The 143,156-nt window shown below is 48.1% G+C and overlaps 3 protein-coding genes across 3 annotated transcripts in view; 2 read left to right on the forward strand and 1 right to left on the reverse strand.

The window, feature by feature from the left end:
* Window positions 1-4,369: 4,369 nt before the first annotated feature.
* Adi1 (acireductone dioxygenase 1) lies at window positions 4,370-11,612 on the forward strand. The gene is made up of 4 exons (XM_036170947.1): window positions 4,370-4,538; window positions 7,285-7,404; window positions 8,040-8,219; window positions 10,743-11,612. The coding sequence occupies exons 1-4, from the start codon at window positions 4,419-4,421 to the stop codon at window positions 10,860-10,862; spliced, it is 540 nt and encodes a 179-aa protein (XP_036026840.1). The 5' UTR covers window positions 4,370-4,418; the 3' UTR covers window positions 10,863-11,612.
* Window positions 11,613-22,076: 10,464 nt separating this feature from the next.
* Trappc12 (trafficking protein particle complex 12) lies at window positions 22,077-84,890 on the reverse strand. Its single transcript, XM_036170881.1, has 12 exons — window positions 84,737-84,890; window positions 81,027-82,264; window positions 71,768-71,884; window positions 58,891-59,004; window positions 57,094-57,232; window positions 44,925-45,037; window positions 34,718-34,790; window positions 32,929-33,002; window positions 28,590-28,688; window positions 24,040-24,140; window positions 23,270-23,357; window positions 22,077-23,082 (listed from the first exon to the last, which is right to left on the reverse strand). Exons 2-12 carry the CDS (start codon window positions 82,257-82,259, stop codon window positions 22,840-22,842), a joined length of 2,394 nt encoding a protein of 797 aa, XP_036026774.1. The 5' UTR covers window positions 82,260-82,264; window positions 84,737-84,890; the 3' UTR covers window positions 22,077-22,839.
* Window positions 84,891-86,583: 1,693 nt separating this feature from the next.
* The window catches only part of Eipr1 (EARP complex and GARP complex interacting protein 1), a 123,332-nt gene continuing 66,759 nt past the window's right edge, over window positions 86,584-143,156 (forward strand). Inside the window, exons 1-3 of the mRNA XM_036170855.1 lie at window positions 86,584-86,798; window positions 95,422-95,505; window positions 102,349-102,481. Coding sequence (XP_036026748.1) covers window positions 86,757-86,798; window positions 95,422-95,505; window positions 102,349-102,481 — 259 coding nt within the window. The 5' untranslated portion in view covers window positions 86,584-86,756. The remainder of the gene's footprint in view (window positions 86,799-95,421; window positions 95,506-102,348; window positions 102,482-143,156) is intronic.

The raw sequence follows: 143,156 nt of genomic DNA on the forward strand, positions 1-143,156 counted from the left end.
CCTGGAATTTTTCAGAAGACTGGATGCTGGATGTTACATAAAGAGCCCTTCCTCTGAGTTACAAGTAAGCTGTCAAGACAGTTGTTGGTGGCAGTTCCGTGGTTTACATCTGTCCCCAAAGCTCATATGTGGGAAGTTCATGCTGGTCCTCAGCATGGAGGTGATGGGACCTTTAACAAGTGGTAAGGCCACCAGAGGCATTGTCCTCAGAACTCATGTAGTTCTCTCTGGACCCCACATACTTCCTACGAGAGTAAATGATAGAAGACTGTGGCTCCAGCACACCTCTGGCTTCCTGGCTTCCCATATAGTCTCTCCGTCAAATATGTTCCCACCATGGTGCTGTCTGCTGTGAAGCAATGCAGCTGATGTGCCTTACCAGAGGCCAAGCAGATAAGGATGGTTAATCCCAGACCCTCAACCCACCTACCTGGGACCTGAATAAATCCTTTTCCTCATAAAGAACAGAGCCTCAGGTTTTGTGTTATAGTAATGGGAAATGAGTTAATACATTTAATTAAAAAACAAATATATAATTAAATTACTAAATTAAATAAGCCACCACACAGATAAAGGGGGTTGAGGGATGGAGAGAGACTGGGGAGAGAAAGACAGGGGAGACAGTATAACATACAAGGAGGGAAGGAGAGAGAAAGGAAGGGAAGAGAGATGGAGACAGACCTGTTAACATCCCATGACTGGTGTCTAGCCAAAGCGAAAGCCTCTGCAATCCTCAGCTGTGTGAACTGAAAAGACTCGGAGTCCTGCCATCTGCATCCTAAAGTATCCAAACAATAAGGACAAGAAATAGAACTCTCAAAGTGTGGTGAGGATTGGGGTAACGGCACATAGCAGAAGTAATGTGATAATGGAGCCCACTGGAGGCTCAGCTGTCTGTTCTCGAGGTGAGGCAAACCACAAGACTGGTTTCCCAGCAGTCACTGTGTTCGTCACACAGGTTAACAAAGATAAAAAATAAGACATTCCTTAAAACTGTCCTTGCTGAAGCAGGAAAATGCCACCGACCCTGTTGAATCACAACCAGAAGACGTGACCTCAACACTGCACAGGAAGCATGGCAGCCACACATCTGCCCATGTGAAGGCCAGATCTTGGTTCCCCCAGCTCCAGGTTCCTCTCCTCAGTTCAGCCCACTGGGTGAAGCTGCAGGACTCGTCCCCATCCTGGTGGGCACTGTGTTCAGGAACTTGTGCAAAAATGTTGGCAGTCTGGCAACATTTCCTGCTAATCACTGTGTGAGGTCTCTGTGGGTCACATCCATTTACTCACTAGGCAGGGCTAACCTGTTAGCTTGCAAACAAGGTAAAACTTAAAGACTAAATGCATCCCCAACTCCCAGGTCAGCAGGGGTAGGAACATGGTGATCAGATAAAAAATTATTAATAGCACACAGCAGGATCCACAAGTCAAACGGAGCCAGGTGCAGTCTGTTGCCTCTTTTGAATGCTCTGTGAGCTAAGGATTTTGTTGTTTTTGAGTCTTATGATGTAGTCAGGCTGGCCTAATTGACTATCTTTCTGCCTTGGTATCTCTTGGTGCTGGGATTGTAGGCATGCATGACTTTCCAGTTTAAGAATGTTTTGTGGGTCTGGAGAGTGGTTAAGGGCAGAAGATCCCAGTTTGGCTGCCAGAGCCCACATGGTGGCTCACAACTGTTCGTAATTCCAGTTCCAGGAGATTGAACATCTTTTTCCGGCCTCCTCAGGCACTAAAGGCCTGTGCAGCATATCCATACACACAAGCAAATTTTCATACACATAAAAAACAAACAGAATAAATAAATCTTTAGGAATGCTTTTATGTTTTGTTTGTTTTTATGCAGTGTTGGCTACACTCCCAGCCTGTTTTTGTTATTGCTATTGTTGTTTGAGACAGGATCTTGCTTATCAGCCCAGCCTGGTCTTGAATTCTCAATTCTCCTGACTCAACTTCTCAAACCCTGGAATTATATGAGGGTCCCCCTATGCTCAAACTTAAGAATAGCCTTTATATTTAGCAATGACTGCCATAGGGTTGGGTATGGTGATACACACCTTTAATCCCAGAACTTGACAGGTGGAACTCTGTGAGGCCAGCTTGTTCTACATAGAAAGTCTGAACCGTCGGCCAAGGCTACACAGTGAAACCCTGTCTAAAAAAGGACTTTCATATAGAGACTATACTCTACCTTCACATTCTCACAGAAGCCTAGGAGGGTAGCAGCGGCCCAGGCAGATCTGCAACAATGGAGACCAGCTGTCTTTCAAAACATCTGAACTGTTCTTCCCAAGTGTCTTAACTGGGACAATAAATTCTGGTCATGAAAACGATTCTGGGCTGCTGCTGGCTATTCTGGAAGAAACAGTTCAAGTTCAGAAGAGTCTCCTTCAAAGGGGAACTCTCAAGGGCAGAGCGGCTGCAGATCAACGGTGCTGTTTCCACGATTCTGCTTGAACCGGTGCTGGTGAATGCAGAGCTCCCCTTCCCAGTTCCTCGGGGGTATCTCCACCACCTCATTTTCCTAAAGTATGATTTTCTTGGCATGCACCTGCTGCCCTCTCTCATCCCAATGGGGACAGAAAAGACTTCTGCACAAGACAGAGGCCAACACACCGTGCTGGGGGTCCTGCTGTGCTGCTGCCTTGGCGAGGAGCAGCCGGCAGAGTCAGGAGAGGAGCAGCCTCCAGGTTTCAAGACTGTTTTTTGCTATGGCTGAACAAAGGTTTTGCTTTGTGCTCTGTATTTTGGCAGCTCTATGCAGGGACTTTTGGGTTAGGCTTTCTGAGTTCAAACTTGTCACTTCCTGTGGACACAGAGTTCTTAAAGCCATCAGAGCCTCGGTTGTCTTACCTTTAAAATATGAGGACGTTAGCCGGGTGGTGGTGGCACACACCTTTAATCCCAGCACTTGGGAGGCAGAGGCAGGTGGATCTCTGTGAGTTCAAAGCCAGCCTGGGCTACAGAGTGAGTTCCAGGAAAAGACACCAAAGCTACCTGACTCAAAAAACCAAAATAAATAAAATAAATAAAAATATGAGAATGTTTTTTTCTATCAAGGATGGCTAGCCCACCAAGGGCCATTATTCCATAAACTCCCCCATTTGTGAAAATCTTGTGTGCTCACCCTGAACTGACAGACATTTGTTATCTGTGAACCTTTATCACACCCTTGCCTGCTGCACCGATCATGAATTAGCCAGTACATCACATTCTGAGGTCTAAGTCCCACCAATGGGGCTTTTTTTGTTTTTGAGACAGAGTTTCTCTGTGTAGCTTTGTGCCTTTCCTGGATCTTGCTCTGTAGACCATGCTGGGCTCGAACTCACAAAGATCTGCCTGCCTCTGCCTCCTGAGTGCTGGGATTAAAGGCGTGTGTTACCACCTCCCGGCCAATGGGGCTTTCTTCATCAGATTATTTGAAGGAAGATCTATCCTTAATCTGTACCACGACTTCTAATAGCACGGTGGTTAGTTTTGTTTGTTTTAGATTTATTTGTAAGTGTTTTGCTTGCAGGTATGTGCATCATATGTGAGCATACCCACAGAAGTCAGAAGAGGGCATCAGATTCCCCAGAACTGGAGTTATGGATGGCTGTGCACTACCAAGTGGCTGCTGGGGATTGCACCTGGGTCCTCTGAAAGAGCAACAAGTGCTCTTAACTGCGGAGTCACCTTTCCAGCTCCGTGATGGTTAATTTCAGCTGTCATCTTAATACAGCCAAGGATTACCTAGGAAGAGGGTATCAGTTCATTCCTCTCTACCCTGGGCTGTGGACGTGACCAGCTGCTTCAAGTTCCTGTTCTGACAGCTCTGACTGCTCCCAGTGCTGGACAACACGGCATTGTGTGAGCCAAATAGGCCCTTTTTGCCTTTAAGCTGCTCTTGTCACAGCATTTTACCACAGCAAGGAAAGCCGGGCAGACACATAACTGCAGCGGCTGTGGACATGCTTTCATCTGCGGGTGGAAAGCCCAGCGTCCCGCCCTGACCCAGGGCCCTTGGTGTGACCGCATAGCTGAGCCCCCGGGCTGTTTAGACAATCACGCTTTTCGGTTTGCATTTGCTTTCACTCCTGTGAAATAAGAATTGCTGGATCTGGGTTGGGGACTTAGCCTAGCAAGCGCAAGGTCTTGGGTTCGATCCTCAGCTCAAAAAAAAAAAAAAGAATTGCTGGATCTACCAGCCACGCAGGTCGGTGGGTACCTAAAGTCCAAGCACAGCCTACCGGTGCCATGTCAGGTATGTTCCAGGCCCAACAGAGCTCTGCGGCCCAGGCGGCAAGGTAGCACGGTCTTAGACTCCACCTGAGCCACAGCCCCGCCCTCCCTGCAGCCCCGCCCACGACCCCGCCCACAGAGGATCCGGGCTCCGCTCGGCCCCGCCCCCTCCAGCGCTGCTCGCGGAAGCCGCTGTCGACATGGTGCAGGCCTGGTACATGGACGAGTCCGCCGCCGACCCGCGGCTGCCCCACCGCGCGCAGCCCGACCGCCCGGTGGGCCTGGAGCAGCTGCGCACGCTCGGAGTGCTCTATTGGAAGGTACGGGTGCGAGCTGGAACACCGCGCGCCTGCGCACGCTGTGAGGGGGCCCGGGGCGCCGCGCATGCTCAGCACGGCCGCTCCCTCCCTCGATCTCTTTTTACTACTGGGGTTTGGGCCCTGCGCTCACCGCTAATGTTTGCAAACGCAGTGCCACCTGTCAGTCACGTGGTGGTGTCATGGGTAAAGCAGTTCAATCCTGGGGCTAGTGAAGAAGAGACTGGCTTTAACCTGTCTGCTTCGGTGTGATCAAATTGAAGTGCATACCAGCTGGCTTAAAGTCAAGCCCGAGGAACTTTGCAGAGTCATGTCCTTTAAAACCATGGAGGCCTGGGGCTGGAGAGATGGCTCAGCGGTTAAGAGCACTGGGTGCTCTTCCAGGTCCTGAGTTCAATTCCCAGCAACCACATGGTGGCTCACAACCATCTATAATGATGCCTTCTTCTGGCATGCAGGTATACCAAAAACAAACAAACAATAAAAAACAAAACAAAACAAAACAAAAAAACCAACCCAAAGCCATGGAGGCCTGCCGCCCACCTCATGGTGTGCCAACAGCTGAAGTAAGGATATTTTTGGGTTAGGAAGCAGGGTGAAAGGTGATTGGAGAAGAATCTGGTGTGCACATGCGCAACCAAGGCTCTGCATGGGACGCATGCCCAGAAAAATGATGGGGTAGATGCCCTTTGGCTTCTTGAATCAAAAATGTTCGACACCAGCTCAGGCGTGGGGGGTGGTTTCAAAAAAACGCAGCCTTTCAGTTTCTGAGAAGTAACGTAGGCGTCCATGATGACCTCTATGCACTCACCTGGTGACCTCCAAAATTAGTGACTTTGAGTTAACTGGTGCCCTGTCACCTCAGTCATGCAGTGGCTCTGGGGTGGGAGGTTTGCCCAGCGAGGCCTCTGGCATTACCGTTGGGTGAAGGAGTTAGTCTTCCGTCCCACTGCAGAAGTTGCAAGGGAAAGGGGACAGAGCAGGGTGACAGAACCCTCCCCCCACTTCACCACACAGTTGGAGTGAGAGCTTTTGTTTGGAATAGAGTCTTAGTCCCTTCCGGCAGGCCTCACAGATACCTTAGACTAGGAGGCAAACCCAAGACTGCAAACACCAGCTAGTCTGTAAACAGCAAATTGGTTGCACAGTTGTTGAAACTGGAGTCTGATTGGGGCCTTTGGTGTCTGGTGAAGGCCCTCCAATAGCTGCTGACGGAAGGCTTAAACCACTCACCTCATTCAGGAGCAGTCGTGACTCCACCGGGAGGCCCACCTTTTATGTTGTCTTGTAGGTGATGAAGTTTCCACGCCGGGATTAGGAAGGAGTGCGTTCAGCACTGAAAATGGCATTAAGTGTCATGCGGCAGGCTTGCTAAAACAATGTATTAGGGCTGGAGAGCTGGCTCAGCACTAACTGCGCAGGTTCCATTGCCACGGTCTCACAATTATCTGTACCTCCAGTTCCTGGGGATCTCATGTTCTCTTCTGGCCTCTGTGGACACTAGGCCCCAGAGTGGTGCACAGACAGACACGCATGCAAAACACTCATACATATAAAATGTGTTGGTGCCTGGACGTTGGTGTGCTATTCTGTGATGATGATAAAATAAATGTACACTTCATTGCAAAACAAAAACTAAGTGTCCACTAAGTTCATTGCCAGGGGTTTCATGGAGGATTTCAGATTAGTTCTTCCAGGAGCCATTGGAGAGCATGTCAGGAAGAGGGGGTCAGTCCTTGGCTTTGGACTTTAAAGAATAGGTAGGAACGTGATAAATGAAAACTGTGAGCAGGAATTTGAGGTATAGGACCCCGCCACAGAAGTTTGTGAGTATGTATTCTTTTTTTTTTTTTTTTTTTGTTATGTAGCCCAGGCTAGTCCCCAACTCACAGCTCTCTCCTGCATTCTGAGTAGCTGGAATTATAGCCATGGGCCACCACAACACTTTTCAGTAATTAAAAGAAAAGCCCTCTTTTCTTTTTTAATTTATTTACTTTTATTCTATATGCATTGGTGTTTTGTCTGCAGGTAAGTCTGTGAGAGAGTGTCAGATCTTGGAGTTACAAACAGGTGTTAGCTGCCATGTGGGTGCTGGGATTTGAACCTGAGTCCTTGGGGAAAACAGTAACTGCTGAGCCATCTTTCCAGCCCCAACTTTTTAGTAATTTTAAGAGTGGCAAGTTGTTGTTTTTTAGCTTAGAACCTAGATTTCTTTAACAGTAGAGTGATGGGGCAGATAGAAAAGTCCAGTGGGGCCGGAGGGCAGCAGCTCTCAGTCCATCCTGATGAACTCGAGCTTGGTTCGTGGGCATGGGTAGCATACTGACCCCAGAGAGCCTAGTAAGACTGCGTGGAAGATGGCAGAGTGGTCACAGACACGAGGGAGCTGTGTCTTGGCAGGTATGAGGGATAAGAACTTCACCTGGAAACGTGGAGGACCCGTGGGACTGCAGCAGGACTTCAGCAGAGCAGGGGTTTCCCCTGATGTGGTGGAAAATTGACAGTCCATCAGAAGAGGAGGTGGAGGACTGGGCTAAGACTGGAAAAGACTAAACAATGCTCTGTTAGGGCAATCCAGCCGCAGGTCTGGAAGGAGCATGCTGCTTTGCTTCCTTTATATCGGGTGGGGGAGCAAACCTAGGGCCTTGTACCCTATTAGGCAAGCATTGTACCAGCTGAACTCCCAGCTCACTTGCTGTATACACATCCTTGTGCTAAGGTGACCTCCAATTTCCTTAAACTCATATAGCTGGATGCTGACAAGTATGAGAAAGATCCAGAACTGGAAAAGATCCGGAAAGAGAGAAACTACTCCTGGATGGACATCATCACCATTTGCAAAGAGAAACTTCCCAATTATGAGGAGAAGGTGAGCAGGCCCTGCTTGGAGAGGATCAATTCCTTCTTTCGTGTTAACACAAGACTTTCCATTTAGTGTGGTTTTGGGGTGGGGTGATGCTGGGTGACTCCCTCCTTCTCAGCTCTTGAGGGGCATGACCCTGGTGGTGGTTTACTCGTGATGTGTGGCAGATCCACCAAAGATTTGTGGATTAGCTTGGGGTTTTCTCCATGGGATTCACAGTTCTGCACCTGGCTCTTCCCTAGACTTGGATGTTTTCCTGGGAGCTTAAGGGGTGGTGTCTTCAGGGTACCTGACCCCTTCCCTGAGTCCATTTGAGTTTAGTGGTATAGGGTTCTTCAGAATGTCCTCACAGAGTGGAGCGTGTAATCTCAGCACTTGGAAGGTAAAAACAGGAGGATCAGAAGTTCAAGGTCTTCTCAGCTACAAATTGAGGCCAGCCTAGGCTACACGAGACCCTGTTTCAGTTGGTTCCTTACCATTTGTGTTCTGGGGATTAAATTCAAGACATATGTCTTGGTGGCGGGTGCCTTTACTAACCATGTTATTTCCATGGCTCAGCTCTTGGCACTTTTATTAACATGTAGCATTCACTGTAGTCTGGCTGGGGCTGGGGCTGCAAGATGGCTTCCTTCTTGGACTAGATCAAGATGTTCTTCGAGGAGCATCTGCACCTGGATGAGGAGATCCGCTACATCCTGGAGGGCAGTGGGTACTTCGATGTCAGGGACAAAGAAGACAAGTGGATCCGGATTTCCATGGAGAAGGGGGACATGATCACACTTCCTGCTGGCATCTATCACCGTTTCACGCTGGATGAGAAGGTGAGAGTGTGCTTTGCTGTGGTCTGGCCTGTGCGTAGACAACACAGGTGACCATGGGCCCATCTCCTGGATACACGATCAGTCAGTGACAGAGCCAGTGGAACCTGTGGCCAGAGCGCCTTGGTGGGAAGGATCAGAATCTCACTTTTGTTCTTTTTTTTTTTTTTTAAAGATTTATTTATTGATTATGTATACAGTGAGTGTTCAGCCTGCAGGCCAGAAGAGGGCACCAGATCTCTCACTATAGATGGTTGTGAGCCACCATGTGGTTGCTGGGAATTGAACTCAGGACCTCTGGAAGAACAGCTAGTGCTCTTAACCTCTGAGGCATTTCTCCAGCTCCCTCACTTTTGTTCTTGGTGGACAGTGGTACAGTGTTAATCCACAGGCTTTAGTCAAGGGAGCAGATATCTTCAGGAGAGAGACCCACTCCTCCACTGAGGGGTGGACGCTCTCATTTGGGGACCTCAGCAGTCATGTGGTAGTTATTAGGACTGGAAGTAAGCACAGGAATTAGTTTTTAGGGTCTCAGAGGATGTTTTGGGCTAAACCTGACATGTAGGTATCATTTTGGTTTTAAAGACAGGGTCTCATGTACTCCAGGCTGGCCTTGAACTCACTATGTAGTTGAGGAGGACCTCGAAATTCTGATCTTTGTGTCTTGACCTCCTCAGTGCTGGGATTACAGGTGTTTACCACCAAACCTAGTTTCTGTGGTGCTGGGCTGGAACTGAGGGCTTTGTGTGTGCTGGACAGACAGTCTACCAACTGAGATACATCTCCAGTGCAAGTTAATTAAAAAAAAAAAAAATTTCTATTTTTAAATTACGTGATTGTCTGTTGGGGTAAGTGCATGAGTGCAGGTTCCCATAGACTCCAGAAGAGGGTGTTGGATCTCCTGGAACTGGAGTTGTGGTTGTGGGCCACCTGACATGGGTGCTGGAAGAGCTGACCTTGGCACACACCCCCCCCCCCCCCGCTCCCCGAGCATATGCACTCTTAACTACTGAGCCATCTCTAGCCTTCCAAATTGATAGTAAATGCATGTGGTTTACACTTCAGAATTAGGAAGCCAGGCGTGGCGGCATAGGCCTGTCCTCTCAGCATTTGGGAAGTTCAGACAGCAGGATCAGGACTTCAAGGTTATCCTCAGCTGTAGATCAAGTAAGTTTTGAGGATTGGCCGGGTAAGATGAGATACTGCATCAAAAAGAAGGACAAAATAAAAATGAAGAGGTATGAGATGGAGACAACAGTATTCTCTCCCCCGTTCAGCGGGGCCCCAGGTCTATCCCTGAAGGGCACCAGAGGCTACATTGCAGTAGTTCCTTTAGGTCCGCAGTTTTCAACCTCCCTGATGCTGTGACCCTTTAGTACAGTTCCTCATGGTGTGGCCACCTCCAGCCATAAAATTATTTCATTGCCACTTCATAACTGTGATTTTGCTACTCTTATGAATCGTCATGTAAATATCTGATATGCAAGCTAACTGATATATGATTCCAAAGAGGTCACGAGCCACAGGTTGGGAGCCGATGCTTTAGAGGGTGTTTGTATAATCAGATTCTCAATTCTTTCTTCCCTCCTTTTACCCTGGAGGCAGGGGGCTCTGCATTTTACTTTTCCACTTTGTGTGCTTCCAGGGTACATAAAGGGTCCTTGAAGATGGACATTTCCTCTCCAAAATGCCCAGTCCCAAATAAACACACAGAGGCTTATGTGAATTATAAATACTTGGCCAGTAGCTCAGGCTTATTACCAACCAGCTCATACATTTTAAGTTAACTATATTCCTTATTTATGCTCTACCACATAGCACATTCATCTCCTGCTCCCTCTGCATCCAGCTGGTGACTCCTGACTCCTCCCTTCTCCTTCCCACCATCCTTAGTTTTGTCTCCCAGCCTATACTTCCTGCTTGGCTACTGGCCAATCAGCGTTTTCCTGAACCATTCGAGTAACAAATCTTTACAGTGTACAAGAGGATTGTTCCACAGCAAACCCTGCCTCTTGTTCACAGCTTTACTGTCATGCCTGATTTATTTAACTGTGATTTATCCACTATGTGAGGAGTCCGTAGGGATGAGCTTACTTCCACTTTGTTTGTGGCGGCCTGTAGTTCTGTAAGCAACATACATTTGTTATTTTTACCTGGGTATGTTTATTTGTAGAATAAAGGTAAGGCTGCACTGAAACTGAATTTCTGGGTTTAGGTCAGTGCTGGCAAATTATTCTCTTACCAGCAGCCAGTGGCAGGGGCCTGGTGCTGGTCCTTAGGAGAGCAGTGCCCAGGGGAGGGAGCAAGGAGGGTGGGCGGAGTCCAGACCTGTTTCTGCTGCTCCGGTATGGACCGGGAGCAGAAGCTGCAGATGCTTATGCTGCTCGGAAGTGGCCACACTGCTTGCACAGAGGTCTGAAAGAGCCGAGTGCTAAGTGGATGAGCCAGCTAGCTTCCAGGGCTGCCTTGATGGTTCCCATGGAGATGAGCAGATGTGTTCAATGAGATGTGGGGATTGTTTTCTAGAACTACGTGAAGGCCATGCGGCTGTTTGTGGGGGAACCTGTGTGGACACCGTACAACCGTCCGGCTGACCATTTTGATGCCCGGGTACAGTATGTGAAGTTTTTGGAAGGAAGAGCATAGTGGTGCTCCCTGAAGAGTAACTGCACTGTGTGACACTCTTGCTGCAGTCACCGATGGGAAAGTTGCCCACCCCTCTGCATTTATATGTGGACTTGACGCTAGACCATCTCTCCTTGGCAAGATTGCCAGATCAGAATCTTTTCAATGAAAGCATCTGTAAAGGTGATTTTTACATGGAAGCTACAAAAATGTGAACAAGTGATCTTAATTTTCCCTAACTCTGTCAAGACTTAGAGGTATGGGAGCCCTGGGTTGGTGTGCGCATCATGCATAACAGATGGTCATGTCCCAGAAGGTCCTTCCTTAGGTATATATTGGAATGTGACACTGTGCCCTTTGGAAGGGGGCAGTTATACCCAGCACAACTAACCAGAAGGAAGATGTTTTTTTCCCTCACTGATCTCTGGGTGGGGAAGTGGGATTGTTTGTTCCTCTTCCTTCAGATTAAAGCAGCTACCTTAATTATACGCTCATGGTGAGCTGTATTATGCTCATGTTCATTAAAGCCTCTCACTAGATTCCGTATATGATTTTATGTGTGCATGGCTAATTTCTACATCAGGGTAGAATCTTTTCAGAGTGATTTCAGGTCCTTTTGCAATCAAGAGTCAAAAGAAGTAACATGATTTTCCTCCTCAAGTGCCTTGGGGCTAGACTGATGTAGCTTAGATGTAGACCTCTAACCTAGCATATTGCAAGGCCCTGGGCATGGGCCCAAGCACCACAATAAAGAATAATAATGCTGAAACATGTTTATGTGTAGTGTGTTATGATTTCAGAAAACCCCAACAATCTGTGCTGTAGAAGGGCAGGCTGTTCTCTAAGTGATAGCTCTCAATGTGAAGTAGTCTATTACCTGCATCACCATGTTAGATTTGGGGGCTTGCTTCTGCCATACAGGGGAGCTTGAGCCATGGGGTGGGTGACTAAAGCTGCCCCATCTTCAGAACTCAAATGTGTACAAGCAGCACAACCCAGGTTCTCTGCCTCTAGAGCTACTGTCTGTAAGTAAGGACTGATCTGCTAGCTCTGGTCTACCGATTATTGTTTGTTTTTAAAGATCATATTACTCCGTAGCAGTGGCTGGCCTGGACCTGGATATGTAGACCAGGCTGTCCTCAGATTCACAGAGAGTTCCTGTCTCTGCCTTCTCAGTGCTGGGATTAAAGGTGTGTACCACCATGCATGGCTTTAATTTAAAAAAAAAAATTATGCCGGGTGGTGGCGGCGGCGCACGTCTGTAATCCCAGCACTCGGGAGGCAGAGACAGGCGGATCTCTGTGAGTTTGAGGCCAGCCTGGACTACAACTACAAAGCGAGTTCCAGGACAGCCTCCAAAGCTACAGAGAAACCCTGTCTTGAACCCTGTCTCTCTCTGTGTGTGTGTGTGTGTGTGTGTGTGTGTGTGTGTGTGTGTGTGTCTGTCTGTCTGTCTGGTGCTCACCAAAGTCAAAAGAGGGGTGTCAAATCCCCTGGGACTGGAGTTACTGTTACAGGTGGTTGTCAGCTGCCATATGGATGTTGGGAATTGAACCTGGGTCCTCTGCAAGATCAGCAATCACTCTTAACCTCTGAGCCATCTCTCCAGCTACATTTTTGTTGTTGTTTGTTTAAAATTTTTCTTTCTTTGTGATAGTGTCTCTTGTATCCTAGGCTGGTCTCAAATTCATTATGTAGCCGAGGATAACTTTGAGAAAGTGGGGATGGCCTTGAAGTCCTGATCTTGCCTGTACTTCCTGAGTGCTGGGATTACAGGTATCTACCAGCGTGCCTGCTTTACACAGTGCTGGGGATGGAAACCAGGGCTTCTCACATGCTGAGAATGCACGGTACCAACCAGACTTCAGCCCCAGCCCCTATTCCTGTTTTCTAGCTCTAGGCAGGCTGGGCTTGCTCTTATGACCTCTCCTGCCTCAGTCTCCTGAGTACTAATTACAGGTGTTTGTTAACACCTGCTTCATTTTTATTTTTTGTGGGTCCCTTTCTGTCCACTGTGAATGGCTTCATGCCTGTTGGAGACTGAATATGTCTTCTACCATGTTCTACACACTGATACGTCTTGGGGCTGAGCCATGGCTTCACAGATTGGGGGAAGATAACAGAATTCTGCCAATACACCTAAGTCAGGTAACAGTTTCTTAGCCCTCCCAGAGGATTCCCAGGTTTTTTTGTTTTTTGTTTTTTGTTTGTTTTTTTGTTTTTTTGTATTTTTCTTTTTCTTTTTCAAGACAGGGTTTCACTGTGTGACAGTCCTGGCTGTCCTGAAACTCACTATGTAGACCAAGCTGGCCTGGAAATCACAGAGATCTGTCTGCCTCTGCCTCCCAAGCGCTAGGATTAAGGGTGTGTGCCACCATTGCCTGGCCCTACTTTATTAAAAAAACAAAAACAAAAACAAAACACAAACTGTTTCATTGAAATATAATATTGTAGATATATAATAAATGCACTTATCCGAAGTTATTTTTTTAGATGGAGTCTCACTGAGTAGCTCTTGTTGGCCTAGAACTCACTATGTAGACCAGCCTGGCCTCCAACACATGGAGGTCTGCCTCTCAAATGCTGAGATTAAAGGCATGTACCATTACACTGGGTCCTGTATTTAAATTTTGACCCACCAAAGCCACATCATATCCCCCTATCAGGGTGATGAAGAATGATTCACCACCTGCTTGCCTTCTTCTGTCCCTGCGGTCTCTACAGTCTCATTCCTGGAACCTGGTACCTGAAGTCGTGGGGTGCGTTCTCTTTGTGTCTGATGTTTTGGGTTCCTGCTTCTGTCTCCACATCTCTTTTCTGACGCTGTCTTCTGTCAGGCAGACTCTTGTTGGATGTCAACTATGTGTAAGTTTGTTTTGTGTGTGTGTGTGTGTGTGTGTGTGTCTGTGTTGTAATACACTAGTGGAAATCAGAAGACAGCTTGAGGGAGTTGATTCTGACTTACCATGAGTCAGAGTGATTGAAATCAAGTCATTAGGCTTGATGGCAGGCCCTGTTTATAACTTTTTTGAGATTGGATCTCACTGTATAGCTCTGGCTGGCCTAGAGCTCGCTGTATAGATCAGGCTAGCCTCAAACTCCAAGGACCCAGTGCCTCAGCCTCCTGAGTCCTCAGATTACAGGCAAGAGCCTCCACACTGAACCACAGAGTAAGTTTAAGTCTGGACCTCCTGGGCTTGTGTGATTTCTCTTGCCCCTTGTTTCTTGAGTAGCTGAGGTGGAGGTAGGTGACCACTGTGGCTCTGGGATGGTAAACAAAGCTGGGTATGTCATCAGAACTCAGAGGTTGTGTGAGATTGGGAACATGAAGTCTCATCACTGCATCTTCATCTGCCACTTCCGATTCAATGGCCTCTGGCCCAATGTGTACAGACCACATCTAAGGCTGGAGGAAGAAAGACGTTTCCAGTGGTGGGGGTGTTTTCCCTATTATATAGTGAGGTTCACAGCTTCAGACACACGTTTTTCTCTGGCTTTATTAGTTTTGGTGGAACCCAGGGCCTCCCAAGGGCTAAGCCAGTGCTTTGGGAACTGCCCCAGCCTGGGCTCTTCCTTTCCACAATACAGCTTCACTATCTAAGGTGGAGCCTTTTGCTTACACTGGGCTGGAGAGGCTGTGCGGAGCCAGGCCTCTGTTAGGTGTCCTGGGAGTTCAGTGGATTGGTGCTGGAGAGGCTGTGCGGAACCGGGCTTCTGTTAGGTGTCCTGGGAGTTCAGTGGATTGGTGCTGGAGAGGCTGTGCGGAGCTGGGCCTCTGTTAGGTGTCCTGGGAGTTCAGTGGATTGGTGTTGGGTCGACCACACAGCTGGGTAACAGCATGGAGTCTCACCTGTGGTGGACATGGAAAGAGGGAGGGTTGATGGCAGGAATTTGCCGTAAGTTGCCAGTGTGAGGATTTTGAGCATTTCCCAGTGGTAGAATTCAGTATATCTTGGTGAATAGATAGGTGAAGAGTGTTGGCAGGCCACAGGAGTAGGTGGGTAGGTAGTGGGGTGGGTGGCTAGATGGGGGAGGGGCCAGATGATGGTGGGTGGATAGGTAGATGTACTAGATTGATGAGTGGGTGGGCAGGAAGAGGGGTTGAGTTGATGAGTGGGTGAGTGGAGGGCGTGAGTGAATAGGAAAAGGGGTTGAGTTGATGAGTGGGTGGGTGGAGGGTGATGAATCTGATTTTTGTTCAGATGTGTGAGCAGGAACAATCCTTTTCCTGAAAACTGTTTTCTTTTAGTACACCATGTGAAAGGTTTCAGAACCTCACATAATTTTATGGTTTACACAATGGAAATTTACACAGACAGACAGACAGACAGATACACACACACACACACACACACACACACACACACACACACACACACCTCAGCATCCTGAAGATGGCCAGATGAAAGAGGAAAGTCGTACAGTGCTGATCCAATGCTCTTGGCTCCAATCGCTCAGAAGCCTTGAAATCTTTCTGTGAGCTGCTAGATTGTAGGACATCAGCATGGTAGAGGAATACCATACTTCTTAGTTTTAGAAAGTTATGACCAAACCCCACAAGCAACAACAAAAATAAGCAAAACAAAATGCAGTGAGTTTTGCTTGGTTGTTTCCTCTGAGTAGATCCTGAGACATTGGTAAGTCAGCTAAGGTTTCCTATTCTGTGTACAGCTCCAGCATGTGGTGGACAGGCTGTGTGGCTTGCGGTGGACAGGCTGTGTGCCCTGTGTGTCCTGTGGTGGACAGGCTGTGTGCCCTGTGTGGCTTGTGGACAGGCTGTGTGCCCTGTGTGTCCTGTGGTGGACAGGCTGTGTGCCCTGTGTATCCTGTGGTGGACAGGCTGTGTGCCCTGTGTGTCCTGTGGTGGACAGGCTGTGTGCCCTGTGTATCCTGTGGTGGACAGGCTGTGTGTCCTGTGTGTCCTGTGGTGGACAGGCTGTGTGTCCTATGGTGGACAGGCTGTGTGCCCTGTGTATCCTGTGGTGGACAGGCTGTGTGTCCTGTGTGTCCTGTGGTGGACAGGCTATGTGTCCTGTGGTGGACAGGCTGTGTGCCCTGTGTGTCTGTGGTGGACAGGCTGTGTGCCCTGTGTGTCCTGTGGTGGACAGGCTGTGTGCCCTGTGTGGCACTGTGGCCTTGCTGCTTTGATGGTAAGCAGAGTGTGGGCTGGAGGCACTTGGATATTGACATGATGATGTCAATGATGTGTTGGATACTCTGAGAACCACAGGTCTTGATGGTTCAGTGAGGTTGATGGTGGTCAGCCCACTGTCTGGTAGAGTTCTAGGTATGTGCCATCCCTGAAGGGAGCTCATCTGTAGGTGTCCATCTTACCTGTAGCAGTACAGCCTACTTTCAGGTCATAACCAATAAAGCCAGCTCTTCCCATCAGCCCTTGTTACAGCTGGGACCGAGTCTTATGTTTGGAAGACTTGGTCTCCCGCTGGTAGTGTTGTTGAGTGACTGGATCGTGGGCTGTAGCCACACTGGTGAATTAATGATCATCATCAGTACACAGTTTGCTGTGTGGAGATTGAACCCAGAGCCTTGCACATGCGAGGTATGCAGTCTTCCTCCAAGCTGTATACCCAACTTGCTGCCTTCCCTTGTTATTATGTTTCAGTGGGTTAAATGTGCTTTTGCCTGTCAGTGGTTACAGAAAGCTCTCCTGTCTAAAGTCCACACACCTGCCTGGCAAAGGACAGATCGATGCAATCAGTGATTGGCTTTGCCGTCTATACATCTTTCAGCCTGGCCAGTTGTTCATTAATCCTGATGGCTCCCAGGCACCCTGGCATAATTGATTATTGCTTCTCCAGGAGAACAAAGAAGTGTCATCATCCAAGGACACAGGGATGCCAGCAGGGCTGGGGACAGAGGCATTTCCGGAGGCCTGTCCTACTGTCCCTCCCCCTCCCCCAGAGCAGGGCTTTGAACTCCACAGTGACATCATCTAGGACAGAGACACTGGTGGCTGTGTCTGCCCCTGCAGTCCACGGACTTGACTGTGAACTTGCTAAGAGGAGGCACTGCCGATTCCTCTATTCCTACATTGTGCACTCAAGAGCTTCCAGGGCTGTGAACAGTATGGTCCTGGCATCCAGGATCCAGACAGGGGACAGGCAAACAGGACAAGTCTCGGGAGAGAGCAGAGCCAGGACCACAGGTACAGTGGGTGCAGCCTCGCTCCTCCCAGCTAGCTGCTCAGTGGATTACGTGCTGACGTGACCAGAAGTGATGTGGCTGGTCTTCAGATTCAGGATGTCTTGGGCTGTCAAAAGAAACACCACAGGCCCCAAAAGACTTAATATATATAATCTCATGTGACAACCCTGGAGGCTGGGTGTCTGAGATGGGCGTCAGCATCCCCATCACAGGGTTGGGTCTCCTGGGGTCACCTTACAACTGTCCTTCACTGTATGTGAGCACTTCATTCCTACTGGCCTAGGCCCCAGCCTTATACAGGGTCTTATTTAATTTTAATTAGCACTAGGCAACAAGGACTTCAATGTATAGATACTGTGGAGACCTATTTGGTCTTAACAATGGAGGGCAAGCTTTCCAGGTTCAGGAAGCAGCAGGCAAAGGCTCTGGGGAAGGACCAGGGCTGATAGCCCATGCGGCTGGGACAGTAGAGAGGGAATAGTTCTGGGTGGAAGCAGACTGCAGAGGCTTTATAATTTGCTATGCAGTAGGGGCTTGGGACTCCTTCCAAGCTGGAACCTGGGGAGCTCAGGGGCAGAGAAGGCAATAGGTGAGGACAAGACCAGTTAAGAAGTGGTCCAGTCCCTCGCAACCTAAGTCAGAAGCTCATTTTTTTTAGTAAAAGGAGGGGGGGACCTGTAGGTTCCTGACCCCTGTTTTGGGTAACTGTTGCCTTGCTTGCTGACCTTGACCTTGATATCCTCCCTATGCTAATTCCCTGTGGGATTCCACCCCCCTGAATGCTTAAGGGCAGCTCCTTGTCTGTGTATCCAGCATGTTGGGCGTTAACAGCTCAGACGCAAGATTGTAAAACATTGGGAGGGGGGGCAGGGGGGATTTAGCTCAATGGTAGAGTGCTTGCCTATCCAGTGCAAGGCCTGGGATTTGATCCTCAGCTCCAAAATAAAAAGGCATTTAGCATTCAAAAAGAAGAGGAGAAGGAGGAGGAGGAGGAGGAGGAGGAGGAGGAAGAGGAAGAAGAAGAAGAAGGGATCAAGATCATGATGGGGAAACCCACAGAGACAGCTGACCGGTGCTAGTTGGAGCTCCCTGACTTTGGACAGACAGCTTGGGAACCTGCATGGGACTGAACTAGGCCTGCTGAATGTGGGTGACAGTTGTGTGGCTTGATATATTTGTGGGGTCCCTGGCAGCAGGACCAGGACTTATCCCAGGTGCATGAACTGACTTTTTGGAGCCCATTCCCTGTGGTGGGATACCTTGCTCAGCCTTGATACAATGGGGAGGGGGTAGGTTCTCCTTCAACTAGGTACACCAGACTTTGTTGACTACCATGGGAGGCCTTACCCACTCTGAGGAGTGGATGAGGGTAGAGTGGGAGGGAGGTGAGGAGGCGGGAGAAGGGGAGGGAGAACTGGGGTTGATATGTAAAATGAAAATAAATAAATAAATAAATATATTTAAAAACAAAAACAAACAAACAAACAAACAACAACAAAAAGAAGTGGTCCAAGCTGGGTGTGGTAGCATATGCTTGTAATCCCAGCACTCTGGAGGCTGAGGCAGGAGGATCCAGAGTTCTGTATGTGACTTCTTTACCTACATAGGGAAATACTGTCTCAAACAAAACAAAATGGGTATGCTCACTGCAAGGGATATGGCGCTCTTTCCAAACAGTCACTGTGGTGGTTGGTTCTTGTCAACTTGACATAAACTCAGACGTATCTGGGCGGAGGGAATCTTAATTGAAATCTTAATCTTAAATGAAAACATCTTCACGTTTTTGTGAGCTTGGTCTGGAGGCAAGTCTGTAGGGTATTTTCTCTATTAATGATTGATGTGGGAGGGCTCAGCCCACTGTGGGTGGTGCTACCCATGGGTAGGTGGCCCTGGATGGTATAAGAAAGGTGGCTAAGCAAGCCAGTAAGCCAGTGTTCGGTCATGGCTTTTGTTTCAGTTCTCGCCCCCAGGTTCCTGCTCTGACTTCCCTTCGTGATAGACTGCAATCTCCCAAAAAGGTTACAGTGCTTATCACAGCAATAGAAACCTAACTAAGTCACATAGGCTTCCCTTTGTGTGTGCTGTTTATGCTAGATCAGTGTCCACAGGCCAGTAAGGGCCAGTAAGAACCCCACCTGCCTGCACGTCCTGTAGCTTGAGTACCCAACAACATGTGGCAAGGATGGTATGTAGCACCTGAAAGTTTTGGTATTGTTTCTGCTTGAACCAGACCTAGGTGAGCTCCAGACCCAGTGTTCCTTCTCCACTGGTGAGCTTCCTAATTGTGGGTTCTATCTAAAGGTCCTTGGGAAGGCAGTTCACATTCTGGCCTGTTACTTCTCACCAGTGTGGTTGGACAGGATTTCACGGAGGTGCTGCTGTTCAAATGAGCCCAAGACCCACAGGGATTAACAGTCTAGGAGACAAGCAAGAAAGGAGGATTGTTCCTGAAGGAGTGTGGCAGTGTATGAGTGATTAGAACAATGGCCGCTAAGAAATTAGCATAGTGGTTGGTCAGTGGGTGATGCATGCCTTTAATCCTGGCACTCGGGAGGCAGAGCCAGGCAGATCTTTATGACTTTGAGGCCAGCCTGGTCTACAGAGTGAGTTTTAGGACAGGCTCCAAAGCTACACAGGGAAATTCCCTTTCAGAAAAACCACCACACCACCACCACCACCACCACCACCACCACCACCACCACCAATCGGCATAGTGAACACTTAAAAGAGCCTGTCATGCCAGGTTTCAGAGTGATGACAGGTTGGGTTGCCCAGGTAGCTGGGCCCCTTGTGTGAGGGAGTCTAACTCATTTTGGCTGCCACGATCAGAAGAGTGGAGTGTGTACCAGTATCTACCCTGGCTTCGTCAAAGAACCCATGCTGAGACAGAACATGTGCCGGATGCTGAAGTGATGAGGAAGGCGGACAGGAAGAACTTGGAGTCTGCCCGCTGTGCAGGTCTAGCTCACCATGTCAGCTGTGTGGCAGCTCTAACACACAGGCTCAAAGCTGACCCAGGGTGGCCAAATCTTGGGCCCTGACCTCAGGACTGCAGGAATAGCCATCCTTCTATCTTCTCTGGCCCTTACCTCTCAATGGGTGGATGAACAGGAATGGCCCCCACAGGCTCGGATTTGAATGCTTCATCACCAGGGAGAGGCACTATTTGAGAAGGATCAGCCCGGCTAGCTCAGTCAATAGAGCATGAGACTCTTAATCTCAGGGTAGTGGGTTCGTGCCCCACTTTGGGCGCCAGATATTGGTGAAATTATTAAGGCCACTCCACGTAGTTATAAGGGAGGTTTATTTTGTGGGGTAACTTACAAATGAAGGGATAGGTTGTAGGGTCTGGGAAAGGTATGGCACAGTCTGGTGGTGGTCTCTGCTCGGTCTACCTCCAGCATCCAGTGTCCTGGAACCAAGAGAAGCCTCTCCTCTTGATCCTGGGTATTTAGTGTCCTCTCTCAGCCCCACCTTGTAGGCGGGACCATTACTGAAGCCTCAGTGGGGGTTGAAACTTCCAGGCAAGGCTGGAATGGCTACCCACTACATCATGTGGCCTTCTGTGGCTTTCTTGGAGTAGGTGAGGCCCCGGAGGAAATGTGTTGCTTGGGGTGGGCTTTGAGGTTTCAAGGGGATTTAGCTCAGTGGTAGAGCGCTTGCCTAGCAAGCGCAAGGCCCTGGGTTTGGTCCTCAGCTCCGGTATAAAAAAAAAAAAAAAAAAAAAAAAAAAAAAAAAAAAGCCCAAGCCAGGCCCAGTGGTTTTTTTTTTTTTTTTTTTAGAACTGTCAGCTACTTCTCCAGCACCATGTCTGCTTGCATGCTACCATGCTTCCTGCCATGATAATGGACCAAATCTCTGAAATTGTAAGCAAGCCCCAATTTAATGCTTTCTTTGATAAGAGTTGGCATGGTCATGATGTTTCTTCATAGCATAGAATACTAAGACAGTGGGGGTGCAGTCTTGGGGAATACTGGGCCAACCTTAGCTGCAGATGTGAGACCAGAACTCAGGATGCTGTTTCTGTTGCCAGGACATCTGGTAGCTCCTGGCATACCGTCTGATGATGTGGTGCCTTAGGTGAGCAGGGTGAGTTTGCTACCGTCTGCCCATGGCCAAAGTTGGAGACCCTTGTGGCTTCGTTCCCACATCCTGGCCTTATAGAGGGAAGATGTTGTGCCTCAGCCCCTAGGGCCTGGTCGAGACTATGAACACCCACCTTCTGTTCTTGGTGGCAGTTAACGTACACTTGGCACCACCTCTTCCATATGCCACATTCCTGGTTCCGTCCTTAAGAACTTGCAGAACACGAGATCAGGTGAGGTGGCTTAGGGTTAAGATTGCTTGTTGCTCTTGCAAAGGACTGAAGTTTGGTTCCCAGAACCTGTACCTGGGACTCTCAACCATCTGTAACTCCAGGGGCTCCAATGTCCTTTTTCTGGCTTCTGAGTGGAGTCAAGGTGTGCTCCCTGGAGGAAACTCATGCCTCATACTTGAGGCTGGCCAGGCTACAGGCCTCTGCTCTGGTAAAGCAGATGTGATGTGCCTGTTCCATTGCCCTCTGAAACATCTGTGTTCACCTCAAAGATGACAGATGAGACCCAGCCAGCCAAGCTCCTGACATAAACTAATATCTACATAATACCTGTAAGGCTCAAGGAACGCCATGATAGGTGGTGTAGGAGAATGCATGCTGGGAAAGGGTGGAGTGTTGTGTAGCCGTGTCTTCTGAAGTACCGCCTGCTGGAGGAACACAAGACGCTGTGTAACTGTTCACAGGCCCCTCCTCAAGGTCACACAGTAGGGACAGCAGCTGGGGAGAGGGGGCTGGCCACTGAGCTGCTTCCAAGTTCTGCAGGAGCTCCACAGACATAGCTTTTGAGAGTCCCCACCAAGGCAGGGTGTCCTTTCCAATACCTCTGGGTGTCCATGCTCCTGTGAGTGACACCCCTCCCCTCCCCACCAGTTTACTGCTTCTTCGTTAGTCTTGGGCAAGACAGTCTGGGGTGTCATCTGTGTCACCTAAGGAAGGTATCTGCCAATGTCTCCCCAGGAAGCCATACAAGAGCTCTATCTTTTCAGTTTATTATAACAGTGAACAGACATGTGGCATTGCTTTGTGCCACATTTTGTTGATGGAGCTGGGGTGGAACCCAGGCCCTCAGCACACGAGGCACAAGCTGTGTTCTACCAAGTCCCAAGGCTGTGTATCCTGCCTTCAATGAGTGTTTTCCCACAAACTGTGAAAGCCGCGTACCCAAAGCTGTTTTCAGGTACTTTACATTCCTCAAAGTGGAAAAGCACACAAGCATTAAGCACATATCCTGACTTCCAGACACACAGAAAATGCACGGATGCTGTGCCTGGCCTGAGATGCTTCTTGTCCCAGCTGTGTTCTGAGTGTGCTGATGGCTTTCAGTCATCCCCAGGCCATCCAGGGTAGCCTGTCAGGCCAGGAAGTGAGCTGAATAATCCAAGTGATGCTCTGGTTGGGGATGTAGTGGAAAGAAGATGATGAACTGTAATCGTTTAGGCCTGTAGTGAGAACAGACAATATTATACACCTGCTGTTTCTCTGTGAGTGTTCAGAAGTGATAAATGAGCAGGTTAACTTCCAGGAACAAACCAAAGGGACCCAGAGTGTCTTGTGTTTCCTGCCTCTGAATGCCATCCGCACAGCCCGCCTTCTCCGACAGGCAGTGCCGTGGAGACTGCAGAGTAGGCAGGGCAGTGGGTCGGAGAGCAGCCCCAGCTCAAGGCATGCTCCCATACCCTGTCAAATGTGTTTACTGGGCTGCTCAGTGTCTGCAGGGTACAGAGACCTGGTGGGCACTAGGCTAGCTTGAGGCACTGCGTGTTGAAGCTGTCCCCTTCTTTGCTGGCGACAGCTTCGAGCAGGCTCTGCTTCTTCTGCATGCTCCGTGAGGATTCCAGCTCATACATGGTGGTCAGGTTGAAGAGCACGCTCTCGTGCAGGTAGTGCTTGGGGTCCTGCTGCACCATGGCCTCCAGCTGACGCAGGGAGTCCTTGAGCTTGCCCAGGTAAAGCAGACACACGGCAGCGTTGTTGTTGGCCTGGAGGAAAGGACATGTTCTTAGGGTGGCACTGCCTGCTCTTGCTGGTCCCTGGTCCCCACGTCTCACCAGCCCCTTTATGGACCTCTCTGGCTATTGGAGGCCAGGCCAGGCCAGAGCAGGAATCTGGTTTGCTGGTCTGCAAAAAGTAGATGGGCCCGTGGGGTCCCAAGTCTGCATGTCTTACCACTGCATTTGTGGGGTCCATCCTCAAGATCTCTGTGAAGAACTTGTGAGCTTCTGAAAAGTTATTCTGGCCCAGGTACAGAAAGGCTCTGCAATCACACAACAGTAAAGCGGTGGGCACAGGAAAGTCAAGGGTTCTCTCCAGCCAGGGCCAGTTTCACATGCACCATGGGGACAAGGGCCACACATGCCAGAGGGAGTCCTGTGTTCTCAGTGGCTTTACTGCTGACTGAAACTTCAGCAAGTCAGCCATGCAGGCTCTAGTCCAGACACTTCCTGCCTTATAAACTGGACCCCACTCCATGTTCATTTTCTGGGCCTGGTTGGAAGGGGGAGCAGGTCTATCCTGATGACTACACACTCATGATCTTGTGATACATGACTCATGAAAGCTCATCTGAGACCAGTGTTGGCAGGACCCCAATGGCAGGTGTAACACACTGATGTAAGTCTACACTGAAAACAAGCGTGCTCTGAAGAGCAGGGATATCTTCAGACTGGTTCTTAGGAGTAAGGAACAGGGCTGAGATTCCAGAACACCAACAGGCTGTCTGGACTGAGGCTCCTGGGTCTCAGTACTGAGGACAGGGACAGGTGGGAGAAAGACATACCCCAAACTGTGGGCCAATAAGATGACCAGCTGTCCCTCGAACCCTGAGGTCAGCCCCTAGAGCTCACATGTGTCAGAGCCAACTCTCCACAGTGCTTCTTTGAGCTCAGCATTCATGTGTACGTGCACACACACTTAGTAAATCATTGAAAGATATTTACCTGTTCATTAAAACCATGATTTTACCCTGCAGTCCATCCAACTTCTGTGCTACTTTCTCGACGTCTTGAAAATATCTTTCAGCTGTTTTTATGTCTCCAATCTGCTTTGACAAAGTTATCCAGTCAGTTTAGTTGGCAAGTTGAAAGAGGTATAAATGTAAAGTCACACTTGTTCCCCTGTGTTATGTCACAACAGGAAGCCCCTGTGTGTTACCCAGTGAGCAGGAGACATTTAAGACAGTCTCAGGTTAGAGTCCAGTAATAAACCAAAGCAACCAAAGTACCTGGTGCTTGTCTCTGTCAGGGAATTTCGTTAATATGAACAGCTGGCAAGAGCCCCCAAGAATAAATTCTGGCATAGCATTAAGTAAAAACAAACTTTGGTAATAACACAAGATACCCAAGTCAATTTCTAGGTTATTTCTGTGTGGTGACAGAGTAGTATCACCAATTTGCCAATTTCAAAGTAATATTTTAACCAAATAATACAGAATAGTACTTTGGTAAAGGAGCAAACCCACTTTCAGCCCTCGTGAGGAAACTATCTGCCCCTCACACAAAGCGGAGCCCCTTAGGTGAGGCACCAGGGAGATGGAAGGAACTCATACTCCAAGGCACCCGAAGTTCTGGCCCTTCTTCTTACAACTCAGCCCTGGCTTTCCATCAGTGATGGGGGAGTGTCAGCACACAGAGCTGAGATGTCCAGGCGTCATCCATGTCCTTCTTTTGCCTTGAGAGTATGAAGGGAAACCTACGCTCAACTTAGAGAAGTGGAAGAAATGAAGGATCTGCTACATAACAACTTAGGGACAGACACACGTCCCATGTGTTCATGGCCTGCCCGAAAGACACTCCAAAAGTCACACGGAATACCATCCTTTGACCACGCTGTACCTTATTATAATAAACACCCTGTTTGCCTTCTAATGCCTGGAGGACCCCCAAGGGATTGAGCTGTATGGGTTCTCGATTCTGGTCAAGTCCTGTTTATGTATGAGCAGGCCTGTTCGGGCTGTCTCAGCCTGGTGGCTCTCCCCAGCACCTTTGACAGCACCTTGTCACTGTTTGGGAACACACTTGGGGTGACATCTGTCTTATGTTATATGTGGGGAGTCAGTGCTGTGGGGAGCAGGTCATCAGCTACCTATCTGCAGGCCTATTTTTGGAAGCACAGTGAGGCCCAGGTAAGTCTCTCCAGAGTGACCCTAGAGTACACTGGGTAGGGCAGCTTGGGGAGAGAGAGCCTGAGGTCCTACCCTGGCAGAGCACTGCTCCACCCTGCAGGAGGGGGTAACGAACAGTTAGTGACCACTGTATCCACAGTGGCCCGAGGCCTGGCGGGTGTGTGAGTGGAAGAAGCCCTCTCTAGCTTGGGCTCATCTCACATGCTGAGCTGGGGATGAGGAGGCATCCCTGGTTCAAACACTTCAGCCTTCTAACTGATGTTCTTGAATAAGACATCTCCTCATTTGCTATTTGTCCTTATAATCATTTCTAGCCACTCAATGGCTCAAAAAATAAACAAGAAAAGTTTTTGCATTTCCTGGGGAGGGGTTGACAGCTTTTCAAGCTAGAGGCCATTCCTTTCTAAGCTGTTTTCTTGAGGTCTGACTGCTGGTTAATGAGCTGCAAGTATACAATACAGATATTTAATGTGACGTCTAGGACACATCCCGGCATCCTTGGGCCATTATGTACCACTGTCCCCCACCTGCTCCTTCTCACGGCTGCAGCTCCAAATGCCCATCCCCATCTGCTATGCTGCTGACAACCCTGACATGTTGTGGCCTCTCCCGCTCCTCTCTGGTGTGGTCTAGCATTCACTCCCTGGCTCCCTGCAGTCCTCCATGGTCTGACACCTTCCTGGCTCTTCAGTGAACTCGAATAGTCATGGGTCTTCTGCTTTGAAGTCACATGGTCACAAGTATCCTCTTGTCCTGCCCTGGACGGCTGCACTGCGGCATCCATTGGTTACTGCACTTCCGTGGTGGTTCAAAAGCTACCTTGCTGGTATGAGTGATGACCTCCTAAGACCCATGTGAAAAGATCTGGAGGGCCAAAGTGTGAGCCAGAGATATAACTTCAAAGGACGAATGCTCCAGATGTCCAGAGACTGGATTTGTCTGTTCTGCCTTTCGACTGTCTGAGAAGCTCCAGGATACAGGTGTGTCCAGCCTTCTGTGAACGGGCTTCCTCAATGTGGAATCCCTCTCATGTCCAATTCCCTCCCGCTAGCCACCATCCACCTGCTTTCTGAGCAGAAGGCACACGTGGTCTGCAGGATGCTGTGTGTGATGGTGACATCCACAGGCCTGAGTGTTTCAAATATGTAGATGCCACCTGGCCTGTCTGAGGGCTGGCCGGGAATGTGGGCAGGAGGCAGTCACGCCTGTGGGGCACAGGCAAAGGCGTTAAGAGTTCCCTCACATCTGGGAACTGAATCAAAAACAAGCCCTTCATTGTGCTGCAGGCCTGAGCTGGGTCTCCAGCTGTGCCATGAATGGCACAGTACTGTTCAGAGGTGACCCTGTGCTCACAGCCAGACTTGCTCTATGCCCACCTCAGGAGGGATGAAGACCGCTCTTCAGAATAAAACACCCTGAGGAGTGATAACAGGTCTGTGGCCAGGAGACCCCGGAGAGGATAGGGGAGGGGCATGTGCCTCTGGGGCACTTGTACTTGTCAAAGTTCTCTTCCTCTGTGGTCCAGCAATTGTGAGGATGATAAAATACTGGCTTGCCTATTCTTAAGTCACACAATACTTTAGATGAACCTTAAAAACAAATTTAAATATAAGTGTGAAGCCAGTGGAGAAGGTGCATGTCAATATCCAAATGCTCCTGTGTGAGATTATCTAGGAACCCATCACTATCTAACACTGTCTATCACTTCTTCATCTTGGCTGGTGCGGTCCATCCCTGATGCTACCAAATCTTCCCCTCAGGGCTCCGCACATTTGTTTACAGTGAACTACTTCTGTTCCCGATCTTCAGCACTGTAATGCAGAGTGCCCTGCCTTGTTTGGATCAGTGTCTGATTTTCCATTTCTCTGGTGTGTTTTCCTAGACTCAGGAGCCAGGGATGGCCTCTGAGAACATGTGAGTACATCTACATTTGGTTTCACACCCTCAGACAGGAATGGCTGTAGAGAGGCTCACTCTGCTCACCCATCAGGGTGGGATGACCAGGTATCTTAAGCCTGGCCGTGCTGTGCTGATGAGGACCTGAGTCTGCTGGGATGGCTGCAGAGGAAGGAAGGCTGGTCCTCTTTCTCACTGAAGACTGGCCAGTGCACTGAGAGCAAGAGAACAGGCCTGCAAGACGCAGATGCCAGCACCACACTGCGTGCAGGTCAGACTCAACAGTGCCCAGGCATCCTGGCCTTGAAGGTCTAACCTCTCTGGGCTCTGACACCTTGGCCCAGGGGATACTTCAGCTCTCATTTGGAGCAACACGTCCAGGGGACTGTGGCTCTCCTGTCTTGGATCCTGAGAAGGAGCACTGGCCTGCCGTAGCCCTCAAGGCTGAGCAGCCCAGCCCGGCTACACAGCAAACCCACTGCCCTTATGTTCTGCCCTCTCCCTATCTGCTGAGGATACCACCCCTCTTCTCTCCCAAGGACAGCACTGGCTGACACCTGTTTCACCTACAGGCTTTCAACACCAGAGAGCCATGGCCCTCCTGATTTGCAGACTGAATTCAAGGTGGAGCAAGGGCTCCCTTTTCCATTATCCTCCTGTGCACTTAACATTAATCAGCTCCAGCTCGGTAATGAAGTCATCCGGAAGCATTTACCCTTCCTTATGTTAACATGGCTTTCACTGTGGAGATGTGGTCTGAGGGACACATATCCTTGGGGCTGTCCCGGCCCCAAATTATCAAATTCCCCACTCTGCACCAGTACTTTCAGTGTTCCCTCCTGTGTCCTGGGTCTTCCAAGTAGGAGGGCCTTGCTAAGGAGCCAGGGCAGAGGATTCAGTACCCAGGAGTTCCAGACTCCTAGCCGGCAGGAAGAGGCAGAGATGCTGTTTAGCTGTGGCTACCTGGGAGGTCGGGGGTGTAGCAGTGACAGCTTCCTGTGACATGTGCCTGTGTAGCTGGCTCTCTCTCTGCTTGCCATTAGCCGTCCCACCCCTCCCACCTTCAGAGGCTCTCAAGGGACAGCCACACAGGGCCCAGACGCTGGGCAGCCTGCAGTGGGAGATCACCATCCTGGAGCTGGCAGGAAGACGTGCCAACCGTTAGAGAGCCTTGCTGAGGGCGGCTGAGCCGCTGCAGGGGTTACTGCAGCCCAGCCACTGTGTCAGGGTGCACTTGGGTGTTCCCTCAACAGAGCAGCTGCAGGAGATTGGCAGATGTCCCTAACTGCAACAGGACACAACGTCCAACAGAATCATTGCAGAGGCCACCTGAGTGGCCATGCTAATTTGAACGGAAGTATTTCATTAATCCCTATTTGTGTAAGTTCTGGGGGACAGAATTTCCAGGCAACCCTGCTGGATTGCAGCTGCCATATTCAGCTTTCAGGCTGTCAGAAGTGTGGCTGGTACCTGGAGGAGGATGCGGCCAATGCCACTCAGCAGCTGCGGCTCCTGCTCCGGGTAGTACTTGATAACGGCGCGGTAAGCGTCTACGGCTAGCACATAGTCCTGTGGCAAGAGACCAAAATCATGCTGTGAGCTGGAGAAGCTGATCAGCTGTTCACAGAGCATTCTAGACCAAGGACACACACACACACACACACACACACACACACACACACACACACACACACACACACAGAGCCATGGAGGCAGCAGGTCAGTGTGGAACCCCTCCCTTCGATGGTGGCGGGGTGAGGACTGAGTTCTGTGTGACGTCCATCCTTCTGTCATCACAGGGGCTCTGGACCTAGCTTAGGCCTAAAGGCTGTCTCTTGCTCCCACCTAAGCAGAAGCCAGAAGTCCCCACATCGGGCCCCTAGCTCTTTTCTGGCAGAGCTGTTATAAGGACTTGTGGTTCTGTACCGTCCCATCCTGCAAACTAGAAGCCACACTCTGAAAGTGTTTCATTTTCTGTGCTAGACACTGAGGTGAAGTATCTGTATTGAAACAGCTTCCCATTCAGCTTCGCTGTGACCGCGAGGGCATGTGGATGTCACTGCTTCCTAGAATGCACGTGTAGTTGCTGCTCCTCTATAGGGACAAGTGCACAGAGGCACTGAGGTGCTGTAAGCTTGGTGTCTGCTCTGCAGAGCCTTTGTCTTCCCATGCTCCAGCTTTGTGTACTTTCCCAGTGGTGGCCACACGCCAACCCTGCCTGCAGCCCCTCCTCGAGGCAAAGTCTGCCCACCACCCATGTAGGGTCCATTTCCATTTTTGGTCTGCAGCAATAACGGGTGTGAGAGTTGGTCTCAGAGATTCGGGTGCTGTGCATCACAAAGTTCCGAGGTCAGCTCTTCCTGCATCCTCTGTAGCTGAGTACATGAGCAAGCTCTGTGGCATGACCTGTGCTGAACACTTACTTCCTCTTGGTTACAGCTCATGGTCCCCAGCCCAGGGCCATCACTGCTAATTTTCTCCTAACCACACAATTCGGGAAGGTATCTCATGTCTGTATTCTAAACTTTGTTTCCTCCAAGCTGGGACTACAGTTCTGAGTTTGCTAATTGGGAGGTTAAAAGACAGACGATGAGTAAAATTCCAGTTTGGCAGGAAAAAAAAAAAAGACAACTCTCCAGTCTGGTACCTTCAAGTGCAGCTCGTTAAAACTAATTTTATTCAAGGCCTGATGCTCACAAGGAGCCAGAGCCCACATGCCTTGATTTTCTCTCCCACCACATCAGTGCTGCCCGCGGCCAGGCTGCCTTACTTCTCATGTGCCAGCAGGTGTCCATGCACCATGAGGTGTCTACAGAGCAGGCCGTGACAGCACCTCACTCTGGAGCCAGGGGTATGGCTGAGAGAACATGCTGTCTTGTGTTGCTTGTGGACCTGCTTTCCGACCTGTCCTGGGGTCTGGCTGCCCCTAAGCTCCATCCTGCTGTCCCCCTCTGACCTGACGTGAACCCTTACATTTGGTTTCAGTGAGCAAAAGGCAGATTGTGCTGAGTGTCTCGGGCTCCAAGTCACAGTGCTGCACCAGACCCCATGCTGTCGTGGCCTGTGCTCCATTTTGCTCTTGATGCATCTGATAGACTGCTGTGGACAGGGCCAGGGCGGGAGCAGGGAGGGGCCGTATGCCTGGGTGACAAGCCATGCTAGGAGCCTAGGTTTTATGACTGGCGTCCGGAGTCAGGGGATCATGATACTGAGGATGGCCCAGCAGGAAAGAAACATGCTTAAATACACCTGAATATACCTGTTACAATTTTTTTTTAAAACTGTGTTGCTCTGTATAGCCTATAGTGACGCAGACCAGGCTAGTCTTGAACTTTCATGGATCCCCTTGCCTCTGTCTCCCAAGTGGGATTAAAAAGGTGTGCAACACCATGTCCAGCTTTGATGGAATTTTACTGCTCTCCTGGGAGGCAAGGTAGACCCACAGGCTTGGGAAAGTAGCAGTAGAGAAGGGATCAGCGGGCAGGTGCCAGAGGCATCAGTGTTGGCAGATGTCAACAAGCCTCAGTGGTTAGGGCGGTGCTGGGTACTTTCTCGTTGGTTACAATTTAGTGAAATCACTCATTCCTGGAACCTAGGGCCTCTTTAAAGGAATGAGGCCAACAACAGTGTCTTGGAGTGTCCAATCTACTCTTCTAACCACGCCCCTTGACAAGAAACAACAGACACCTATGGGTGCGGGCAGAAGCATTCTAGCCAGACCTGTTAGCAATGGCACTGCGGAGTGACAGCTAAACCGTAATAATGGCCTTTTGACGCCAGAGGCTTCATGTAGTGTGACCTGAGCAAGGAGGAGGCAGCCTGTGTGCCGCAGGCTTTTGCCCACAGAGGAGAAGCCACAGCAGGTGATGGTGTTGTGTGGGAGGCATGAGGACATGGAGCTAGGAGTGTCCAAGGGAGGCTACCCCACCAGGCAGCTTCACTCCAGTCCCGTTTACGAACAGAGGGCTTTGTCGTGCAAGCAAGTGTCCTGGACAGTGCTCTGTGGGGTACTCAGAACTGGGACATATAACCAAATTTCTGATCATCTCAAAGCTGACTAAGTCACTGTTAGGCGGCACACAGGCCCCAGCCATGCCGCCACTGCGGCAGTCCTGGTTGTGCCCACTAGATGGCGGGAGGACACATATGCTTGACTTGCAACGTCTCTTCCACCCCTTTAACGTACGAAAATAAAAGATTAAACCAAACTTTTAACTTAAATTACACCCGTTGTGGGAGTATTTTTGAAATATGCTAATCTGTCCTGTACTGAGTCTGGAGTGATAGGGCGACACAGCCAGATGTTTGTGCCTACATTGTCAGTGGTTTTCACTGCTGCAAGAAAACAAAGAAAAGCATTTTTGTTACGCGATTTCCAGAGCGTCTCAGTAAGCGGCCGAGTGCCCGACATCAAAGCAGGGACTTCCTTCCCTGAGGATCTGCAGCCCGTGGTTGGGCAGTACCAACGCTGCATGCCTAACAACGCTTGGTGACCAGGACTCAGGGACTTTGCGGTGGTGATGGATGCTCACCGTGGCTTCTAAGGTTGCCCCTGGGCACAGCAGCACCGAGGGAGAGGCCCGTGTAGGGTGCAGTGGGACCGGAGGAATCAGCCCTTGCCTGGCGGAAGGCTGCAGCACTTGGGGAGACAAGGGGCAGGCTCTGCAATGATGTCATGGCGGGGGAGGGGGGGAAGAGACCAGGAACAGTGTGGCCCTACAGACAACAGGCCCTGTGCAAATGTGTTAGACACACAACTTCTAAAAACTGTAATGTGTTAAAAAATAAAAATAAAAAAAAAAAAAGAAAACTAGGAGAAAGCTGTGAGGGCCAGAGCTGGGAGAGATTTTAGGACACCCATTCTTCCTCTGTCAAGGTCACCTACCAGAGAATGAGCATGGTCTGTCTTGTCTACACCCAAAGTCACACATCACACACCTGCAGAGGTGCAGAGGATGCACGCTCTCCTATAGCTGGGCTGCGGCCACACACTTTTCCCTGCCAAACCCAAGGACATGGTCACGTGGAGGAGCACATTCTCCACTTGGTAACATGCCCACTGGCGGACGCTCAGTCAGAGCAGGATGACCTTGGCTGTGGGAGGAGTGATGAGCTGTCTCCCCACAGCTCAGAAGGTGTTAACGGCAGCGCTGCTCCGGGCGGGCGTCTGCTGCTGACAGATTCTGTGGCAGCTTCAGTGCCTGCATCTGGCAGCAAGGCCGCCAGCTCTGTGGCAGGCCACCCGTGCCCAGGGCGGGAGGCAAGCCAGGCATGGAATGTATTGGAAATGAGAGAGAAGCCTGAAAACAGGGCTGCCTAGGCTGGCAGGGCCCATGTGGAGAAGACACACAGTGACTGACGGCTCGGCTGGGCTCCTCAGGTGAAAAGCTTGGGGTGACCTCCTTACAAGTGGGTCTGGTGGGAAAGCCTGCCTTCGGATGTCAAAACCATCAATCATTAAAAAAAAAAAAAAATGACCCTCACACTAAAACCAGGAGAACAAAGGACACTTTTCTGGATGTAGTTCAGAGGAAAATGGGTGGAATGAGCAGTTTTAATTAGACCATTTAGACCTAGGCCTGCTCAATTAAATTCAGTAACATAAACCGTTTTCTGTGGAATTTCAAAATGACAAGTTTGGCCCCCAAGTGTGAGTAAACTCTACTGAGCAATCTAGGCCATGCTGAATGCTGCTGAGGCCCATGGCCCACTTCCTCATCAGGCCTGTCGGAACTCAGCACTTCCTAGCAGCCTCCTGCTGACAGTATCTTCTAGAACAAGGTGCTCTATAGCTCAGCTGCCCACGTACCTTCATCAGGAGCAGGCAGTTTGCCATGGAATACAGCACGCGGCCCAGGCGCGACCTCCACAGCTGAACAGAGGCTGCAGGAGAGAGAGGTGTGAGCACGCACAAGCAAGCTTGTTTGTGCAAGCTGGCAAACGCTGCGCCCTGTGTACTGATTTCAAAGCCCCCAGGCCCCAGCCTAACCCTACTGGGTCTCACCCAGAATTGTTATTCACTGTATGCTGCAGTGGAGACAGAAGACTGTTCTCAGTGGGATGGTCAGGGTGGATTCTCATGAGACCAACTGCACAGATGCAGCAAGAAAAACAGCCCAGCTCAGACAGGAGACAAAGCAGTAGTTGGGAGCCCACTTCTATGCTGGAACCCTAAACCTACGAGTGTGCCTGATGCAGACACAGCACATCTGTTGCCCAGGGTGGCGGCTGACCCTTGCGCACAGACCCTGCTCATGTCGGGTGGCTATGCAGAGGTAGGCTCTGCAGAGGTCAGGCAGGCCTTGGTGGTTGTTTTAGTGCCTGCAGCCTGGAAGTGACCACTTCCCCAGGCCTTTAGTCTCAGAAGGGAACAATGCTGGTCTGCCTTCTTCACAGGCTTCGGTGAGGGTGGACACTGGTAGTGACCACAGAAGTGCTACCTGAAAGGAGAGAAGCACTGTCACTTGCAAACAGGACAAGGCCAGTACCCATGGCTGTCCATGCAGCAGACAAGTGAACTGCACATCTCTGCTCATTTCTGATAATCAGCCATCTGCTGGTTCAGAACCGTCACTGACCATTTCTTCTTTGGTTTTCAAACTCACTGGGGTTGGGATGATCCCTTCACAGACACCTGATGTGAGTGGAGGGTGGACCGATGGTTTTTGAGGCCGTCAGGAGTAAGGGCTGAGCTGGAGACTATACTGCTTGCATCAGCCAACACATCCACGCCTCTGGGTTTCAGTCTAGTTACCAACAGGATATAACCATGTAAATGCACACACACACACACACACACACACACACACACACACACACCAAGTCACAAACGCATACACCACTTATCAATCACCCACACAGCACACATACACACCTGGCCCTTCAAACCCAGGGAGGGAGTCATAAACTTCCTCAAAGGAACTGGCTCCTTGTTAGTGTACTCAGCACACTGTAGCCGGAAAAAGTGCTATGGTAGAAATGTGTACACAAAGTTCACATATTGGGGATACAGTTCCTAAAGCCACGTGTTGATGGTATTTGAGGTGGGGGCCTTTGGGAGGGCACTGGGAGCTTAGATAAGGCATTGGTGGTTTTATAAAAGAGCCAAGCGATATCCACTTCCCGCCAGCAGCAACTCATGGATGTCCCAGACTCCAGAACTGTGAGTCTAATACAACTCTCTTCTTTATAAATTAACCAGATTTTGTAAACATTTGGGTGTTTCATTCTAGTAAAAGGAAACAGACTGAGACACCACCTTCTCAGAGGCATGCTCATGCAGTCCACCATGTGTCCACAGGTGATTTCCAAAAAAAACCACGAAAGATCAGAATGTTCAGCCACTAACAGTGCATGATACAGCTCCCTTCCCGTCCGCACTGGGCTCCCTCCAGCCACGCGACTCAGTCTGGGCAAATGAAAAGTTCCTAGGACACCAATGGCTGGGTCGGGTCAATCTCGGAACACATTCATATTTCTCATTATTGGGGTCAACCCATGTTCTTCCTCTCTACATATACCCCAGAGTGAAGAGTGAGAAGCATCTGCAGGGTTGAGCCTTGCACACCTGAGAGGGCGAACAGAAGGGGAATGCTCACCTTGCCTGCTCTCCTGGGTGACGCTGCTCAGGCCGCCGTCTTCAGCTAAGCCTCGCTCCAAGTTGGCCAGGATCTGCAGTCATTTCAAACAAGGACAACGGACTGTGAGTGGGCCTGTCCACACTGTCATCATATGTGTCTGGTGAAAACCAGTCAGCTGAGGAATGCTCGCACAGACGTGTCCTTTGGGCTGGGATGACCGCAAGTTACTTGGAGGTGATGACAGGAGCAGGACCCCACTTTGGTGGAAGGTGGAGTTTAGGCTTATGAGACTCAAAGCCATTTTCAGACACTGAACACAGTGGGCATTCGGTTCTTCTTTTCATGAAAAGCATCTGATGTGTTGCAAGGGTGACTAACTTGTGTGGGAACAGCAGCTCCCTTGCTCTGGGGCACCACTGGGCCTATAGCCTTTCCTACAAGACTGGCTAGATTCCATCAAAATCTCATGCTGCCACTTTGCATAGTTTTTGTTGTTTTTTGAGACAGGGTTTCTCTGTGTAGCCCTGGCTGTCCTGGAACTCACTCTGCAGACCAGGCTGGCCTCAAACTCACAGAGGTCTGCCTGCCTCTGCCTCCTGAGTGCTGGGATTAAAGGCATGCGCCACCACCACCTGGCACACATAGTTTTTATTGTTTGGTTAAAATCTTTCCATCATTTCTTCTGTTTTTGGGTTTTTTCCAGAAAGAAAAGCTGCTATGGCCCCTTTCGCTTGGGGAGAGGGTTTATTATTGTTATTACTTTATTTATTATCATTATTATATCCTGAAGGGCAGGATGAGAATGTGCGTTAAGAGTAAAGACCATGTGTGGGAGAAAAATGGGGAGAGTGTTAGTGGAAAAGGTTCTCATGCACTCTGTCTGCTCCGTGGAAAAACCTCTCTCTCACCACCTGCTGGGTGACATTACCCCAGTGGCTACCCTCCAGGAGGCAGGCAGGCAGTGGAGGACACCACTGAGTGTCCTCTCTCCCCACCTACCTATGCCACCCTGGGTATTCTCCTTTGTAAAGTCAGAATTTGTACAACCAAGAGAATAATTAGCTGTGGACTGTGACTTGAGATACATGTAGGATTCAAGACTGACCTTTGAGAAATTCAGGGGACAGGCATGGGGTTCAAGACTGTGACCTTGGAGAGAAGCAAGCCAGTTCAAACTAGATCAAATGACATTTCCCAGCTAATTTGCTAATCATGAAGCCAGAAACTGACAGGGAATAAAGTCTTAAATCCCCTCAGGCTGGAGTGGAGGGAGCCTGGGAAGAAAGGGAGGTTTAAGGGACAGCAGAGGGCACCAGCACTCAGGATTCAGTCTGAGAGCTCAGTGAATTAGGACAAAGACTGGCATTTACATCTAGAAAAACCCATACACAGAAGGAAAGTGGACAGTTCTGTGGGTATGAGGGGTGTGGAGAGGTCTGTGTGCACAATTCCATGTTCTAGAACTACCCCTTCACCCGTCTTAGAACACACCTGGATCTCTGTACTGGGCATGGGGGAAGGCTGTATCCGTGGAGCCCTGGATAGCTCACTTGCACCCATGGGGTGGAAACTGTTATTTCAGAGGAGCCACAACAGAGAGAACTGGGGACCAGGCGTGGCTCCCCACTGTAGTGTTTGGGCCGGCACAGACGGGAACTATTGGCAGCGTGGGTAGCAAAGGTAGAGCCAACAAGGACTCTGTCTGCTCTGGACTCTCTTGGCCTGGGACAGTCTGGGAAGTCGTCCTTTCCACCATGTGTTATGGCCCCAGTAGGCACACTGGTTAATGCTCATGTCCCAAGCTGGTGGCACTACTATGAGGTTCTAGAAAGCTCAGGAAGCAGGGCTTGACTGGTGGAAGTGGGTACTGGGGAAAGGCCCTTGGGGCCATCTGGTCCCTGGCCTTTTATCTGTTATAAAGGGAACAGCTTATGCCACCCAATCTTCCTGCGATGCTTTGCTGAGGTACACGGGCCAAGTGACTAGTCTGGACTCTCTAAAACCATGAATCAAAACAAACATTTTCCCTTAAGAGGTTTATGATGGGTGGTGGGTCACAGTACTTTTAGGACAGGTAACTAGCATAGCATGCATCTCCATCTACAGTGGGAGGGACTGGAGCAGGTTACCTCTCTCTACTCCTGTGAGGTGGGTGAGGGGTACTGTGAAGAGCTCCGGGGTCTGCAGTGTCCCAGGCCACAAAGGGGCTTGGAAAATCTGTGGGAAGGACAGCTATCTAAGGTTCTGACTATAGACACGAGAAAGGTATGTTCAGTGCAGGTTTCTGACCCTCGACATGGATACTGCAGGGAAAGGCTGAACGTGTGACTGCGGTGTGGCTGCATCCCCCAGCCCTGCACTCACAGGCCTCTCTTGCCTTGGACTGAGAACCAGAGAACAAGTATCAAGCAGACCCCTCCCACCCAGCAGGCACAATGACCAGGCTGTTCTGGAACACGCTCTGAAGGCAGAGAGGTTCCTGTGAAAGCGTGGGGGCAGAATGATACCGACTTGACTCAGGCAGGTCTACAAGAGGATGGCTGGCATTTCTACTGCATTTGATTAGATAAGCCTGAAGGTGAAAGGATTCCTTCTAGCTTTACCCAATTTAAATAAGGCATACACTGTAGCCAATGCCCACCTCACCTGGGGGCACATGGTTGTGCAATAGGATCCATGGTTGTGCAGGCCCATTAGCTCCTTCACCCCGAAGCCTCATCTTCCTCTATCCTGACCCTCCCACACCCAGAACCACCCATGACTGGTGAGGACACTCAGGACAACACGGCCCAGTGGAAGCTGTGGGTGAGGTTCAGCCAAAGGTGCTGGCGAGCGGGCTATCTTCTAATCCAGGGCATGGCTCTCCAGGAGACAGGAGCTATGGCCCCAGGTCAGGATAGCTTACTTTGTAATTAAAAAAGGGAGGGGAGGGCCTTTTTTCCCCTCTCTCAAAACAGGTCTCACAACATGGCCAGGGCTGGTTTTGAACTCATGGGTTCAAGTGTTCCTCCTCTCTCAGCCATCCAAGTAGTTAAGACTTCATTGAGTACCATACTTGGCTCAACTCTGCTCTGAGACAACACTTTATAGGGAGTTAATGGCTTATAAGACTCTTCGAGTCAGAGCAGTCCCCAGCTGAGGCCCTGCTGGCATGTGGTCAGAACTCAGGGGACAAACCCATATGCTCATATATGCTCATAGGAGGTCCCTTGGGTACCATGTCCAGGGAATGGGGCAGCACAGCCCCAGGAGGGGAGGGAGGGGCTATGTTCAGGTACCTAGGTGTCATCTTGGCCATGTGGGCAGGTCTAGGCTCCACCGGCGTTTAGAGATACAGCCTTGGGCCTGCAACCTGCCATTGCAGAGACAAGTAGCCTGAGGCCCAGGCACCAGTGACAGACACAGAAAGCGGAGGACAGAGCTCCAGCCTGAGGACGGTGCTAAGACAGCCTAGAGCAGCTGGAGGACTAGGCTCAGAAGAGGTGTCACACCCCTCTATCTGCGGCTCAGTCCCCTGTTAGGGGCCGACAAGAGAAAGCAGTCAGCAGGGCCAAGGGATGGCAGGCTCTGAGGTGACGCAGGCTGTCTCTACTCTGAGGTCTTTGAGATTTTTGGATGGGTCACCTTGGGGACAGGAACATCATGTGGCTTTGGAAAGTGTAAGCTGTTTGTTAATCATTTGTAGGAATAGGTGAGGGAAAGACATTGGTGGGCTGTGGATCTCAAAGTCCCCAGAAAAGATGAGGAGGGTCTGGGGCAGAGGAGACAGAGGAACAGTGCACAGCACAGGACAGAGTGAGCACATGGGACAGTGACTACAAAGGATCATGCACTGCACAGGGCAGGGTGATCACACAGGACCACTTACTATGCAAGGCAAAATGACAGCATGGGACAGTGACCTCACAGGACCAGGCACCACATGGCAGAGTGACCTGAGATTTAGTGACCACATGGGACCACGCACTGCACAGGGCAGAATTGCCGTCAAAGACAGAGTGACCAGACAGGACAAAGTAACAAGGAGAATGTGAGGGTGTCCACGTGGGCGAATGGGATGCACACCCTACTCTCCCCTCAGGAAGCTGTCTGTAAACTACAGGGAGTCACGTTCTACAGAGCGACACTGTCGGTTCAGAACAGACAGCTCCTCTCCCCCAGCCCTTCATGCCCTTGTCAGAGTGAGGCACAGTCACAGCAGTGACTTCGGGCATAGGGACATGCTCCTTCATGGTTCAGGATGACTTGAGCGTATCATCTCTAATTTCTATTTCCTTATCTGGAAGCCCCAACACACTTTTCTCGTCTGCATTACAGACTACAGGGCACCATGGAGAATGTTACTTGTAGTGTTTTGTAAATTTTAAAAGTGTCGAGGGAAAATTAATTACACAAAGCCACAACAGGAAATTAAAATAAATAAAACTGCTCCACAGCCTCAGATTTTTCCTGTGGTCTTTTTTTTTTTGTCTCTGTCCCTGCAGCAAACAGAAAAGGTTTGGAGATGCATGGTCTGGGAGCAATGAGGTTAGCGCTTGCTGATTGCTAAATAGTAAGTGGGTCTCTGGAACTTCTGGGAACTTTCCCAGCAAGCTGTGTGAGATGCCGTGGAGGAAGTCGAGAGCTGTGGACTGCACTCCTGTGGGGAGTGGTTTCTCCCGACCGACACCTGACCCTCGGCTCCTCCTGGAGTCATGAACTCACACCAGGAACCGTCAAAGAGAAGTGGAGGGCAGGGATGCCCCTAAGCATGCCGAGGACCTATTTATCCTTAAGAACAGCAGATCCCAGACAACCTGCTAAGGTGTAATTCTTAAAACACAGAACACTTTCTCACTTCAGTGCACAGAATTCAAGGGCTGGACTTTGTGACTCTTAACAATCAGAAACAGGTGGGGCTGACACTGGGACCTCCAAGACAGGTCATGCTCTGGGCTTCTTCCTTTCTGGCAGGGAGTCAGGTGCCACATGAGGACATGCAAGCAAGGAGTGTGTATGTGTGTGTGTGTGTGTTTCTGTGCTCTTATGAACAAACAACACTTGACAGTGTGAGGGAGCTGCCTACAGCCCGCTTCAGGCCCAGTGAAACAATCCATCACACCTGGAACTAGAACTGCCCTGGAGGTGGCCCCCGACAGAAAACCTGTGGGTTCCGTGACATCACCAAGCTGTTATTGCCTTGCAGACCAGGAGGAAATGGAGTGACGGACTAGAGTCACTACCAACAGATCCCCTGGATGAACTTCAGACAAAGTTCCCCTGTGGCAGGGGATGCTTTTGGTGTTTATCTAAAGCAATACATGGTGAATCCGGAGACTCTGGCCCTAGGCGATACCAAGTGGACCGCAGCCACAGACCACACGGGCTGCTGCTATGGAATCACACGCTTGCCCTGGCTTCTCTGTGCTGCTAACACTGGGGCCACTTTGAAGACAGACTCTGGCCATGGACTCCGCTCTTCCTGGTGTGGTCACCGGGTTAAAGAAGGCTCCTTTTCTGATTTTGTCACTGGTTTCTTGAAGCAGCTTCCCAAGAAGGGTCCCTGCCCTAAATCCATTATCACAATCACGGTGAGAAACAAGAGTGGGGGTCTTCTAAAAACCTGAGAACAGAGCCGTCAGACTGGACGGCACGGACGGAAATGTCCAGAATGGCAGGCTTGTTTTGAAGGAGTGGCTTCCGGGGCACTTCCTCTTACTTCCCTCCACATCTGTTCTTTCCTCATTTAACTGCTCTGTAAGGCCCCCTGTTCCCCTTAGTTCATAGGAACCACCTCACAGAGAAGTAACTGTCTTGAGGAGCAAGTGCAGACGCTGGCTTCAGATCAAGATCCAGGAGAATGTTTAGGAGGAAAAGGCCTCTGGAAAGAAGCCCCCCCCACCCCCAGCATGGGCACTAGCAGCCTAGACCCATCTCCCTGAAGGCCCTTCCCACCCATTGACAGATCTGAAGAGTCTCTGGCCTCCTTCAGGGCTGACCTTGAATAGGCAGGCTTGTTTCCTTGAAGTTTCTGTCTCCTTCATTTTTGGTAGAGTGGTAATGAATGATAATTCTACAGCCAAAGGGAATGGAACCTGTCTGCCCCACAGGCACCACATTCCGACAGCTCTGCCCATCCACAGATGGTGGGCAGAGAACATGTGGATCTTCACACAGCTGAGTGGTGTTCAGGAGAGAATGGCATTCTGTCTCCTGCAGCAACATAGATGGAACTGGAGGGCAGCACGGCCTGTTAACTCCCCAGGTGGAAGTCGGAGATAGATCTGAGTGTACGGGTGTCAGAGGTGGGCAAAGGGTTGATAACGGAGGCAACATTTACATGCACGGAAATACAGTGCCCTAACCCATCAACAGGTGCAATTAACCCACTAATCAAAAATGAAAGAAAGCGCTTTAAGCTGTAGAGTAATCTGCTAGGCGGCAGCTGATCACAAACGTGCAGCTGAGTCAAGGTTACCTTGCATAGATTTTAATTTAGGGCTTCTTCCCAGGAGGAGCAGTGAGCTGAGACACTTTGGAATTTCAGTTCACTCAATCGGCACATCCTAAAATGTATCCCTTGATGGGTGTCTCACGAGCTCACCACTACAATCAACTTCAGTCACGGGAAGAGGAACTCGGAACTGAGTGGGTAAGCAGTAGGAGGAAACAAAGAAGGAGAAGCATGGGCCTGGAGGAGAGGGCTCCTGACTTGACGAAAGCACAGGGGCTCTTCCAGATCCCCTGGACACAGCCTGGATCTTGGTAACACTCCATACCCACAATACAGACAACTATCCCTTCAGGAAAGCTGTGTGTCCCAGGGGAAATGATGCCTGGAATGATTTTGGCACCCTGCTGGAATCTGTTTACAGCTACTACCACAGGATTTTAAAAGGCAACCTGCAACTTATATATACTGAATGGACCCAGGTCCCTGCTTTGAGTTTTACAGTTACCTGAGGAGGGGCTCAGCAGTGTCTAAACTTGCTACATACACCGCTGTTCTGATTAACAGGGAGGCCTTCCTGCCTTTACCATCGGTCTTTTGGACTGTAGGCTTCCCGCAGGGAAGAGGGGTCTCAGGGTGTTCCTGGGCACTTGAATTACACCTGGAGCATCCACTGCTCCAGCACTGAGTGGTCACTAGTCCAGGTCACTAGCCGCATCGCTCAGCACAGCAGGCCAGGGCTGGTCAGGATGGACAGCTGGATGTTTCCACCCAGTCAGTGAGACTCCAAAGCGCTCTCACAATTGATGAACCTTTACATCTTAGCAGAAGAGGAGGGGTGCTTTCCTTTCCACTCACATCAGGTTGAGGGAATGTTTGTGCTGAGAAAAGAAAGGCATTGGGGTAAATGGAGGACATTTTCCTAGCCAGAAAGCCTGTGTGTCCCTTTTCAGTCTCGGGGCCCATGCTTGGTGTACCAAGATTCCATCCTGGTGTGGCAGTGCCCAGCAGCTTTCTTGTCCATGTCCTGGGATTTGTAAGGGTGCCATTCAGAGGTTTCTGAACTACATTTCTGTTGTTGGTTGTGTTTTTGCTCTTTTGGGGGGCTTGTCACCCAGCTCCCAAATAAATCACACATGGAGACTTATTCTCAATTATGAATTCCTGGCCTTAGCTTGGCATATTTCTAGTCAGCTTTCCTTAACTTATCCAGTCACTCTTTTGTCTCTGGACTTTTTATCTTATTTCTGTAAATCTTACTCTTATTCCGGGGCTTGCTGGGTAGCTGGGTGGCTGGTCCCGATTCCTCCCCCATCTCTGTTCTTCTCCTCCCAGATTTCTCCTTCTGTATATTCTTGTTGCCTGCCAGCCCCCCTTTCTCTCTCTCCTGCCTTGCTATTGGCCATTCAGATCTTTATTAGCCCACCAGGTGTTTTAGACAGGCACAGTAACCCAGCTTCACAGAGTTCAACAAATGCAGCATACACAAAAGTAACACCCCTTAAAAATCATATTCTACAACACTTTTCCACTGTGAGCCCCATCAGGGCATCGATACTGCAAACCCACTCGAAGGGAGGCAAGAAAAAGGGGGCTCTGAGTGTGAGCCTGGAGGGCAGGGGGTGTGCCTGCAGCCTGGGCGGATGAAGCACTCCTCACTCTCTCTGCTTGCGGTGTGCCCCATATTCTCTGACTGACTCACAGTTAATTTGCTCCCTGCAGGAGCGGCGGAAAGTGGAGCCAGAAAAGCATCTGCACCAGGGTGCTGACAGCGTCGGCGGCCCGCCTGAGCCGCACGCACGCACGGTGAGAGGACAGTGGCCCGCGTTTCTAACTCTTGTCTACTGTAAAGCAGCAAACCCGAGTGAGCCCATCTGTCAGGAACCCCTTTTAGCAAAAGCACCAACCCTGCCTGGAACAGAGCTTTCACGCTGTCTCGTCAGCCGTCAGTAGAGAAGCGGGCCACACTCACATCCCACGCGATTCTTTTTCAGGGTGCAGGAGACAGGGCCTCATCTGCTGCTGACTCCAGCCAGCGGCAGCTAAGGAAGCCTATCCACCTGGCGCCCCCAAGCCAAATCTACCTGGGTTCATCTGTATTGCCTAATGAAATTAATCTCAAGCTAATTGGACCTTACTGTTTATGGATTACACCTATTTATGCAAATGGCTCTTAGGAATGTCTATGGAGTGGGTTCTTTCCCAATTGGCTTGCAAAGCTCTGGTGAGACGCGGAGGCGCAGACAGCCTGCAGAACCAGAAAGAGAGGTGTAGAAAGCAGAAGACAGGCATCTGCAGACAGTGACAGCCATGGACTTCGGAGTCTCGGCAGCAGGGCACACTTGATTCCATTTAAACCGAACGATTCAAAGACAAAAGTTACAAGCAACACCAGACTCCTCTGTGGAAAAGAAGCGACACTCTGATAAAACTGGTTGCCACCTAAGAACATGGCCCTGACTGGTACACTGAACACACACAGGCTGTCCATTCCTTGGTGAGCCTTCCATCCAGGAAGAACTCATCTGGGCAAACTGGGTCACACATGCTCAGGATCCTGTAGTGGCTCTACTCCCCTCCCCTCTCTGCTTCGATGACCAGGCTGTCAGGCTTCATGGCAAGCACCCTTACCCGCTGAGATATCTCAACAGCCCCAAGTCTGTGGTTTTGAGGTAGGGTTTTGCTATGTAGTCAGGGCTGGCTTTGACTTTGCAATCCTCCTGCCTTAGCCTCTTCCTTTCCAGACCCAGAGTATCTATACTACAGGTGTGCGGCATCATGCTTGCTTTGACTGTGCTAACGATATAAGAAGAGTTACCACGAGGAAAGAGCTGGTTAAGTGTAGGCAAGCAAGCGGGTCCGGCTTTTGGTTATTTTTTTGGACAGTGTTCTCATACACAGCATCATTTGGTTTAGAACTTGTGCTCGGCCCACCTCGATCTCCCGAGTCCTGGGATTACACGTGACACCCTGCCTAGCTCTATGTGAAGTGGATACGGAGGCAGGGGCCTGAGTGAGTCCCTGTCCACGCTCTAGTGAGGACGTCTCTGCACAGCCTGGTGGGGTTCTTGTCACTCTGCACTCTGCAAGGAGACTATGGTCATGACCCCGGAACACCACAACAGCTTTATAAGAAAAGCCAGGAAGTGAGGAGAGACTTAAGACATGTTACCATACTTTTCTCAACAATTACACCACGCTGCCCTTACTGACAGGTCCTACAAGGACCACTGTGAGGAGGGCTGGAGAACAATGCCATTCCCAACCCAAGGTGAAGCTTCTGAGCAAAGGGTTTCCCACACGTGTGGACAACAAAGCCTCTAAGCTCCAACTTTTCCATAAAGTCACAGAATGGGAACGACAGTTCAAGGTTCTGTTGATGCAAAAATTACTTTGCAGTTGGGAACAACTAGACAAGTCCCCACAGCCTTCTAGTCTTTGGCATTGGTCCTGTGAATGATGGCTGTCACCGCCCAGGGTCGGTCGTTCTGAAGATCCCACACGGCTACAGTGCTCTGCCTGGCACAGGAGTGGCATGGCCACTCTCTGGGAGGCTGGGCAGTGATTCCCACCAGTGAGAATGCCTGCAGTGAACTAAGAAAAGGGGCTGGCCCCCCAACCATCCTCTAGCCCCTTTGTGAGCACTGGAGGGCAGGCTTCGGGCATGAACACCACGGTCACACTGTTCTAGGACCTTGTGTGAGGAAGGAGTGAGAGGGTGTCCCTGGGGGACAGGTGGAGAATGGCATGCTGTTGAGTGCTAAGACAAAGCAGACTGAATACCATGACACTTACCTTGCTGCAGATGGTCTTGACCCTATGTAGTCGGTCCAGGGACTCCTGTGGGTTCCCCAGATACTGCTGCAGTTCAGCGTGCAGAATGCGCATCGAAAATGGGACCATGGAGCCTAGGGGAGAAATCAGAAATGAGATAATGAGCTTGCTAAGAGGGTGTGTTTTCTGACTATACAAAAGGGGCATTTGCAGGCTGTCTGAGTTACAGTTTCTGTGTATCGTGACGAAACACCATGACCAAAAGTAACTTGGGGGAAAGAAAAGGGTTTATTTCATCTTACAGCTTGTAGTTCATTATCCAGGAAACCCGGGGCAGGAAATCTGGAGGCAGAGGCTGACGCAGAGGCTGTGGAAGAGTGTTGCTTACACCTTACCCAGGCAGCACAGTAGAGCTGACCCTCTCGACTGGGGTGCAGGTGAACCACACCGAGAATGTGAGCATGGAAGAGCCGGACCTGCCCCTCACCTGCCATATGGTGGTGTGGGTGGGGAAGAGATGTACCCCTCCACCTGCCTCTTAACTGCCTGTGGCAAGTGGGAGAGCTGGCTCTGAGGTCACAAGAGCAGGAGAGCTGTTCCTGCCCCTCACCAGCTGCAGCACTCGAGAGAATGGCCCCTACTCTTCACCTGGACAACACAGTAGAGCTGGCCCTGAAGGTGTAGGTGTGGGAGAGCTGGCCCTGAGGGTGTGAAAGCAGGAGAGATGGCCCCATCCCTCCTTGCTCCTTGCTGCATAGGGTGAACTAGTCAGGGCAATGCTGGAGAGTTCACCCTGGTGGTGAGGACAGGAGAGCTGGGGGGCTGATCAACCCTGCAACTATCCAGTCCCAGAACCAGGGTTATGAGTTGATCCACTCAAACATCCACCCCATCTGTGATCTGCTGGAACATGTGAAGGGGCCAATCTTGCAGACCTAACGCTGCAGGATTTCCATGACACAGGGCAACAACAGGATATCCAAGAGGAGTCCCAGTGAGGGCCCAGCATCACTACTGTAGCAGAAACCAGAGGCCTTGAACCAGACCACTGACTCTTTGCAATGAACACTCGCAAGTAAAGATACATGTCACACTGCACCTTCCATGATGAGATTTTTTTCTTTTTTTTTTTTTTTTTTTTAAGTTTTATTTTATTTTATTTAGGAGGGGCTGTAAGTGCAGAGGGCCGATACAAAGGGACAGGAAATGAATGGGATGGAGATGCATGATGTGAAAGACACATACACACACACACACACACACACACACACACACACACACACACACACAAAATAAATTAAAAAAAAGTTTAAAAAAAAAGAGTGCTGCTTACTGGTTTGCTTCTCACAGCTTGCTCAGCTTGTTTCTCATGCCATCCAGGATCACCTGCCCAGGGATGGCACTGGCCATTGTGAGCTGGGTCCTCCCACATCAAGCATCAATCAAGAAAAAAAATACCTTAGCCGGGTGGTGGTGGCACACGCCTTTAATCCCAGCACTCGGGAGGCAGAGGCAGGAGGATCTCTGTGAGTTCGAGGCCAGCCTGGGCTAACAAGTGAGTTCCAGGAAAGGCGCAAAGCTACAGAGAAACCCTGTCTTGAAGAAAAAAAAAAAAAATAAATAAATAAAATAAAATAAAATAAAATAAAAGAAAATACCTCACAGGCCAATATGATAGGAACATTTTCTCAACTGAGGTTCCCTCATTCCCAAGTGACTCTAGGTGGTGTAGCTGACAAAAATACCAGCCAGCACACAGGTGCTCCAGTGGAGTCAAGGACAAAAGCCCTTTATTTATTTTTTTTAGTTCAACTGTAAAATACAAGCTGGTTTTCTTACCAATGCGTATCTAGCCTACTACCAAAGAAGACCTGATGTTACCACTATTGCCACAGCTCTGCAGCAACCACGAAGATTCTCGCACATGAATTCAGTAGGAGATCCCAAGTGGCCACCAAGGAAAGCTCTAACACAGTGCTCTCCTGCAGCAACCACGAAGATTCTCACACATGAATTCAGTAGGAGATCCCAAGTGGCCACCAAGGAAAGCTCTAACACAGTGCTCTCCTGCAGCAACCACGAAGATTCTCACACATGAATTCAGTAGGAGATCCCAAGTGGCCACCAAGGAAAGCTCTAACACAGTGCTCTCCTGCAGCAACCACGAAGATTCTCGCACATGAATTCAGTAGGAGATCCCAAATGCCCACCAAGGAAAGCTCTAACACAGTGCTCTTCTGCAGCAGCCACGAAGATTCTCGCACATGAATTCAGTAGGAGATCCCAAATGCCCACCAAGGAAAGCTCTAACACAGTGCTCTCCTGCAGCAGGCCAGGTGGGGGTGGGTGTGATGGTATGAATGAGAATGGCCCCTTCTGTGAGTTCAAAGCTAGCTTTGTCTACAGAGCGAGTTCCAGGACAGCTAAGGCGGTTACGCAGGGGAGCCCTGTCTCAAAAAAGCAAAGAACAACAGCCAAAAGAATGCCCCCTCTAGACTCGTATATCTGAATGTTTAGTAGTCAGGAAGTGGGATTGTTTTAAAGGATTACAAGGATTAGGAAGCATGGCCTTGTTGAAGGAAGTGAGTCACTGGGGATAGACTTTGACACTGCAAAAGCCCAAGCCAGGCCCAGTCTCTCTCTGCCTATGGATCAGGATACACCTCTCAGCTACTGTGTCAGCATCTACCCTGAAGCCCTTATCTCAGGAGAGAGGGCCATGCTCCTCTCCACGGTAGTGGACTAGCCCTCTGAAACTGTAGACAAGCCACCGATCAAATGCTTTCTTTTCATTAGAGTCGCCTCAGTCATGGTGTCTCTTCACAGCAACAGAACAGTACTAAAACAGGGTTAGCTTGGGTTCCCGAAGGGAGGGCTGCAAACAGAGGGACTGGTTCTGGAGGTGCTCCTGGCAATGGCAGGGGTAGGGGAGCAGAAAGCTCAGTGAGAGGACCCCTCCATCCTGGACTCAAAGAACAAAGTTCTGGAGGTGCTCCTGGGGATGTCAAAAAAGGGCCAGACAGCTCGGCAAGGACACCTTTCTGTCCCTGGCTCAGAGAAGGGGTCCCACCAGCTTCCGTGCTGCGCGTTTCTCAGGAATGCCTGGGATGAAGCTGAGATGGGAAAAGGTTCCTTCCAGGGCGTGGGCTTGCACAGAGCAAGAGCCTCTCCCAGTTAAAGTGTCAATCAGGAGAAAAGCATGTGGCCTCAGTGAAAGAGGAAAATGGCGGAAACTGAACAGGAGAAGCAGGAGGTTCTAGAGCAGAGGCAGGAAGAGAGCAGCTGGAAATACCGGCTGTAATTCTACGCCGAGTACAGGTTTGATGCACAAGCTCCTGAGTAAGTTGTTTTTTGTTTTTTGTTTTTTTGTTTTTTTTTCCGAGACAGGGTTTCTCTGTGTAGCATTGTGCCTTTCCTGGAACTCACTCTGTAGCCCAGGCTGGCCTCGAACTCACAGAGATCCACCTGGCTCTGCCTCCTGAGTGCTGGGATTAAAGGCATGCACCACCACTGCCTAGCCATCCTGACTACAAGCCAAGCAAATGACAGATGTGGCCATCAAGCAAACCCTCATGTCTCTTCAAGAACAAGCGCACAGAAGCTGTGCCGGACCTGTCTTAGAGAGAGCCACCAACCATGTTTCTACCCTACCTCCCTGTGTTAGCTACTTTTCTGTTGCCATGGTAAAGCATGACCAGCTTACAGAAGGAAGAGTGTATTTGGGCTCATGGTTTCAGAGGTCATCATGACATCCAGCAGGCGTGGTGGCAGGAACAGAAACCTGGGGGCTCACGTCTTGAACCACAAGCAGGAAGCAGAGAGAGCAAACTGGCAATAGCATGCACCTTTAAATTCTCAAATCCCACCTCCAGAAAGGCCACACCTCCTAAGAGCTCCACCACCTGGGGACCAAGTATTCAAATGCCCCAGATGAGGGACACTTATATTCAAACAACCACACTCCCCCAACCTGTCTGAGCTGGCCTGTCTGAGCTGCTGGGACTTCAGCAACCTTCATGTGCAGTGTGGCTACCCAGTTCAACAAAGTATGCCAGGCTTGCACGCCACCTACACCCACCTCTTCTTTCCTCCAGGGAGACATTTTGCTAGGAGGAAAGGCCAGTCAAAATCTGTAAGACACAGTTCCTAGTGGACTTTTTTTTTTTTTTTTTTTGTACAGTTATGACCTGCCTAAATTTAGGTTGGTGTGGTAGTCTGAATGTAATTAGCCCCCATAGGGCTCATAGGGAGTGGCACTATTAGGAGGTGTGGCCTTTTTGGAGGAAGTGTGTCAGTGTGGGGGCAGGCTTTGAGGTTGCCTATGTTCAAGCTATGCCCAGTGTTACAGCTCACTTCCTTTTGCCCACAGATCAAGATGTAGAACTCTCAGTTCCTCTCCAGTACCATGCATGCCATCATGTTCCATTATGATGATAAGGGACTAAACCTCTGAAACTGTAAGCCAGCCCTAATTAAGTGCTTTCCTTTATAAGAGTTGCCGTGGTCATGGTGTCTCTTTACAGCAATAGAAACCCTAACTAGGACAGTTGACATGAATGCTGTAGTATTCTCATTAACTGTTTAGAAAACACCACTTCAACATTTATTTCAGATAGTCCCCTGTAGTGTAGGAGGCCTACACTGTAGATCCTGTAGCACTAAAGATCTACACCACCATCATGGAAAGTCAAGGAGGAATGTGCTAGAAACCTGCCAGGCCTTGGTGTGTGCACTGGAAAGTGAAAGCGGAGCCACATCAGTGTGACCTCCGTAGGTGTTACTGTTGTTCTCTGAGGGAGGCAGCACTTGGCAGCATGTGGCAGAGGCACAGCTGGACTTGGGGCTCACAGCTATGTGCACAGTTGCCACCGGCAACAGAGACCATGTCAGGAAGATCCCACCCCACTCTCTTCCTTCACTAAGGCACAGACCCAGAACCAGTCTTGGCCTTCTTCTTTCATCCCTGGTACAGGGACTCTTGGCTGGATTCACTCCATCAGCTGTCCCCTGGACACCTTCTCCTCCTCCTTCCCCATCACCAGGCTGTTGGCAGCTGATGGGAACACCGTGCACTCCGTTTGTCTCCTAGAGATGCTCCAGAGACACTACAGTGTGTCAGCGTCCGAGGACACAGCACTACTCTCAACCTTCTGTGGTCATCTTCCACCCAATGCTGCATTTGTACACGCAAAAAAATTCACATCAATCACAGTTTCTAGATGGAGGTAGGGTGATGATATGTACGGACTAGATCACCCAACCCAGGTATCACTCCAGCTGCAGCTTACTGGCTTCTCAACTGGAGCACGTGTTGGGGTAAAATCAAGCCTTCACCTGGGTGGGCTGTGGTAGCAATGAAACCTCAGGGTGAGTTTTCATGACCTCAACAGTTTGTTCTAGTGCAAAATTTAATGAGAACGATGAGTCCCTAACAGGCTCCACCTCCAGCTGTGGGAAGCAGGAAGAGAGCTTCCTTCTTCCTTCTGCTGCAGGAAGCAGGAAGAGAGCATCCTTCTTCTTTTTTTTTTTTTTTTTTTTTTTTGCAGGAAGCAGGGAGAGGGCATCCTTCTCCCTCAGGCTGCAGGAAGCAGGAAGAGGGCATCCTTCCTTGGTGCTCTGGAGTTCAGGCACAGTAATGTGAACTAGACATTTAAATCTAACTTCAGCACAGCATGTTAGCAGTGGGAAGTGAACTGATTTTGCAGTAAAAAATGAAATCACAGATATTTGCAATATTATGCTGCACCTTTACTTCTGAGCTGCTATGTGAGATTTTGTGTGGCTATAAAAGTTTCAGAATTTAGCCTGAGCACAAGACTTGTGAGCTGCAGACACTGGAGGGAGCAGAGGAAGACTAAAGACTAGGTGAGAGTTTAGAGGAACAGAAAATTTTGGGGGGCGGGGACGGGCAGAAACTCAGCTCTCAGTTGATTCAAGAGTCAGAACATCTGGTTCAGTTAATGTGCAGGTGATCTACCAGGACTAAGCTCTGAAGTGAGGCTCTGCAGCTGCTGCAACCTTAACTAAACACACAGACCAGAGCCTGTCAGGGGCACTGCACTGATGCACTGAATATAATCAAAATGTGTTTTCTTTCTGCCTCATATCCTCCAGTGCACTGAATGGGAAGAGACTGTTACTCAGTACCATGAAAACCCCAAACTCATGCCATGCCGAGTCTTTCCTTCCCATGGAAGAATGCTCTGGACAGACTGAAAACGGTGGTGTATGGGCATTTCACTTCTCGGAAGATAGAAATACAGCAAATGCATAAGCAGAGTGAGCTCACTGGAAACCATGACCAACTGCTGACTGAGAGTCAGCACCAGGCCATCATTACAACCATCCCCCCCCCCAACCCCCACCCCAGACCAGCACACGAGATGTTACTGCAAGCTTCAGTGAACAACCTCTGACACCATCCAGGGGTACAACTCCTGCCAACACGTGAATACAAACCCAGCTTTAGTAGATCACAGAACAAAAACCAATTTAATTAAGAGAAAGTAAGAACCAGAAGGCCACTCCAGGCACAAGGAAGGTTCTTCAAAGCAAGGCAAGTGGACAGGTTTTGGAGATGGATTTTCAGTCCCTAAGAGCAGCAGTTCTGTTCTGAACATTACAGACAGACAAAACTGAAACAATCCATAGTGCCCCAGTCCATAACCTGACCCCTTCACTTCATTCCTACTCCCTGCTAGGGGTGGGGGTGGGGTAGCAGTTTCCTGGGATACCCCACTGGGAGTATAGAAGTGGCAGGGGATAGATAGGTGAGCCATGTGCAGGGTGTGTGGGATCACAGGACTGTCAAACATTCTGAGGCAGAAGATTCCACAGGAATATGTGCTAGGCTAACTGTGCTTCCTGTTTCCTTTTGTTGGAGATGAGAATGTGGTAAGTGTACCCTGAGGAGTGGGAGCATGGCACGCCTCCACAGAAAACAGAGCATGGCACCCCATGCAGCTGCCAGCGGCTCTCCACAGCCCCTGGGGAGCACTGTTTATGTACTCAGAGCTACATCAACGTCCAGTTGATGGCCAAGGCAGCAATGTGCTGTGGCTCAGTTAAGAATATATTCCAGAAAGTTCTCTGGTACATGCCTCTATGTGCCTCAATTCCTACTCCGATCCCAACAGCACAGCCAGGGTATCTGTGGATATGACATCCTAGGTACAGTGTATCTGGAGTCACTAGGAGATGCTACCAAATAAAAAGGCCAGGTTGGCCCTTTGAAATCGGACTACCCTTCTGCAGACTTGAAAACAATCCTTGCTGGAATCGGAGAAACGACGTTAAAATTCCTAACAAAGGATTAAATGCCTACTACACAAAAAGAACACTGGCAAACCAGCAACAGGAGCCTGTGGGAGAGTGAGCCCCTGAGGGAAAAGGCCCTCAGAACAGGGGTCAGAAGAAGGGACTGAGCTTCTGATGTGAGTAGGGGAGAAACGCACATATCGCTGCTGCAGGGAACAGAGACAGGGGGCTGTTCTGACAGTGTAATCTGCTCTCTTACTGAACTGAAAACTCAGGCACAACCGGTTTTAGCAAAACCACTTTTAATTCAGACTTTGGAGGAAACCATGGATGTTCACGCAGAGAATCAAGCAGTGATGCCTTCTCTAGTCTTTGCAGGAACCTCACACTGAGAAGAGGCTAACGGGTCATCCTAAAGACACAGGTGTGTTGTGACTGTGCTGTGAGTCAGGTGATCACCATCTTGGGGAGGCTGGCCGCATCCTCTCGAAAAAGGACCTTCCCAGTTGGGCCTGTTGACTGTTCACACCTACCATGAAGGGATGAGCTCAGGAGACCCTTCCTTGACTATCCAGCCATTCCCTACTACCCGTTATATGGGCCTGTGCCTTAAATGCCTCAACTTCAGGAAGGGCTAGAGTATGTAGGCCAGGGAGGACTAGAGGAGGAGCTCCATCTATGCAGCTGTGGGGAAGCCCTTTCTCAGCTGGGTTGAGTGGAGGAGCACCCATACCCTCGTAGGTAACCCCTCACCTATGCTCTGTAAGAACTGCAGTAAACTCACTGGTCTCCAGAGTGAACTGTGGTGGGAGTATGACTCTTGTGTCTTTGGGACCTTAGGAGGGAGATAGATGTTTCTCCCCTCCTAGGAAGGAAACTGGGAGACCAAGGGAGGCAGGCTCCTGACACAGAGAGCAAGCATGACCCAGATCTGGAGGTGAGGGAGTTTCTGGTTGGAGGGATGTTAGGAGAGGGCAGGATTGGTAATGAGAGCCACGGGGCTCAGTGCTGCAGCTTTGGCAGAGAGCAGTGCGTGTGGCCGCAGAGTAGGACCCGAAGGCGGAGGGTGGAGTGCTGTGGGCACTGGGGCTGTTTCGCTTGAACTCGGTGTGAGCAAGAAGAGGGCTCTGTACAGCAGACCAGCTGGAACGAAGGTCACGGGCAAAGCTAACTGGGCTTGAGGAGCAGCTGAATACTGGACAGAAACTGCTAAACTGTCCGAGAAATGCATCAAACACAGCACTGTCCCTCTTGTGAATGAAAAACAAAAACCTCAACTTCATCAGCTTCGCAGACAATTCATCAAGCCTTGTTATGAATATCCTGAAGGGGTACAAATTATGCCCAATCTTAAATGAAACATATTAAAGCTTGTTCATAAAAGTTATTTATTTGTTTGTATTACTATAACCTCCGTTTATAAGCACATTTTAATGATTTGCTTTGCTTATATATTGTGAGCTAAAATGAAATGAATGAATCAAATTCTTACATTTATGCTTGTTATGCCACAAAATGATAAGAGGCATTAGCCAGAGTCCAGCCTATCACTGAGGACGCATGTTAACACTCCAGCACGTGTGATTTATGTCCATTTCATGATCTGAATTAGCTGCTTAATGATGCACAGCTCCCGTCTTCCCTTCATCCACATCTGGGTGCCATTTAATTTCAGACAGAATCAGAATATAGGCTGCACATCTGCATGCTCTACAGGCTGCACATCATCTGTGTGACCTACAGGTTACATACCTGCATGCCCTTCAGGCTACATATCTACATCCCCTTCAGGCTATATATCTGCATGCTCTATGGGCTACATATCTGTATGCTCTATGGACTGCACATCTGCATGCTCTACAGGCTGCATATCTGCATGCTCTTCAGCCTGCACAGCTGCAGAACATGGCCTCAGACTGTACAGTGACAATGGACCGCTCTACATCTGGACTTAAATAGCTGATCCTATCCTTCAAGGAAGCTTGCTCCTTGGAAAGTCCCCACAGCGGGGTGTGTGGTGCAGAGGCCTCTGCATTCTTGAGAAAGAGACCTGACGATGCTGAACAGCAGGACAGAGGTGGTCAGAAGCCAAGGGGAGCTGAGCTTTTTATCACTTCCTAAGGAAAAGCCTGCTTTTTAGACTGTTCTCTATCACCTGTCAGGTTCTCAGAAGCCACTGACAGGAAATAGTAATTCTGCATCTGTAATTCACGTGAAAGTCACCAGGAAGAGCCCAGACCCTTCGTGAAGCTGTGTGCTTACCGGCTTGGTAACTTGGTGCCACTGAGAAATGAACCCTGTGGTTCATGTTCTCTGCTTTGTCAGTCACGGACAAAACCTAACCAAAACTAGCTGTTAACCCTGAGACCAAGGTAGAGTGCAGCAGAGGTGGGACCAGCCTCTGCCTGTGAGGTGTGGGTTGAGGAAATGGTTCTTATGCTGAAGGAAAACAGCTATTCTTCTTGAGAAAAATTGGCTGTTTCCTGATGATCAGAGCTATCAAGCAAAATGGATGAGCTATAACTCTTCTCCCCCCAGCTTCCAAACACACTGATGCCTTTAACTTGTCAGAGCTATCTGTACACGACAGGGGTCAACCCTCTTTTTGGACAATGTGTGATGATTCATCTTCATTAACGACCTGACTGGATTTGGAATCATGTAGGAGACACACCTCTGGGCCATCTGTGAAGACATCTCCAGGACCCACCTTGAATGTGAGGGGCACCATCCCATGGGCTGGGGTCCAGGAATGAATTCAAAGAGACTGAGCAGAACACCAGCATCCCATTCATCTCTCTGGGCACACAGATTGCAGCTGAGATGTGACCAGATGCCTCCCTCACACACCCTACCTTCCCCTCCAGGATGGACTGTGTCCCTTCTGAAATGATGAGCCAAAATATCCTATCCTTCCTCGAGTTGCTTTTTCTAGGGATCTGAACACAGCAGTGAGGGAAGTATGGTGTGGTGGTGTGGATGAGTCTCCTGTATCTGAGTGCATGGCCCCTGTTGGTGGAACTGTTTGGGAAGGATTAGGAGGTGTGGCCTTGTTGGAGGAGGGGTGTCAGTGGGAGTGGGCTTTGAGATTACAAAGGCTCTCTTTGTCTTGCTCTGTGGATCTAGATGAGAACTCTCATCAGCTGCCTACCATGGTGCTCTCACATCATCCTCTAACCCTCTGGAACCATAAGCCTATGTAAACCCTTTCTTTTATAAGTCGCCTTGGTCATGGTGTGTTATCAACTCGTTCACTTTCTCTGACTCACGAACCAGCTTCAGATAAGGGCTTGGATTTAAGCTCCATTTAGGTATCTTCCTCTAGTCAGAAGCAACACTACCAACTTAGCCTGGACTACACAGTTGAGAGCCTGCTCTGCTCTGGATTCTGCTGTCACATGGGTTAACAAGGGTGAGCCCCTCCGGGTTCTATTTTGTGAAAGGTAAAGGGGGATAGAACAGGTAACTGCACAGAGCCAACTCCGCCATTCTTCTCACACCCCTCAAAGCCTCAGGGCTTAAAGCAAGCTGAACACTTTATTTACCCAGCTTTCCTGATGTACTTGCCAACTAACAACCAAGATGCCGATGTGAATGTAAGGTTTTAGCACTTGTCACCAACCTGGTCTTTACACCCTTGGTCCTGCCTAATACTGCCAGTCATTTCCTGATGACCAGGGCTACTCTTTGCAGAGTAGCACAACAAATGCTGCCCACCAGCCCTGCTGCCCACCAGCCCTGCTGCCCACCAGCCCTGCTGCCCATCAGCCCTGCTGCCCACCAGCCTTGCTGCCCACCGGCCCTGCTGCCCACCAGCCATGCTGCCCACCAGCCTTGCAGGAAGATGGCAAGTGTCGCTTGTGAACTCAAAACAGCACAGAACAGCAGGTGCCATCCTGCTGTGCCAGCTGCTACGGTACAGCAGCTTACACATGACAAGTCTCCACACTCAGGTGAGGGTTTCCCACCTTGCTTTGTGAGTGAGGGTGTTGGAGCACACCAACAACAGTGGGAGCCAGCCTTGGTCAGGCAGGTGCAACTGAAGAGCTCGGCTCCAAGCAGCCAGTTCCAAGCTGCTCAGAAGACCTCCTCCAAAACGGCATTCTCCATGTGCCGCGGTGGTCCTATACCTCTGTCATAGCTCTCTATGGCTGTGAGGAGGCACCGTGACTGAGGCCGTGACTGAGGCCACTTATGAAAGGAAGTGATTAACGTGGCTTACGACTTCAGAGGGAGAGTCCACGACAGTGGAGCAAAGCAACAGCTGAGAGCTCCCATTTTGATCGATGACCACAAGGCAGAGAGCACACTGGGAAGCACTGGAGTCTGAAGCCTCCTCCAACAAGCCCACGCCTCTAACCCTTCTCAAACAGTTCCATCCACTGGGGACAAGCATTCTCACCCAAAGCACCACCCTCGGACACAGGGCTCCAGAGGGTTTGCCTTTCCTCCCCAGCCTCACTTTGCCCTGTCCTAGCACAGCCTGCACGATGGCCTGGTGTTTCCAAACAGCAGTGGAGACTGTGATACTCTCAGTTGCTAGAACCACATTTTAAAATAAATTTAGAACAGAGACTCCCAGCACCTGCCAACATAGAAAGATGAGCTTGTCTCTGGCATCTCTGCTTTTATTTCAGGAACACGTGCACCTGAGCTAGGCCACGGCACAATGGCAGTGTTCACTTGGTGAACGGTGGGCAACAGTGTGTAGCAGGTGCTGGCCTCAGTGACTCAGAGCACCAACAAGTACTTCCAGGTCAGCACGTTCACAGAAACTGCATGAGCTTTTACAGCTTTAGGCTTTGTGCTAGGTTACTGATTTAATTTCTCCTAATTGGTTAAGGAAAACCCAGGGTATTGATTCTGTATAAACCACAGCAAGGCAGCGCAAAATATACACACAAGACAAAGGCGCGAAGCAGTACTGCCTTACCTCTGCGTCCCGGGTACACGTGCGGGTAGTACTCATAATACAGGTCTGGCTGGTCCAGATTTCCAAAGGGTTCAAATTCCATCTCAGCATTCTGGAAAAGACCCAACTTCACCAGCAGTGCCAGCCTCACAAACCAGAGCTGAAATGCAGGATGGGACAGAAGGTCACCCCCCGTCAGCTTCGTCTTCAGCCTTGCGTGGACCCTGACCTCTACCACAAGAAAGCCAGTACTCAGGGCTAAGGTTACTCTGTCCTCACATTTGCACAGCTCAGTGTTTACGGAAACACTGCTGAGCTCCACAGAAACAATGTGAACAATTTCATTTCACTGAATCTAACTGAGTAATACAAGGTGTGTGCCTGAGCGGTATGTCAGCTTCTGAGGAGAAAACAGCGTCTCTTACTACAGGGACTGCGTGGTGTGGTGGGGGGTGTGTGTTAGTGGAGAAATAGCAGTGGGCAGCACAGGGCGGGGTGGGCGTCACAGGTCCCGTGAAGATGGCCCTTTCACTCTGAGGAGGCCTTGCAGGCACAGGGATCACAGGCAGGGAGGGCAGTATGACAGGCAGGTGAGCATGGTGAGCACCTGAGGCAGGGCTCAGGTTGGAGTGACAGGGTTTGAACTGAAGGCTGGTGTGGCAGGACAGGGAGGCTCACTGCGCTCACTGGTGGGTAAGACAGACAGACACAGCGTATGGACTTTGGTGGAACACCCATCAGACTAAGAACAGAAACCCCTGTCAAGGGGGAGACCGCATGGGAGACACTATGCTCAGTGAGCACTCAAGGTAGAGAGAGGGTCTCACTGTGCAGGAGGGCAAGGTTCTGCATCCACGAGCAGAGCTGAACAGATCTTCTCAGGTACGAGTAAGTTTGGGGAGGTACTGGCTGAAGGATGTGACACTGGTAGGCAGGAGGGTTCAGAAGACATACTCTCTAGCAAGGTGACTAATAGCCTCATATCATACACTAAGTAGGAGGTAATGTCCACCTTAGAATGGCCTGCTCACTCCGCAACGGAAACATACATCACGAATTTTTGTTGTATGTCAAAGCTAAATACCCAAGAGAAGGAAAATGAGGCCTTTGGAAGCCACCGCCAGGCCAGCGGGCAACAGACAGGCCTCACACTGAACCCCTCTCCACTTGCTTTCTAAGTATGCCGAGCCGCGGAAGGCACACACAGGATGGGGAGACTGCACTGAATGTGGGCTTGAGGAAGCTGCCACGGTCAGGAGAGTGAGAGGACTTTATCTGAGGAGGTCATGTTGGCCACGACTCATCAAACAAGAGAACAAGCACGAAAGGAGGCTAGGACACCATGGCCACAAGTGTGTGGCTGCAGACATGGAGGCCGGAGGGCACAGGGGCTGAGGTACCACTGCCCCATCCTCCAAGTGCACAGGCTGTTCCACATATAGCCCTCTGGAAGCTCTTCTCAGTGGTGCAGAGTCTGGGGACTTGGTTCTGAAGTAGAAAACTCCACGGGGTGAGCCCTGAAGGACTTCCAAGGCTACTCCTCATTGGAGGAGTTCCTTCCGTGCAAATCTCTCTTTTCACACCTCTCATTTTAGAATAGGTAAGCTCTACACTTGCTGGAGACCGAAACCCTCAGGTCACTGGGGAGGAATTAAACATGCAGATAACTTGGGAAGGAAGGACCACTGACCTCTAGTGGAAATGAAGTTCAGGGTGTGGAAATCCCTATCCTGTTCATTTTACACAAAAGGCCACCGTCCCCTGTATGTCCCCAAATGATGATAAACCATGTGACAACACAAGAGAAAGTGCTCTGACCTGCAAGGAATCTGTGGTGTGGCTGGTGGGCAGCCCGTTCTTGCCATAGCCTTGTCCGTGGGCAGTGAGCAGGCGCCCACACAGGTCGACCGCCGCCCTCCAGTTTCTGCAGTTCTGTAAGGACAGGAGCAGGTGCTGTCAACTGCACACGCACTTTCTTGCTTTGTGAGAGCAGTGCCATTCAGATCTTAGCAGTCAGGGCAAAGGCAGCTGGCCAGCTGGTGCAGAGGCCAATGTCACTTGACAACATGGCCCATGTGACTCGGCAGCAAAAGGTACAAGAAGCAGGTGTTTGTCAAGACATTCAGATCACAACATTAACACTGAACGATGCATACATCATGGGGAGGTCACTGGACAGCTCCCTCCAGCCCCAATCTATAAGACTGATTTCCTCTGTGGCAGATACCGCTAGGCTGTGATTTCTACTGATGTATTATCAACAGTTCAATTTTATGTTAAATGTGCTAGATATATCTGTGTCTGTAGGAGCATCACAGACTGTAAAATATAGTGTCTTGTATGTTCAGCACAATTCTACTTCCTCAATATGAACCACCAGTGAACGGGGTGAAGGGGCGCGTGGCAGGACTGACCATCCCCACCCCCCAGCACATTTCCTTCATGCTACTTCCACCACCGCCAGAAACATGGGAAGGCTGGCACCAAGGGCAAACAACTCATCTGTCCGGGCTCTCATGTTTCTTTCTTCCCTGTCTGTAACAGAAGAGCTATGAGACATCAGTGTTTTAACCTTTGCAGGAACTAAAGATGCTCAAACACAGGTTCTCAGTGTAACTGGCACTAACTACACTGTAGATGTGGCCACACAAGTCAGTCAACACCTCCTGTGGGCAAAGTGGTGGACGACCTCATTACTTCTAGGATCTCCAAGGAAGACAGGCATTAAATGTCTTTCAAGGATGGCTGGAATGACCATGTGCATGCACACTGGTTCTCCAACAAGAGGTCTGTGTGTGGGGAAGGTGGGTGTACATGGGGGCTGGCCAGACTTAACCTCAGAGGGGCTGAGAAGGGAAAGGACGAGGAGAGGATGGACAGGAAGCAGGCAGACAAGAAAAGGCAGGGTGCCTGAGGAGGAGACCAGGACAGCCAGGTTCAGGCAGAGTCAAGAGGGGCGTGAAAAGGCCTTCTGGGCCTAATCTGAAGGGCCACAGGAAGCCCCCAAGCATGGAAGGAATCTGACATGCTTTAAAAAAGACATATTGGAGCTGGGCAATGGTGGTGCACATCTGTAATCCCAGCACTTGGGAGGCAGAGGCAGGCGGATCTCTGTGAGTTCGAGGCCAGCCTGGTCTACAGAGCTAGTCCAGGATAGGCTCCAAAGCTACAGAGAAACCCTGTCTCGAAAAACCAAACTAAACCAAACAAACAAAAAAAACCCCAAAACCAAAAAAAGATACATTGGAGTCTGTCACACATTTTCTATGCATGAACTTGTGTACCCAAAGCCCTACTGGTACTTTCTGCATGACACACAGACCTGAATGCAGCAAGGAAGCAGAACAAGAGGCTTCGTTCATAGAAAGCTCCTGCACAGAACAGTAGATCAATATTTTCCTTTGTAAGAGTTGCCGTGGTCATGGTGTCTCTTCACAGCAATAGAAACCCTAACTAAGACACTAGGCTACACAGCAAGACCTTGTCCCCAAAACACAAAACAAAAACAACAAAAAGTCCCATGAACAAATAACAAAAATAAAACCCCAAACTCAAAAACCACAGTAAAAGGATGTGACAGTCCCAAGATAATGTGTACCCAGGTAAGGCCTAGTTGTGCCTGGACAAAAGAAATCCAGACCTTGCTTCACTGGGGACAAGGATCCAACTTCTAACTGCTGCAAACGGAGGAAGGGTGAAAACAGAAAACTGGAAAGGTGTCTAGATGGTTCCACAAGTGTGTAGCTGTTAGAGCACACATACCCACCTGTTTGCTTGTGAAACTAAGAACAAGAGTTAACAGTTCTTACTGAGTGGCCTTGGGCAGGCCTGGGGCACGCAGACACCACAGAGCATCTGTGGGTGTCTTGTGGTCGGGAATGGAGCATGGATGATTGCTTACTTGGGCACGACACAAAACACCATCCCCTGTACACAGCAGGCGCTCACTAAGTACAGGTCTCATATGCTTTCCTTACTGTTGTCAATATGCAGCTGTCTGGAGCCCACAGCTTGGCTGGGTCCTTTCCTTTGTCTGCTTGTGAAGGCACACACACCTGCATCAGCACTGTGAGCTGCTTGGGCTAATGCAGCCATTAGGGGAAGCATAATTACACCAATTATTCAAAAGAGCTTCACCTGGCCACCTCTGAGACACTGTGTCTGTCCTTGTCTCCAGCCCCTCCTAATGTGCTGTACTTTGCAGTCTGCACTGGGCCTCCTCTAGTCAAAGCGGCGGGCGGAGCTATGGGGGCAGACTCTCCTTTCAGACCTCGGCAGACTCTCCTGCTGGTCATTCCCTCATGTGCACGCTCAGCATGGCTGTACTGACCCAAGGATGGAATTCAGCTCTCGGGGATAAAAGAACCCCCAATGGTCAGTGGCCACAAAGATCAATATCTGATTTTTGGGGCTCAGAATGGAATGAGTTTGTGTGTGTTTGTGCATGCATGTTTGTCCATGCATATGCAAGGACAACCTTGCGTATCATTCCTCGGATGTGCTCCATCTTATTTTCTTGAGACAGGTTCTCTAACTAACTAACCAAGTGAATCCTAAGGGTCAATCTGTCTGTTTCCCCAAAGCTGAGAATACAAGCACAAGATTGCAAATGCACAAAAGCATGCCTGGCTTTTTATTAACTTGTGTTATGGTGGTCAAACTCGGGTTCAAGCAGTCACACAGTAAGTACTGATTGGTTTACCCAGCACCCCAGCCTAGAAAAGTGTTCCTTTATTGTAGCATTTCTAACAATAAAGCATTTCTACAGACATTCAAATTGGGAGCAGACAGCAAACTTAGAGCAAAACAAAACGACAATAAATAAAAGTGTTTACTTATACTAACAAAGAAACACAAATATAAAAAAGCAAGTGCCTTTGTTAACCTCAGAAATCAGGAAAAAAAAGTTTCAAAGGTTAAAAAAAGGATAATAATGAGGGCAAATAAGATAATACTAAAGTAACAGAAGGATCAAGGTAGATACTACAAATAAGGAGATACTAAAGTAACATGAGGATCAAGGTAGATGGTGATGTGTCTTCTGGAAAACAGTATGTTCTAACAGCCTCAAAAATGACCACACTCTTTGAGTCGTCATTTTTCCCCAAAGACTGACCCTGAAGAAAGAATCATGGCAGGTGATCCGTCCCAGGGTGTGTATGATGGCTTCTGGCTACAGAACCACTAGCAGGCTCTCATGTTAAGCCTCTCTAAAAAAGCTGGGACAAGCGCACAGCATTCCATGCCTGACCTCACCACAGCCACCATTCAGTGACTAGAAGGAACGTGACTGCTGGAGAACCAAGCGAGGCTGTGGTGGCCACAGGGAGCAAACAGGAGAGGGACCAGCACTGTGGAAAGTGCACACGGTGGCCATACTATCGTGGCATCACTCAAGCAGGCCACCACAGCCTTTCCTGTACTCTGGGACGGAAGTCCGAGCAAACCTGGTGGTGGTGGAAACAGACTGGTTCACACTGGTTCAACACCTGGAGTGGACAGCAGAAAAACAGGAAAATTGAAAGGTGGAGGTGGCCGAGGCAGCAGAGGTGGCCCAGACAGTGGAGGTGCACAAGCCAGGCCTCCGGTGCTCCACTGAAAGCTCAGCCATCGCCTGGCCAGGAGGAGCTGGCTCAGGGCTGCGAGCAGCCTCCCAACAGTCTTTCATTACTGCTTCATTTTCTTAACACCAACTATTCACATGTAGCTACTTCGACTGTTAGCTTAACTGGAGCCACCCTTGGGGTAGTAAATGTGACTGCTAAAACAGGGACTCTCTGAGGAAAATGATCCTCCAACACAAAACTATAGGGAAGTATCATTTGAAATTGGAGTGTAATATTGTAAATACACCTTCATCTTTTGTTTTGTAATATTACCTTCACAGACAGATACACCATGTATATATAAATACAAAGGCCTTGTATGTTATCTGCATAAGGCTAACACAAATGCCCATCTGTAAACTCAGCAGCATTGTGAATGAAAGGCTGCACCCCCAAGGGACAGCTCCCACATTCTGGCCCTCTAGACATAGGCATCCCCATTACCATTATTTCCCATTGCAGTGATAGCTCTGCCCCCTCCCAACCCTGTAATGCATTTTCAATCAGAACCAGAGCACACAGGAGCAGTAAGTGACTACTGAGCCACACAGCCCTTCAGCAGTCATACATTCTTCCAGGTGCCAAATGGTGGCCATGTAGGGTTAGGTAAGCAGTAAGCAGAGGTCAGGCATGGCAGTGTGTGGAAAGTGTAAGGATTTAGATTCAGCGGCCCTCTGTACCTGCACAACCTGCAGGTGCAAATTCAACCAACTGCGGATGGTCAGTGTTAGAAAACCACGTGTGCATTGTTTCCATGCCCAGCTTCCACCTGACACAGCCCCATAGCTGCTTACAGCACCCCCCCGCGGGGTTGGCGTTAGAAGGAATGCATGGGGACAACCACACTGTGTAAATGAAACACGTAGACACTAGGCCACAGGATACAAGAGGTCTGAACACCCACAGGGTTTGGGACCCGTGGGTTCCTGAAAACCATCTCCACGGATACCAAGTGATGGTTAGAGTACATACTGAATCTCCTAATGTTAAGTTTTATGATGCCACACGGTATGTTGTTATCTGCTCAACACATTAGAGAGACAATTAGAATTTGTATGTGGGCAAAAATATGTACATGAGAAAAATCTGTTTACATGTTTTAAAAACAATTCTTATGTAGTAAAGACTCCTATCTCATTTTATAATCACTCTGTATAGATATCCACAACAGATAAAACATTTAAATGTGCAATAAAATTATTTGTAAGGAATTTGCAGATATGAAGTGCTCCATAAATGATTAAAAATAGTGGAATGTCTTAAAAACCCCATAGAGCCTGCTGTGATTCCATACACTGAGTTGTCTTCTATATCTAAAACTAGATCTGCTAATAAAAACGAAGCAAAACTCATCATCTTAATTATTCATCTTTTAAGTAAATGTAAGTCTTCTGGAAGTGGCTTCTTCCCTGGATGAATGCAGCAGCATTAGGGTGTTACCAGCTCCTCCCAGGGTACCATTTCCATAGATGCCTCACTAGAATTCTGTGGTAACCTCTGTAACTGTTCTATACATGACATGCACTTAAACCTCAAAAAAAGTGTACATTAACCTGATAGCCAAACTCTGGGAGTCACAAGGTCCCACTTCCTCCTTACAATAACACACAGCCACCCAGGGCAGCAGCCAGACAGCCCTGCCACCTGCATTTCTTAGGAGACTCTGGGGCTGTAAGGGCGTTTGGAGACAAGAAGCTTGTGGTAGAGGGCCAAGGACCAGGATCAGATTTGGAACATGAAAGGGCTCCTGGGAACTCAAGACCAATCTCTAGTTGTGATTTGGATCAACCTGGGTCAACCAGGCAGGTTGGGGGAAAAGGAAGGAAGTGGTTTCCTCCGATTGTTATTTAAGCAGAAAGTCACCATGGGATAAGAGAGGACATCACACACTGCATGCCAGAAGATCAAGCTCACCGCTTCCAATGCCTCTTTACTTCCTCATGAAAGAAGACAGAAGACTCATTTGGAATAACTTCTTGTCACCAAGGGAGCCAACCATGACCACGACCCTCTCTCCTCACTAGTCTGCTCCTTTAGAAGCCAGTCAGGACAGAGAAGTCACTGCCCTGTCATGGGTCCCTGAAGAGCGAGGCAGGGATGTTACAAGGGTGTGCAAGAGCCAGCACGGGACATGGTCTCTCGGGACCTGTGAACATGGAGGACAACTTGTCACAGGTGCTGGGAGAATACGCAGGGAAAGTGCTAAGTGAGCTGGGTAGATTAAAACACAAAGTTCCACTGTGCCTGGAGTTCTGAGTCATGGCTAAGGTGCCAGCCATCAGTTTTCAAATATGAATGTAAACTAGTACCCTCTAGGCAAGCTTGTATAATTTGCTTTTATTGTTCAATACCGCTTTTCAAATTTTTCTGTATTTATGAATGTGGCTGTGGCTCATTTATTTCAATTGCTCCAAAGTGTTTAATTGACTGCACATAACATGATTTTCTTTTGTTGTTCACTATTACAGGTTTTCTTTTTTTAAGATTTATTTATTATGTATATACTGTTCTGTCTGCATGTATGCCTGCCTGCCAGAAGAGGGCACCAGATCTCACTACAGATGGTTGTGAGCCACCATCTGGTTGCTGGGAATTGAACTCAGGACCTCTGGAAGAGCAACCAGAGCTCTTAACCGCTGAGCCATCCCTCCAGCCCCCAAGATTTTCTTTTGTTGTTTGCTATACAGATTTTTTATAAAAAGATTTATTTATTTATTTACTTACTTACTTAGTGTGCACTGGTGTTTTGCCTGCATGCATGGCTATGTGAGGGTGTTGGATCCCCTGGAACTGGAGTTACAGACAGCTGTGAGCTGCCATGTGGTTGCTGGAAATTGAACCCTGGTCCTCTGGCTCTTAAATGCTGAGCCATCTCTCCAGCCTGCTATTACATGTTTTAAAAACATTCTTTTAGCAACAACAAATATGTAACAGATGTGCTTTTTTGTGTAATTTTTGTGTGCATACATATAAGTGCACATACTATTGTGCATGTGTGTAGAGGTCAGAGGAGGAAGTTGGGTGTCTTCCTCCACTGCTCTCTGCTCATCCCCTTGAGACATCATCTCTCCCTGTACTGGAAGCTCACCTTTTCGGTTATGCTGGCTGGCCAGATTGCTCCTGGGACCCATCTGTTTCTTCCCCAGTGCTACAATTATAAGCATATGCACCCATGCCTGGCTTTTATGTGGTACTGGAGATTTGAACCTGGGCCCAGCTTATACAGCAAGCACTCTTACCCACTGAGCCACCAGCTGTCAGCCTTTGTAACTTTTTTCTTTTTGAGATAGTATCTCACTGTGTAGCCTTGGCTGGTCTGGAACTTGATTTGTAGACCAGGCTGGGCATGGGCTCAGAGATCTGTACCTGCCTCTGGCTCCATGGGACTGAGATTAAAGGTGTTCACCACCATGTCTGGATGTAAGAGGTATTTTTGGAACATCTTTCGATAACTATACACAGGAGGTTTTCTATAGTTCGCTATGGTTTCTTCTTTTTGTTTGAGACATGTCTGATGTGCAGCCAGGCCTGGGCTGGAAGCTTCCCACTTCCACCTGGAGGGCTGGGGTTCTAGGCATTCTTTTCTTTCTGCCTTGCCTCTTGTCAATCATAATCCCCTATGCCTCCCCACTCCTTTCCTATGGTGCTGTGCATACCAAGCAAGTACTTTGCTACTACGCTACAGCATATCCTTTCTCCAGGAGTTTTTGGGTACTCTGGATCTCTGAGACAGGATCTGATGTACCCTAGCTGGCCCTGAACTTGCTATGTAGCTGAGGCTGCCTTTGAGGTCTGGATCCTTTTGCTTCCGTTTCCCAATTGCCTGCTGGGATTGCAGATGTGAGCCATCCAAGAAGTCTTCCAAAGCCTAACATTAGAAGAGGAACAGTGGGGTCAAAGGTTACAGAACATCCATGTGCTTGCTGGTTTTATGTCAACTTGACACAAACTGTAGTCATTGAGACCACAATTGAGAAAATGCTTCCACTAGACTGGCCTGTGGGCAAACGTGCAGGGCCTTTTCTTGACAAATGATCATTGTGGGTGGGGCCATCCCTGAGCTGGTGGTCTTGGGATCTGTAAGAAAGCAGGCTGAGCAAGCCATGGGGAGCAAGTCAGTAAGCAGCACCCCTCCACGGCCTCTGCATCAGCTCCTGCCTCCAGGTTCCTGCCCTGCTTGAGTTCCCGAGTTGGCTTTCCTCAACCCAGGATATTTAAGCCAAATAAAGCCTTTCCTCTTCAAGTTGCTTTTGGTCATGGTGTTTCATCACAGACACAGAAACCTAACTCAGACAACCATGTCACTAGCTGCTGTCAAGCTGTTCTGTAAGGCAGTTTTATGGACTGGCTGTGCTGCTGACCTCTGCTAAGCTGCTGGTGTTGGGACACTCCTGTTGTGTGATTTCTGCTGGAGTTGAGCTCTTCTGATAGCTGCTGGCCAGGAATTTCCAGGAGCCTCCTCATGCCTTCTGTCTCTTTCCCCGCCAGCCTGTTTCTTTTCCTTCTTGGTTTGAGGAGTCCTTTTTTATATCTTTTTATATCTTGAATGCAGATCTTCTGTCAGTTCCGGATATTTGGTTTTAGGTTTATCCAAAGCAGTTGTCTTTTTCATTGTTATCTCAATGTTTGGGGTTTTTTGGGTGGTGGCAATGGCATTGGAACTGAACCTCAAACATGCTAGACAATCCCTCCATCACTGAGCTACACTGCCAGCCCCAGGACTGCTACTTAGCGTCATTCACCCACCACCTGCTGTTTGAAAAGATAATTATTTTCTTAGTGGTTTTTGCTGTTCACAGCATTTCCTACCTTCTTTTTTCCCTTCTATTTTCAATGTGAGACGCTGGAAATGTCCAGTAAAGAAATATTTTTTAAAATTAGTATTTGAAGCATGCCACACAAAACTTTAGGCTTCAAGAAATCTTAAGGAAACTTCATCTCCCCTGGATAGGCCTTGTAGCACTCCGATGATGAAGTCAGTGTGGGATGAGAACATTTTCTAAATTTAAATATTACTTTTTAAAAACTAGGAAAGAAGATAAGAAGACTGTTTGAAAACTGAACACAGGCATTCTCTGATTTCCAAAGCTAAGACAGATTGTCCAGTGAGAAGTAATGGTAAGTGCACAGCTCCTCTGCTTGCACTCAGAGGACATCATTCATTCCGCCCCTGACACCACAGGAGTGATTAAAATGTCCTTCTCTCCAGCAGCGACATTCACTTATCTGTAAACTACAATCGTAGTGCGCTCTGATGAGATGTAGGAAAATATATTCAGAAGCTCTCTCCTCCTTAAAGACGGTAGGAATTCCTTTAGGACACAATTAAACACCATGGTCTTTTTATAAATACACCCCTGTCTTGAAGATGCTTCCTGGTTGGGACCTGCAGTAAGATTTCCCATGACCTTAACATTTTCAATGTATGGGGAGAAAAGTGCAAGCATGTATTAATACTAGGAATAACCACAGACGGTAGAAACACAGAAAGCAGATGGATTACAATCTGTACACGGCTCGTGTGTGACTTTAGAGATGTACTGGGAAATGAAGTCATGCTTCTAGTGAAGCCTGTCCAGCATTAAGACAGGCTACAGTGTTTTTTTTTTTTTTTTTAGTTTTTTTTTAGGCCAAATAGAGCGAAGGGGAAGGACTGCCCCTTACCATGGAAAGATCTGTTTACCTTACCAGCAGCTCCCATGGGCTACAGAGATGGTCACTGACAACTTCACCAACAATCAAAGAAAAGTAGGCTCTTAAAGCAGCTGTCCCCGACTTTTTAAAAACCCAGCATCTTGCTTTTTTCTCTGACAAAGTCTTATCTTCTTAATGTCTTGCCGTGTAACCTCGACCGGTCTCCAACACATAATCTTCCCACCTCAGCTTCAGATTGTTGGAATTACAGGCATGTGTTGATATGCTGAGCTACATAAAGCTTTTAACCACAGGAATAATTGGAGAATCATTTCAGTAAGAGAATCAATGGGACATCAGATTGACATTTACTGAAAATTAAAACCTAGCTGTTGCGTATATAGTACACTGTAGCGCGTGAGTCACTGGCCTTTCTGAGAACACATGGGTAGTGTAGTGAAACACACTGAGAGGAGTGGGTACTCTGGGGGCACACTGCTGCTGGCAGGCCCGGGGTCTGGCTGATAAATGCCTGCCATGGTGACAGCTGCCAGCTTCTGTTACAGGACAAGGTCTCTGCCGGGGTGCTGGACTCTTCCAGGTTATCGAGTGAAGCTGTGTGTTTCTGATTGACCACATAACTGTTCTAGAACAAGCAGTGTACAGAGCAGGGAGGCGGGGAGGGTTTGGCCTCTCACTCTGGAACAGCCCGGGGACTCTGGTGGTGACCGAACCTGGGAACCTAACGGCTATGCACGCTCTGAACGAGCGGCTGTCTGTGGAGGGCGCAAGTGGCGAGACAGAGGAAACAGGAGCCAACTTCACTGCCAGCGTCAGGAAAACTGGGCTATCATGTCAGGGCCGAAGAGGAAGAGCCCCCTCAGGTCAGTGAGTCTGGGGTGCAAAGTTTTAAAAAAATATAGTGCCAAATCTCTAAATCTGAGGACACTGTATTAGTGACTGTGAAGGTGTGACTCCAGAGAGCAAGCGCTAGCCAACTTCTGCTGTCTCTCCCCAGAGCCGAAAGACTGATGTGTTTGCTGAATAAACACAGGTAAGCTGAAGAAACAACATGGAATCTGTTTCAAGTCCATCAGAAACAGACACACAGATACACAGACAGATGGACACACACACACACACACACACACACACACACACATACACACTCACTTACCATTCCTGGACACAGCCCAACTCTAGTAATTACTCTAAAGCATAAACCCCAGTGCACATAGTTGGTGATTCACAAATACTATGTCATGTGACAGGAAGTCACCAATAATCAAAGCCCATCGGAAAGTCTTCAGGGGATGTGCAGAACATGAGGACCTGGGCACCACTGGGGACACTCTAGGGCATTTGGGTGGGATTAGTTCCCCCACCCCCAACCCCCTTTCAGGGGAAAAGGTTTATTTGGGCTTATAGTTTCAAATTAGTCTATCACAGTGAGAAAGGCACAGAGGTTGGGGTGACTCTGTCCTTTGTGGTGGAGGTCCCTCCCTTATTTTGTGGATTAAGAAGCAGTCAGTTTAAAAAAAAAAAACAAAAGACTCCCCCAATCTCAAAACTACACTTTTTAAAGACAGGGTCTCACGTTGCCTGGGCTAGCCTTGACCTCACTGTGTACCTTCACCTCTCCAGTGCTGGTATCACACACAGGTGCCACAACATCTACATCAGTTTTACAAACTGTTTTAAAAAAGTAAAGCTCATATACTACTTCTCTTTGGCCTCAGAAAGATAAAAAAGCCCTTTTTTTTTTTTTAAAGTGAGACTTTTGTATCTTTGAGTCCACACAAAGCCTGGCTGTGGTGGGCGTGCTGTGCCCCAGGGCAGGTAAATTCCTGTACCTTCACCTGCCAGAGGTTATACATGAATTATGAGAGGTGTCCTGAGTCACAGTCAGGGAGGGAGTGGGGGTGTCCTATCTTTAACTGCAGCTCTTAACAAAGCAGTGTGGCTTTTTCCCTTCATGGATGGGTTCTCTTGAATTCAGATGCCTAAGCCACATGAACGATTTTTTTCCCTTTAAATTAAAAAAAAAAAAAAAAAAAAATTATTAGCCAGGCAGTGGCGGTGGTGGTGGTGGTGGCGGCAGCGGCAGCGGCGGTGCACGCCTTTGATCCTAGCACTTGGGAGACAGAGCCAGGTGGATCTCTGTGGGTTTGAGGCCAGCCTGGGCTACCAACTGAGTTCCAGGGAAAAAGTGCAAAGCTACACAGAAAAACCCTGTCTCGAAAAACCAAAAAAAAAAAAAAAAAAATTATTGTATCAGTCAGGGTTCTCTAGAGTCAAAGAACTTATGGAATGAATATATGTATAAAGGGAATTTATTGGAATGACCTACAGGCTGCAGTTCAACTAATCCAACAGTGGCTAGCTGTGAGTAGAAAGTCCAAGAATCTAGTTGTTGCTCAGTCCCCCAGGCTGAGTGTCTCACCTAGTCACAGCAACAGCAGAGTAACTAAAATAGTTCTCCTGAAAAGTTAGTGTAATAAAGCAAGAAACCACCTCTCACTCAAAGTTTAAAAGTGAATGAATCCTTTAGACTGTCATCATAATTAGGAGAGCGTCTGAACAGTCAGAGCAAGAGCTTGACCTCTCATTTCCAAAGTCAAACACATCATTTCCCAGATCCCTTCACATGGCCTGCCCACTGACTGCTTGGACATGGGCACCACGGAGGAGCGACACCAGAGTTCCTGAATGAGGTAGGGAAGGAAGTGCTGTCTGAGTCTGAGATAAGGCTACCTTTTGAGAGTACTCTGTTACCAGAAGGTTGCCTGAGGATTCCTCCCACAGGATGTATGTGGGATCAACTTCCGAGACGTTCCTCTTGATAATCCAGAAGAGCAACCAGCACTGCTGAAGCTCTCCCACAAGTCAGGAATTCACTGGAGAGAGATCAGGCTGAGTAGGGATGACGGTACAGGGCTAGCAGATTAGAGAGATCTGCTCACAGAAATACTTAGGAATTCACCACTTAAACCGTAGAGCCAGAGCAAATGGAGCACATCTGAAAAGGCCATAAAGGATGTGACGCAGGCCTGTTGTCCTAGAGTGAGGGGGAAGGTGACGCAGACCTGTTTTCTTAAGAGTCTGAGGGTCAGTCAAGCCTGTGAACTCGGGGCCAGTCTGAGGGACACGTGAGACTCTGCTTCAAAAAATAAAAATGAACAAACAAGCAAAACAAACTATCTGCACTTGTAGGTAAGGGGAGTCTCTGCTGTCTGCAGTCACCAAACGGACTTCAAATGAGCAGCACGTTGATGGAGTGCTTTCTGCTGCCCAGGTTGGACATGGAACCCAACAACACTGTCTGTACAATAGCGTCTGGTGCTGTCTTCAGAGCAACTCACTTCCTGGGCGCAGGGTGGGGGGTGGGGGTGCAAAGTCTATGAAGGCAGCCAGGCCTTATCAAAGACGTGCTGAAATCAGCGAATGTTACTTACAATGAGCTGCTTCAGCCCCACGAAAGACTGTTCCACCGAGCTGGCGGTCAAGACTTGTCTCCTCGCTGCAGCCTTCTCACCCAGGAAGCGAAGCATCAGGTCCTTAACCGCATCTCCCTAGAGAGAGTGGGAAAGAGAGGCGGAGACATGAGACATTCACGGGCTCTGCACAGGAAAGCTGCAATCAGCCAGAGGCTAAGTCATAACTTCTAGAAGATTCCTAGTCTTACAGCTATTCTTTATTTTGGGAAGCAGTAAGTCACCACCAGATCGGGGCTTTTAGCAGAGACTACAGCCTGGCCAGGAATGGGGCTTTCATGCATGGGCTCAGGAGAGGGCCCCCATGAGGTGGCACACTGAAGACAGGGGCCTGTGGTCGCTCAGAGAAGCACCGTGTGGGAGACTGAACAGGGCTGTGTCCACATCGCACCAGTTCCTCAGGCTTACTGGGATGTCGTGTGTGTGTGTGTGTGTGTGTGTGTGTGTGTGTGTGTGTGTGTGTGTCGCACCAGTTCCTCAGGCTTACTGGGATGTCGTGTGTGTGTGTGTGTGTGTGTGTGTGTGTGTGTGTGTGTGTGTGTGTGTGTGTGTGTGTGTGTGTGTGTGTGTGTGTGTGTGTGTGAGTGAAGTTACCTTCACACTGGTAGCCCCTTCTTAATAAGTTCACAGCCAAGCCCAAGGTGAACAGGGCTCTGTCCCAGTCTTGTACTGGAGCTCTGGGCTTGTTGGAGCTGGAAGGACATGCTCTAAGACTATTTCTGCACTGGGTCAAGTTTTGTCTTCCAACTTGATTCTTCTGGTTGTGCCCACCCGGAGTCAGGGTAGAGGACATTAGGTGTTACTTCAAGCCTTTTACTTCCTTTAAAAGAGAAGTCACAGAAAACTGCGGGGTGGGGGGGGGGGGAAGGCTCCCAGGGAGAAAGAACTAGGACTTGAATGACAGGGAAAACCTAACTGGAGTGAAGCATGGCACATGCTGAGTCCCATGATAGTTCTGTTCAAACTCCTGATGCTCCAAGGCTACCTAACAGAGGTGACTGATGTACCAAGTCAGCAGCAAATGGGGACAAGTATTCAGTATGCTCACACCAAGAAGCTGTGACAGCACAGACCTTGGTGTGTAGAGGCTGAGGGGAACCCAGACCTGCCTGCTGGAGATGCTTCCTATCCTGTTGACGCTGTCTGCTCTGTAGGCACCTAGAGAGGTAGGATGTCAGCTTCAGTGGGAGGGTCATGTGGGCTCCATGGTGTTTCTGGCCCTGTGTGGTGGGTGAGCCTGGTGCTTAAAGGGGCCAGGCCATGCATCTTCCTATACTAGGGGAAATTTAGTAGCTGCAATTCTGTAATTTCTGCTTTTAGAGAATAAGGTAAAATACTTCAATTATCACAGCTGCAAGAGTAGCTGCGTGATCTACAAGTGATGTTTAAAGGGCAAATAAAAGGGCTAGAATGTGTGATCTCAAGAACTGTAAAACTGCTACCTGTGCCAGACACAGAGAATTCCTGGAGCTGGCGGGCAGAGAGCTGGGGAAAAAAGCAAACTAAAATCTGAATGCCAGGTTGGGCTGGCAGACACATGTCTTCCATCCCAGGGGCATTCCCCATCAATGAATTCATACCATAAATATCTTTTATCCTTAAAATTCTTTTCCTTAAAGTTCAGTTAGTGGAGCCTGCAAGATGACCTGGCAGGTAATGGTGCTTCATCCATGTAGAGGTGGAGGAGAGAACTATGAAATTGTCTCTGACCTCCATCTATGCTCTGTGGAACATGCACACGCACGCGCACACACACACACACACACACACACACACACACACACACACAAACTAATAAATAATGTACAAACTAAAAAGAGGTTAGTTAGGCCAGGTGGTGGTGGCGCATGCCTTTAATCCCCAAAGCAACACAGAGAAACCCTGTCTCGAAAAAAAAAAAAAAAAAAACAAAAACAAAAAAAAAAAAAAAAAGAAAGAAAGAAAGAAAAAAAGAAGTTAGGACAGGTGACTCTTGGGGTAGAAAGGTATGTCTAGCGAATCAATGTTTTAGCTGTCTCCACATATCTCATGACAAACCTGTGTCCGCTGTGTCCCTAATCAAGGTAAAGACAGCAGGTGAGATGCTGGAATGGTATACTTTATGTCCCTTATGGCCACCAGGATGAGGAGAGGAAGCTAGGCTGCTGTAGTGGGGCTGGGATCCAGCTGAAACCTGAGGTCCCCTTAGCCCAGGGAAGGATGGAGGTCATGGAGGAAAAGCCATGAGCACACCACACCATTCTCTCAAGGGGCATGAGCAGCTCTTGAAGGTCAGGGTGAAGGGGATTGAACTCGGGTCCTCTGAAAAAACAAGTGTTCCTGACTACTGAGCCATCTCTCCTGCCCAGCCCCATGACTGGTTTGAGATTTAAATTTTTCTTTTTAGATTTATTTATTCTATATGCATGAGTGTTTTGCCTGCATGTATGCATGTGTACGCCTGGTACCCAAGGAGGTCAGAAGGAGGGGTCAGATCCCTTGGAACTGGAGTTATGATAGCCGTGAGCTGCCACGTAGGTGCTGGGAACTGAACCGTCCTCAGAAGGACCATCAAGTGCCCTTAACCACTGAGCCATCGATCCACCCCAGAGTGATTAAATCTTAAGAGCAATCTGGGAGGAAGCTACTGAGGAGCAGGGGTGAGAACCGCAAAGCTCCCCAGAAGATAGTAATGAAGCGTCCCTGGTGCCTTTAACCGCGACAATGTAATAGGATTTCAAGTTAATGACAGCTGGGACACTCCAGATGGACTGATAGGCCTACAATAAAAAATTAGGGGTTCGGCTTTCAGACACCATAAGAATATGTAATAGCAAGGTCCAGAATAGGGAAAAATATTTGCTATATAAATATTGCTCACTTTCATCGGGACAGCTAATGAGCTTTTAAAGTCAGCCAGTAACAGTAAGACAAATATCCATAGCATAAAAGACAAAAACATTCTTTTAAAAAATAATTTATAATGCCTATTTTTTTTAAGATTTATTTTTATTCTTTATGTGCACTGGTGTTTTGCCTGCATGTATATCCGTGTTAGGGTACCAGATTCCCTGGAACTTTTTTTTTTTTTAAACAGACAACTTCACAAATTGGTATCTGAGGGCTGGCAGGATGGCTCAGTGGGTGAAGATGGTCCCAGGCCTGACGACCTGAGTTTGATTGTCAGGGCCACATGGTAGAAGAGAGCGCTTCTACAAATCGTCCATTGATTTCCATATGTGCTGCCTCCCAATAAACAAGTAAATAAATGTAAAGGAAAAAAAGATTAAAAAAAAAATAGCCTATATACCAAAAAGTTTGATAACAGAAGTGACTAGTGAATGCAAATTCAAATCCCAAGAAAACAGCATTACACAGCCACCAGGATTGCAAAGTAAAACAACCACCACTACCACATGTCCCCAAATTCCCTAAACAACCACACAATGCTGAAGGGAACATAAACTGATACACCTACTTTGGAAGCCAGTTCAGCTACTTATGACACAGTAAAGCGCACATTCTCAATAAACAAGGAATACAATGGCATACATCCACACACGGGTCTCTGCACAAATGTCTTGCTACGTCACTCAGGCTGGCCTTGAACTCCCAGTCCTCTGCTTTGGCCTCCCTGCTGTCAGAATCACTTGCACTCAACACACCTTACTTGTCTCACGGTCATTTTGCTAAATTACTAATAGGAGCATGAGTGTGCACGACACACATACAGAGGGACACAGACACTGTCTGCATGATGAGTTTCACTTGGTCTGAAACTCTGCCGACAGTTTCTAATAATTCAACACAGGGCCGATCTGGAACCTACTGACATGCTGGATACACCTGCAGGTGCAGTCATGGGACGCATGCATTTGTGCACTATGGCAGGTGCAGCCATATGGTTTGGTAGTTCAGCAACAGCATTGACTACAGATCTAAAAACCCGACTTAGTGTGTCGGGGAAGTCATGGCAGAAGAGACTTAACCATAAATCTGTTTTCACCGTCTAGGGATACAATGCCTTACCTTTGCCTAATTAACTGATCTGAAGGCTGGAGTGGTCAAGGGGCTGAGTTCTGGGCCAAGGCACACAGGTTAGGGTACACAGACTTTGTCCTCCAGTAGATAGCCTGCCAAAGGCATGCTCAAGTGCCCCTTCCTCCCTAATTCTATGGGGGCGGGGCCACGACAAGTGGACATACTTTTGTTAGGGTGGAACACAGCCCTGGTCACATGCAGCTGGCTTTTCTACCACAGGGACACAATCCTATCCAATCCAGCCACTGTCACTTTCATTGCCGCTGGACTGGGTTAACGCAGCTCAGCAGAAATTCCAGCTCAAAGGTTCATTCAAGTTTTACCGTTCCATGTATTCCTCTGGGTCACACATGCTATTAGCAGAGTAAGCACCTGAAACAGCCCCTTCAAGACAGAGTTCGTGCAATATTCATGCATCAGCGAGGGAACGTCTATGCACAGGTAGCTGTTGAGACCCTCAAAGAAGATCTGCATGCCCCCAAATACTTCATTCTCTACCAGCTGTTAAAATTAAATCGTTGGTTGATTTGATTTCTAGCTCTGCTTCATTTGTGTCTGTAGAGGCCAGAGCAGGGTGCCCGGTCCCTGGAGCTGTAGTTACAGGAGGTTGTGAGCCACCTGATCTGCGTGCTGAGAATCAAATCTGGGTCCTCTGGAAGAGCAGACACCACTTTTAACCACAGAGCCACTTCTCCAGTCTTCTAATTCTACTTTAAAAGGAATATGGTTAAATATAAAATATTTTATTTCATTTGATTATGCTTTTTTGAGGCAAGGTCTCATATAGCCCAATGTCTCAGTTGTTAGGGTCACCATTGCTGTGATGAAACACCATGACCAAAAGCAACTTGTGGGAAGGAAAGGCTTATCCTTTGGCTTATCCTTACATGTACAGTCCATCTCTGAGGGAAGTCAGGACAGGAACTCACACAGGGCAGGACCCTGGAGGCAGGAGCTGATGCAGAGGCCATGGAGGGGTGCTGCTTACTGGCTTGCTCCTCATGGCTTGCTTGTTCAGCCTGTTTTCTTATAGCACCCAAGACCACCAGCCCAGGGATGGCCCCACCCACTATGGGCTGGACCCTTCCCCATCAATCAAAATTGAGAAAATGCCCCACAGCCAGATTTCATAGAAGCATTTTCTCAATTGGGGTTACCTCCTTTCAGACGACTCTAACCTGTGCCAAGTTGAACTTGGTATTTAGGCTGAGCCTGAACTCTTGATCCTCTTGCTTCCATTTCTCAGATACAGGGATGCAGGTGTGTGCTACTATGCCTGGCTTCATCCTTCTTATAAAAGATATTTAATTGACACAAAAACTCCATGTATTCAGGATGTCCAACCCACTGATTTAATATATGGATATGATATACTGAATAACACAAATTCATTAAACACCATCACTACCCATAGCTACTGTGTGTGTGTGTGTGTGTGTGTGTGTGTGTGTGTGTGTGATATTTAAAAACTGCTGTCATAAATTCTAAGTTAATTATAGAGAACTCTAACTGGGCCATTATCCTGCACATTAGGTCTCACCCACCTGGTTTTACCTCAAACTTGGTTCCCACAAACTTCTACTATACTGTCTGCCAAGAGTTCATTCTTTGTTTTGTTTGTTTGTTTACATGTAAGAATATGTGGTATGCTGGGTGGTGGTGGTGCATGCCTTTAATCCCAGCACTTGAGAAGCAGAGGCAGGCGGATCTCTGTGAGTTAAAGGCCAGCCTGGTCTACAGAGTGAGTTCCAGGACACCCAGGGCTGTTACACAGAAAACCTGTCTCAACCCCCCCAACAAAGGATATGTGGCATTTGTCTTTGTTTGAGTTATTTCATTTAATATCTCATCCTTCACGTTGTCTCATACTGTCAAAATGACAGGAGTCTCTTTTTGAAGACTAAGTCAGCTGCATGTACCCACCACATTGTCTTTTTTGTAAAGATGGAGTACAGTTACCTGCATGTACCCACCACATTCTCTTTAACTCTGGACCCAGAAACGGATACTCAGGCTGACTGTACCACCCTATTATGAACAAGGCTGTAAAGAACATGGGAGTCCAGCTTTCTCTATGCCAGTGACTTCAGTTCTACTTGGATCATGTGGAAATTTCAGTTTTAATATCTTGAAGTACCTCCAGGTTGCTTTCTATAATGGCTTACTAATTTTCCATTCACTGCAGTCACTGCTATAGCCTGTCTTTCTGTTACCAGCCATCCCAACAGGAATGAGGTGACATTCTCTGTGGTTTCATTTGCATTTTCCAGATGATTAGAGGCAATTTCCAGTTCTGCAGCTCAGACTAGATCTGAACACGATTTGTCATCTATAGGGTACACACACACACACACACACACACACACACACACACACAACACAGTGTGAGACAGAGCACCCAGAACCACAGTGAGAGCACTGGGAACAGCGGCTGGTGCAGACGTTACAGGAAATCTGTGCAGAGGTTCTGTAAAAACAGAACTATTATATGAGGCAGATTTGGTGGCTCAGGACTGTGATCCCACACTTGGAAGGCTGAGACAGGAGGACTGTGAGTTTGCTCTTAGCCTGAGTTACCAGTAAGTCCAAGGACAACCTGGGCTATGCAGCAAAACCCTGTCTCAAAAACAAACACAAAACAACAACAACAAAACCACCATGTAATCCAGCTATGCCATTCCAGGTTTATCCTAGAAGGAAGTCAAATACTTGAAGTCAGCACCACACAGAGATCCCCACCATCCACACGTACTGTGGAACAGCAGAGATCCCCGTCATCCACATGTACTGCAGCACAGAGATCCCCATCATCCACATGTACTGTACAACAGAGATCCCTGTCATCCACATGTACTGTACAACAGAGATCTCCGTCATCCACATGTATTGTACAACAGAGATCCCTGTCATCCACATGCACTCCCACACCAGACCCACAACAGTCAAAGTGCAGAACCAGCCTAGATGCCATCAATAGATAACTGGATAAAGATGGTCTATAAACATACTGGAGTTTTCTGCAGCCACAAAGGAGAACAAAGTCATGTCATTTGCAGGGAAATGTACTGAAATAAAGCAGAACCTGAAAAACAAATATTTCATGGTTCCTGTACAATGAGGAATCTACATTAAAAAATTAGAAGTAAATAATGTGCTGTTGCCATCATATATTTTCTAATGATTTTTGATTGTTTCTAATGGTTATATAAGAAAATGCTACTCTACTATCCAGAAAACATCTGCATACCTGTTTATAAACATATAACTGTACACACATACACATGTATAAGAGCTGTAATATAAAGCGGCAGGACAAAGTCCTTGATTCTGTTTTTCTTTCTAAAACAAAACATTTTTCATGGGGGAAAAATACAAGATATTAAAGTAGAAAGGGGATTTTATTGGGGAGAAGGGAAGGGAGGAGGAGCAAGAGAGGATAATAGGAAAGATATTATGTTCTCTTTCATATGTGGAGCCTAGATTAACACACACGAAGGCCATGACAAGCAGAACAGAGTTTGGAGGAGAGAAGCTGGGTGGTGACAGAGAGGACAGGGGAGGAAGATGGGAGGTGAATGTGAGCAAAGAACATGCTATCCAAGCACGGAAATGTCACGGTGAAAACCTATGGTATTGTATGCTTGCTACACAAGATGAAATGGAATGAATGTCATCTGTGCTGGCTAGTTTTATGTCACCTGACACAGGCTAGAGTCATCAGAGAGAAGGGAGCCCTGTTTGAGAAAATGCCTCCAGAACATCAGGCTGCAGTCAACCTGTAGTATTTAGCGATTAATGGGGGAGGGCCCTGCCTATTGTGGGTAGAGCCATTCCCAGGCTGGTGGTCCTGGGTTATGTAAGAAAGCAGGCTGAGCAAATCATGAGCAAGCCAGTAAGCGGCACTCCTCCACAGCCTCTGCATCAGCTCCTGCCTCCAGGTTCCTGTCCTGCTTGAGTTCCTGTCCCTGACGTCATTTGATGATGAACTGTGATATGGAACCATGAGTGAAATAAACCTTTTCTTCCCCCGAGCTGCTTCTGGTCATGGTATTTTATCACAGTAATAGTTACCCTAAGACATCATCCAGCAGAGCACTTGGATGAAAACATGCATGTCCTTGCAGGACGATACTATAGCTGAATACAGCTTTGCAAACATAACCCTAAGGCCTCTATAACTTAATTGGATTGCCACTGAAGTTGCTTAATAAATAAGTAATAGAAATTTATCCCATAACTAGGAGACTTTTAATGAGATACTGAGATGAGCCACTTGGAAAACAAACCTCAACGTAAGTGTTTAGGGAGCTGATTAAGAACAAAGGACACTCAAACCAAGGCAGTGTCAGAGGGAGGATAGCTGATGGGCGTACACTTGAGTTCCCAGGAGAAAGCCACGCCCACATTGAAGGCTCTGAAAGGTTGACTAATTAGAATGGTGCTTCTCAACCTTCTTAACACCTCGACCCTCTAAAACAGTTTCTCGTGTTGTGGTGACCCCTAACCATAAAATTATTTTGGTTGCTACTTTGTAACTGTGATTTTGTTACTGCTATAAATCGTAACGTAAATATCTGGGTTATCCACTGGTCTTAGGTGAACCCTGTGAAAGAACTGTTCCAGAAGGGGTCACCACCCTCAGGTTGAGAACCACTGGATTAGAACTTCGTGGTTGCAGAAGGCTGGAAAGTTCCAGACTCAGAACCACAGCCATCTAGAGATCTTTATTGCCTTCAGTCACCCACGATCCTGCACTGGGTCTGACCTAATCTCCCAATATCAGGTAAAACCTTTGAAATGCACTCTTTTCTTGTATAAAGGTTTATTTTTAGTTGTGTGTCTGTGTGTCTGTGTGTCGTATGCCTGAGGGTGGGGGTGGGGTATGTGCACATGAGTGCAATGCCTGCAGAAGCCAGAGGAGGGTATTGGCTCCTTTGGAGCTGCAGTTATAGGCAGCTATGAGCTGCCTGATGTAGGTGCTGGGAACTCTAGTCCTCTGGAATACCAAACACTACCAACCACTGAGGCATCTCTCCAGCCCTAGAATGCATTCTTTCTTTATTTAATTTCTTCCAAAATTTATTTACATTCTGCTCGGGAGGCTAGAGTTATAGCTGCTGCCAAGTCTCTGTTGCACACACATTTCTAGAAAGAGGTGAAATGGGGTGAGATATGGACACAGGATCATTCCACACCCTACCTGAATGTTGTCAAACTTGAGGCCAGGCATGGTGAGGTTCTCCTTGTCTATGAACACAGTGCCATATTGCTGGGTGGCTACCTTCATCAGGACCTCTCTGGTCTCCTGGCTGGGAAGCCATGCATCATTTCTCCGGTCCATCTCACTCATACTCAGGGCTGTGGCGAAGGGGTCGTCACTCCCGGCAAACACAGCCTGGATCTGTGAGAATGGCTTTGGAGACTCAGGGACATCCAGAGGTGCCGGGGAAACACCCGATTCCGACCTCTCCATCCTTGTAGAGTAAGATGGGCCTGTGGAACCTGGTGACTTTTCTCCCACAGGGCCAGCAAGTGAAGACAGCTTTTCCGGAACTGGGGAACCTGCACTGGGGTTACTGACTGAAATGAAAGGAGAAGATGTGAAGGAATCAAAGAAGTCAGAGGCCAAGGAGTTGGAGCTCACTGTATCTCCAAAAAATGTACTTAGGCTGGGACTGGGCTGGACCATCGGAGGAGGGGTCTTGGCTGATGTCTCACTGGTGCTACTGAAACTTGGAGATTTCACCATCTGGGACTCGAAGCCATCCTGCAGAAACAGGTGTGGCTGGGAGGGAGCAGCGGTGGCCTGGCTGAAGATGGTGCAGACAGGGACAGGCTCATCTTTGGAGGAGGACTGACTGGACGACACTTCTGAGGTCCGTTCTTCTGGGTGAGCTTGGCCATCCCTGGGCCCCACGTCCCCCACGCCAGCATTGTCCAGGGCGGGCACGCCCGTCACATCTTCCTGCGTCGAGTCTTCTTTCAGAGATGCTCTGCTATCAGGTGTCATGTCTGAAACGTCTCTGGGCGTATCGTCTCCATCGGTCTCACTGCCATTACTCAGGGTGTCTGCCGCTTCTTTGTCTGCGGCAGTGGGCAGACTGCAACCGGTGGCACCTCCTGGGGGCTCCACAGCGTCCTGCAGACAGCCGAGGAGGTCACCCACGTCACCCTCGCTGTTGTTCGGAGAGTCAGAGATGAGCACGCTCTCCATCATGTGCTCATTGAGCTTATCTGCGAAACTGTGAGAGTCTTCGGAGGATGGCCCGTTCTCTTCGGATCCAAACTCATCTCCACCAAGGTCAATGGTCTCCTCGTGATACAGCAGCTGGCCCTCCTCTCCAGACACTGGCTCAGAGATATTTTCAGGCCCCGCCTGGGATGGAGGAGATGCCCCACCTGGGCTCTGTCCACTATCTTTAGCTTCTTCCATGTTGCCTAAAGATGGAGACAATCACAAATCACATCATTGACTATTTCAGGTATTGATAAGTAACTTGCTTTTTTTTTTTTTTTCTGAGAAAGGATCTCACATAACCTGGGTGGACTTGAACTCACAACCTCTGCGGTTCTGAGATGACAGGCTGTGTTACTTTTATCTTGTGGCTCAGTGGAACAAAGGTCTTAAATGTTCTGCATCCAAATGGTACAAACTTAGAAATTTCTTTTTCTAGTTTATTTACTTATTTTTAATTGTGATAAAGTACACATAAATTTACTGCTCACTATCTTTAAGTGTGCAGTTTGGCAATGTTTATTAGTGCATTCTCGCTGTTGTCCAATCAACCTCTAGGATTTTGATCATCTTGCAAAACAAAAATTCTACACCCATTAAATCTACCCCACCCCATTCATACAAGGACAACTACCACCCTACTCCTGTCTTTTTTAGATTTCTAGGGACCTCATTTAAGTAGATCATAAAGCACTCATCCACTGTAATGTATGTCTGTGGAGCTGGGATACGCCCCTCCCCCATCTCAGGTCCAACCATATCTGCCTCACAGTGTCCTCCAAGGGCCCTTGCCTAGGTATAGGCTGAGAAGAACACCACATCTTGACAGTAAAAACATGCCCTTGAGCACAGCTAGAAGGTAACCATTGGCAACTGACTTGGGAGAAACTCATCCATGGAGAGACTGCTCTGCTTTGCCCAGGACCCTCAATCCAGACTTCCCCAGAAGACTTTGCAGGATGATGTCCTCTGCTCACTCTCTCAGACTACTTTGGTCTTACCCACTGGATGTTGTGAGCTCTGACTGGATGAGGTTTTGTTGCTTTTGCTAATACTTGTTGCTTTTGTCTGCTGGGTGTTATTTGCTCTCTTTGCTTGCTAAATTTGCTCACTCATTCGAACTGGAAGCCTGGCTATCATAGCTCATTCTCCACACTCTCCTGAACATCCACGCTGCAGCAGGCAAGGGCTTTCCTCCTCTACACGCTCAGTCATTATAACTGGAAGCACGGCTATCCTAGCTCATTCTCCATACTGTAGTGAACACCCATGCTGCAGCAGGCATGGCATTCCTTCCTCTTGACAGGATGATAACACTGCACGGCAGGCATGTGGTAGCTGGTTATCCCTTTACCCATTACCACACCCTTGGGTTTCTTCTAGTCTCTAGTGACTGTGCACACTGATGCTGAGAACAGGATGTGGGAATGCATCTTTGAGATTCTAATTTCAATTCTTTGGTACCTCCTATTCCAGCGCCCAGAGGGGGTAGTGCTACATCATATGGTAATCATGGTTTTTGTTTGTGTGTGTGTGTGTGGTTTTTTTTTTTTTTTTTTTTTTTCTTCCTGAGACAGGGTTTCTCTGTGTAGCACTGGCTGTCCTATAACTCACTCTGTAGACCTGGCTGGCCTTGAACTCAGAGTTTTGCCAGCCTCTGCCTCCTGAGTGCTGGGATTAAAAACACTTGGCATCACTGACTGACAGTAATCACCTTTTTATTTTAACAAGGAACTGTAGATTTTCCATGTCAGAAGAACTCCTTTCCATTTACTGCAATAGTGTACATATGCCCCAATTTTACTACATACTGGCTGGCTGACATTTATGTTGGTTTTGACTTAGCTTTTTTTGTTTTGTTTTGTTTCTGGAGACAGGCTGTCTCTGTGTAATAGCCCTATCTGTCCTGGGAACTCACTTTGTAGACCAGGGTGGCCTCGAGCTCACAGAGATATGCCTGCCTCTGCCCTCCAAGTGATAGGATTAAGGGCATGTGCCACCATGCCCGGATTTATTTAGCTTTTTATTATGTGTGAGAATGTTTTTATAAATCAAGGACTTAGGGAACCTACGCTGGCCTTAAATTTGTTATGTAACAGAAGACGACCTCGAACTCCTGATCCTCCTGCCTCCACTTCCCAAATCCTGATACAGGCGCAGCACCAACACTCCCTTTCTCTCCTTCCTTCCTTCTCTTCTTTTTGAGAGGGGGGTTCCCCTATTTAGCCCAGGCTGACCTCAAACCTAACAGTCTTCCTGAATCACTTTGCTCAGCCAACACCACTCACTCTTTCGTGCTCAGGTTAAGCCGGTCTGTTAAGGCACCCCACGTCTGGCTTACAGCGTTGACTAATTGTGGGGAGATGAGACACGGAGAACAGCAGGAGCAAAAGTTGGGGTAAAATAAAAACGTACCATGAACATTGGTATGTAACACGGGCACCTACTATGCATGCAGTGAACCTGACTCTCACTTTGTACATGAGAAACTGAGGCCTGGAGCGCGCGTACTTTGTCCAAAACCAGAAACCACAGGGGCAAGCCCTGCTGGGGCTGCCACAGACGGGCAGGTCCCAGGCCGGCGTGGGGGCGAGCGGTGACGACGCGCGGACGCCGCCCTCCGTGGGAAGGTCGAGCGCCCCGGCGACCCCTCCGGACTGCGGCCCACAGCTCACCTGCCACCCGCCCCCAGGGGGCGGATCACCCGCGGCTGAAAAGGGTCCGAAGAGATGACTGAAGACCAGAAGCCGACTCAAGATCCAAGTTCCCACGGGCTTACGCGCCTGCGCGGGCCGGCTCGTAAAGCCCGACTTCCGCATATGCTCGGTTCCGGAGCGCCCACTAGAAGCCGGAAGCCAGCACATTTCCGGTTCATGAGCGGTGGGCGGGACCTAAAGGCAAAATGTTTGGAGGACGTGAAGGATGGGGCCTGGTGATTGAATGAAATCATCTGCCCTTGGGGCTGACACCAACTAAGGATGCTTTTTCCTAGGGCTTTGTGTTTGTGCTTGCTGGGTCTCCACTTTCCCCACTCTGTGTCTGTGGCAGTGTGAGCCAACATCCTTAGAGATGGGAGGAGGAGTCAGCCCCGCTTGCTGGAGTTGGCTGGTTGAGTGTGGTTCTCAAGTCAAGGACTCTGCTTTCTTGGTTTTTAATGTAATCTCAGAAAAGGCTGTGACAGTGTCACAATACAGCTCTCATCTCAAAGGGGAAAAGGGTTTATTCTGGTGCCAATGACAGTGACTATAGCTTGAGGACACAGAGTCAGGTCACCTGAATTTTTGGTTTTTCGAGACAGGGTTTCTCTGTAGCTTTGGAGCCTGTCCTGGACTAGCTCTGTAGAGCAGGCTGGCCTCAAACTCAGAGAGATCCGCCTGCCTCTGCCTCCCGAGTGCTGGGATTAAAGGCGTGCGCCACCACCGCCCGGTGGGTCACCTGAATTTAAAATTCTGTTGCCCGACATGGTAACAATTTGATGCACGTTCACAGTGAGAATAGGAAGTAAATCTATACACTTCTTGAGCACACTTTGGAAGCATTAGATAGGTGGGTTACCGCAAATCAGCGAATCCTGTGCTATAGGCCTCAGGTGCTGTCTGATAACATAAGGAGCTTTGGGATTGGTGGGAGCTAGTGGTCAGAGATTTCACCAGAAAGTCACAACGTTAGACACACAGATGGGCAAAGGATGACTACTAAGGGTAGTAGCATCACATAAACTGCTGTAATGAAGGTCAGTCCGAGATGCAAAAGTCACAAACACAGAGGAAACGCGTGTACATACAGAACTCGTTAGAAACAGGCCAGTGAATTCCCTGTGCTGCATTCTTTTTTTTTTTCCCCCCAGAGCTGAGGACCGATCCCAGAGCTTTGCACTTGCTAGGCAAGCGCTCTACCACTGAACTAAATCCCCAACCCTCCTGTGCTGCATTCTTATCTTCCAGCATTTTCCATGCCAGGACATAAGAGCCTTCTGTCTCTAGGAGCTCTGGGCAATATAGATCACGGGCCTAGCTGTGTCTCTGTGCAGGACTGGTCGCACACGGCTGCTCCTTACTGCTCACCTACACCACTGCTGTCTTGGCTCAAGCTTGCAGCTTTTTTCATTTTATTCAAATATATTTTTAATAGCAATATCAGAAAAGACAGACTCTAATATAAAAGACAGAAGTCTTGGATTAAATCAAACTTATTATCCAAAATTCCCTGGGATTATTAAGGCGCTAATAATGGACATATAAGAGCCTGCACCTGAGACTGGAGCAAAGGTCCCGGCTGGTGCTCAGGGCCACGGTTTAGGGGAATTGAGCATTGCTGACCATAAATTCCATTGTCTTTAGGACGCAGGGCATGGGCTCTCCATGGAGCAGCTCAGGAGCGCTAGAGCGCCGCCCTGGTGGCCTCCCATTCCCGCAGCATTTGCTCCTGGCCCCGCCCTCCAACCCAGGAGCCCTCGCGGCTGCCCGCCCGCGTGAGAGTCCAAATGAGCATGTGCAGGAGAAAAGCACCGCCGCCATTGGCCATCGGGGAGGAGCGAATTGATGACGCCACGAGGAAAACAGGAAGTGAGCCGTCAGGAAGCCGGCCTGGGGCGCGTAGTCGCTTTCTCGGCCGGGGAATGAATGGGTTCTGGCCGATCGCGGGTGAGGCTGGACTCGGGCGCTGAGACGTGAGCGGCGGGGCCAGCATCGCGCCATGGAGGACGACGCGCCGGTGATCTACGGCCTGGAGTTCCAGGTGGGCATGGAGGAGGCCGAGGGCCGGTGCCGCCGGTGCCCGACCCGCACCTGCGAGCGTGCTCTCACTGATTCCCAGGATTCTGGGCTTCGCGGGCAGGGCTTGGGGAGAAGGGACCCGCTCGAAGTGTGGCCGAGTGAGGCCTAGGGCCGGCATGGACCGCAGAGGGTGAGCGCTCGGCCCCGCAGGAGTCTTAATCACATTCGCGCTACTGGCGCCTTGAGGAGCAATTTTTGAGCACTGACGTGTGGGTTGGATAATGGAAGACCGACGAGGAGGGAGCTTCAGGGGGAAAAGGTGCTGGGTGGCTGTTATGAAGCCTTCTGCTCACTTAGGTTGGGAACCTACTTGCTTTTTTTTTCTTCTGAACTTCTCCCCATCCCCAACCCCCGCTAATAGCTGTTGAATTCTACTTGTTTACCTCCCTTCAGCCCCACCTTGATCTTATTCGTGATGTGTGCAGTTTAAGTTACTGATTCGAATGAGTAGTGGGATGGGGTTTCCAACTCCCAGTTTATCTCAGGGGAGGCTTGTCTGTGGACTGATGATTTGTAAATGAGATGCGTAGCCCTAGCAGTTAGTGTAAGCCTCTAGGCTCTAAAGTTTGCAGGCAAGCCTGATGTAACTGAGACAGTGCACACACATGTTTAATGAACTGTGTTCAGATTGCTTCATGTACTACTAACAGTCTCTAAGCTTAGCAATGCCTGATGTATGAGTAAAGGAACTGTGGAAGAGGCCAGGGCGGGGGCAGGGGGGGTTGACTTAAAATCTGCACGAAGCGACACATGTTAAATCACAAAGCCAGTGCACAGGAATTTCATGCTAAGGAGGACCTGAGTGGTTAGCACTGTTGGGAGGAGTCAGGGAATGCTACTGGGCCTGTGCCAGAGTCAGCCTGCTGCTTCCTGAGGAAGCCTTGTGCTTGAGAGCGTCATCCATAGATGTTTCCCCTACATGCATGTATGTGCCCCGCATGTGTGCTTGGTGCCCAGGGAGGTCAGAAAGAGGGCATTAGAATCCTTAGCATTGGAGTTACAGATGGTCATGAGCCACCTATGGGTACTGGATTGTCTCCATGAGCAGCAAGCTCTTAGCTGCTGAGCTGTCTCTCCAGCACGTTATTTACCTTCACGTCTTTGGTTAGTTACACGCTAACAGCTTTTTAGATGTTGGGTAATCTCTAAATTCTGGGAAGAGTTTCCCATGCTAGATCCAGCTTACTTAGTGAAAGTTCTCCAGAAGTTTCTTGTTTTCTCAGTATGTGATTTTGGCGGTTGAGCTTTGTTCAGCTTGTAGGGTAGCTTCATCTGATCTGGGAGCTCCCATGCTTCAGGCTGTGGAACAGGCAGGGCAGTGTGGTACTACCTGCCCCTGGTTTCTCCCTCTCACATCATCGTGGTGTAGTAGCTCCTGGTAAGAGCAATTCAGACTTCCTATTTTTTTTTTTTTAACTTTTCTTTCTTTCTTTTAAAAAAATTATTTATTTTTATTTTCTGTGTATCTGTGTTTTGACTACATGTATGCCTATGCACTGTATGTGTACCTGTGCTCACAGAGGCCAGAAAAGGTCCAGATACCTTGGAACTGGAGTTACAGATAGTTGTGAGCTTCCATGTAGGTGGTGCTAGGGATTGAACCTGGCTTCTCTGTAAAAGCTGCTAGTATCCTTTTTTTTTGAGACAGGGTTTCTCTGCATAGCTTTGGAGCCTGTCCTGGATCACACTCTGTAGCCCAGGCTGGCCTTGAACTTACAGAGATCCACCTGCCTCTGCCTCCTGAGTGCTGGGATTCAAGGTGTGTGCCACCACTGCCCGGTGCAGCTGGTATTCTTTTTTTTTTTTTTTTTTTTTTTAAAGATTTATTTATTATGTATACAGTGTTCTGTCTGCATGTATCCCTGCAGTCCAGAAGAGGGCACCAGATCTTATTACAGATGGTTGTGAGCCACCATGTGGTTGCTGGGAATTGAACTCAGGACTTCTGGAAGAGCAGTCAGTGTTCTTAACCTCTGAGCCATCTCTCCAGATCTTCTCCCCACCCCCCCTTGAGATAAGTTTTGGTAACATTTTCCTGGTGGAATCTATTCATTATTCAGTTGACAAATGCCTTAGCTTGCCTCTCCTCACCCCCCAGTTTCTCTGTGTAGCTCTAGCTTTGGCAGTTACTTCTGTAGACCAGGTTGGCCTTGAACTCAGAGATCCACCTGCCTCTGCCCCCTGAGTGTAGAGAGCTGCGTGTAGCCGCACCCTAAAGATGGTGCTGGCTTCTACCCTCTGCCTTCCCGATGGCAAACACTCTTTATGGTAAACAGCTCCTTATTTGGCTATGGCTGGATTTGTGTGTTGCTGGCATATGCGTGAACCTGTGGACAGTGCCCACGTGGCTGCTTGGGGTTGGCAGCCCAGCCCTACTTAGGTGCTGGGAGAGGCTTGCCCAGGGGAGAGAGACACAATGCAATTAATCAAAGGTCTGAATAAACTGTGATGAGAAGGATCCCGGTGTCGCGTCTTCCTTGCTGGTCGAGGCGGGCGCGACACCTGAGTTCTGGGACCAAGGGCGTGCACCACCACTGCCCAGCTTTGCTTGCTTTTCCGTTGCTGTGATAAACACCATGACCAAAAGCAACTTGGGGAGGAGAGGGTTATTTCATCTCACAGACCCGTTATGAAGGGAGGAAAGGGCAGGAATTGAAGGCAGGGATGTGAAGGCAGGTACTGAGGCAGAGACCATGGGGTAGTGCTGCTTACTGCCTTACTCTCAGGCCCATAGTCAGTTACCTTCCCTGTGTTCCCAGGGCCGACTACCTAAGGGTGGCACTGCCCACACCATTAGTTAATCTGATGCAGACATTTTGTCAGTTGAAGTTCCTCTTCCCAGATGACGCTAGCTTGTGACAAATTGACCAGGCCTTTTGAGTTGCTGGATCACAGTAGAGTGGGAAACAGACACTTTATAGCTCTTGTGCCTTCCATCCACTCATGCCCAGGGCAGAGGTGTTTCTGTACACAGAGTTCAGGTTGAGTTGTTGGTTTTTGTGTGGCTGGGATGGAACTTGAGACCTCCTGCATGGTAGTTCAGCGCTCTACCACTGAGCCATGGCTTGTTTAAAAACTCATTAGGTAGCTGTTTAATATTTGTGTTTTTATTTTACCTTCTTTCTTTCCCTCTATTCCTTCAGTTGTCTATTCTCTATCATTTTTACTGCCTTGCTCTCCTGGTGCCTTGGTGAGGAGGCTGTTTGTGCAGGGAGTCTGCTAACTGTAAGAGAAGGCTAGCCTGGCCCTGTTCTCTGGATAGAGCACAGCCTTTCTATTAGCATTATTCTTTGAAGGCCACTGCTTTTAGATGCATTGACTGTGCTGTGTAGTTAGTTATGTATTTCACACTTTATTAAGCAGCCAGGTAAGATGCTAAGTTTCCCAAAGGAGTGCTGTGAATTCCTAATTTCCTGGTGACTGTTTTCTGCCATTGTATGGACCCTTCAGCCTTTCCAGTTCCTGTTATTTGTTTGGCTTATTTCATGGAGATCACAGACTAGAAATCTCATTAAAAATATGCCAGAGCCTTTCAGTATGAGCATAATGGAACACATGGACTTATGAAAGGTGTCTGGCATTCTAACTACAGCTACTGATGCCACCTGTTTCTCTATAAGAGCTCTAGAGACAGCCTGATACTTTCCACTTCTCCAGTCCTTGACTTAGTGGAACCTGTTAGATGATTTTTTTTTTTTTTTAAAAGACAGGGTTTCTCTGTAGCTTTGGAAGCTGTCCTGACACTCGATTTGTAGACCAGGCTGGCCTTGAACTCACAGAGATCTACCTGCCTCTGCCTCCCAAGTGCTAGATGATATTTCTGACCAGACCAAACTGCTAGTGCAGGTCACTTAATTTTGGTTAACTTCCTCTTTAAGCAATGGCATTTAATTCTGCCTAATGTTGAACCGGAGGGTGATTTTGCTACTGTGGTCTGTACCAGTGTTTTTGACACTCAATATTACCAGTTTTTCTTCTGGTCTCGTAACGGTGTTGTCTTGTTAATGGAAAGTCTAGGCCTTGAACTCTATTCGTAGCTTACTGGAAGAAATTAACATAGAGCAAGCACTCTGATACCAGAATGGCTAGAATAGAATGACCTTAGTAATTCTGTTTAACAAATAACCTCTCCTAAAAATGGGAAGGTCTCAAGTTTAAACTTTTGTGAGACTTTTATAGACACATTTTAGATTTGTTTGTTTGTGAGAATGATTTGCTTATCTGTTTTTCTAGAAACAAAACAACAAAAACACAACCATGCATAGTATGAGGCTGAAAAAGATGCCTCTAGGTCAGTAATGTCATTCTGAATTCTAGCAGCATGCTCTCTGAACACTATTCTCTGTCACCTTCCCCAACCTTTCCAGGGCTCCATAAGTAGCATGCATAAGGTGATGTGTGTCTCTGCCTAGCATCTTCATCCAGGAATGTCTGCATTCTAGGTTGGGCTTCTTTTTTAGATGGCTGCTAATGCAGGGCACTTAATTTTGATTTCCTTCTTTTGTAAAACGAAGACATTTAATCTTGTTTTCTACCTAATCTTGAGCCAGAGGGTGATTTTGTTAAATGTCTACCTTTTACTGTGGTCTTTGCCAGTGTCTTTGATCCTTGATCTCACACCAGTTTGTCTTTCAGTTTTTTTAGCTGTTTGTCTTCTCTCTCTTGATGAGTCCAGGCCTTGAACCTCTTGGACACTTTCACGGCACTTGGAGAGCAGGAGACACATGCATGTTATCCTTTCACTGTAGCTGGAGTTGTCTCCAGTCCCGCTCAGACCCAAATAAACACACAGACACTTATATTATTTAAGCTGTTTGGCCTAATGGCTCAGGCTTCTTGCTATTTCGTTCTTATATCTTCAATTAACCCATTTCTATTAATCTATAAGTTGCCACATAGCTTGTGGCTTACTGGTACCTTATATCTTGCTTCTCATTTTGGCGGTGGCTGGCAGTGTCTCCTGACTCAGCCTTCCACCTCCTAGAATTCTCCTCTCTCCTTATCCCGCCTACACTATACTTCTTGCCTGGCTACTGGCCAATCAGCGTTTTATTTATCAATCAATCAGAGCAACAGATTCACAGCATTCCCAGCATTTCACCATCAACTTGAAATATAAAAAAGACTTTTTAAAGACATATTTATTTATTTTATTTTACGTTTATAAGTATTTGCATGCAGGTAGTCTGTGTACCATGTGCCCGTGGAAGTCAGAAGAAGAATTGGAGTTACAGGTGTTTGTGAGCCACCATGGAGGTGCAGGGAATTGAACCCAGATCCTCTGCAAGAGCAGTCAGTGTTCTTAACCACTGAGCCATCTCTCCAACCCTCAAAAAAGACTTTAATGTGAAATAGTCATTCCTTCTCAGTTGAGTCCTCTCCCTGGTCCTGTTTTTGGGGACTTTGTATCATTTGTGTATCATCTTGTGACCCCAAGTTGCATTTGAAGGTCTTTGTATATGAATCTAAAGGTGGAGCCTCTCACCTTTTTCTTCCCACCAGGGTGGGCCTGGGTCCTTGGTAACTGCTTTCTTCCTTCCAAAAGTCAATGTGATCTAAATTGGGTCTTTAAGGCACCTAGAGTTCAGAGGTTCTGAGGTGTTACTGATAGTCCCTAGTTTTTGGTACATGTCTGTGCAGGTTTCTAGATCCACAAAGGATTATCAGTTTCACAAATTGGTTTAAGGATGTTTAAATCATCCATCCAGGTGTGCAAAGGGGGAGGCAGGAGTGATCATGTGTCCTTAGCCTGCTTTGCATGGTGAGTGGACACCTCCACATGTCATAGAGTGTATACCACCCTGGACGGGTAGTTCCTTTATTTTATTGAAGGACACTATCAGCTGATTTTCATGCTGCTGTCCCTGGGGAAAGGTGAGGACATAGAAGTAGTGTGATTGGGTCTTCTGAAATCTAAAATTTGTACTCATCATGAAAACAGTGTAAGTGGTATAGACTAGATGGTCAAGAGAGCTGTTAAACTCTTTCTTTTACTGATTTTCAAAGAAAAGAAAGAAGAAAAAAGTTCATAAATAAATAGTGAAAATGCAGGAAGGTCAGCTGTGACAGGATGGAAGCTCTCGTTGGGGAGGGGCTGCGTACAGCAGGGCCAGAAGTTTAGAGGCTTCCACTATCCCTAGGAAGGAAGCCCCATAAAGGCCGCACTCTGCTAAATCAGCTCACTGGGAGCTCTTTGTCACTTTGGGTGGCTCCCTGAGACATCTGTAACCCTACCTTTTCCAGTATCCAAAGCTACTCCTGGCACTCCTGGCACATGACTCCTTCCTCCATCTTTAGAGCCAGCACAGCTGCCCGGGTGAGTCCTTGCAGTTGCCTACGTCTTTCTTAAGCTTCTGTCAGTGTTCCTGGAGGCTCATCATACTGAAAACCCAGCGTCTGAGGGAGGGGTGTTGAGGATAAAGAACATAAAAGGAGAAGACGAACTTTGTTCACAAATCAGCATCTCTTCCAGAAGGATCATGGTGGGGTGATGAGGGCAGTGGCTAAGAAGTGTAAGAAGTGGAGGGACATTCATGTCTCTTCTGAGAATGATGGGGGTCTTCCAGGAATAGGTGCCCCTCTCCCCTCTCGCCTTCTCCGTGGTCTGGAATTTCAAGTCATGGCTGGTTAAACATCTTTAGCTTTGAAGAAGGAGAGAGACTCAAGTCTAGGTCAAGTAAGCCTTATATTACAGTTGTAGACAAACGATTGACCTATGTGTCCATGCAGAGCATAAGAGGATCTAACCTAAAGGTGAGGCCACCAGAGATGGACACCAACCTTGCCCTGCGCTAGTCACTCATGAAATGCGGCACCCTAAGTGAAGAACAGCTTCTCAGTAAAAGTGGCCCGGGAACTTGTAACCCCACACAGCACAGGTACTGTCTATGGCAAACTAATAATGTGTGGCTCAGCTGTGTGGCCTCCAGATTGGCTGGTCCCCACCCCTCCTTGATTTCTGAGGGAGGGTTTCGTTATATAGCCCAGGCTAGCCTTGAACTCATGACCCCTGTGCCTGGGATCATGGGCATGCAGTGCTACATGTAAGTAGGAGCAAAAGAAACTAGAGGATTGATTGAAGTTCCTCTCTGTAACTCCATCTCTGACCCTGCATTGTTTCCATGTGTCTGTGACTGCATCCACAAGAGCGTTCCTGGTTTCCAGCACCAGTAGGATTAACATCCTGGGCATTCTCCCCTTCTCCAGTCCTTGACTTAGTGCAAGCTGCACAGTCCCTTCTCTGTGTGTATGGACACAGTCATAGGTCTGGGAATCAGGATGCAGACATTTCACTGCACCATTATTATGCCTCCTACTATAGCAGGAAGTGAAGTGTAAGTTACAGGGCCTTGGCCTGAGTCCTGGGAATGATTGGACTGAAGGAGCTGAGTTAGTTTACAAGCTGGAAGCACCAGAGTTGGGCAGTCTTGTTTTCTCAGGCATGAATGCTCTAATCATAGTTACCACAGTTTCCTAGACTTCACCTCCATGAAGGCTGGCAGCGCCTGAGCTTGGTGGCAGCTGGTAGCTTGGTTGGATTCTGGAGCTGGAGGTGGCTTCACCTGCAGAGGCCCTTTGCCCAAGCCCATTCCACTCTCCCGGGACAATCTGCAGCCCCAGTTGCTCAACTGGGGTACATGGTATAAAGCCTAGCTGCTTGCTTAAGCTCTGAAGGGCCATCCAGCCCAGGGCTCCCCACCTGGCAGATGTCTGTGACAAATGCCAGAGCTCCACTTTTCCTCTTATACACATCTTAGAATGTTAGGACCTGTTTCCTAGGGAATGGGCCATTTGAACTTCCTGCCCTTTTCCATTTTCTTTTCTTTTTCCCCCATATGTTTTTTGTCTTCCTGTAAAATGACTCAGTTTTGATTAAAGGTTAGGTTTCTATATAATCACTTTGAATATTCTTTTCCTGTGGAGGATTTAGTGCTGGCAGGTTTCCCCAGCCTGGGTGCAATGGTCTGCTCAGTCTTTTTCTGTCAGACCAAGGGTTGAGAGCATGTGCCAGCCATACTGGTTACAAATCTGCTGCCCTCTCAATTCCTGTGTGGTGAGAGCTGTACCAGCTTCTTTGTGGTGGGTCCTGCCCTGTGCATGTTTGCATCCTACGCCTCCTACCCTGTCACAACTCTCCTCAGACTTCAATCTGCAGGTGTAATGGAACCAGATCCTGGGCTTCTTCACAGACTCTGAGGCCTTGAGGCAGACTGTATTTTGCATAGCTTTTCTAGTTCTCTGCAGGGAAGTTGGCTTAAACTACCTGCATTGCATTGCTTGAAGCCATTTCTGTAGTGTTGTTTTGATGAAGAGTAATTTGTTGAACCAATCCATCTATTGCTGACTTGGTGGTTTTATTATACAACTTAACTATTGCTGTGTAAATAATTTGTATCTTTATTGCTTAGATTAGTGCCCACTTAGAGTTATTTCACGTACAGATTTGGAGTGCAATTGTGTTAGGAGTGTGCAGTCGCCTCTAGTCACTGCTGATTTATCCTTCATCACAGCAGATGAGATGAGCCTACTTTCTGTGTCTATTAAGCCTGACTTCATAAATGTGTATGTGTTTCCCTCCTCCTCAGGCACGTGCTCTAACACCTCAAACTGCGGAAACAGATGCCATTCGCTTCTTGGTTGGGACGCAGTCTCTTAAATATGATAATCAGGTAACTATTTTTGACAAATGTATACATGTTAATTACTAAGCTTATTCTTAGTTTCATATCCATTTTGCTCTTGATTTTTTAAGCAACACTTAAAAAAATTTAGTGCCACACAAACAAAATTTTCATTAGATTTAAGTATAGGTTTCCAAGCCATAATTTAAATAGTCTGTTTAGTGTTTCTTTTTGTGTGTGTATGATGTATGTACATGTTTGTGTGTATGTTCATAGATGCATGTGCATGTGGAGGTTAGAGGCTGACTTTGGGTATTTTCTCCAATTGTATTTTCTCTGTGTGTGTGTCTCTTTCTCTGTCTCTGTTTTTCTGTCTGTCTGTTAGTCTGTCTCACTGTGTGTGTCTTTCTCTGTCTCTGTTTCTCTGTCTGTCTGTCTGTCAGTCTGTCTCTCTGTGTAAGTAAGAGCTAGACATCTTACTCTGTAGCCTGGCTGGCCTCAAACTGCAGGAGACTTGCCTGCCCCTGCTTCTATGTGTGCCACCAGGCCAGGCAGTACCTTACATGTTGAGATGGGGATGCTCATTGAACCTAGAGCTCATTGATTTGGCCAAATTCATGAGCTCCAGAAATCTGTCTCCACTTCTCTAGTGCGAGGATCATAGGTGCATGCCATCGTGCCTGACTTTTATGTGAGTGCTGACAATCCAAACTCAGGTCTTCATGACCAGCAGCAAGAAGTTTAATGACGGTAACGACGGTGTCATCTCCCTTAGCCCTGCCTAGTTGCTTTTGTAGTTCGGTTTGGTTTTATGGTCACATAGATTTTTTTTTACTGTGTAAATGATTAAGAAGCAGTCTGGGGAACATGACCACTGGTCATTTCTAGCTGCTCCTAATGCTGTGTGTTGCTAAGCCTGGAACAGGTCATGCTCCCATCTCAACAAGGAGAAACTATTGGCTGGTGTGGACAATACAGTGGACACACAGGGGATCTGGATTCAGTTTGTGGCTTAGTACTAACTGTATGACTTTTAACAAATAGATTGACTTTACTGAACTTCATCTTCCTCTAAAAATGGAAATAAACATGCCTGCTTTATGGACCTCACAGAGAGACCATGAATATGAAAATGTACATCATCCTTGACACTGGGAAAAGAAAAGTAAAGCCTTGTTAGCCAGTAGAAGGCCTCTACCCAGTTAGTATTTTCACACAGGAGATGGCATTACCAGCTGTTGATGAACACCTGTGTGGGATAGCATGGTGAAATTGTTACTCTTGAGGGCTGCTGAGGGTTTTAAAAATGGCAGTCATTTCTAGATAGAGCTGTGTAAGTGAACATTTCTGTCATCTAACCTGCAATTTCTGTATCCATAACCTAGAAAAAGCTTTGTATATAAACAACATTAACTACAGCAGTCCTCAGAAAAAGTGAGAAGTGATCGGAACATGAAGTGTACAGATGCTCCGTTGGACGGTGACAAAACTGTTCTTTAGAGTGGCAGACTCCTCCTTACCTGGGACACATCAGTGGAATAGTGCTCATTCTCTCTGCTCATTTAAGATTCCCAGCTTCTCACTGGACATGGGGAGTCACGGCTATAAAACCGAGGCAGGGGGATCATTTATTCAAGGCCGGCCTGGGCTACATAGGAAGAATAGTAAGACTCTATCTTCATGGGGGGATGCGGCAGGATCAAGAGCAAAGCTATCAAGTTTTCATGGAAATGTGTGTTTGAGGGGCTAAAGATATTGGCTCAGTGGTTAAGAGCACATACTGCTCTTGGAGAGGATCTGAGTTCAGTTTCTAGGACTTAAGTCAGGGACAGCTGCCTGTAGCTCTAGCCTAGCTTCTGGCCTCTTCATGCTGTGTGCTCACTTGCACAAACCTGTACTCAGACACATACATATAATTAAAAAATAAGGAGCTGAAAAGAATACATTGAAAATGCTTGTAATGGTGTGTGTGTGAGAGAGATGTGGAGAGATGGCTTTGAAAATGCCTTTATTGGTGGAGGGGGTGTGGAGAGATTGCTCAGAGGTTTAGAGCACTGGCTGCTCTTCCACAGGCCCTAGGTTTGGTTCCTAGCACCCACATGGTGGTTCACAACCATTGGTAACTCTACTTCCAGGGAATCTGTTGCTCTCTTTTGGCTACTTTGGGCACTAGAAACACATGTGGTGTGCAAATAAACATTCAGGAAGAACGGCCATACATATATAAAGTTGCTTTTAAAAAGATTGTGTTTGTGGTCTCTGACTATACCATAAAAAGGATATGTGGAAACTTACAGTGTCCTCCTCAGGGTTTCTGAGCCTTCATCTCTCCCAGATGTGTCATGTGACACCCTCCCCTTTTTCCCTGGCTCAGAAGCTGCTGTGGACTCTGCCCTTACCCGTCCTCTGGGACATATGCCTTCAGTGTAGGGCTTCTACTGTAGGATTCTGCTTGGTTCTTTCTTGTATCTGTTCCTTCCCAATTTTACCCCTCTCTACTGTGGTATGCACTGGGCATTTTTTTGTTTTGTTTTGGTTTTTCGGGACAGGGTTTCCCTGTGTAGCTTTGTGCCTTTCCTAGAACTCACTTGGTAGCCCAGGCTGGCCTCGAACTCACAGAGATCCGCATGGCTCTGCCTCCCAAGTGCTGGGATTAAAGGTGTGTGCCACCACCGCCCGACACACTGGGCATTTTCTGAGGACTAAGGATCTTTTAATGCCTGTCACCCTGTCACTAAGCAGTTGTCACAGATGACTTTATGCTAAGGAAGTAACAATTTTTAATTCTTTTAGATTTAGTTTTAATTATGTATATGTGTATGCATCTGTGTGTGGGTATGTGCCTACAAGTGCAGGAGCCTGAGAAGGCCAGAGGTGCCCTGGTCCTCTGCAAAAGCAGTATGCACGCTTAACGGCTGAGATATCTTTCCAGCTCCCATGGTTATTTCTAAGACAAAAAGTACATTTGCTTATTTTACAAGGAAATCCCATGATGTCCTAGATTTTTTTATGGCATTTGTTATATTTGTTGGCAATCAAATCAGATTTTTTTTTTCCTAAAGAAATGATAATATCTGGGGCTCTTGTGCCTGGAGCTCCAGTTCTGTGGTTTTTGCCACAGTGGATCCCATGGGCTTGTAGGTCTGGATGTCAAGGAGTTCTAGCTCAATCCATGGCCAGTTTGCCTGCTAGAGGGTGACGGCAGCACTCCAGAGCTTTCCATAGACCTCTTGTTGCCTTGCCCTGTAGTTGTGCTCCACCCTCGGTCGACGGTGTGTTGGGGCGCAGTGGAGCAGGAAGGGTGTGCTTCTGATGGAAAGTCCACCCAGGAGGTGTCAGGGTTACTCTCCCTGGGACTGTGTGTGTGGAGCAGGCTGCACATGTGAGTCAGTATCAAGAGAGACAGAGACCAAGACAGCCAGTTTCCTGCCCTGCTTCCCTTGATTGTTGCCTCTGTGAGCCATGCTCTTCAGTGTCTGAGAACTCTAGTCTCCTCTGACGTATTGATTATGCCCCTATAATTTCTTTTTAAAATGCTGAACGTGAGGTTGGAGGGACGGTCCAACATAGGAACACTGGCTGCTCTTGCAGAGAACCCAGGTTTGATTCCCAGCATCTACAAGAGGGCTCACGCCATCCGTAACTCTAGGCCCAGGGCATCAGATGGTATGCAGACGGGTATAGAGGCAAAATGTCCATATGCATAAAATAAAAATAAAGGTTAAAAAGTGCTATACTTAGGTTTTTCTGAGTTTTAGATTTACATCTAAATGAGGCGATAAAGAGACAGCTGGTGGTATCTAGTAACCTGGTTGGGTCAATTATCTCCTGACTTTCACTTCATGGATGTGGCTTCATGGTGCAATAGAATATTCATCTTATTCATTGCTTTGAAAGACACAGTCACAAGCCTCGGGGGTCTGGGATTTAGGGTATTTTGGATTCTCTGTGCTGCCCAGCATCTTTGGGGTTCATGTCCTGGGGTGGATGACTCAAGGATATTAACATATGTAGGGAGTCATACCTTTGGCCTAATGAGCATTGGGGAAAGTGTGACATATTTAATAATGTTGTCATTTCTTATATATGTTCACAGCCTAAGGATGGACACTGGTTTTAGCTAAATGGATCTAGAAATCCCATTCTGTAAATTTTCAAATGTTGAAGTAAGAACCCAGAAGGGCTTAGTGACTCACTTAAGGTAACACAGCCAGGAAATGACAGAATTCAGGTCGGAACCCAGGTTCCCTGCCTCATGTGGTAGAGGGAAACAGACTGTAGTGCTTTTAGTGTTACAGACTTTAATTGGCCTGCCCTGTCCAGCTTTAGCCCAGGAGGGCTGTCTGTCATTGTCACTAAGCTGTGAGTTGAGAGCTGGGTGTAGTCATGGGGCTTTAGACAAGGAAAGCTACTGAGCGGCTGGAGGAGACATTGTTCAGCTGGGGCAGGCAGTTCCATGGAACACTGGGAAAGGCAGCAGCCGGTGTGGGAGGCTCCCCATGGCACCACCCTAGAGGCTCTTTAAATGGGTAGCTTTTGGTGGGTATGGGTGTGGGTACATGCACCTGGGTGGGTGTACCTGGGAGGGCAGCGGTGGATGTCGGGTATCCTCCTTAATCACTCTTCTTTTTGAGACAGGATCTCCTTACTGTACTTAGCCCACTCCCCCATAGGCCAGCTGTGAGCTGTGGGGTTCCTGTCTCTACCCTACTGTGTTGGGGTTGCAGATGTCTGCAGTCACACCTGGCTTTCTGGGGAATCCGAACTAAGGTCCTCATGCTTGTCTGGGAAGCACTTCCCTTGCCAATCCGTCTTCCCACCTCTGATTTTACTTATTTATTGTGTGTAGGAAGTCAGAGAAGAACTCACGGGAGTCAAATCTTTCCTCTCCCCGTTTAGGCTTCAGGGATGAAATTCAGGCCATCAGTTGGGGTGGGGAGTGCCTTTACTCCATGAACCGTCTTGTAGGACCCTGCTTTTGACTTTTAACTTCTTTTGACAGAATCTCATTATATAGCCCTGGCTGGCCTAGAACTTGCTATGTAGACCAGGGTGGCTTTGAACTCACAGAGACCCACCTGCCCTTACCTCCCAAGTGCTGAGGATTAAAGGCATGTGCCACCATTCATGGCTGAAAAAATGTTTTTTATTGCATTTTTGTTTATTTTGAGTGCATTGATGTGAGAGAGGCACACATGCCACCCACTTTTTTCCCCCCTCTGAGAAAGGTTTCTTTATATAGCCCTTGCTGTCCTGGAACTCACTCTGTAGACTAGACTGGCCTCAAGCTGACAGAGATCCCCCTGTCTCTGCCTCCCCAGTGATTGGATTAGAGGCGTGTGCCAGCACCCACCTTTGATTCATTGTTCTGTCCAGTGTCCAGGCCCTTAGCAGCCTTCCCACTCCTGGTCTCTGTTACCTCAGACGTGTCTCCTCTGCTTTTGAATTGAGCCGGAGGACAGGGAGAAGCTCACGGGCACTCCTACTGTCTCCACAGGGAAGGGATGGCACCTGTGAGTGCTGGGTTTGTTTGTGCCAATTGGCCTGCTCAGCATTGCATGTGGCTGGCACCAGCCATCTTAGGCCACTGCTGGGATTGAACTTCACACTGAGCACAGAGCGACTCTTGAAGAGGATGGGGTCATTTTTACACTAAACACTGCAGAGAAGGAAGAATTGCGGATAAGCAAGAGGCTTTCTGAAGCCATACCACATAAACATGCTGTTAGCTATTGTGTAAACACTTTCGTATTAAATGTTTGTTTTGATAGCAAGAGTCACACATATTGGTCATTAGAAAAACCATTAAAAATGCAAAGCACAGAGAGTCAAAGGCAAAGACTATGGCTCCCACCTCTAGAGCGATTCCTTTAATTTCTTCTCAGTCGGGGACATGTGTGCTTTTTAAAACAAAAATGGGTGTCATATTTGTGTAGTTCTTTTTATGTTCCTGTCTTCTGAAATCTATATTACGGGACATCTTTCCACACTGCTAAATAGTCTATCAGGCACTAAATAGCTTCATGTGATTTTGCCGTAGCCAAGTATGGCCAGGCATCTGAACTCGCCCTGGGCATCAAGGTGGCTTTGATTCTTTCATTACAGTAATCAGTGCCAGTGGGGAGCTTTCTTGGAAGAAATCTGTGCAGATCTGTGCATTTCCTTAATATATGTATATTTTTAAAAATAAGTGTTTTCTACTGGCTTGAGTACTGATCAGAGAGACTGAGTGTGAAAATCATTACATTTCCTCTAAATTTTTTTTTTTTCCAGAAAAGCATGGAGATGGTGTAGTTAACCTTCTCACTCAGAGACCTAAATATAACAGTGTTGTAATTAATAGTATATAACCATGGGTGCTAATATGTTGGCCTCATTTTTAAAAAGAAACAAAAAATGTACTAAAATACAGTCCCATCCCACTCCAGTCACTGCTACCTTGAATCTAGTCTTGTCCATCATAGAGGGACCTGGCCTAGTTCACCTGGTTCCCACTGGGCAGCAGCCTCCATGGTCACTCTGGACCTCACTGGACAGCAGTTTCTTGCCACTTCCCACCCTCCCTGCAGCAGCAGAGCATGTCTGAGAAACTGAGAGGTTGATCTAGCATACCCTCATCCCCGAGCCGCTTGAGCAGAGGTTTCCCACCTTTGGTTGTAGACTGGAGAAGACCAGCTGGCAGCTTTATGCAGCTTGGCATTGGGGAAGCACTCCGTGGGGACTTGCTGCTCTTCCTTGGGGAAGGGGCTGAGTGAGAATTAAACTGTAGCGTGTACTGTGGAAAGGTGTAGCCATCATGGAGTCTGCATGTGGTTCCTTATAATCACCATGCTTATCAAGGTGCCGAGGAAAGCGTTTGAGATGCTGATTGTCCTTTTCTTGTATTTATAGATCCACATCATAGATTTTGATGATGAAAATAACATTATAAATAAAAATGTCCTCCTCCATCAAGCGGGTGAGATCTGGCACATCAGTGCCAGCCCAGCGGATAAAGGTGTGCTGGCCACCTGCTACAACAAAAGTAAGTGCCATGCTCATTATTCTGTGTGTGTTTCACCTGGAGGTGTCACATGAGAGTGAATTTATGTTGATAATCGGTCTGTGGGTGATTTAGAAATTGTGACCATTTACCTAGATGCTGCCCTTACACACTGTGACATTTGGAGTAGATGTTTGTGGTTCAGGGTTGGTCACAGTTCCAGGAGTACTGGAGGGTCCTGAAAGGTGGACTCTGCTCTGGTGTGAGCCACATGAGCCCAAGCATGACAGTGACTTGCCTCCTTCCCACTGCCTGATGTTGGGAACACTGGGTGTCCTCAGCTGCCATCTAGCCCTCTTTGATAGCAGCAGTGCTGTCTGTGTTCACATTTCAGTGTGTATCCATGTGCCTGGCAGGCCTCTGTCTGTGTGCACATTCCAGTGTGTATCCATGTGCCTGGCAGGCCGCTGTCTGTGTGCACATTCGAGTGTGTATCCATGTGCCTGGCAGGCTGTTGTCTGTGTGCACATTCGAGTGTGTATCCATGTGCCTGGCAGTCCTCCTGCTGCTAGCCTAGTGCTCTAGTCTTTGGAACCTTCGACACACTTCTCCCTCAGTTCTCCTTCTCTGTCTTTGTGAAGACTTTCCTGATGCTGGTTTCAGGGGAAACCCTCCTCTCATGCCTTAGCGTGCATCACTTTCTGTTGGGTGTCTACCAGGAAAACTTCTTCAAGGACCTTCTGATTGGACTCTGCCTCCATAGTATGCTCACTTCTTTCTGTCTTTCTGTCAAGCCATCTGTCTTTATTTTACAATATATAGTCTCTTATTCAGGGCAAAACAGAAGTTTGATGAAAGATCTTTTCCTCCATTAATCCATTGGAGCCAACCTTGTTCCCTTCCTTCCTTCTTCCCTTCCTCCCTCCCTCCCTCCCTCTCTCCCTTTCCTGCTTCCTTCTTGATAGGTATTTCTTATATAGCCCAAGCTTATTTTGAATTCTTAACCTTCCTGCCTCAACTTTCCGTATACTTGGGTTACAGTGTGTGCTGACACACCAGGTACTCCCCCCCCCATGCCTGGTGTTCCCCATATCCTTCATTTCTTTCTGTTTTTCTTTCTTTCTCTCTCTCCCCCCCCTCTCTCTTTCTTCTTTTTTGTTTTTTCAAGACAGAGTTTCTCTGTGTAGTCCTTATTGTCCTGTAACTCACACTGTAGACCAGGCTGGCCTCAAACTCTCTGAGATCTGCCTGCCTCTGCTTCTCAAGTGCTAGGATTAAAGGCATGTGCCACCACTGCCCAGCATAACCTTCATTTCTTACTTCTAGATTTTTACATGGTGTTAGTCCTTTCGTTGGGAAGGCATTCACATTGTATTTCCCTGTCTTAGTTACTGTTCTATTGCTGTGAAGAAACACTATGACCAAGACAATTTATTTAAAAACAAACAAACAAACAAAATTTTACTTGGGAATGTGTTAACAGTTTCAGAGGGTGAATACATGGCCATCATGTGGGGAGCATGGTGGTAGGCAGGCAGGAAAGTAAGGCACAGGAGCAGTAGCTGAGAACATACTCTGATGGTACTGTCAGCATAGCCCCTCAGGCACAGTTCCTCTCCTTCTAGCTGGTGGCTTAGGGCACCACGTAGCCTGGCTGTGCCACATGCTGTGCACAGTGGTCGCCAGGTAAGGTAACTATGGAGGACATTCAGAAAATAATGGAAGGCAGTCAGGAGCTGGGGTCAATGGTAGTTTCAGTACTTACTGGGTATCGCTCTGGAGGTCTCAGGGCTGGGGTGTGCAGGTATTGTTTTCACCTTGTGGTCATCCTTCCTCCCAGGTGCACTGTTCTCCATAGACTCACCATCCTTCATAGACTCACCATTCTCCATAGACTCTGTCCTCCATAGACTCTGTGTCCTCCATAGACTCTGTCCTCCATAGACTCTGTGTCCTCCATAGACTCTGTGTCCTCCAGAGACTCTGTGTCCTCCATAGACTCTGTGTCCTCCATAGACTCTGTGTCCTCCATAGACTCTGTCCTCCATAGACTCTGTGTCCTCCATAGACTCTGTGTCCTCCAGAGACTCTGTGTCCTCCATAGACTCTGTGTCCTCCATAGACTGTGTTCTCCATAGACTCTGTGTCCTCCATAGACTCAGTCCTCCACAGACTCTGTGTCCTCCATAGACTCTGTCCTCCATAGACTCTGTGTCCTCCATAGACTCTGTCCTCCATAGACTCTGTGTCCTCCATAGACTCTGTTCTCCATAGACTCTGTGTCCTCCATAGACTCTGTCCTCCACAGACTCTGTGTCCTCCAGAGACTCTGTGTCCTCCAGAGACTCTGTGTCCTCCATAGACTCTGTGTCCTCCAGAGACTCTGTGTCCTCCATAGACTCTGTGTCCTTCATAGACTCTGTCCTCCATAGACCCTGTGTCCTCCATAGACTCTGTGTCCTCCATAGACTCTGTCCTCTATAGACTCTGTGTCCTCCATAGACTCTGTGTCCTCCATAGACTCTGTGTCCTCCATAGACTCTGTGTCCTCCATAGACTCTGTCCTCCATAGACTCTGTGTCCTCCATAGACTCTGTCCTCTATAGACTCTCTCCTCCATAGACTCTGCCCTTCATAGACTATGTGTCCTCCATAGACTCGGTCCTCCATAGACTCTGTGTCCTCCATAAACTCTGTGTCCTCCATGGACTCTGTGTCCTCCATGGACTCTGTCCTCCATGGACTCTGTGTCCTCCATAGACTCTGTGTCCTTCATGGACTCTGTGTCCTCCATAGACTCTGTGTCCTCCATAGACTCTGTCCTCCATAGACTCTGTGTCCTCCATAGACTCTGTGTCCTCCATAGACTCTCTCCTCTATAGACTCTGCCCTTCATAGACTCTGTGTCCTCCATAGACTCTGTGTCCTCCATAGACTCTGTCCTCCATAGACTCTGTGTCCTCTATAGACTCTGTGTCCTCCATGGACTCTGTCCTCCATGGACTCTGTGTCCTCCATGGACTCTGTGTCCTTCATGGACTCTGTGTCCTCCATAGACTCTGTGTCCTCCATGGACTCTGTGTCCTCCATGGACTCTGTGTCCTCCATGGACTCTGTGTCCTCCATAGACTCTGTCATCCATAGACTCTGTGTCCTCCATAGACTCTGTGTCCACCATAGACTCTGTCCCCTCCATAGACTCTGTGTCCTCCATAGACTCTGTCCTCCATAGACTCTGTGTCCTCCATAGACTCTGTGTCCTCCATGGACTTTGTGTTCTCCATAGACTCTGTCCTCCATGGACTCTGTCCTCCTTAGACTCTGTGTCCTCCATGGACTCTGTGTCCTCCATGGACTCTGTGTCCTCCATAGACTCTGTCCTCCATAGACTCTGTGTCCTCCATAGACTCTGTGTCCTCCATAGACTCTGTGTCCTCCATGGACTCTGTCCTCCATAGACTCTGTGTCCTCCATAGACTCTGTGTCCTCCATAGACTCCGTCCTCCATAGACTCTATCCTCTATAGACTCTGTCCTCCATAGACTCTGTGTCCTCCATAGACTCTGTGTCCTCTATAGACTCTGTCCTCCATAGACTGTGTCCTCCATAGACTCTGTGTCTTCCATAGACTCTGTGTCCTCCATAGACTCTGTGTCCTCCATAAACTCTGTGTCCTCCATAGACTCTGTCCTCCATAGACTCTGTGTCCTCCATAGACTTTGTCTTCCATAGACTCTGTGTCCTCCATGGACTCTGTGTCCTCCATAGACTCTATGTCCTCTATGGACTCTGTGTCTTCCATAGACTCTGTGTCCTCCATAGACTCTGTGTCCTCCATGGACTCTGTCCTCCATGGACTCTGTGTCCTCCATAGACTCTGTCCTCGATAGACTCTGTGTCCTCTATAGACTCTGTGTCCTCCATAGACTCTGTCCTCCATAGACTCTGTGTCCTCCATAGACTCTGTGTCCTCCATGGACTCTGTGTCCTCCGTAGACTCTGTGTCCTCCATGGACTCTGTGTCCTCCATAGACTCTGTGTCCTCCATAGACTCTGTGTCCTCCATGGACTTTGTCCTCGATAGACTCTGTCCTCCATAGACTCTGTGTCCTCCATGGACTCTGTGTCCTCCATGGACTTTGTCCTCGATAGACTCTGTCCTCCATAGACTCTGTGTCCTCCATAGACTCTGTGTCCTCCATGGACTCTGTGTCCTCCATAGACTCTGTCCTCCATGGACTCTGTCCTCCATAAACTCACTGTACTTTTGGCCATACCATCCTCTCTGGCATGATGTCCTGAGGTCTACCTGTGTAGAGCTGAACTTTCCAATCATCATTGTTGTTTGCTCCTCTACACAGCTCTTTCCTCAATTTGTATTTTTCCTTTTGCGTTTCTACCATTCCCTCCATTGACAACCCCTCTTGGAGGTGCTAGCTTCACTGCAGGCCAAGGCGTAGGCATCCTTGCTGTTTCTTCTGCTTGCATGTGAGCACTTCTCTCTTTCTGCTGGGCCTTGCTGCCTGTTGTGGACTCCGTAACGGCCTGTTGAATGTTTACCATGTTTGTTTATATCCATTTTTTAATTTTTTTCTAGCCTGGTTACAGTTTCTCCTCCCTCCCTCCCCTCCTTACAGTCTATCTCCCTATCCCCTCTTCTTTCCCCCATCCACTTCTTCCTCTTTCTCTTCAGAAAAATGCTGGTCTCCCATGTGTATCAGTCAGCCATGGCAGATCAAGATGCAGTAAGACTAGGCACCTTCTCTCCCATTAAGGCTGCATGAGGCAACCCAGTAGGAACAAAGGGTCTTTAAAAACAGGTAACAGAGTCCAGGACAGCCCCTGCTCCCTCTGTTAGGAGTCCACAAGGAGACCGAGCTACACAGCTGTAACATATGTGCAGAGGGCCTAGGTCAGTCCCACACAAGTTCTCTGGTTGGCATATGAGCCCAGATTAGTTGATTGTGCTTTCTTGTGGTGTTCTTGACTTCTTTGGCTCCCATAATCCTTCTTCCCCATCTTCCACAGGATTCCCTGAGGTCCACCTAATGTTTGGGTGTTTGTTGATCTCTGCATCGCTTTCCATCCGTTGCTGGGTGAAGCCTCTCTAATGACAACTGGGCTAGGCGTGACCTATGAGGATAGCAGAATGTCGTTAGGAATCATCTCATTGGCTTTTTCTTCTTTTTTTGTCAGTCATGTTTGGTTCTATCCTAGGTCTCTGGGGTGTCCAGCCTCTGGGTCCTGGCCCTCCAGACATGTCAGGGGTGGGCTCCCTCTCATAGTATGGGTCTCAAGCTGGACCAGTCATTGGTTATTTATTCCCATAATTTCTGTGCCACTTTTGTTTCAGAATATCTTGTAGGCATGGCAAATTGTAGGTCAGAGGTTATGTGGCTGGGTTGGAGCCCCAATCTTTACACAGGAGATGACTGGTTCAGGCTCTGTATCTTGCCAGGAGTCTTAGCCCTTTGTCACCCTCATAGATTCCTGGGAGTTTCCATTGCACTGGGTTTCTAGCTCATCCCAGAGATGCTCCTGATTCTAGTTGTCTTTCCCAGTATTCTCCCTGCATCCTCCCCCAACCTGATCCCTCATTCCCCTTGTTCCCATACTCACCCCCCATCCAGACCTCTCCCCCGTCTACCTGTGATATCTGTTCTGTTTCCTCTTCACAGTGAGAGCCACTGTGAAGAAAAGGACAGCCATGCTACAATCCACAGACTTGAAGAAGCTAAGTAACAAGGAAGGCTCATGGGGGAACACATGCACCTCCATTTCTTGTTAATTTTCTTTCTCAAGTCTCCCAACCTCTTCCAGCTGCTGGGATCTGGAGCAGCTGCCCACTGTAGTGGTTTGCTACCACAGCACCCACTGCGCAGTTTTGTGCACTTTGACCCCAGGGTCCTGAGGTACATATGGATGGCTTAGCAGCTATTCTGCTGAGTCTCACACCAAGTGTTAGGTGGGACTGGATTTGGAGTCTTGCTGTGATCCCTGGTTGTGGGTAGAATTAAGTTTCTAGGGCTTCTGGGTCTGAATGTCAGATTTTCTTGGCTCTCCACTTGTGTCTTGCCAGCTCCTCAGGCTGTATGGGGCTGAAATGATTTGAGCTGCTCACCTGGCAGTGGTCAGCAGCAGCAGTGGCAGCAACAGACTGGTTGGAGAGGAAGTCTTCGTCCTGGCCTTTTTCATGGCTGCCGTGTGCATCAGTTCCTTCCAGTTACCCTGAACCTTTTCAAGTCAGGACCTTTGCAAGACTAGCTTTTCCCAACTAGATGTTGAAGGCAGCCTGGCCCACCATTCAGGATTTTCCTGTCTGTTACCCTCTCTAGGAAGGAGGCAATTTGATAGTATTCAAGTCTGAATCCCAGGAACCCTGTTTGCAGGTTCAGTCTTCAGGAAGCCCTGGTTTCCAGAATGCTGAGCTTTCTTCTCAGTGCAGCCAGCAGGAGCCGGTGGACTAGAGCTCCTTAGCTCTTTGCTCTTTGAAGCCGTGCTTTGTGTTGTGCCTAATCTACTCGAATGATCTGTAGTGACAGTCCTCATTAGGGCCAAGTGCCCAACTCTTCTCTCCTGATGCCTCCAGAAAGTCTTTGCTTTATAGAGCACAGCTCTGCCACATGTGCCTGAATACAGATAGGGAGAAGAGAGAACTACCTTACTTTGCAAGTGGATACTTGTGCCTTTTCCGTTTTTGCATGCAGATTGCCCATGAACTACTAGGTTTCCATGCTTCTGTGAATTAAATAGGAATTCAATCGAAACCACCACATACTGGGATTAGAATGTGTTGCTCAAGGTGTCCCCTTTATGCAGATCTTCCTGTGAGGAGCAGAGTTTTCCTCCCCCAGTCTTTCCTTGGCTGGTTGTAGACTTTTTGTTATTGATCATTTGTTAGTGTGTGTTTGTTGAGAAGCCCACCCCTTGTGGTGGGAGGGGTAGCACCATTCAGTCAAGGCTTGAGGCATTCAAGATGTGTCTCAGAGTGCACAGCCCACTGGTGGTGTGGATGGATATGGGAAGTTGAGGCCAGCAGGCTTTGGGGGACCATTTTCTTTCAATTTGTGTCTTCAGGCCAGTGGTGGTACCCACTTTCACATGTGTGTTAAATTCTTAGTGGATCTTACTGAGAGGATGGGAGAGAGAACCATGGCAAGAGGGCTTCTAAGAAGAGATTTAGACATGGAACTCACTTAGAGATGTGTGCTCTTTTGTGGGAATCATGGTGTGGACAGTACTGTAAACAGCAGTGCTCAGGTTGTATCTTAATTGGGGTGTGCAGACTCTCCACAGTTATTGGAAGTCTGAGAATGGCGGAACTCTGATGGATTTATTCAGGATTTATTTTATCTTTATGTGTTCATGTGTGTGTCTGGGAATATCTGCCACATGTTTGTGTGTGTCCTCAGAGATGAGAAGAGGACACTGGGTCCTCAGGAGCTGAAGTTACATGCAATTATGAACTACCAAGGTAGGTGTTGGGAATTGAATTCTAGTCTTCTGAAAGAGTAGCATGTGTTTTTAACTGCCGAGCCATCCCTCCAGCCCCAACTATCTTGCTTTAATAGCATTTTTATTTTTTAGGAATTAGAGTGTATGGTGTGTTCATACTTTCCCCATGTGTGTGTTGTATAGTATGTATGTGTTCTTTGACACATGTACTCTGTGTGGTGTGTGTGTGTGTGTGTGTGTGTGTGTTCTACCTTGGCTGACATCATCCTTGCTATTACTCATGTAGCAGTGACCTCACAGTCAGTAGAGGGCACCATTGGCCTGGCTCTGTGACCTTGCCTGTGACCCATCACAGGCCCCCCCCCCCCCCCATCATGTGTTCTGGTGAACCCATCTTTACTGCTGCTCTGAATGGCCACACGTCATTCCTGAAACCTTTTCTTCTGACCTTTCTCAAAATGTGTTCTGAGTCTCAGGCCTTTCCTGGAAGACGCGTTTCAGACTTGGATTGACTCCTGGCATCTGTGCATTATGAGGTGGGCACAGGATCTGTAGAGAATTTAGTTCCTGCCTCCTAAACCACAGGGATTCACAGATGGGTACTCAGGGCTAGGGGACCAGTAGTACTTGGGATGGTTAGAATATGGTGGCTGACTGGCCAGCACCTGGAGTGTGGTGTACCCCCACCCTCTAGGTCACCATGTGCACACCTTACTCATGTAGCTTTCTGTGATGGTAGCAGGAGCTTCTAAAATGTAGGCACAGAACTTTTGGGGCAGCTGCAGAGTGGGAGCCAGATCCATAGGGTAGATGTGATATTCTTTCTCTAGTGTCAACTGTATTGATTTTAAGCAACGAAAGGATGATTTATAGTGTAAAATGAATTTAGATATGGTAGCAAGCAGAGTGCGGAATTCACAAGAGTCTCATGAATAAAGCTCCAGACTACTGAGGACTCCTCAGATCTGCTGTGCAAACACTTAACAGTTTGTAAAGAACATAGCCCTGTTGGATGTCATGTTCTTCCTTCCCGTTGGTGAGCTCCAGAGAACAGGGACAGCTGCTGTGTTCTGGATAGGACGGGGGAGTGCAGGGGCCACACAGATGTGAACAGGAAGATTTGCTATGAGACTGCACTCCAGGTCTGGGAGTCCCAGTTCCCCTGCATATCAGGGTGCCAGAGTCCTCATAAGAGTGCTCCTCCCTCAGGGCCTGCCTCTGTGTGGGCCTCGCTAGTGGGACGATCCCCATTTGGCCTCCTACAGTAGGAATAGTAACAGCTGGCTGACAGAATCTGCCCCAGTGTCTGGGTACTCTGAGGACCACATGCGACCAGGTGTGTCCAGGGCCTTGAACCCACAAGGTCTTCTGGTAGAGCAGACTCATCTACCAGAGACAAGGGTGTGCTGATGGAGGTGATTCTCATCTATGGAGTCATAAGATGAGCTGGCTTTTGTTGCCAGGAACAGTGTATTAATTACCTTTCTTACCATTGTGATAAGATACCTAAAAGAAATTTAAGGGAGATAGGATTTATTTTAATTTGTGGTGTGAGAGGGCTCAGTCCATCATGGAGCAGAAGGTATGGCGGCAGGAGCATATGTCCTCTTGCTCACACTGTGATAAACCACACAGTGGTGAGGTGAACTTGTGCTGGAAGTGGGTCCTGGGCCAGAAACAGAGCCTCACTGTAGCTCTCCAAGCCCACCCTGTGACCCTAAGTCTAACATCTAGGGCTCACATCAGTAGATTCCACAGCCTCCCAAAATAGAGATACTAGCTAGAGACTAACTGTTCAGACACAGAAGCCTCTTAGAGACATTCCACACTCAAAATATAACAAGCAGTGCCTGGTGTGGTGTGGTGAGCTCTCAGAATGTGAGTGAACCAACCAGCAGTGAGTAGACTGGTGCACCGTGGGTGATTGGACCTGGGGCATGTAGCAGGAGGGTCCATGAGGTACTACCTGCTCAGGGCTGAAACCCCAGGAAGGCAACTGTAATGTTGGACCTGCCTGAGTTCACTGTCCTGAGGATGAACCTTTTAAACACACACAGTCAGCAGACCGTTCCTGAAATGATGTCCCATTTTGTCACTGTTTGTGAAGATGGAGTTGGTCTCAAGAACAGCTGTGATGATTCCTGCATTGGTCTGAGGCACCTGCTCTGTCCCATTTTCAGCTGGTAATAACCATGTTCTCAAAGGCAGCAAGCAACCAGTTATAAGAGTGGTCTGTAGTGGATAGCCATCCCAGCATTGGCCTGGAAGTTCCAACCCCCATTGAGGCTTCGGTAATGGTCATGCCCACAAGGCGGGGCAGAGGAGGAAGCGGAAGACCGAGGATCGAGAGGAGGTCTCTCTCATGGTTCCCGGACCCTGGATGCTGGAGGTAGACTGAGCAGAGTTCTCCAGAGAACTCCGCCGGACTGTGCTATACCTTTGCCAGACCCTGCAACCTACCCCTTCATTTGTAAGTTACCCCACAAAATAAACCTCCCTTTTAACTACTTGGAGTGGCCTTAATAATTTCACCAATATTTGGCGCCCAACGTAGGGCAAATTCCAAAGGCCTGGGCGGCTCCCTCCCTCAGCCTCCTCCCCGGCTGGTGGGTACCTAAACAGTACTGCAAAGTTCCATTTAACCAGGGGACGCCTACACGGTTCCATTCCCGAAAAAGGGAGCAGCTAGTCCAGTCAGTTCCCTAGCTTAGCCCCTAGACCAGCGAAAACCACTGTGAGTGAGGCGTTCCCATTCCTCCCTGAGTGCCGGCTCCCAGCCATCCTGGCTCCTGCCTTCAGCTGCCATCAGCCAAGGTTGCCAGCAGGCCTTGCTTTGGAGCTATACCAACGCCTCCTGCTGGCTGAAAAGTGCTACTGCACCCCCCAAAACCATGGAAAGGTTAGCTTCTTTCAAGTAAAAGTACTTGATAATTTTACACCTTAAAACTGACTAACAAATTTTGAGTAATTCTTGTAATATGGCTGACAACATTGCCTCACAAGAATTTTTTTTTTTTTGCCTGTATGATGAATGCTGGTGACCTTGGCTGACGGCAGCTGAAGGCAGGAGCCAGGATGGCGGGGAGCCGGCACTCAGGGAGGAATGGGAATGCCTCACTCACAGCGGTTTTCGCTGGACTAGGGGCTAAGCTAGGGAACTGACCGGACTAGCTGCTCCCTTTTTCGGGAATGGAACCGTGTAGGCGTCCCCTGGTTAAATGGAACTTTGCAGGACTGTTTAGGTACCCACCAGCCGGGGAGGAGGCTGAGGGAGGGAGCCGCCTAGGCCTTTGGGATTTGCCCCACATTGGGCGCCACATATTGGTGAAATTATAAAGGCCACTCCAAGTAGTTAAAAGGGAGGTTTATTTTGTGGGGTAACTTACAAATGAAGGGGTAGGTTGCAGGGTCTGGCAAAGGTATAGCACAGTCCGGCGGAGTTCTCTGGAGAACTCTGCTCAGTCTACCTCCAGCATCCAGGGTCCGGGAACTAAGAGAGAGACCTCCTCTGCCCTGCCTTGTGGGCGTGACCATTACTGAAGCCTCAATGGGGGTTGGAACTTCCAGGCCAATGCTGGGATGGCTATCCACTACAGTGGTCCAGGCCAGAAGGGCCAGACAACCATACTATTTTACATATCAGCACAGCTCTGGGGTGGGTCCTTACTGCCTTTGTACAATGAGAAGGAGCATCTTGAATCTTTGTAGCTGTTGAGATCACAGGAAGCCTGTCTGCATGGGGTGTTTTGATAACCCTGGTGGTGACTGGAGTAGTCTGTTGTATTAGGGAGTTTTTGCTCAGTCCTGGCATTATTTTAACATTGGTGATATCAACTTAATTTTTGTATTTATGCCCATTCTCCAAATCTAGTGAGAACTTAAGGTTGTTCTTGTTGAGCACTACACAAACCAGCACCAGGAGAGGAGCACCTCTATCCCAGCACCAGGCATCCAGTGTAGCGCTGTGTACAGTGCCCTGCTCTTCACACGGGTAGCCATGTGACCTGTGCCATAACCCCTATTTTCAAGAGGAAGAACAGATATTATGAGATTTGACTTGGTGTGTCAGAAGGGGTGACAGCCTGAAGCCTGGGCTGCTGTCCCAGGACTGCACCCTGCATCTTCAGTTCTCAGCTCACACCCCTAGCACCCTGCCTTGTTAGGATAAACAGAACATAATTGTCGAGGAGATGGTGAGCTGAGTCTGTGTCATGGGTCTGGGATCATGTAAGGGTGGAGTGCCACATGGCTGTCCGTACAGTCAGGAAGGGTAAAGGAGTAGCTTACGTGTTGTCATGGGTGTGAGCCTTGTGACGGGTCTGTGAGGAGGGTGGAGCTGAAATGTCCAGGTAAGAGAGGAGGATACACAGTGCCAGTCCAGGGCTCCCGAGCATGTGGTCCAGTGTGGCAGACAGATGTGCTGGCAGCAATGCCAGTTGTTGCTGTGGTTTGAATGCTAGATCTTCTCATGAGGTGGGGGCCACTGTCCACTCTGTGGGTTGGAGGTTGTGCGACAGATTTTCAGAGCAACTGCTATCCTATCCCTGAAACATGGATTCCTGCAGTGCCAGGAAGGGAAGTTGCATGTATGTCTCCTGTGGTTGAGCATGCAGCTCTTCAGAGGAGCATAGAGAGACATCCCAGGGCTATCTTGCTTGAGTCTCCCTGGCTTAGTTTTTTTATCTGCAGCTTGCGGAGGCGAGGTGGTCCATGATCCCTCACTGGCCGGAGCCTAACTGCTCTGATTACAGTAATGGGTGCGTCCATGGGTCAGGGCACAGCTCGCTGTTAAAATCCACCATTTCTCCATTGTCTCTGTGCCATATTAGAGAAGAATTACAGTTTGAATTTAAGTGATTACTTGGTGAAAATGAGCCAAGAGAAGAAGGGTTTCCTGGGAAGAGAGTATCTTAAGGGTTCTTTACAAAACTAGGATTCTGAGATGAAATGATCAAGAGTCCTTTGAGTACGGCACCCGAGAGAGGCAGGGAGAACAATTAGAGTCCATGAGGATCACTGTCGAGGGGGTGCTAATTAAATGTGGGGCCAGAGGATGCATGGCTGCACGCAGGGCCCTGCTGCATATCTCTGAAGCTCACTGGCTTCCATCTTTGCTTACGTCCCTCGTGCTTGCTGAGTAGATACTAAGACTGAATACTGACTTTGTTTTAAGGTAATGCATACTTAGAAAAGTCAGGGCTAGCTTTCCTCAAGATCTTGGGCCAAGAACGAACCCTTTGAAAAAGAGAGAGGAATCAAGAGCTCACTGCTAAGGACCTGTCTGCCACTTTGGGGACCCTTGGGGCTCTTCTCAGGCTGGGGCTCCCAGACACCCTTCATATTAGTCTGATGGTGATAGGCTTCTTTTCAGAACCTCTGCCTTACTCAGATGTTGAACGTGAAAGTGTCTCAATACTGCCAGACCTTGTCTGAAATTTCACACTAACTTTCACACTAGACTATGTTTGAAATGAAACATTTTGTTTTAAGTTTAAACGAAACATTTTCTTTTAAGTTTAAACTTAAGTGCAGCCTGTTACTTAATGTCATGAGGACATCCTGAGGATTGTGTGGTTAGGTGATTTTTGTCATGGCATCATAGAGAGTGCTTACACACCAAATACAGAACAACATGAGGATAGATCTATCCCAAGAGAAAAGGATGTAATTAAGAGACCTGGTGCACATGAAGTGGGCAGTGCAACTGCCCACTGATATGATATGTGGTTTTATTACATTGTGTCTTTTTCTTCTGTAAAAGTTGATCACAGTCTAGTGTGTAACAGTTTACTGTCACAGTAGTGTGTAGTTGTGTGTGGCATGCTTGCACAGACCAGCACCACTGCTCACATCAGTAATGTGTTTTCTATGGCAATGTTAGGTGATGGAGACTGTGAGCAACTCTCTTAATGTGCAGGCTGTTGCTCACTGAATTATCACGAATCTCATTGCCTCATCTTATAGGTCTTAGTTTTTTGTGATTAGCAAATGTCAGATTGGTTGAGCTATCTCCTCTGGAACAGCTGTGTGTGGAAGATGACTGCCCTGGGAGGCAAAAGCCTAGATGGGTGGGTAGTTAAATGTGTTCATTTTGTGAACACTGGAAGGTGCTGTTCTTGGTTCTCTTTTGGTTTGGAGTTTCTATAGATCGATCCATTGAGGTCACTATGTTGTGGTGAGAGATGAGAAGTTCACACCGTGTCAACTCACCCAGGTTCCAGTGATTGTGATTTTGGGAAACAGTTATTATGTTAATTTGATGATGCTTCCTTTTTGGTATAGATATCCTAAATTTTATTCTCCTTAAAATTCATTGCTGTCTGTTCTAATCAATAGTGATTAACATAGGATAGTCTTGTAAAGATATAAACTCTCCCCATTTCTAGCTCATGTCCCAAGTCTCTTGAAGTATGTGGACAGGAAGTAGGGGTGCCGAAGGCCTGTCTAAAGGTCTCTGTAGCCCCACCCAGAGTGGACAGCATTCCCTCGTGAACAGAAGACCACAGAGTGGCCTGACTGAAGCTGCTTTGAGAGTCCTAGAGAAAGAGCAGGGGGGTCAGGGTTCAACTCACTGCTGCTTGGACAAGTCACTTAGTATTTTTGGCTTTCATCATTTCCATCATCCATGTTTTACACACATTCGTATTTTATACACAAAGAAGGCTCACAGTGACAATGAGAATGGTGTGGAAACAAAGGGCTCAGTGACGCTGTTCAGTGCTGCAGTGCCAGACGTGAAGACAAGGGCTTTATCCAAACAGAGACTATGACTTACCTAGTTAACGCCTGCCTTCTGAACATTACTCTTGTGCGTGTGCGTGTGCGTGTGCGTGTGTGTGTGTGTGTGTGTGTGTGTGTGTGTGTGACTTACCTAGTTAACGTGTGTGCCTTCTGAACATTACTCTTATGTGGTGTGTGTGTGTGTGTGTGTGTGTGTGTGTGTGTGTGTGTGTGTGTGTGTGTGTGTGTGTGTGTGTGTGTGTGTGTGTGTGTGTGACTTACCTAGTTAACGTGTGTGCCTTCTGAACATTACTCTTATGTGGTGTGTGTGTGTGTGTGTGTGTGTGTGTGCGTGTGTGTGTGACTTACCTAGTTAACGCCTGCCTTCTGAACATTACTCTGTGTGTGTGTGTGTGCGTGTGTGTGTGTGACTTACCTAGTTAACGCCTGCCTTCTGAACATTACTCTTGTGTGTGTGTGTGCGTGTGTGTGTGTGACTTACCTAGTTAACGCCTGCCTTCTGAACATTACTCTTATGTGGTGTGTGTGTGTGTGTGTGTGTGTGTGTGTGTGTGTGTGTGTGACTTACCTAGTTAACGCCTGCCTTCTGAACATTACTCTGTGTGTGTGTGTGCGTGTGTGTGTGTGTGACTTACCTAGTTAACGCCTGCCTTCTGAACATTACTCTTGTGTGTGTGTGTGTGTGTGTGTGTGTGTGTGTGTGTGTGAGACTTACCTAGTTAACGCGCGTGCCTTCTGAACATTACTCTTATGTGGTGTGTGTGTGTGTGTGTGTGTGTGTGTGTGTGTGTGTGCGCGCGCATGCAGGTGCCATGCTCACATGCACGGAAATCAGGACAAACACACGGGTCCCTGGGATTCAAATCAGGTCGTCAGGCTTGGTGACAAGTACCTTAGTTGAGACATCTTGTTGGCCCTGTTCTTTGGTTTTGATGGTGCTGTGGATAGAACCCAGGGCCTTGTGTGTGCTAGGTGACCACTCTTCCACCGAGCTACATGTCTAGCCAATGGATTGCTTTCTTTTTGGAACAGAGTTTTGATTTGTCGAGGAGGCTGGCCTCAAATGGGCAATCCCCCTGCCTCTGCCTCCTGAGTGCTGGGATTACATACATGTGCCTTGCTTGGCTGCTACTGTGTTTTCATTTCCATTTTCTCACTGAAGAATCACTAGTGACTTGCAAGTGAGCAGCACAAGACAGTGGTGTCAGCTTGGTTCTAGAGCATGCATCTGCAGTCAGGAGGCCAGTGCTGATTATAGTTGTATGTGCTGAAATCTTGAATACAGAAATCCTGAATGCTACTGAAGTCCTCAGTTCCCACTGGAAAAGGCTGTGTAGCAGGAGTAGAAAGCCCCCTCTGAGGAAGGGACTATTGTGGTTGCATCATGTTAGACAAAACAGGCATCTGGAGACCTGGTTTCTATGAGCTTGTTCCCAGAAATTCCTGTGCAGATGCAAAGGGTATTGGGGTTGGGATCCCAATCTCCCTGGATGAAAAATGTGTGAGAGTGTGTGCTTTGGAAGAGGGCCAGGCCCTGAAGGAAAGCACACTTCCCATCATGTGAGACTCAGATTAGAGCTACTGTTCATGTGTGTCAGCTAGGTCTCATGGCTCACCCTCAAGTCACTGCCCACTGCCCTCACTATAACACTCAGCATCATGTTTACAGGTCACACGACAGGCCGCTGTCTTCACACCCTTCCACCATTGGGGGTGCAGATGGTGTGAAGACCTGGAGACAGTTCCCACTTGCTTTATGCTTTTTTGACAGTCCGACTCAAGAAGGTTCACTGTGCAGTGTTGCTCTACGTGTGCTCCGTGCTTGTGCATGCCATGCCATGAAGAGAGGGCCTCCCTGAGCACCTGCATGAGGCCAGTCTGTCTCCTCTGAGGAGGAACCTGTTTGTCATGGTCGACTGTTGCTGCAGAGCTGTCTGATAGTCGCCAGGTTTTACGTTTGTGCCTTTTCTCCAGGAGTGCCCTGTTTCAGTGTGTCACTGCTGTTATCCCAGAGACCTTATGTTTTTTACAAATACCTGACTTTGTTACATAGTATGACTGATGTCATGTTCTGCAGCGTTCTCATTTCTATAAATAAATCCTTCTAAACATGTAAGTAAATGTCTTCTAAAACTTAATTTTATTTTATTTTTTCCAGAGCAGTACTTTTGGGATTTTGGCCCTTCCAGATTTGCTGTTTCAGGAACAGCATTTGGCATAATGGCACAGGGCTTTGTCAGGCTTCGAGGATGTTTCTTCTGGGATGTACATTTTGTAAATACATGTCATATTTCTTACTGTGTTTTGTCCTGTGGAATTGAACTGTAATTGTCACTTTATATGTTGTTCGTAGTAACTTTTACATATTGGAGTCAGAGGTTATGAGTTCAAAGGCCTTAAACACCTGTCTTCTGTATATCTTTAAAATGGAATGAAGTCCTAGAGACCCAAGGATTGTGTTGCTGGCTCAGTCCTGAGAGTCTTAATTGTTGTCTTTTTGCGTGTCCACCTTGTCATCCATGTATCATGGTGAACTCAGCTGTCCTCCTGAGTGTGGACTACAAGCTTGAGGGTTAGAGTGTGGCATGAGACCTGAATCTTTCAAATAACAGGCAGGGAGACTTGGGGCTGCCAACATCAGCTTGAGTGCTGCTGTTTATCGCTGCTTGGTTGTGGGTGGGTAGGATGTGGCTGTTCTTGCTAAGCCCTTGCATCTTGGGGGCAATGGATATTGACTCAGCACAGAAGTGTTCCCATCAGCCTCTTATGTGAGGCCAAGCCCTGGATAGTTCCTACACTCCTCACAAAGGCCTTTGGGTCCTGTTTGCGTCATTTCTCTGTCCTCATTGACTTTCTGCAGCACCTCCACATTCAGAATCATCTGGATGTGTAATTAATGTGCTGTTTACTGCTCCTTCCAGATCACTAATGAAGATGTTAAATAAGGCCTGGTCCCAATGCACCCTGGACGCTCCTCAAAGCTCGGTGTTCCGCCATTTATCAGTGTGCTTTGTTTATAGTCCTTCCTCCTGGTCTCAGCCCATGGGTGTGCTTGGATGAAACCCAATCTGAATTAATTTTTCCAGTAAGACCATAAAAAACACTGTGCCAGTTTCCTCCCTCAGCTCCAGATGGGTCATTTGCTGTGCTTGCCCACAGCCTGGTGCTTGTTCTGTGTCCTTGGCCCTCACCTCTCCCAAAGCATCTGCAGTGCTGCTTTGGAGATGCAGAGAAGGAGCATGCAGTTTCCCTGGCTTTTCAGGGCCTGGCCTCTGCATTAGGAAGGCAGCCTCGAGGTGGTTCCTTGTCCCAAATACTGTGTACCCTTCACACAGGTGCAAGACAGCAGGTACACTCTGCTGAACGACAACTCTATATGGCTGGGGTTTAAACCACAGAGTTTACTCCCTGATGGTCTTCAGGCTGGAAATCAAGAGGAAGGCCTAGCCGTTTGTGTCTCCCAAGGCCTCTCTGTGTTGTGTGTTCAGTGACCTTGCTCTTCTGTCTGTCTTCTGTAAGGACACCAATCATGTCAGGTCACAGCCCTACCCTTGTGGCCTCATTTAACCTTAATTCTTCCCTAGAAGCCTGTCTCCATACATGGTCACCTGGGACTTGGGGCTTTAACATATGCACATCTTTAACAGCCATGATGTCTTTTTTATTAGTTTATTTATGGGGAGGTTTGGGAAGGGTCTTCTGTCACCATTAGGTTCTCACACCAGCTGTGAGGCAGCCTGCTTGTCATCACTTCGTGCATTCCTGGTGTTCTGTGAGCCATACCCTATGCAAAGCACACATGGGCCCCCAGCTTGCATACATTCCGCTTTGTGTTTCTGATTAGAAGTGACACCCTGCAGGCCACACTCTGTTTTTCTGGGGGCATTTTGAGCTGCTCACTGTTGGGGCTGCCTTGGCTATGTATGGCAAGATGTTGTGACCTGAAGAGGTGGAGCCTAGATCAGGTGGATTCCGGAGTGAAGGGGCCTGGTTGAGCAGCCCGTGTCTGTTGTGCAGCCTGCTCTGGGGTCTTTGGCTTGCAGTTATTTCTGTAATAACTCTTGAGGGAGGAAACAATAATTAAAAGACTTCTTTGGTAAAAGGAAATCCCAATTAGGACAAAGAAACTTGAAATTAAGGAGCAGTTAGCTTGAGGAAGGGGTCTCTGCTCATGAACTATGCACATTCGATCCAGCACATCAGACATTGCAAGAAGGTGGGATATACTCTGAGGATCATGTTGCTTGGGCTCTTCTTCTGCATCAAGGGCATAGAGCTCATGTACACAGACCTGGGTGGTGAGGGTCATCACTCTTAATGCAAAGAGAGACCTCATAATACCAAAGGGGTAAGTGCTGCTGGTAAAACACTGCATGCTGACTTTGGGTTTTTGTTTATTTATTTGCTTGTTTATCTATCTGTCTGTCTGTCTGTCCGTCCGTCCGTCTGTCCATCCATCCATCCATCCATCCATCCATCCATCCATCCATCTATCTATTTATTTATTTATTTTTGAGGCAAGGTCTTCTTGGTAGTCCAGGGTGACCTGGAACAGAATTCACTAGTGTAGCCCTGGCTGATGCCTGGCTGGTCTCAAACTCAGGATCTTCTTGCTGCAGCCTCTTGAGGGCTAGGATTACAGTTGTGTAAGTACAAAAAGAGAAACCCCCACAGCACTAACGGTGGCTCTAAACCTTTAAAAATAAGAAAGAAGGGACACACTAAAAAGTAACAGTAGAAATTCTAGTAGACTAAACCAGACTCCAGTATCGTAATTGATGGTTATCCAATGTCATGTTCTGTACAAGAGTTTATGTGCTGTTATTTTATAGACTGGCATTTCAGTGGCTCATTCACACTAGTACCACTGCAAATGTGGAATGCATTTCCTTGTGATGTTATGGTGGTAATAGTGTCACTAGGTGGCAGGAACTCTTCAGTTCTGTTATAATCTTGTGGGACCACTTTTGTATACGGAGTACATTATTGATTGAATCATGTATGTGACATGACTTTGTTTATGAATCTTGAAAATCTTTCTAAGAGTTGCTGAGGTCACAGTGTCTCTTCACAGCAATAAAGACCTCACTAAGACACATCCCAACACCATTTCTCTCACCATCACTGGGATTATCCCAGCCACCACCACCATTCTCATAACATCTCCACCATCCTCCCCACTATGACTCCACCCCATCCTCACCCTCTTGCCCCTCATTACCACCGTTTGCATCATCCCTACCATTGAGTTCACATTGTGCATGGCCTCATAGTAATTTTAGTTTGAAGTGTATAAGTGTGCACTTAAGTGTGCATGGAGGCTGTATTCCAGCTCTAAGGGGAAAGGCTTTACCAGTGGAAGTGTACAGCTCTGCTCCAGCAGGGAAGACTCCTCCAAGTGTTACAGCCTTGTAGTCGGGAGCCAAGGAATACCACAAAGTCACCCTGCACAACAAACCTCACCCAAGAGATTTATTGGGAGAGAAGGACCCAGGAGGGTGGCTGCCTCTGCTTGTGCAAGAAACAGTAGAGAACTGAGCAGAAGGCAGTGTTTATATAGCATTTCTTGAGGGTTGAGCTTTCCAGGGTAGCGATTGGTGAGTTTTCAAGTCCTGAGCTTGGGCTTTGTACTCTGTAGGTTGGGGGCTGGGTAATTAAAGTGTTCTGTGAGTGGAGCCTGGTAGTTGGAGGTCCTCAGGGATAGGGTCCTGGCCACTTGGATACCTTGAGGGGCTTACATAAGTCAGCTTTGTCCTCTGGTCTTCCTGAAGAAAGTGGTAAATGGAAGGTGAGGAGGTTGTTCTGTGATGGTGAATTGTGCTGTGCCCTGTGCTACCATGGTATGCAAACATCCTGGCGTAGAAGGGAAGAGATGGTGGGAGTATTGTTGATGGGGTGGGTCGGAGTAATGGTAGGGATGATGCAAACGGTGGTAATGAGGGGCAAGAGGGTGAGGATGGGGTGGAGTCATAGTGGGGAGGATGGTGGGGATGTTATGAGAATGGTGGTGGTGGCTGGGATAATCCCAGTGATGGTGAGAGAAATGGTGTTGGGATGTGTCTTAGTGAGGTCTTTATTGCTGTGAAGAGACACTGTGACCTCAGCAACTCTTAGGAAGAAAACATTTCATTGGGGCTGGCTTACAGTTCAGAGGTTTAGTCCATTATCATTATAGTGGGAAGCATGGTGGTGTGTAGGCAGACATGGTGCTAGAGAGGTAGCTGAGAGTTCTGTATCTGGATTTAGATATAGGCAACAGGAATAGGCAACAGGAAGTGACTGTGACACAGTAGGCCTTAAGCTTCTGAGACCTCAAAGACCCCCCCCCCCAGTGATATACTTCCAACAAGGCCACACCTCCTAATAGTGCCACTCCCTATGGACCTGTGGAGGCCATTCTCATTCACAGTAGGGATGGTGATGGAAGGGATAGTGGTAAAGATAGTGGAAGGTGATAGTGGATGTAGTTAGGATGTGAGGATGGTGGGAATAATAATGGTGGAGGTGTACAAGTACCTATCCATATGGGTCTGTGTCATACAGCTGAAGTGCGATGTGGACAATGCTGGGCAGCTTGCCAGACAAATGAGAGAATGACAGACTTTGCTGTTGGGCCTGTGGATAGAAGGAGGTTGACTGGCAGTTTGGTGAGTACCTCAGGCTGGGCCTCCAGGGCATTGTAAGGCTGGGTAACTGTGAAGGAAGCTAGGGCAGGCAATGCAGGGTTGGAGTCTTCACAGTGTGAGACTGGGCATGATAAAGTGACCCAGGGCAGGTAGTGTGGGTGTTGGAGGCCATCACAGTGACTTCATCAGAACCCAGACCCAGGGCCTTTGGGATCAGGCCTGTGTTTCCAGGGCACTGGTGAAGGATAGGGAAGGTTCAGGAAGAGAAACAGTTGCAGGCACAAGACAACCAAGGCTGGCAAGTCCCCAGTCTGAACCTAATCCTCCTCCTCAGGCTCTTCTACCTGTCGCTCTGGACCCTATCTCAACACACAAAGCAGCAGGAATTGAATAGACAATACTATGAAGCTGGGGCCCTCAGCCACTGGACTTCAGGAAGACTAAAAGATGAATATATCCTTATAATTAACAGCTGCTCCCTAAGGAGATCTGTGGCAGCCGCTTGGTGAATTAGAAACTTTAAAGTCTGCTTTGTAAATGACGACTTGCTGAGCTCCATCCATGGCTACAGAAGGGCAGCAAGTGGCAGCAGCTATGAATGATGCCAGCATCCATCTCCTGCCTTATGCTTGGGCAAGAGCATCCCACATAAGGACCAGCATGAATATTTCAGCAGAGGAAGGTGAAAGAAATGTCAGGAAGAGCGTAGATCATGTCAGCACTGCATCCTCAGGAAATGAGAAGCATAGGAGCTGACAGCGCACAGTGCAGATGAAATACTCGCCGTGTCCGACGCTCCTGCTGGTGCCTCCTGGGATGGGGCATGAGTGGGGGAATGGTTGTGTGCACCAGGGATAGGCAGGATGCCCTCCTTGGAGCTGTGAATGGGGACAACTCAAGCTCTTGCTGTGGCACCTGGGAATTAAGACCCCAGGGTTATGCATACTAGCCAGGCCTGCCCTTCCTCATCTCCCTACCCCAACAGGAGCACATTTTCTCCCATTTCCCTCCAAGGCCTCAGCTTGGCCCCTTGGCACCCACCTGAAGAGTTGCTAGTCAAGCTATACAAGATTCAGGCTAGATCAGTGTGATCAAGCCAGAGTCCCTGGTACATATCAGAGTTGATGAGAAGAGGCTGGTAAATAGGAGGTTTTACTCTGGCCTGTTGGCTATCTCTGTATACTAGGCAAGGTGTAGTCTCTTAGCCTCATTCATCTATGGTAGGTGGCTCCATGCACTCAAGGTTCTGGCCCATGAGGACTACACCATCCTTCCCTCTGTCACATGCCCCCAACCCTTCCTTTCATCACCTTCCTCCATAGAGCGCCACAGTTCTTGGGCTCATATTTTATGGATTGTGCCTGAAAACAAAAAATACATTCAATAGAAAGCTTTGTAAGATCCAAATCGGGGCCTTCTACAAAATTGTGGTGAGGTTAACAGCAGCCTGGAACTCTCTTTGTTCATTGCATGTCACAGGGAAGGAGCTGGGTCACAGAGTCTGAGTCCCTTGCTGTGGCTCCCCAGGGCCTCCCTCCCCCGCCTTGCTCCAGGCTGTCAAGTCTGTCTTCCTACTTCCTTTCACATCATTTCCCTTTCACTGTGCTGTGGGTACTACCACATTGGAATGTCAGTAGGCCAGCCAGTGTGAAGCCCTGGTCTCCCTTGAAATTGTGTAGGGAAGCTAGGCAGCAGACAGCTGTCCACCAGAGTGACCTTGGTGCAGGGCCATGGTGGTGCTGGAGGGTGACCGGAAGGATTAGTCAGGATGGGTACTCAGAGAAGGCTTGACCCCAAGCCAAGGCCTGGGAATCCCCCTAGTGGCCATCCTGATTAGCACAGCCTTCCATGTATTGTCACCGATCTTCAGGATTGACTTCCAGGGAGCTGATAAGTAGAGTGGGACTGTGAAGAGAAGTCTGGTGTCATTAGGAAGGTGGCTAGTGTGATGACACTGATGTTAAATTTGGAGCAGCGCTGGGCACCTTCACTGCTCGAAGCTGTGAAGCCTGCAGGTCACCTTGCATAGCATGTGCAGCTCACTGTGTGACTGACCTGGAAGATAATCTTCTACAAACAACTCAGGAAGACTCAAAAATTCAGTTTCAAATTTTGCCTTTGACTCTCGGTTTGCTTTTGGGTGGCCTTGTGTGTGCTTTGCCACTGTCATAAACGTTAGCAGGGCATGTGATCTTCCTACTAGGCACTGCCAGTGATGCCCTTGTCACACCAGAGCTGCAAGTTCAGTAAGTTGTTTCTCTGTGCCGAGAGGCTTTCAAATGGCTTGGAAACCTCAGGCCACCGAGGGAGTATTCTATATGCAGTGTCTCGAGTTCATTGCCCTTTGGAGATTTTGCTGCAGTTGTGCAGGCTCAGGAGCCCCATTAAAAACTGCTCTACACTCTGCCTCACTGCATCTGCAGCCTCCCCTCCCTAAGCCTTCCTGTGGTCCTGTCACGTCCTAATTAGCGTGCAGCCCCACCTCCTGGCCTCTTGACCCATTTGTTCTTACTCCCTTGTGTTCTAATAAAAACACCTGCCACAGCTGAGGCCCAGGCTAGCATAAACAGTGGAGTCAAGTGTGAGGAGATATACAAGATTACCTTCCCTCCCTTGGCACTGTCACTGTGTCTATACTGCGTCTCTTAGTGTGTCACCCGAGCTCACATTTACCCAGTCTGGATTGGGAGGAAGAACTTTGAACTGTTAGACCAATGTTGCAAGACCAGGCGTGTCTTCCAAAAGTTGTTTTGTTTCTCACTAACACAATTCTGGTATATTAGCTAGGTGTTAGTCATGGCCCCTTGTCAGTCCCCAGCAATTACCCCCCACTTGGTGATTAGCCTGGTCTCCATGGAAAGAGGGAAAGGTCCTCGGGCTTAGTAGCCTGGTTTGGGGAGTCCTGTCATTCATCCATATCCTGTGGCTTGTCCATGGGCAAAACTGTGTGCTTGTTAATGGAGGAGGACTGGGAAAGGGATGGATGTCTGTGTCATATACCACATCTTGCTGAAACTGGGTCTCAAAATCCAGAGGGTATGCCCACACCCCAGATCTTTCTGGACTATCCAAAGCAGACTCAGTAGACCTGGCCTCCCAAGTGAGAGCAGGCCTCAGCTTTTTCCTGGAAATGACCTCTTCCCAAGGAAGCTTTTGTTCCATTTTTTATGGAAATTGGTAGTGGCAAGAAAGAATTTGGATAGGATCACTGGAGCCCATTCAATGTGATCTTCAGAGGGTAGTTAGAATGTGACATGTAGGAGAGAGAGTCTGTGATGTTAGTATCTGGTGGGAGGCAGGCTGTCCTTAGGGCATTTCTAACCTACACAGGACCCTTTCTACCCAGTAAACCCCATTCTACCCAGAGCCTTGCTCTAGACAAGCACTCATTTGTCCTCTTTCTTTCTGGACCATCTGTAATTGGACTTTCCTTTGGGCTACCAACTCAAAAATAACAACACAGAGACTTATTATTAATTATGAAAACTCGGCCTTAGCTTAGGCTTGTCCTATTAGCTCTTATAACTTAACCCATATATTCTTTTATTAATATACATTCTACCACGTGGCTTTTTTCTCTCTCCCATTTTGTGTGTCCAACTCATTCCGAGTCTCAATGGCATCTTGTGTGCCTCAATTCATCTCCCACTTCCTCTCTCTCCCTGGAAATTCCTCCTATACCTCCTGCCTAGCTATTGGCCTTTGAGCTTTTTATTACACGGTCTTCACACAGTGTGCAAATATCCTACAACAACCATCCTCAGGTCCCAGGAGTGTGGAGGAAGCACGTAGAAGGCTGTGGAGGTACAAAAATGTAATTGAGGTTAACCCTTGGCAGATCATGTCGTCAGTCCACAGTGTTGGATGCGATGAGTCCTCAAAGGTGGCTCTGTGGTGGTGTGAAAGGACATGAAAGGTACATGGGACATGGGATGGTGTGGAAGAAAGCCAGCGCTTCAGCTAGGCATTTGGAACTGTTGGTGTAGAATGGTTTGTCTTCTTTAATGTGGAAAATCAGCTCACTTATTCCAATTAATAATTTTGTTTTCTAGATCAAGCCATTAAAGTGATGTCTTTTTTTGTGTTTGTGTTGTGGGGGGTCGGGGGGGAAGGACAAAATATTCCCTTCTCTGTCTCTGTTTTAAACATTAGATTTTCAGGAGTACTTGAATCTATTAGGACATTGCCATTGTTTCCATCTGCTTTGTGCTGTTGTGGCAGGCCTGAGGGCCCTAGGCTGTTTGTTTATAGCACAATCAGAAAAAATACAATGTTAGACACTCCTAGATTTAGTTGAAGTTCTAACGAGGGGCTCAGTACCCTGGGGGACATTCTTAGCCTCTCTAGGCTAGGCTTAGAATCACTCCATATAGGAAGAAGAGGAATTAGAGGAATGTGAGCCAGGGTTGGGCTGCTGTCCTCCATAGCTTGGTCAATGCAGTTGAAGAGCTAGATCCAGAAGGCACAAGATATTTATGCCTACTACGTAAGTTATGGATGATGAACCTTTAATGGAAATGTACAACTGACCAACTGCTTTCTGTACTAGTCTCAGTCACGGAGGTCCTGTGGACCCTATGTGCTGGCTTCTTGATCAGAGTACTTCCCAGGTAGACCTACCCGTTGGTAGAGTAACCTTTCCCAGTGTTGCTAGCATATAGCCAGAAGTGACAAGCCTTGATATAACATTCCTTTTGCATGCCAGGAATGGGGCTGCAGGACAATATGGACTGCAGTGCCCACGTGCAGCCCACAACTAGCTCTGGGTCAGCAAGAAAGCACAGTGACACTTCTTTCTGCCTGTTTCATTTTGCCGGAGGGCATGTGGCTGTGTCTGGCTTACTCTCTTTTCCTTAACCAGTGTGATATTTCTGTGTTCTAGAAGGATCATAATCTACATATTTGTTATACAGATTACAGGAAGAACATAGGCAAGATGCTGGGACCATTCCTTATTCATAGACTCATTGTATCACTCCGTGTGTGTTTCAAGTATGTTTCTTGCTAATGGTGAATAGATGGAAAATCTGGTTGCTTTTAAAACTATTATCTTAGGAGCTGTGCATTGCATTTAGATAAAGGATCTTTAAAATGTATAGGATCACTTTTATAATGTGGTTTGATCTACATACATCCTAGATGACTTTTGAAACAAACAGCTTAGGAACTATAGAAAGTGCCTAACACACTGGTGCACAGAGGCATTCAGGTATGTGATGAACTGTGTACTAGTCACATAGTACAGCATCATCCCATTTTGCACTGGTGTGGATCCTAATTATGGATCTCTGTGAGTTCAAGGCCAGCCTGGTCTACAAAGTGAGCTCCAGGACAGGCGCAAAACTACACAGAGAAACCCTGTCTCAAAAAACAAACAAACAAACAAAACTTGAGCGCTCACCCTCTGAGTGCATATAGTGATGCTAGGTCAGGCTGTGGCTCTGCTCTGAGCTCTTGCCCTCTTAAGGGGATAGAGTGATCCTAGGTGGGGTCCTGGCTGTGCCCTGAACTCTCACCCCATCCTGATGGTCTCTAGGGTTATTGGTGCTAGCAGCTGGTGTATGAACTTTGCTCATCATGTGCGCACTGGCTTTTCAGTGTCCAGCACATGTCCTTGTCACTGCTTAAGATGAAGGATCTCTGAGAAGTCACGTGAACAGGAGCTGCCTTGCTCATCCCTGGCCCATAGCTGGTGCAGATAGACAGGTTTCTCTGAGGCTGTGACAGGAGCACCTGCGACACCTGAGAATGCATGGGATTGTTGTCTGTGGGGTCTGGTGGGCTAAACTTCTCCACTCTCCCACTCATGACCTCTTCTCATGGGTATATGTGTGTAAGACAGACATACAAATCAAGCTTTTGCTGGTATTAAACTACAACTTCATTTGTAAACAATTTTTTGGTATACATCATGGTATGGTATGCTTTACCATTTATTAAAGATTAAATTTACATATTAATGAGATGAGTGTGTTTATTTTTACAAAGAATTCATCTTGGCTGCATTTTATTTTTCGCAAGCCCAAACTTCATTTGTCAACACAGGAATTAAAGCACTTAACAGAAAGTCAGGCAGATAGATTTTTGTGAATAAAGGCAGCCTGGAATCAAGCTGGAGTGATGGCTTAGTGGTTAAGAGCACTGACTGCTCTTCCAGAGGACCTGAGTTCAATTCCCAGCAACCACATAGTGGTTGGGCTCTGTTGCCCTCTCCTGGCAAACAGGTGTACATACAGATTGAGCTCTCACATATAGATATAAAATAAATAAATAAATTTAAAAAAAAGAAAGGAAAAAATCCTTATTGGAAAAAGGAGAGTGGTGGGAGGCAGTGTGCAGAGTCCCACGTTTACCTTCAGCCTCCGGAGATGCACGAGTCCTGCTGTTCTCCTGGTCTCTGCCAGCAGTATTTGCTCCCTTTTCCTCCATAAGCAGCTTTTACAGTCACCAGGCCCTGGAGCTTGACCACACCACCACTCAAGTGTACAAAGTCATCTCTCTACTGCCGTTCCGGCTGAATATTTAACACTGCAGGGCGTGGAACGTCTTCAGTTCTTAAGAATTGTGGGTAATCTGATTTTGTGCTGAGCAGTGTTGTCACAGGAAAGGATGTGAGTCTGCAGGGCTCAGGCTCCTGTGCACAGATGCATGTGGAATTATAGGAGGGAAGAAGTTATTGAGAGATGCAAAGGGGCGCCTTCTGTGCCTCCCCTTGGCCTGCCTTCAAAAGGGCAGGAAGGGAGGGAAGGGGCGAAAGGACGTCCTTCCCTCATAGCTGCCTGCTCCTCCCAAGCTTGTACAGCTTGGGCTTTCGGAGCTTGCTTGCTTAGTGAGTGAAGTGAAGTAGGGCTTCAAGGCTCTGCCTGCCACATAGCAACCCCTGGAATTTCCTCTTCCTTTTCTAGAAGAGTTTTATTTTGAAGTGTGTGTGTGTGTGTGTGTGTGTGTGTGTGTGTGTGTGTGTGTGTGTGTGTGTATACGAGCATGTGGGTGGAGGCCAGAGATGTCAGACCCCCTGGAGCTGGAGTTACAGGTAGTTATGCGCCACTTGATGTGGGTACTGGGCCTTGAACTTGGGTCCTCTGTAAGACCACTGATCTGTCTTTCCTGCCCCTCCTTTTCTATTTCCCTGCCTCACTGTGAATCCACTTGTGTAAGTACATAGTTCAAAATCGTAGATACAAGTTTGGACTTATTTCAGAAATTGTTGGAGATTCTGCCCCAATCCCAAGCTAAAATTCATTGAATGATTTTTTTTTTTTTTTATGAAACTCAAATCAGCAACTCAAACCACCAGTTTTTTTTTTTTTTAATTTAAATCAAATATTGTAACACACTTTAATCCATTCATGCTGAAGAATGGTGGTAGGAAAGTACTAAAAGACCCTGTACCCCCATTTGTAATCAAACCATTATGCTTCTGTAAGAACAGAAAGTTTTGCATGTGGAGTACAGGAACTGCAGCCATGACTGTGGCTGATGTGTCTCAGGAATCTTTCTTTGGTGTATTTCTTCAGAACCAAGGCTGTGATAAAGCTGCTCAGTGGAGCATGGTAGAGTGCTTCCAGAAACACCTCGGATTCAGGACCCACTTGACTTTGAAGTAATTTGTGCTGGGCGTTCAAACCCTTCTACTGTTGCTAATTTTTTTCGTGACCCCACATTCAGTTGCATGACCACAAATGGGGTTCGTGACCCACAGTTTGAGACTGGATGTTGGAGAATACTGACTGTACTTCTCCTTCCCTCTGAGTCTTTTAGTCCTGCCGAGGTCGGCCACACCTGCTCCACCATTCCTCCTTAGAGACCTACATAGTGTGCCTAGTACAGGGGATCAGAGGTAAGGACTGCTGGGAACAGTCAGACCTAATGACTTCTGGGAAAGGCTCTTAAAGGACACCATGCTGTCAACATATGGCTTTGGTGCCTGGGAACATTCAACAGCCCCAATTCCAACTTCCCACATCCAGTCCACCATCAAGTCTAGGGAAGAAGTATCATCCAAAGATATCATCAATTTTGTGATCTTTTGTTTTTAAAGTATGTTTTTGCATCTCTTCAATCCTTTTGTGTATATCATATATGTCAGCATCATGCATTCACCAGCTACTGAGGATTTGCTGAGGGTTGGAGAGTTGGGCAGTGTTCTAGACCTGAGGATAAGGCTCTGAGCTGACAAGAGTCCTCAATCATGGAGCTTCATTAGTGTGAGGACCAGTGGCATGTTTCCCCCCACCTCCAAGTAGGTAGCTACAACAGGCAAGGACTTGCTGTACAAAACAAATAATGAAATACGCTGTATATTCTGAGACCTAGAGAGAAGCATGTGATCAGGGGGATGATATCCTAGGCTGAGCAGAGTAAGCAGGGACATTAGGACTGCCTGAGTGGGGATGGAGGCTTGATCTAGGGTGGTAGATATGGAGGCAGTGAGAAATGACACAATTGGATGATATGTTTAAGTGTCTGGTGTGAGGAGACTTGAGGATCAAGACAAGGTCAAGATTTGATGTGCTGATGAGCCATGTTTACTAGTTGGGGAGCCTGGGGACAGAGGGTTTGAATTACATATGGCACCTCTTATTGCACTGAGCCCATCTATGTGAGCCCAGCTGGGAAGCTCAAGAGGATGCCTGGTGCTTGTGTAGAGAAGAGCCTTGGAGTTCAACCTAGTGTGTATGGAGAGAAGCATAGATCAGGTACTGGCTGTGCTAGTGTTTACAAGCAGAGAAGGAAACTGAGGAAGCCTGTGAGGAATGGGGATTCAGGAGGGTCTGGAGCAAGAGGCTCACAGAGTCAGAAGGGCTGGAGTTGAGTGAGGTGAGCGGTGAGAGTTCTGGACTTGCTGTTCACCCCTCCCCTTGCTGTTATGCACCCTGGTTGTCAGGCTCCCTAGAAGTGTGGTCTGGATGACATCTTCCCTCTGTCATCAGGACATAGAGAAAAGACACTTGAGGTTGGCATTCTAAGTTTGAAAACCACAGCGGAGCGACTGAGAAAGCGAGAGAGACAGTAAACCCAAGAGTTGCATGATAGAGCAGCAAGGTTTGCCTTGGACTCCCTGAAGCCAGAGACAGGGAAGAGCAGAGTAATGCCCTTGCTGGGAGAGGGCACAGGGACAAGTTAGTCCCCAGAACATTCAACAGAGCACAGGTGTCAGCCTGGGGAGGTAGAATGTCATGTCAGTCAGATGAGGTTATGATTGAAGGTCACTTGAGGAAGCATTTGGTGCTCTAGAGCAGGACAGCATGGAGTTGGTGTGTATCATGGTGACCACTGGGACAGGCTGTTCTGTGTGCAAGAACCAATCTGAGGGCTGCTGAATCACCTTGGAAACAATATCCTTCCAACCTTATGTGCACATCTCCCGTTGTAGCTTTTGTGTGAAATGTCTACTTTCTGAGGTCAGTATTTGAAGCTGGCATGTGCTTCCTGGTGTCACAGTGTCTGGCTGTGTTCTCAGAAAAGCCTTCTCTTCCAGACAGTAAAGGGTCATCCCATTTGCTATCTGCACATTTAGTCCTAAGTCAGGTCTCTGCCACCTTCTGACGGTGCAGCTGTCAGGTCACACAGCAGATACCTGAGCCCACTGGAGGGTAGCTGGGCTGTTGCCTAGCAACAGTTTCATTCTGCCTCTTTAAGGACCACAGTGATGTCTGACTTTGTTATTGGAAGTCCCCCACCCCCAACCCCCTTACCTCCTTAGTAACTGTTGTTTACCTGACACCAACAGAGAAGCAGAGGAGCCCTGCAAGCTCCATGGCAGACTCAGGGGCAGACCTCTTTAGCCATGACATTTGGTGCTCCATAGTCATTTATTTTTCTGCCTTATGATAACTTTCAAAGGACTGGGAGAGTTGGGATGAATTGTCCTGGAACTATGAGAGTCCTCCTCCCAGCATGCACTGCAGACTCAGTATTGATGTCACATATGTGCTCCTTTCCCTCACCACCTTCCTTTCCTTTCATGATCTCCCTTCTAGTTTCGTGGTCCATGTCCAGCTGGGGGACAGAGAAGGGGAGTTAGGGAGAGGACCAGTAAAAACAGAGTATTTATGAAAATGTATAATGAAACTCATTACTTTGTATGTTAATTTACAAAACTATTAGTAAAAGAAAAAGGTCCTGGGGGGAATTAGTGTTGAGTTCCTTCCCAATTTTGAGGTCCAAAAGCAATCTGTATCTTAGAGGACTTCTGAGCTAGTTAACAGTGCTTGAGAACTAATATCCTCCCTAACGTGACATTTTAAGGTCACAGGCAGCCTCTGCCACCTGTTGTTCTGACCTCGGGCTCAGCTGCTCCCTGTACCATACACCACCTACCAGTCTCTAATCTACATCTTACAGGCAGGCTGAATGGGGAAGAGGGTCCATTTGACAGTCCAGGAGGATGGGCACAGGTCTTCATGCTGGGGAACCTCTTCTGAGAATGCAGAGAAGAGGAGAGCGAGGGGGAGGCTGGTGCCAAAACAGTCTTGGGGAGGAGAGAGGTCTTCAGGCCTGGGCATGGGGGCCTCTCTCTCTTCTTCTAGGAAAGTAGGCAGTAGCTGGCCTCAGCTTCTGCCAGCAAGTATGGGGATTGTGGAGAGGCTGCAGCATGCCTTTACTCATACAAGGTCTACCACTGAGGCAGGCTACCTTCTCAGCAAGTCTCTTTGTGTGAGTAATATATTCATTACATTCCTGCAGCCTGGAGCTAGAACTAGTACTGCCCAGTGCTGTCTTATCCCAAAGCCTCTGGTGCAGATTCCCTGAACTACTACATCCCTGGTCCAGTGGAAAAGAGGGGTAGACCCTGGCAACTGGACTTGTTATAGAGTCAGGATGGCCTCAGCCTGCTAGTGGGTTGTGCTCAGCACTGTGGTCTGGATGTGTTGTACATGAGGTTGGGTACTGTCTTAGCCATTGTTCTGTGACTCTGAAGAAACACTATGACTAAGGCAACTCTCATGAAAGAAAGCATTTGACTGGGGGCTTGCTTCGAGTTTCAGAGGTTTAGTCCATTATCATGGTGGGGAGCATGGGAGCATGGCAGCATGCAGACAGGTGCTGAAGCAGTAGCTGAGACTGCTATATCCTGATCTCTAAGCAGAGATAGAGAGAGAGAGGGAGAGAGAGATAGAGATAGATAGATAGAGCGCCTAGGCTTGGCATGGGGTTTTGAAACCTCAAAGGCCACCCTCAGTGACACACTTCTTACAAGATCACATCTCCTAGTCCTTCCAATCCTTTCAAAGAGTTCTACTACCTGTTGACTAAGCATTTAAATACATGAGCCAATGGGGAGGTGGTGGTGATGATCATTCTTATTCAAACCACCACAGACACCCATCCCCAAGGGATCACTAGGACAACTTTATGACATGTACACACAGTGTCTACCAGTCACTGGTTTAGGCTGTGGGGTCTCTGAATAGGAGATCCTCACCCTCCAGAGAACTACCTTTATATGCTTAGGAAAATGCCTAGGTGCTTTTGAGATGAAAAAAGATATTCCCTGGAAACAGACTAGAACAGAATTGAACATAGTGTGTCTACTTCCTGGTTTCTTGCAGTGAGCCGCAAGAATATATTATAGAGATTCAGCTGTATATAATAAGCTATACCTTGACCAACCAAGGAGTCCTTCAAGAGGCAGCCATTTATCAAGGAATATTTTGTGTCATTTAGCTTATTAAAATATATCAGCTGCCTTCTGCTATGAAATTCTTGTGCATCCATATACTACTAGGCCATAAGGCAAACAGTATAAGCTTCTCAGACCTACTAGATAACACCCCTGCAGGCAGGCTGTAGAGCATAGTCTTGTTTCTTGTGCAAATGAAGAACAGACCTCCCTTCCCCAGACAGGGAAAATGGCATTCCAGAGCAATTGACTCAGAACAAAGGAGGTTTTTGCATATCCAGGTGGAGTGAAGGGTGGGGCAGGATTCCTGGGCAGAGCAGAGTTGTGTGGTTGGGAGAGGAAGAACAAGGCAATTTCTGTAGGTGGTGGGCAGAGAGCCACATGACCAGAGAGAAGAGAAGTCTAGAGTTTCTCAGAGCAGAGGTAAGGAGCAAGGAAGGAAAGATGGAGGATGAAGGAACAGAGGACAAAGAGGTCGAAAGCATAGGAGCTTAGTTAGGACTATGACAGGGCAGTAGGTACAGAGAGGAGCTATATGTGAGGATGGAGCTAAAGCTATATAGATAGAATTTTGTCTTAGAGAAATAAAGCAAACGGACAAAAGAGCATGGTGTACATAGATTCTTTTCCCTCTGATAAACCCCACCAGACGTATCCTCTTCCGTTAGTTTTTATGCCTGGTAGGAAGCTGAGTCTGGTGGTGTGTGTAAAATTTGCAGCTAGGATGGAAAGGTATCCTGGTAGTTGGGAGCCAAGGAATACCACAAAGTCACCATAAGCTTAGCAGCCTACATCCCTAGTCCAGGGAAAGGTTTTCCAGTGCAAGTCTAATAGCTCTGCTCTGTCAGGGGAGGGTTTCCCCAGCGAAGTTGTTACAGCTCCTCTTAGGTCCCACAGAGTGTAATAACTCTGCTTTGCTAAGAGAAAGTTTCCCCAGCGAAAGTGTTACAGTTCTGCTGGGCTCTGCTTCTGCTCTGGAGAAAATCACTTGAGATTTATTGGGAAGGAAGAATCCAGGACGGTGGCTGCCTCCAGTGAGAAACAGCAGCAAACTGAACAGGGTACAGAGCTTATATAGGGGGTTTGGGGGTAGGAGGAGCTTTCCAGGGGGTCTTGGGATTGGTAGATTTTGGTAATCTGATTCTGGGGCAGGCTCAGGGATTAGTGCAATTTCAAGTGCTGGGGTCAAGTCAGGGTCAGGGTGTTTTTCCTTGGCCCCTTTCACCCAGCAGAATGTGTACTGCATCTTCTGGGTTGTGTCCTATCGCTTTCTGAAGTGTAGACCCTGACATCTGTAGGCACACGGTAGCTCATCACACAATCTACACAATGTGTGTATGAAGGCAGGCCTTTTTAAAAAATGCCTTTTTAAAAACCATCTTTGACTTTTTTATGAAGTTGACATTCTTAAAACAGAAGAACAACCTATGTGATGCTGGCAGGTTTGAGAGTTTGGGAATCATGCATGCATACACACACACACAGTTACAGACACATACACAAACATACATGCATATACATACAGACAGATACAGATACACTCAAATATACACACTGCTCACAGAAACAGTGGCTTCATGGATGATGGAATGAAGAGCCAGGAGTGTGAGAGCCAGATGTCAGTCCTTCAGAGGGTTGTCTGGCTAGCTGTTCTGACTGACTTGCACCTCAGGAGGTGGGGAGGAAGTAAGCCTCTGCCCAGGTAGACCTTGCCTAGTTACCTCCTCCCCCGATATGAGAAAAGTAGTGAGCACAGGTCGGGGCAGCTGGGCTCCCAAGATTGCGCACAGTGTCACGACTTGTATGTTTTGTGTACTTTTGAGTGAGGACTGTAGACATGGTGGAAGACTAATTGGGGTGGAATGCCTGTAAAATGCAGTAGATAGCTGGAATAATGAGAAACACTGGAAGGGTTGATCAAGCTGTAGGTGTGCTGGCTACTTCTCTTGTTTCTTTGGACAGGTGCTGTTGAAAATAATCAAGGCTCGTCCTGGAGGCGATTATTTCTTCATACCTCTGCATGTGGCCTGGGGTGTGAGGGACACTGGGCTCATTAGTAGGCAGCCACATAGCCTTTTGTCAGTGGGAAGGTTGGGGCACCTGCAAGTCCCCTTGTTCCTGTGCTGGGAAGCGTTAATGGGTATCAGCTGGGTCTTCCTGGCTTCTCTGTAAATAGCAGAGGTGCCTGGTGCAGTGTAGCCTTGGAGTGTACACTTCAGCAGCTGTTCCTGGGGCAGTGTGGCCTTTGGCTCTGTCTGATCAGAGTACACACCAGCCAGGAGCTGGTTTTTCCACCTGTTCCACTCTGTGGTGTGGGTGGTAGACACTTTAGTAGTCAGTTCCAAGGCTAAACTGGAGGGAATAGAGGGGCAGTTCTGGGAATGGTTAGATGTGCACAGTGTTGGAGGGAAGAGGGAAGAGGAACTGCCATCTGATGGGAGCCTGTGATAGGAGGCCAGAGAGGACAGATTTCATTGCTTGTCAGTCTCCAGGATCGTGTGTGGGATCCCCAGTGTGAGAGAGGGATGACCCACCAGAAGGGCTCCTTCACAGGACAGGTCCTTCTTGACTGGTGCAGAGGATCTGGGAGATCGGGGAGGGGTGGGGGAGTGAGGTGTTGTTGGTCTGTGGACTTGGTGTTTACAGGTTTGACATTTCACAGACTGGATCCTTTCTGCCATTTGTCCCTGGAAGTGCTGCTCCCCAGGCCTGTTATGCTGAACATGACACCCCTGCCTCCTTCTAGCAGCAGCTGGATCTCAACTGGACCTTCTCATCACCCACTTGTGTCCTCAATAAGTGGTCTTTTTTTTCCCCCTTTTTCTTTTTGGCTCATCTATAGAGATTTGAAATAAACACAATATATTTGAAAAGAATATGGGAAATTGAAATGATTTATTTTGGAATCAAATTTCAGCATAGAATTTTAATTTGGGTCATTGAGATGGGCATGGATGATTTTTATTCACATTGTATGACAGTTTAGTGAATGAATGGTATTTTGGAATTGGCCACAGGAGGGGCATTTGCAGGGCTTTGCTGTGGTCTAGGCATTGTCCCACACTTCTGGCATGCCCAGTGCTGAGCTTTTCCTGTGTGGCTATCTCTGAGGTATGTGCCCTGCTTCCTTCTCATGCTTTTGCTCCTTCTGTAAGTGCATATGTGCACACAAGGCAGTCCACCTCATAACTGCTTGTGGCCGTGCCCTGTCATATACGTGTTCTCTGACTGCTAATGTCCAGGACTGCTAACTATGGGGTGTGTGTGTGTGTGTGTCCATCCCAAAACCAGGGGCACCTTTGTATAAAAAGAGAAATGCAGTTTTCTTACCTTTCTAGTTACCAAGTGGACTTCTAGCATGAGTGTGGAGCCAAACCATGATTTCACATAGGCCAGAATAGATATAACTAAGTTGTGATCATGGGTGCAAAGACAGGTCATTGTCCCCAGAGAGCACTGTTACACTTGGTGACAGTTTGTTTATGAGAATGTCTTCCAAGCTCACTCACCTGTTAAGGGTATGGTCCCCAGTTGGCTGAGGAGGAAGGATCATGAGTTCACTAACATCTTGGGGGGTTCATAGCTAAGTGGACTGGGGGGGGGGTCTGTTTGGAGGAAGCAGGGCTTTGGAGGTGTTTCTTTGAAGGAACTGTCTTGTCTCGGGTCCTTGCTTTTCTCTCCATGTCTCTCACTTGCCTTGAGTGAGAAACTGAACTACTGTGCACTTTCTACCCCGTATTCAGCCTTATCTCAGGCCCACAGAGACAGGCCTGTGACCTTGGCTTGAAACCAAGGAAAGTCAAATCTTCTTCCTTTAGGTTACTTTAGTCAGGCAAAGGTGAAAAGAGGTGAAAAGCTAATCCAGGTACCAATGGGGCTCAGGCAGCCTTCTTTCCCTGCTTGATTCCAGGAAGCAGTCCAACAGTGCTCAGGCCCCAGCAGGAGACTGACAAGGAGTAGTGTTCCGTGGGAAAATAACCATAGGAGATGACCAGGATCTAGAAGTTGCCCTGTAGTGGTGCAGGCCATGTATGTGCAGAACCCAGGCCTGGGTGGACAGGCGAATGGGATGGGAGGAACCACTCATGTATATGCAGAACCCAGGCCTGCGTGGACAGGTAGACGGGATGGGAGGAGCCAGTCATGTATGTGCAGAACCCAGGCCTGGGTGGACAGGCGAATGGGATAGGAGGAGCCAGTCATGTATGTGCAGAACCCAGGCCTGGGTGGACAGGTCAATGGGATGGGAGGAACCACTCATGTGTATGCAGAACCCAGGCCTGGGTGGACAGGTAGACGGGATGGGAGGAGCCAGTCATGTGTATGCAGAACCCAGGCCTGGGTGGACAGGTAGACGGGATGGGAGGAGCCAGTCATGTATGTGCAGAACCCAGGCCTGGGTGGACAGGTCAATGGGATGGGAGGAGCCATCTGCCCTGGAGTGTCCTTAAACGTGGGCCTCTTGTCCCTTTTGCTGTGTCCCAGTGGTTGTTGGTATATTGCATTGTGTTTGTGGAAGGCTTTCATCAAACTGAAGAAGAGCACCCTGAACCAGGCTTGCTTGTTACGGCTAGAATGGGAGCAAGGCTTGAATAGGTCAGAGAGGAGCTAGACCGTCTGCTAAGGAACTCCTTCCCTCTGTGGACATGCAAAAGGCAGTATCCACTAGCGTCCTCATTTTCCGTGAGGCAGACTGGTCACTCAGGTGCTGACACATCCGTCCAGGTGAGTTCTGAGATATGGAAATGCCACACCCTCCCAGGCCTGGGGTTGGAAGAATCCTTTTCGAGCTGTCGGCTAATACAGTTCTTCCAAACTGAAGCATCCTCCCTGAGACAGCAGGAGGAGGAGTGAGTGCCACGGTGGAGGATAACCTGGCCCTAGTCCTTCCCAGGGAGCCAGTGTCCATGGATAACTTCTTTGCAGTTTTCCTGACCCACTTGAGGATGTGGATAACAATATAAAATGCGTGAAGAGAAAGGATGATATGAACAGACTTTGCCATGTGAGGTGCTAAACAGGCTTAACGGGACCTTGCTGTATAAGACTGGCCATATGGGAAGGATGTCTCCTTTCTCCACCAACTTGAAAAACCACAAAGTAATCAGCTACATCACTTCCCCTTTCTATTTTATTTTAAAGACTTTATAATTATTTATTTTGTGCATGTGTGTGTATGAGTGTGTGTGTGTGTGTGTGTGTGTGTGTGTGTGTGTGTGTAGGTCAGAGGACAACTTGTGGGAATCTACATTCTGTTTCCACCATGTGGGTCCTAGAGACTGAACTCTGGTCATCAGATTTGGCGGCAAGCATCTTTACCCAACTTTACTTTTCTATTTTTTTGTTCTTTAGTTTGTTTTTGTTTTTTTGAGACAAGAGTTTATCTGTGTAGCCCTGGCTGTCCTGGAACTTGTAGACCAGGCTAGCCTCAAACTCAGAGATTCGTCTGCCTCTGCTTCCTGAATGCTGGGATTAAAGGCATGTGCCACCACTGCCTGACTATTTTTCTATTTTAAAGAGGTTACCAAAAAAAAAAAAAAAAAAAAAAAAGATGACCCATGAGTGGTAGCGCACGCCTTTTTAATGCTCGAGACACCTTTGGAGAGGCAGTATTAGCCAGGGTAAGGATACTCTGTTTGTTAGTTTTCAGAGGCCAGACTGGGCTACAGAGTGAGATCCAGGTAGAGTAACTGGCAACATGCGTTCTTTACACCACATGAAATCTCCTTTGCTCTTTATCAAAAGGATGCTCAAATATAAAAAAAAAGAATTAAAAGAAACTGAGCCTCCCGCGAAAAAACAAGGCAACTATGGAGCACTATGAACGGAGGAGGCTCCTCTAGCTACGAGCTCAAAGAAGAACCACAGGATGTACCACAAAATACTAGTGAGAAAAACATTCATTAGAATGTAATTGGGCTCACCTTCTATCTAGAAGATGAGATGGTAGGGTAACTCTTAATGGTGCTACGAGTTTGGATAGTGTAACCAGTAGATATGAGCTATAGCCTTCTTTAGAGAGAAGAGCCGCCCACAACGGATCGAGAGAGAGATGGTGGTGCGAGGAGTTGGCTGGCATAGCGGTATTCGCGTTTAGGCTTCGACAGGTAATTGATCGATTTTATTGTTCACGCACGTTTTGTCCGACCTCCCGCACCACGACCCCAAGAATTTTCGTTATCACACGGTAAGGACAATTACAAGCTCTTAGCGTAATCTACCAGCCTCCAGTGTCAGTGTCACCAGGATTTCACCAACACGATCACGGTGGGCGCAGCGAGCAATCGGCAGTATTGCAGTAAATACAGCCCATAGGTCTTGTGCACACGTAGATTAAGGGTACTCATGTGTCCAGGGCGTTATCTAATATCCTTTTAATGTTTGGGGTGTGTATAAGTGGTGTGTACTGCAGTTTTCTCATTGTATTAGGAGGTATATTATTTGTAACTTCTTTAATGGACATTGTACAAGCCAGCGTGGGAGTGGCCTGTGTGGCTGCACTTAGCTCCCAGTTGTGACACAGAGCCATGCTCCCCATCTCCATGTTGCGAAGGGCATACTCTCAGGCGCCTAGCTAGCTCCCTTCCACCGGCTTCCTGCTGTGCCAGCAAGCACAAAGTGCCTGGGTTCGGATCTCTCAGCTGCCCTCGTGTACCCCATCTATCCACACTGACATTTCAATAGTTGTGTATAAGCACATGCGTACAACACATTCACCATAAGAACCTAGATATAATAACGGCATTAATACATACACTTATTCTTCAAGAATCGCAACGCACTCTAAGCACAGAACGAGCAGCAGCGGCAAGTAACACAGCTGGCTCTGCTCGCTAATTAGTTATTTGCCTATTCTCATACTTCTTATATCTTAGTTCTTCTATGACATGTCCTCCACCTACCCGTAGCATTTGTAACCACCTTCTCTACGCGATTTCCTGCATAGGGGTGCCGTCTGGAAGCACCAAGCCTTAGGAACGTTTCAGAATAATAGAGATCATATGGACCGGGGCTAATGGCTGCCCCCCCTGGTGGTCTAGGCCTTTGATGTAGAAGCTCTCCTATGCTGTGGAGGGTGGGCGTCTTCCCATACAGAAGGTCTCTGATGACTGACACTCAGGGGTTACTTAAGCACCAAAAAAGGGTTAAATCATCTTGCACTATAAACAGTTCTTCCTAGCTTACTTCGATCAGCTTTGGGGCCATTGAAGTCTGGGGTTAGCGCCTTCCAAATATGGATGGCTGCCGGGTTGGTAGTGCCGGGGAGTGGTTCAGAGGCTTAAGGCTCACACCATTTGCCGGTGCCATACCCTGTCTATGACACGATGAGCGGCCAGCAAAGGCCCCACGCCTCATCAGACAAAATAGGGAAATTTCCCACCTACGGTTCGATGAGCCTAGAGTTACTGGATGAACTAATACACGCTAACATGATCGTCTTTTCATGAGTGGTAAACATTTCGGTGGTACAAGGTCAGATTAGTGTGTGTTGGTTTACTTAGCAGGACCGTTTGTGCTAAGAGGGTGGCCAGCAAGCGAGTGTTGGTATTTCAGCCTTGTAGTCAGATGTGAAAAAAGGCCGGCGAGCGTTACCGCAAAGTCAGTCTAAGCGGTGTCACCATACAGCGAATTATTACCTCAAATCAACCTGGGAACAATGGACAGTCTGCAACCCAGAAATCGTTAGATTTTCAAAGAATGAAGGTGTTGGGTTGGAAGTATGTATACTAATAACTCTTTTTTTGCAAGGGTGTTAATTTAATTTCCTGACATTGGAGGGCAAGTCGAGATTGCATTGGAGCCTACACTACCTTTCAAAGACGACATCATCATGGTAAATTAAAAAAGATCAGTAAATTCTGTTTTTATGTCAGTGTGGGCGAGATCAATTACTTTTCGCAGAAATCTAATCTCTTCCTGGAAGCCTTGGTGCTAAGACTACAGAAAGACATCCTCTCAAGGGGATGCTGATAACGTGCGGGAGCAATCGCTGATATTTCTATCTCGATAATGATGGAGATAAGTTTAACAGACCAGACTGTATACCTATATTAAGGAGGCAACAATCAATGCCAGATGCTTCAACGCCAGCCTACCAGATTACTATACAGAAATCCCTTTAAGGATAATTTTTATTTTTATTTAATTGTTGATATGATCTCGAGATACCCACATGCTCCCTGTTTTTTGCTTATAATAGAGTCCATTAGCTCTTCAAGCACATTGCAATCCTCCTGCCTCTGGGTGCCTCTCAAGTTGCTGGGATTTA

The sequence above is a fragment of the Onychomys torridus genome, chromosome 21 (genome assembly GCF_903995425.1).
Source record: "Onychomys torridus chromosome 21, mOncTor1.1, whole genome shotgun sequence".
Taxonomy (NCBI): domain Eukaryota; kingdom Metazoa; phylum Chordata; class Mammalia; order Rodentia; family Cricetidae; genus Onychomys; species Onychomys torridus.

Excerpts from the sequence above, each read along its gene's own strand:
- Adi1 (XM_036170947.1), top strand. The coding sequence starts at position 4,419 with ATGGTGCAGGCCTGGTACATGGACGAGTCCGCCGCCGACCCGCGGCTG. Across the intron at positions 4,539-7,284 it reads TCGGAGTGCTCTATTGGAAG|CTGGATGCTGACAAGTATGA; the intron begins GTACGGGTGCGA and ends AAACTCATATAG. Across the intron at positions 8,220-10,742 it reads GTTTCACGCTGGATGAGAAG|AACTACGTGAAGGCCATGCG; the intron begins GTGAGAGTGTGC and ends ATTGTTTTCTAG.
- Trappc12 (XM_036170881.1), bottom strand. The coding sequence starts at position 82,259 with ATGGAAGAAGCTAAAGATAGTGGACAGAGCCCAGGTGGGGCATCTCCT. Across the intron at positions 45,038-57,093 it reads CGTGTACCCGGGACGCAGAG|GCTCCATGGTCCCATTTTCG; the intron begins GTAAGGCAGTAC and ends TTTCTCCCCTAG. Across the intron at positions 23,358-24,039 it reads ATCATGGTTTTAATGAACAG|AGCCTTTCTGTACCTGGGCC; the intron begins GTAAATATCTTT and ends GTGTGATTGCAG.